General features: G+C 40.2%; 2 protein-coding genes across 14 annotated transcripts; one reads left to right on the top strand and one right to left on the bottom strand.

Moving 5' to 3' along the window:
* Window positions 1-2,463: 2,463 nt before the first annotated feature.
* Window positions 2,464-86,528, bottom strand: rmnd1 (required for meiotic nuclear division 1 homolog). Of its 7 annotated transcripts, none has more exons than XM_072581359.1 (13): window positions 85,845-86,525; window positions 83,078-83,189; window positions 80,313-80,735; window positions 48,930-49,038; window positions 46,380-46,455; window positions 36,034-36,073; window positions 34,677-34,777; window positions 28,560-28,666; window positions 26,793-26,857; window positions 25,309-25,385; window positions 24,293-24,413; window positions 12,473-12,589; window positions 2,464-8,282 (listed from the first exon to the last, which is right to left on the bottom strand). In XM_072581359.1, exons 3-13 carry the CDS (start codon window positions 80,715-80,717, stop codon window positions 8,250-8,252), a joined length of 1,251 nt encoding a protein of 416 aa, XP_072437460.1. In that variant the 5' UTR covers window positions 80,718-80,735; window positions 83,078-83,189; window positions 85,845-86,525; the 3' UTR covers window positions 2,464-8,249. The 7 variants fall into 7 exon arrangements, with proteins under 7 accessions (XP_072437460.1, XP_072437461.1, XP_072437463.1 ...); XM_072581360.1 differs by lacking the exon at window positions 85,845-86,525 and adding an exon at window positions 85,514-85,837; XM_072581362.1 differs by lacking the exon at window positions 85,845-86,525 and adding an exon at window positions 83,482-85,267.
* Window positions 86,529-86,537: 9 nt separating this feature from the next.
* Window positions 86,538-109,885, top strand: armt1 (acidic residue methyltransferase 1). 7 transcript variants are annotated; one of them, XM_072581357.1, is made up of 7 exons: window positions 90,948-92,531; window positions 92,666-92,793; window positions 96,427-96,532; window positions 98,847-98,952; window positions 100,924-101,165; window positions 101,853-102,018; window positions 107,347-109,885. In XM_072581357.1, the coding sequence occupies exons 5-7, from the start codon at window positions 101,119-101,121 to the stop codon at window positions 108,121-108,123; spliced, it is 990 nt and encodes a 329-aa protein (XP_072437458.1). In that variant the 5' UTR covers window positions 90,948-92,531; window positions 92,666-92,793; window positions 96,427-96,532; window positions 98,847-98,952; window positions 100,924-101,118; the 3' UTR covers window positions 108,124-109,885. The 7 variants fall into 7 exon arrangements, with proteins under 7 accessions (XP_072437452.1, XP_072437456.1, XP_072437459.1 ...); XM_072581353.1 differs by lacking the exon at window positions 98,847-98,952 and having other exon boundaries at window positions 90,948-92,248; window positions 92,342-92,531; XM_072581355.1 differs by lacking the exons at window positions 90,948-92,531; window positions 98,847-98,952 and adding an exon at window positions 86,675-86,778 and having other exon boundaries at window positions 92,683-92,793.
* The last annotated feature ends 16,425 nt before the right edge of the window (window positions 109,886-126,310 follow it).

Below are 126,310 nucleotides of genomic sequence, written 5' to 3' on the forward strand. Positions count from 1 at the left end.
CAGGGTCTTGGGCATGACTGAGCAATAGTCCAGGGTATGTATCATTGAGGGAAGATGCATTTGGAGGCAGACTCATGTTGAAGGTGGTGGGAAATGATCCAGTGAACTCAAAGACTGGTGGGGTGAAAGTGGGGCAAGGGTATAAGTTCTATTGTGAGGGGAACACAGAAAAGATTAACATTTCACAGGATTTCATTCATACTGCTCTTGTGCACTTATCAGTGATTGACTCAAATAACTCTACCTTGGTATTTTCTGCTCTCTGGTTAGGAATAGTTTGAGTTAGGGAATTAAACAAAAAAGGAGACGTGTAGGGGGTGGAGTTGCGGAGATTGAAGTTTATGTGCCATTTATCCACCTTGGTTTCAAATGCTTTAATTCACTTGGCTGACAAAAATCTGTTGATCTCAGATTTAACTTAATAAATACGCTTGCTTATGTTCCTTTTCATGGAAGAGAATTCCAAACTTTTACTGCCATTTGAACGAAAAAGTTGTTTCCTAATTTTTCTTCTGAACAGCCCGGTGCTAAATTTCAGGTCAAGATCTCTTGTTCTGGAATGCTTCATTAGCACAAAGGGTTTCTCAATATCTACTCAAACAATTCTTATCAATGAGCACTGAAGATACTGAGGACAAATGCAGCAAGATGGATAGTTTAAGAAGAAAACAGCACCATGGGGCAAGCTGGCTGAAGACATTGGCAGAACAGATCCAGTTTGAATGGCTTTTATGTGCAAATGGTGGCTTGACATCAATGTGAGTCACATACCTTACTAACAACAAAATACATTTATATAGCACCTTTAATGTAGTAAAATGTCAGAAAGTGTCTCACAGGATCATTACCAGACAAAGTCTGCCAACCAAGCCACCTGAGGAGATATTTCAGCATGCAACAAAAAGCTCGGTCAAAGAAGTTTTAAACAATATCTTAAAGGAGGAAAGCAAGGTGGAGTGGCTTGGGGTGGAAATTATAGGACATGTGGCTTAGGGCAATGGATGGCACAGCAATTATAAAGTTTGGATGCACAGCATGAGAAAATGGAAAAAAGCACAGAAATCTTGTGGAGTTGCACTGCTAGGAAAGATTACAGAGATAGAAAGAAGTGAGACCATGGAGAGATTTCAAAAATAAGGGTAAGGATTTTAGAAATGGGGCAGCACGGTGGCTCAGTGGTTCGCACTGCTGCCTCACAGCACCAGGGTCCCAGGTTCGATTCCAGCCTCGGGCAACTGTCTGTGTGGAGTATGCACATTCTCCCCGTGTCTGCGTGGGTTTCCTCCGAGTGCTCCGGTTTCCTCCCACAGTTACAAAGATGTGCAGGTCAGGTGAATTGGCCGCGCTAAATTGCCCATAGTGTTCGGTGCATTAGTCAGAGGGAAATGGGTCTGGGTGGGTTACTCTTCAGAGGTTTGGTGTGGACTGGTTGGGCCGAAGGGCCTGTTTCCATACTGTAGGGAATCTAATCCAAATGAGCCATCTAATCAGACTGTGTAAATATATTTTAGTATGAGTTTGGATTAGGGCAGGAAAGCTTTGCAAAAGTTCAAGTTTGAGTCCAATCATCAGAGTACTGGACTAAAAGCAAAATACTGCTCAAAATCTGATATAACAACGAAGTGCTGGATAAACTCAGCAGGTCTGTGGAAATAAAAAACAGAGGTAATGTTTCAAGTCTAGGATGATGTCTTCAGAACTGAAGAAGCTGAGAAATAATGATTTTTATGCTGTTGATTGAGGGAGAGGAGGAGCAAGTGGGACAGATTGTGAGGGTGCTCAGAGCAAAAGATAAAGGCAGTGATAATGGTGGTAAAGAATCAATACAGACGTAAAATACAGTAATTCCTCTGTATCATGAGTTCATGACTCATGAATTCACCTTTCCGTGCTAAAAAGTAGCAACAAAATTCAATATCCATGGGCAAACTTGTGCATCCGCGATTTTCTACCTGTATATTTAACAGGCTCCACGCTCGCGAATTTCATCATTTTTGGGGGGCTCTCAGAAACGGAACCTTTGCGCGTACAAAAGGATGCCTGTAGGTATGAATGTAGGGAGAAAATGGGTCGGCTCTGCTGGGAGCAAAGTCAGCGAGACACAAACAAGATACAGGTGTGGGAGGACGCAGAAAAATGGAATATAATGGTCATACGTTGAAGTTGTCGAACTCAACATTGTGATACAGAGGTTGTCAAGAGGCCAGGTGGAAAATGAGGTGTCGTTCCTTCAGGTTGTATTAAAGTCAACTCCACAGCAAAGTCACAACCTTGCCTTAGTTCATCTCTTTTGCTGTATCCCTGCTCAAGCTCAACATGATTATATTCGAATTCAGAGTCCAGCTTGACTTTAAACCACGCTCCAAATTTCAGCTACCATTGTCATTACATAACTCAAATGATTTATATGATGAAGTAACTTGCATCATTTATGATTCGAAAAAGATCACATGAAAGAAAATATACAATCAAGGCCATTTTATTACAATGCACAAAATAAAATTCAACAGTGGAGGCATACAATGTATAAAGCATTTTATTTCTAACTGAAACAATTTAAGATGGGAAATATATAGCATTCTAAAGTGTATCATGTGCAAGAAGAAAATGTGTAATATGCAATGAATCACAGCATAATCCTAAATTTGCCAATTGATTTTCTAAGACATTTTTCTAAATATTCACAGTAACAAACATCGCTTATTTGGTCACTCTTCACCTTTATATTTTTTCAACAACACTTAAGTTCCCATAAGTTAGCACATTTTAGTTCTTCAATAGCACCAGCATTTTAATTAATTTCAAGTAAAATACAATACTTTGTCTTGAGCATGAGAGAACAAATGATAGTTCAGCAGCCAATTTTCGATAATTAAATAACCTCCTTTCTTCCCTTCTTTTAGACTAGATTCCCTACAGCGTGGAAACAGGCCCTTCGGCCCAACCAGCTCACACCGACCCTCCGAAGAGTAACCCACCCAGACCCATTTCCCTCTGACTAATGTACCTAGCACCATGGACAATTTAGCGCAGCCAGTTCACCTAAACTGCACATCTTTGGACTGAGAGAGAAAACCGGAGCACCCAGAAGAAACCCACGCAGACACGGGGAGAATGTGCAAACTCCACACAGACAGTCTCCTGAGGCTGGAATCAAACCTGGGACCCTGGTGCTGTGAGGCAGCAGTGCTAACCACTGAGCCACTGTGCAGCCCCATTGATGGAAAGCAGAATGAGTTAACCTCAGTAGTAAAGAATGCAGATTTCAAGAAGTTAGAGTAGGATGCATCACCTGATATTATATCTTTTCAGAAGTTATTCTATACTCTCATATTCTGGCATCAAAATTAAAGCAGACAACTAGAGGATTTCTATGCAAATTCTCCTGCGTTCATTAGATTTGGGTATAAATAAACAAGTGAAATTGATGAAGAAAAGTGAGAAAGTCAGAAATTAGCTTCTGGAGTCTGGAAACTGTTTCTGCTTAAGATTTAGGTCAGTGGCTAACTTCAAATATATTATAATTTAAGGAAGTTAGAAATATTCATCCTCATTTAAACAAATCCCTCAGATCAAAGCAGACAAATGAGAACATGTTGGTCACAAGAATCAATGCCCTTTTCTCTATGCTGGCATGATAAGGGAAAATATGTAGGGTATGATGGAGATTGTTGATCTAACATGATTGTTACAGCTTCACTGAAAGGTGAGGAGATAAATATGCATGTCCTTTGTGATTTAACAGACAAGTATTTCATCCTGGTGAGTTTAACATTAACCCGGAATTTCGCTGGGCTGTAACTGAGCAGAGTAGGGGCAAGGGAAAGAAGGGAGATATGCTGGCAATGAGTTATATGATCTTCTATTTAAATCAGATGTCAGTTGTAGCAACAGTGCAGTCTTTCAACTAAACAGCAAACCTTAGAGCCAAGGGGTTATAAGCTGATGAATGTGAAACCCAAGATGGCAGGTCCCTGTTCACAGTCAGTCTATTTTAACACTGACTGGTGTAAACCAAATTATATTCAACTGGATTTTCTGAAAAATTGTTAAAAATGACAATATAGCAGACATCAAAATCAGAACTTATTAATTCTTAGAACAATGTACTAAACCTAAAAAATTCACAAACAAATCAAATTATGTAAGTTATCGGATAACTTTATAAACATTTTACACCACATTCAAATAGTCATCAGAGCTACTGGCCTACAATACCTTCATTTTGATCTAACAGCAATCATTATTCCTTTTCCTTCATCTTTGATAGCAGCAGTTGTGCTTGTTAGCTCAGAATTGCCGATCTGCAAGAGTTGGCCTCCTCCAGTCAGTGTGGACAAATGTGACATTGGAATGGGCTGTGAATGCTATAGTCAAATTAAATAAACCACCGAAATCTCAATACAACAAAGTGCAGCTGCTCAGTGACTTATTAAATATCACACCACAATTGAGCTTTCTGCACCTATAAAGGAAGTGACTGGTGTAAATGACAACAGAGTGCTTTAGGAAATAAGGAAAGTAAAGAATGGAGGTGATATTCAAGGGATAATTATCAACATGATATCTCAAGAAGTTAGTTAGCGAGATGAAAATAAGGCAGAAATGCCCAGTATACTCGCTTCTGATGTTATGTCTTTACCAGAAATAGCCAAACCCTTGGTGCTGGGAAAGTCCCTGGGTTGTGAACAGGTTCTGTTTAATTGTCTGTTCGCAAGTCGATTTGTCACAAGTAAGAACACAATATACAGGACAATGCAAAGGAGCCATTTGCAAGAACAGAAAATATTTGTTTGTCAGATCTTTAAAATTACACCTCTGTATGAGGCTGCCTTTGGAAGAACTGGCTTTTGTAAACCAGATGTTCATAAACTGGGGAACCCCTGCAATTGACTTGGTACACAAGGAAATGGGCAAAAAACTAATAATCCCAACACACAGATCCTCTTGCAAATAAATTCTTAAAGTAGCGCAGAATTAATTGTTATGCCTTGTGTGTAGATAGTGAATTGTAGTCGTTTTCTTGATGGTTTTTGAAAAATACTTTTCACAGTAATGAAATAGCTGTTCTGTCCCTTAACCATGGTAATGGCCACAAAAGTCCCCCTGTTCATAGATCATACAGCTCCTTTAACAAGGTTATGTTGTTCTTTGTTTTTTATTCAGGAGGTTGTAAAAACACAGACTTTGAAAAGTCTAAGTTGAAGGGTTTTAGGGCCAATTTGATTACAGCTAACAGATACTGCCTCAGACAAAAGGCTTTTAAGTTTAAAAAAAAACACTTGTACAATGAAAGCGGAGCTCAGCCTCTCTCTGGTTTGGGTTTTGGTCTGGCTATTCACTGAAAGCAGTCAGGCCGTTGTAAAAACTACAGGACCCAAAGGAACAGGTCCAAGCCGATCCTCCTCTCTCTCTCTGTGACATCTCTCCTGTAAGATCCTATATTTGATTTTACCTTTTGTGCTAAGAGTTGGAAGTAGGTTTTCGGATAGGTGGAGTTATCCAGTATTCTGCTCTCTTTTGTTTGTGTTTCATTTGGTAATCTTGTAAATAAATTGTTTTATTTGAAACTAATTGGTCTGACCAGCTGCATCACTCCTGAATATCCACATTACACCTGTTTAAAACAACTAGCAGAGATAGGGTCAGGGGTACTTTCTTGAAGTGTTTTAAGGGGGTCTGGCCTGCTCCATAACAATGTTGAATAATAATCCCAAATTAAACTAGCCTCCCCCTGCCAGCTCCTGGCCCATTTCCCTCCAAACCTTTCCTATTGATGTACTTATCCAAATGTTTTGTTAAACGTCGTAATTATACCCACAGCCACGACTTCCTCGGGAAGTTCATTCTACTCACAAACCACGCTCTGTATAAAACATTTGTCCCACTGTTCATCAGGAACTCTCCAGATACAAGCATGGCTATGTTATGTATTTATTTTCATGATTATCTGCAATGAATTGTGTTGCAGGCCATAATAGAACATTTACTACTTTAATTCAAAGTCATGTTCTGTGCTTAGCAAAAAAACAAAAAGGAATTAACCAATAGTTCTAATGATAAATAGGCAGTAAATTCTAGTTTTTTAAATAAAAGCACTACTGTCTGATATGAGAAAGTAGTGACTCTCTAATGAAAGGTATTCCAGCCCCATAGCCAGTATTACTTGTGAATTTCAGATATTGACCTTCAAGAAAACCCTTGTGAGCTATCAAAGTTGACAAGGGTGTCTGCAGACCCTTCTGCCTAGGAAGTAAAGTATTGCAGAGTGTATTCAAGCAAATAACTTAGATGACAATAAAACATGCGATAGTAGTTTTGGTAGGAAAAAAATTATGCAGGGTGTATTACATACTAATAAAGTTGCCCATTTTCCTGTAGGGCGCATGGGGGAAATCAGTTAGCTCAGTTGGCTGAATGGCTGGTTTGCAATGCAGAGTAACACCAACAGCACATGTTCAATTCCTGCACTGGCCGAGGTTGCCAGAAGGACTCTCCTTCTCAACCATGTCTGAGGCTTAGTGATCCTCAGGTTAAACAACCACCAGTCATTTCTCTTTAATGAGAGAGCAGCCCTGTGGTCTGGTAAGACAATGGAGACTTTATTTATTTTATTATACTTTGTCATGTCTCTTTTACTCAAGAGGAATTCTAAATAGATATGAAAAATTTAGTGTGTATTTTCATTTAAATTACTTCAAATCATTTTATAAAAAGATATTCTCTCTGCTGTGATAAACAAGTCAAATTGATTCAGAACTTGCCTAAGAATTTTATCATGTTAATCATGTTGTAATGAAATCTTCTAGTTATTTCCATTTTATTACTGTACAGGGAAAGCCAACAACCTATAACTGGTAACATTTCATGGAACAGTCAGTTCGCAAAGTTTCTAGGTGATCGCATTTAACTCTGCTCAACACAGGACAGGCTTATGCAGGGTTTTCAATATGTCATTCAGGACAGTTCTGGGGTCATTGAAGAGTGGTTCAAAAGACAGACAGATAACAAAGTCCATGTTGTAAGTGCTGATTATTAGCTATCTTCTCTGGAGTACAACTAAACCATAGTTATGTAATTAAGTTGGATACTCTGTGCTGTTAAAACTCAGACCAAGTCTACGAGTTATTAGGCATCTAGGCGTTGCAGTCAGGGATTAGAAAAAATTCTGGAAGTCATGATGGCTTACAAGAAGCCAGATGTCACTAACAATCAGCACAGCTGAGAGTCAGAATTGAAAAGCCCTTAAGAGGTATTTGCTTCACACCACAGAGCATGATTAGAGCTCAGGAAGAACCTATGGACTGATCTTCCTTGGAGAAACTAGCTGTTGGTGAAAGGTAACTCATATCTCTTAGAGAGGGCAGTTTTCAGAGTCTAAGGAAGCATCTAGTCAGGAAAGGAGGCTGATTGACCAGAGCAGCAGTAATTGTTCAGACAGTCAGTGATGAAATGGCTGTGGAGGGGAAGTTTCAAGACCAAATTGCTAAAATAACATGTAAAGTTTAACGAGATTTGATGACCAGTGTCATGAACAGCTGGACGGAGTTGTAGATAAATCTGTGTAGCTATCTTGGTTGTGGGGTGTTTGATCACAGTGTATTACCTGTGATGACCACATTTTATTTCTGGTTGTTAGAAATAAGCTGTTCATGTATTGTACATTGTATTACAGTTTTAACTAGCATGTTGTTTGCTTAATTATGTTCCACAGGTTTGCTAACCGTATCCTTTTCAAAGGTAGAAGCTGTGGATTTGGGAAGTATTGTCGAAGGAAGCTTAGTGAATCCTTAGGTTTGAGAATTCTAAAATAATAGCCTATATGTTGTTCCCCTCTACCCCAAAAGATGCACAAGAATATTTTGCCCTGCTTCCACAGGTATCGCAGTGTCCTTGCTGCATGACATACCAATCTTAAACATTTTCTGTCAAAAAACATTGCTACAAATTCAAATTTATTCAGTCTTAGCTAATGCATGATTGAACTAAACTAACAAATAAAATAGTCCTGCTTATTTTCCATTATACATATCTATTTCAGAAATTACGTATAACACTAATTGAGGGGTAAAACTACTAATGGGTGCAATGTGATTTTGTGAATGAGTAGAATAGATTGGAAACTGAATTGAGAAAAATGCAGACATTCCACAATGATCTGGCAATCGAGTGGCACTAAGGCCTTCTGGAGGATATTCTTTATGCCCCACCTGAAGAAAAGATTTTTGATTGCTGTCTTCCAAACGGACTTAAAAAATAACACGTGCAAGTTCAAACAAGACCTGCATAAGAAAGAAAAAGATAATTAATTAACGGTCTTGACGTTCACAAAATATCATATTCCATAAATCATGTGGTTGTGCAATTCTCACGAAAGTTGATGCACTTAGCTTATTATTCAGGAAGATCATATTCCCCTTCCCAATGGAGGATTCAGATGATTTTTAAGTAATTCCAAGGTTTCTGCCATGGTTACTCTATCCAGAAGACTGTTCCATGTACCTTTCACCCTTTTTGTGATAATTTTCATGATGTTACTGTTAAAACGTGTATTTTCAGCTTTTGCCGACTGTTTTTATCCTACAGTCAGTTTACTTTAGAATTATGCTTTCAATTCACCTCTTTTTAAATATATTAAATAGCTCAATGCACTCCATCTCTATTGCCTTCCTGCAAGGCTGAGGCAAACTTACAGTTTCAACCTTTATGCACATTTCACACTTGCAGGACTTTCCAAAATGCTTTATAACCTATGCAGCACATAGTCACGGTTGTAAAATTTTTCCAATCTTTCCTCACAACTTAGTGTTTTGACACTAGGCACTCCCTCTTCCCCGTGTCTGTGACCAGAAAGGCCAGTGGCTCTACAGGTCAGAGGACAAAAAGTCAACAAAAATGAAACTAGAACAACTCTGGTCAGGCAACATTTGTGAAGAGAAGTAGAGTTAAAGCTCTCAAAATTTGCTAAGCAGAGTTAAGGTTTCAGAGCAATAAGCTCTCTGCTAGACCCATTACCACTCTTTTTGGACATTACATCATGAAATATTTTGTTATCTAATCTTCCCTGGCCTCCAGTGTACACTGAGCTTCAATTTGTCCTATATACCATATCCACTCCACCCACCCCCCCTCCCCACTGGTTCAACTACTCTTGCTTTTTTATCTTCCTTCAATTCTGCTGAAAGGCCATTAACCTGAAACAGTGACTCTTTTTTACAGATGTTAGTTTTCCCTTGTAAAATAAAGCACTGCTGGATATGTGAAACAAGTAAAAACAGAAATGGCTGGAGAAATTCAGCAGTTCTGACAGCATCTGTGGAGAAAATAGTGTTAACTTTTCAAGTCCAGTGACCCTTCTTCAGAAGTTCTTCCAGGTTTTTTTGTTCTCATTTTAGATTTCAAGTATTTGCATCACTTCGCTGTGTGCTACAGAAAAAAAAGTTTGGATCTTTAAAGGGATTTTTTTTATTTAGAAGCATACAAAACTGAGCAGTCCGACTCTCCCAGTGAGGAATCATTTAAGGGGACCGAAGATCACAGAATGAGAACTACACAGTGTGTACCTTTACCTCCAAGCCACATACATGTGGGCATATTAACTCCCCAGTGGGGAAAGAGTGGTGAATCAAAATTCAAAATATAACTGCACACTTGTCAAAATTGTGGTGTAGGTATGATGGCCCAAATAGTCTATTTCTGTGCTTGGACTAAAAATCTCAAGTAAATATTGAAAATTGGAAGCCAAAGCATGCTTAAAACCTACAATTTGTTTGAAAATCTTGTCCTCATTCCTTGCTTTTAATTTTAGCAATGAAGGTGTAACTTTACTAGATGCATCAACATCGTCTGAGGAACATCAGAAAGTGCACATTCATTTTGAAAGGAAAGCAACTTAAGTTGATTGTTTTTGGGGGTAAATAAGATTTTCTACTGTCTATGTCTTAACTGAAAGTACTCAAGTCTTTCACTTACCAATTGCTGCTAATTACAACTTTAAATGGTGGGATAATTTGCTTTGAAAATGATATTATCCATTAAGCTGCTTTAAATTTAGCAGCTCCTGTATACTTCTGTCCACACGCTTCTCAATTCATTTAAACATAACTGAAATAATATAATACTACCATGGAATACTATATAAAAGGAGATTGACATACCTTCTATAACAATGTTAATAAATGTAATTAACATTAAAATAATCAAGGGTCAAAATGCTAATGTCAATGGAATGTTAGCCTTTAACGTAAATGATTTGAGTTCAGGAATAGTGAAGTCTTGCTTTAATTATACAGGAGCTTGGTTAGACTGGGTCTGGAGTACTCTGGATCTGCTTATTTCAGGAAAGGTACTATTTCTATAGAGGGAGTGCAACAAAAACTTGTTATGGAATGGTGAGACTATCTTATGAAGCAGAATTGAACAAATTGTATTCTCTAGAATTTCGAAGAATTAGAGATGATCTTATTGGAACCTATAAAATACTCAAAGGGGGTAGACAGAATAGATACAGGTAAGATGTTTCTCCTGGCTGGGGTGTCTAGAACCAAGGGGCCTAATTTAAAAATAATGGGGCTGCCACTTAGGTCCGAGATGAGGAGAATTTTCTTTTGCTATTGGGTTTGTGAAACTTTGGCATTCTTGCCCACAGAAGATTGTGGAAGGTTAGTTTTTGAATGCGTTTAAGATAGAGATTGATATATTTGTGATTACCAATGGTATGCAGGGGTATGAGAAGGGGCTGAGTAAAAGGCATTGAAGTATTCAATCAATCAGTCATGGTTGTATTAAATAATAGAGTATGTTTAAGGAGCTGAGCAGCCTATTCCTATTCCCTTATTACAATGGGCCACAACTCAAGCAAGGCGCTATCATTCATTTAGTAGAAAAACAGTAATGCTTGGAATTTGAAAATAGCAGTACAATCCAAAATGATCTGGCCCATAAAATTCTACAAATTACCAGCAAAAGGTCATAAATTTGCTTGTCCTTGATTTTGGCTGATGGGTGATGATTGAATCTGTTTCAGAAACTCAAATAATCTGACTACATTGTCAGTAACTTCCAATGGTGAAGCCATGCTCGAAGGGCAATTTAAATACAAGCGTAACCTCCAATTCACTTTCCTGTCAGCAATGCTCCCTGCTGGGATTGGGAATTACCCATCATGTTACTTTTTAAATATAAACTGTTCTGTTGCATGAAATTCATAATCATCATCTTCAGAGTTGACAGTTGGCATGTTATATAACCAAGATAAGGTTTAATGTGTTTGTGTGGGTTAACGGCTGGAAGATGGAAATCACACTTCACTTGCCTGAGTCCTAATCTACTATCTAGAGTAGTGAGACTCTGTGCCATTAGCAAAGTTACGCTGTGTTGCATAGATTAATAAATGTATGATTTAGCTTGATGCCTGAAGCCTATAGTACCATTTTGTTTTTTTTAACCAAGGAAGGAAATGTGATATTAATATTTGCATTTCTTAGGATTAAATATTTTGTATTTGATATTATGTTACATTAACAGTTTTAAGGCCACACCCTTTACAAAGATCATTCAATTATGAAAAAAGGATATTGTGCAAAACCAACATGTTGGCAGAATTCCCTCTATGCTGAGTGGCCACACCAACACCTGAAGGGTCCATGCACATTGGCGTGCTGACAGTGTTCCCAGCATTGACTTCTGGTTCTGGAAGTCACTGCCCAGAGGTCCATACAGGAGACAAAATATTAGGAATGTTGAATATGGGCCCAAAAACTTTAAAAATAAAACATGTCAAATCTCAATGCCTGACATACGTACAAAGGACAAGAATGTGTTTTAATACAAGATATCATCATTGCTAACTTGTAAGCACACAATAGTCTACTTGCAGGTACACAATAATCTACATGTGCAGTAAAATTTAAGATAAAATGTAAATGAGCACAATTAACACTTACCAGGTTTAAAATTTAGCCCAGATTGATGGAATGAAAATCTCCTCTCACTACTGTCTGAATTTTGTAATGAAATCAAATTTAATTTGAAGGGATTGAGCGAAATGGGTTTGACCCACCTCAAACTATTCATGGTTCTGTTAAAAATTTGGCACCACTGAAATTGTTTCTTGGCGAGGTCTGGAGGACAGCTGGTGTGGGAAAGAGGAAGTTACACACTGGTGCATTAGAGAATACTCTTCAATTTGGTGCAAAGGGCTGGAGTAACGAGAGCTCTGTCTAGCTCATGCTACACTCAACATAGTAATGCACGGTGCCAACAGAGAGCCAAGGTTGAAAGTTGCCTACTCTTCAAATAACCCTCACCTAATACGTGCAAAGAACAGAAATTGTAAATGTAAGAGTTATAGGTAGATGTGCAGGATCTCTAACAGTAGTTATCTTTGGATTGTTCTGAACTTCCACTGTGTGGAATTGATGACCCTGAAAAATGAGATAACAAGATTGGTTCTAGCAGTTGAATGACCTACTTCAATAGAAATGAGGATCACAATCATCCACTCAAGGCGCAGTCCATGTTTCTCACTTAGATGGTTTCTCATCAAGTCTGTTAGTTCAGTACAATGCTGTAGCTTTTCATTAATCACCTGTAGGGTTCAAAAGATTTGCATCCTGAAGGCATATTCACCTGACCACGGTTCACTCGAGATTTAATTCAGCATAAATGCATGTCTAATATTGAGTTATGAAAGCAGAAAATGTTTTTAACATATGGAGCTTTTGCAATTTATTTTACACAACATTGCATATGAAACTCTCACAAAATTGCAGATTGCTTAACTGCGCAGAGAGCGCAGCATATTGTTGTGGTTCTGTTTGCCGAGCTGGGAATTTGTGTTGCAGACGGTCCGTCCCCTGTCGAGATGACATCCTCAGTGCTTGGGAGCCTCCTGTGAAGCGCTTCTGTGTTATTTCCTCTGGCATTTATAGTGGTTTGTCTCTGCCGCTTCCGGTTGTCAGTTCCAGCTGTCCGCTGCAGTGGATGGTATATTGGGTCCAGGTCGATGTGTTTGTTGATAGAATCTGTGGATGAGTGCCATGCCTCTAGGAATTCCCTGGCTGTTCTCTGTTCGGCTTGTCCTATAATAGTAGTGTTGTCCCAGTCAAACTCAGGTTGCTTGTCATCTGTGTGTGTAGCTACTAAGGATAGCTGGTCGTGTCATTTCGTGGCTAGTTGGTGTTCATGGATACGGATCGTTAGCTGTCTTCCTGTTTGTCCTATGTAGTGTTTTGTGCAGTCCTTGCATGGGATTTTGTACACTACATTGGTTTTGCTCATGCTGGGTATTGGGTCCTTTGTCCTGGTGAGTTGTTGTCTGAGAGTGGCTGTTGGTTTGTGTGCTGTTATGCAAGAAGTTGCATCAAGACACTGTTCAAAAGGGCCACAACACACTGCAGCACACCTGAACTGCAAAAAGAGGAAGAACACTTCTACAAGGTATTCGCCAAAAACGGATACCCTCGCAATTTCATCAACAGATGCCCAAGGGAAAGATAACGGAATGAGAACATGCCACAACCCAAAGGACTAGCCAGGTTACCATACATCAAGAACATTTCTGAACTGACAGCCAGACTACTATGACCACTAGGACTCATAACAGCACACAAACCAACAGCCACTCTCAGACAACAACTCACCAGAACGAAGGACCCGATACCCAACATGAGCAAAACCAACGTAGTGTACAAAATCCCATGCAAGGACTGCACAAAACGCTACATAGGACAAACAGGAAGACAGCTAACGATCCGTATCCATGAACACCAACTAGCCACGAAATGACACGACCAGCTATCCTTAGTAGCCCCCCACACAGATGACAAGCAACCTGAGTTTGACTGGGACAACACTACCATTATAGGACAAACCAAACAGGGAACAGCCAGGGGATTCCTAGAGGCATGGCACTCATCCACAGATTCTATCAACAAACACATCGACCAGGACCCAATATACCGGCCACTACAGCGGACAGCTGGAACTGACAACTGGAAGCGGCAGAGACAAACCACTATAAATGCCGGGGGAAACAACACAGAAGCGCTTCACAGGAGGCTCCCAAGCACGGAGGATGTCACCTAGACATGGGACGAAACATCTACAACACAAATTCCCAGCTCGGCGAACAGAACCACAACAACGAGCACCCGAGCTACAAATCTTCTCACAAACTTTGAGCTCAGCATATTTTTAACACTGCTGATATACCCCTGTCATTAAAATTAATCATGGGAAAATCAGAAGCACCGTGAATTGCCCATCTGACTTCAAATTGCTTTTCCAGCGTTCATTTTGAGCCAAAGCAGAGTTTTAATATTTACCATTCCAGCTAATATATTGAACAAACACTGAAAGCCACAAGATCAGTATTGCATCATTTTAAAAGAATACTATCCTATCCCTTTTCATCATGTGCAAATATAAAAAATGGTGTAACAAAACCAAAATCCAATCCAGAAAATGTTCATATTTTAGTGACTCAATATCACCGCTTTTCCTGAACAATCCAAATTATGAACACAGGAACAAAACTAGGCCTTATAGCCCCTTGGGCTTGTTGCACCATTCAATAAGGTTCATTACTAAAGGTTTGGCTCCAACATCTTGACTACATACAACTGCTCACAAAGAAATGTGAGGTAATGCATTTTGATCGAAGGAACACAGCGAAACAATACAGATTCAACAGTAAAACTTTGAGGGGAGTACAGGAGCAGAAGAACCGAAAGGTTCATGCGCATAATTCTATGCGATGGCCAGGCAAGTTGAAACAGTTGTAAAGAAGAATAAGGTCCTTGGGTTTATAAATAGAAGCACAGAGTATAAAAGCAAGAAAGTAATGTTACAGCTCTACAAATCATTGGTCAGAACATATTTGGAGGAGTGTATTCAGTTCTGGGTACCTTATTTAAGGAAGGATGTTAGAGCCCTGGAGACAGTGCCAAGGGAATTTACTAGAATGATACCAGGAATGAGAGATTTTACAAGAACAGATTTTAGAAAAATTTGGTTTCTTCCCCTTGCAGCAAACAAGATTAAGAGGTGACCTGATTGAGGTGTTCAGAGTTATGAACCATTTTGACAGGATAATGATGTTTCCACTGGTTGGTATATCAATAACTAAGGTTCATAATTTGAAGACTGGCAGCAGGAGAGCTGGGAGTGAGATGAGGAGAAACATCTTTACTCTGTTGGGTTTGGAATGTGCTACCTGGGAAAATGCTGGAGGCGGATTCCATATGAGATATGGAATATATTTGAAAGTGATTAACTTAGAGGGCTACGGAGGCAGTGCTGGACAGCAAGGAGCTCTTTCGGGAGCCAATACAGACATGATGGGTCAATGGCCTTCTGCAGTGTTGTAAAATTCTACGATTCTCCTAGATTTTCCAGTTAGAAGAAATGGTTTATCATTATTCCTCCAAAACCCCTAGTTTCTGTTAAAGCAAAAGACTGCGGATGTTGGAAATTTGAAATACAGTGTTGGAGAAACTCAGCAACTCTCAAAGAGAAACGGAGTTAACATTTTGAGTCCAGTATGACTCTTCTTTAGAACTCAAAACTTCTTTTTATCCTAGTTTGTGGAGACTCTTGCAGTTTAGTACTTGAGAGTCTACGTATTCTTTTGTTGAATCTAAGCTACTTCTTCTGAGGTCAAGACAAGCTTCCTTAAGTATTGCATGTCCAGGTATGCACAACATCAAATGGGTCAATTGGCTGAAAAATGGCAGACGCAGATCAACCTGGATAAATGCAAGGTATTGTATTTTGATACAACAAACAGGGGTAGGACTTACACAATTAACAGTCTGCCCTTGGGTAGTGTTGTAGAGCAGAGAGACCTAGGGGTTCGGCTACATAATTCTTTGAAGTTTGCATCACATATAGACAGTGATTAAAAAGGTATTTAGCACGCTTGTCTTCATTACTCAGTCCTTTGAGTACTGAGGTTGAATGTCATATTGAGGTTGGTGAGGTCTCTTCTGAAATACTGTGTACAGTTCTGCTCACCCAGTTACAGGAAGGATGCTGACGGGTATGGAAGGTTTGAGTTATAAAGAAAGGCTGGATAGGTTGCAACTTTTTTCACTGGAGCATAGCAAGCTGAGAGGCCATCTGACAGAAGTTTATAAAATAATGAATGACATAGATAATGGTAATTGTCTTTTCCCTAGGATGGGGAATTTCAAGACTGGGGGTACATTGCCAAAGTGAGAGGAGAGAGATTTAAAAAAGACATGAGAAGCCAATTCTTTACACAGAGGGTGGTTTGCGTGCGGAACAAACTTCTTGGGAAAGTGGTGGATGTGGGTACAATTACAACATTTAAAAGACATTTGGATAAGTACATGAATATGAAAGGTTAGGATGGATATGGGCCAGGAGCAGGCAGGTGGGGCTACTTTAGTTTGGGATTATATTTGGCATGGGCTGGTTGGACTGAAGGCACCTGAATCTGCCTCCACCACCTTTTCAGGTAGTCAATTCCAGATAGTAACCACTCACTGTATAAAAACCTTTTCCACACATGCAGGTAGTTCTTTCACCAATCATCTTAAAATTTGACCATTTAAGTTCAACCCTTCCACCCTGGTATTCCAATCCTTCAGAGAGAAAGGCTTACACTCCATTAGACTTTGAAATAATTAACTATATCTGTTTATGACATTTTAGTGACCAATGAATATGGACCTCAAGTACCTTTTATAAAATTTTTTTTTGTGGAACTCTAGAGCCTTTCTCTGACCTTCCACATGGTCTCTCCCGAAACCCCTACTGTGCTCTCTCTTTCCTCCTGTTTAAAGTATCGTTGTTTTTGACTTTTTTTAAAGCTCCAAATCAAAGCATAAACTTACAAAAAACAGCAATTACTGCTCCAAGAAATAAAGGAAATCAGCTCCAGTAATGAAAAAACCTAAACAAAAAAGCAGCTCTTACAGCCACAGTTGTTTCCCATCCACCTTTTCTTTTGGGCTTGAGCTATAGGGAGAGGCTGAATAGGCTGGGGTTATTTGCACTGGAGCGTCAAAGGCTGAGGGGTAACATTATAGAAGTTTATAAAATCATCAGGGGCATGGAGAGGGTGAATACCCAAGGTAATTTTCCCCCACAGTAAGGGAGTCCAAAAGTAGAATGTATAGGTTTAAGGTGAGAGGGGAAAGATTTAAAAAGGAACAACATTTTCATGCAAAGGGTGTTACGTGTATGACATGAGCTGCCAGAGGAAGTGGTGGAGGCACGCACAATTACAATGTTTAGAAGACATCTGGATGGGTATGAATTGGAAGGGTTTAGAGGGATAAGAGTCAAATATTGGCAAATGGGACTAGATTAATTTAGGATATCTGATCGGCATGGAGAAGATGGACTGAAGGGTCTATTTCCATGCTGTATAACTGTATGACTATCTTCTGATTTTCACTGTTTCTAGCTCTTCATTTAGAAAATGTGTTTTATCCTTTCTACGATTACTCATTTTTATACTCGAAGCAGTGGCATGATCTTTTCCCAAGTTACTAGCAGCATCATTTTATAAAAGGAATTCTAAGCAATAGAATGATTTCATAATTTGTTTGATACAAAATAAGGCAATCGATATTTACTTCTAAAATTATTTTTGACTTTAAAACACCTCAAGCTTTGCAAATGCCTCTTCATCACTATGGACAAGTCTTTAAGCATCTCCTTTGGTTCAAATAACATTTGTCAATATTATTAAAGATAAACAGCAATAGTCAGCAATTAACAGTGAGGTAAGAAAAAAGTTAATAGTTTAGCTCAATGTTCTTTTATCAGAACTGGAATAATGTAAGAATTTAATAGTTTTGAAGAAACTGAGTCGCTAAAATGTATATGGGATATAGGAAAGAACAAGTGAAAAATCTCTATGCTGGGTTGCTTCTCTGAACACCCTAGTTCACTCAAAACACACATTCTTCTTCCCTTGCAAGTCCAGGAGATGCAACATCTGCCCTTTCATCTCCTTCCTTCCAGATGTCCTCGGCACTAAATACCTCTTCCAATTGATACAGCAATTTACTTCTATTTCTTCCAACTTAGGATACATTACTGATTTCTCAAAATGTGGCCCCTTCTAAATTGAGGAGTCCAAATGCAGAATTGAAGATTGCTTTTCTGAAAACCGTCATTTAGTCAATAAGGATAAACCCGAATTTCTGGTCACTTGCCATTTTAATTATTCGCCCCTTTCTGTCCTGAGTTTCCTAAATTGCTCTAATGAAACTTGACATAAGCTCATTTTTCAGCAAATCATTTCCATTCAGCTTTAGTTTAACACTTTTAGATTATAACCACTGCTCACAGTAGACAGCAATTACCATTCACGCTCTCTTGGATCCTTTGCTTCTTTTCTTGTCCCATTACTTTGCACTACCTTCCTTTTTTCCATTTAATCACCTCTGCCTTTCACCCAATCTCAGATCCTTCTCCACTCGCCCCTCAACCCCACTTCCGCCTCCCTTGCCTGGCTCTGCACTTGCTTAAGTTTATACTTTTTTCCAGTTCTTATAAAAAATCACCACCCTGAAATATTTTTTCTGTCCATTGAAGTTTCCCCATCTGCCGAGCATTTCCAGCATTTTCTACTTTTATTTCAGGTTTACAGCATCTGGCATGTTTTAGATGTATTTCAATTGAATCAGGTTTTCCCATTTATTGATAGCACTTTTTGTCTTCTACAGTGTGTTCCCACTACAGCATTTTCATGCTAGGATGCAAGATTAATTTCTACTAAAATTGCAAATGAGGTAACAATTATATAGTAGAGGTATTACCTTGCATTAACAGCGAGGAGCAAACCAGTACTTTAATTCTCATCCAATATGACTGGTACTGCTTGTGTAAATATGGGCTTCAAAGAAAATGAAACAGTCCCTTACAATTAAGGCTACATACAGTGTAAATATTAAACATAGTGTGATTTGAGATTCAAATGACTGTAGTATTGTCACCGTGTAGTTTTCGACATTATGTGAACCTTTCAACCAGATTATTCCATTGTAATTACTCAGAGTTATTCAGTGTGCCATGACACTGGAACTTTGAATATAAATAGAAACATCAACTTTGTGGGATGAGTTTTTGTGGCACCATAGGTCAGCAATCTGTCCTTTCACCTCTGGCTCCAGGCTTTGAATCCAGTATAAATATACAGTATGAAAGCTTCCTCTGTTTGCTGGCTGAAATAATCTGACCTTGAATCACCTTTTCATGATGACGTGCTTCTGTCACAAAAAAGTTTGTTTAACTCAGTACTAACTGGGGCGTCACGGTGGCACAGTGGTTAGCACTGCTGCCTCACAGTGCCAGAGACCCGGGTTCAATTCCCGCCTCAGGCAACTGTCTGTGAGGATTAGATTAGATTGGATTACTTACAGTGTGGAAACAGGCCCTTCAGCCCAACAAGTCCACACCGACCCTCCGAAGAGCAACCCATCCAGACCCGTTCCCCTACATTTACTCCTTCACCTAACACTACAGGCAATTTAGCATGGCCAATTCACCTAACCTGCACATCTTTGGACTGTGGGAGGAAACCAGAGCACCCGGAGGAAACCCACGCAGACACGGGGAGAATGTGCAAACTCCACACAGACAGTTGCCCGAGGCGGGAACTGAATCTGGGTCTCTGGCGCTGTGAGGCAGCAGTGCTAACCACTGTGCCGCCCCATAAATTTACACGTTCTCCCCGTGTCTGTGTGGGTTTCCTCCGAGTGCTCCGGTTTCCTCCCACAGTCTAAAAATGTGCAGGTTAGGTGAATTGGCCATGCTAAATTGCCCGTAGTGTTAGGTGAAGAGGTAAATGAAGGGGAATGGGTCTGGGTGGGTTGCTGTTCAGAGGGTCGGTGTGGACTTGTTGGGCCGTAGGGCCTGTTTCCACACTGTAAGTAATCTAATCTAATCTAACAGGGAACCTCACTCAGAGAAATTACAAGGAGGAAGACTTCTGTGAGAAATAAAAGTGATATACTGCTGCAGTAAAGGTGTTCCTCTGAGGTCAGGATGAAAGCAAACAATTAATATATGGAAAGGCAAGTTTTAATATGCTTTAAGCCTGCACAAAAGAGTTTTATCTGTCAATAGTTTGTGATTTGAAAAGACAGGATGCCTTAGATTAGGAAATTAGTGCCTTAAACATTAATTAATATCTTCTGCAATATAATTATCAATATCAGATTGCCACACTGCTTCTATTTTACTCCACCCAAAGGCACCTCTGCATTTCAGGCCAAGACTTTGGATATTACCCTCTCCAGAAACATTGAGCAAACCTTCAACTGGGGCAGCATAGAAGCATTAGGGGAGGGGAAACAAGACATACCATTAATATAACACTAGCTGTCATAACGTAAGTTTAAATGTTCAGTATGAATGGGTGATGAGTGAATGGGGCTGGTGATAGGGTAATCAAGTGATTGAACAAATGGGGAGGGTTGACGTTTGAGGGGATGACAGGTGGGTAGAGTGAAGAGTTGTCAAGCAGGTTGGGTGATAATCAGTTCAGGTGGGTTTGGCTGGTCAAGAAGTACCATGGGCTAGTAAGGTGGGTCGGATGGTTCATCAGGTAGTATCAAGAGATGAGAGAGAGGATGGGGTAATAAGTGTGACTGGGGATCAGTTGTATAGCTAACATGGAGTTAAACTTGGAATTAGTTAGCTAACAATTCCCAAGTAACAATCAAGGCAAGCATGTCAGAACAGTCTGATTCACTGACTCCAATTCAAAGTTAGAGACCTTTTTGGGGATCTGGAGAGCAGGGAATTGCCAGTCTTAAGACCATCCGACTTGAGCAAACTACACTAACTCAGAACTTCTGCAGATTTGCATCCTGGGCCATACATCCTGTCTCTGGTAATCTGAAGATTTGACCATTTGGACCAATTACTACTTGTTTTCGGTAGTGAAACAGTATGTCAGGAGCAACTGTAGTTTCTCTTCCACTCCAGGCAAAAGCATGTGAACTCTTATGCTTAAGTTAAAAGTACTCATCTTCTTGACGTCAGAGACAGTATAAAGTGAATCAATCCTAGGGAATCCTGTTTGTTTTGCATTGCAAAGCCAAGATTTAAACATATTAAGGCTGGAAACAGCAGAGGGAAGGGTAATCATCTCAATGTGAGCTTTGCTCTATTGTGATATAAATTGTACTGCAGTCATCCATCTGGAGTTGGTGAAAGGGCAACTCCAATTCAAGTGAACAACTCAAAGAGATGATGGCTTTTTGATCTTTATGTCCGTGCTTTGTAAAAAAAAAATTCTTGATGTCAGAACATGTATGAATAGTGTATGTAGGAAAAGAAACTGTAAATTCGATCTGCAAAACTGTCAGAATGAAAATTATCAGATGAAATATGTGTAAGAATTCAGCAATACTGAAGGAACATAAATGAGGAAATATAAAAAAGAAAGTCCTAGAATACAAACTGCCACTGCTAATTAGGGGAAAACAAAATTACAAGTGAATTGGCTAGACAAGGTAAAAGTAATGATAAAGGTAGTTTTTAAAAGTGACCCGACTGCACTGTTTCACGATTGATGTCATATATGATTAAAGGTGGTTATACAGATTAGTAGGTATCAGGGCTGCACTTCCTGTATTCATTATGCCACTAACTATCTCTGAAGACCTTGGCATCCTACTTGGCAATGCTTGAGTACAATTCCTTCCACAGACTTCAACTATTGTTAAGTCATGTCATCTGTAACAAGGTCAACCTACACCACTGGAGGTCAGTACTGCTACTGATAATCAAGATCACCACTACTCTCAACTTTCCAGGCTAGCAATGGATGATGGTGCAAATGATCCCTATTTGCTATCTCTAAATGAATGAAACTGGTCTACAATTTTAGATTCTTTCTGCTGAAGAGCAACCAGCACATGCTGCGCGTCATCATCTTTGTGCTCTTTCTCCAGAATCACAACTTTCTCTTACCCAACTGCATACATCGAATAACCATGCCATTATCCTAAACACACTAACTACATCTTCTAGGATGCGTGTAGCTCTGTTCATGTTCAAGTATGTTGTTGAGATGGTTCCAGGAATGTTGTGAGGTTCTTTCTTGACCTGGGTCACTTCTAACAGTTGACAGGCTGATTTTCCAGGTGTAAAATGTCAACAGTCTTGGAGGTTACCAGGGATATTCATAAAATGTATTTTGAAAATGAATGTTCAGGATGTAAGTGATGAGCATGTATTACCCATTCCTGATTCCCTTGAGAAGGTGGTTGAAGGAGTGTTGCTGGGTCCACTGTTGTTTATCATTTAGGAATTGGATGTGAATATAGGAAAAATGGTGAGAAAGTTTGCAGATTACATCAAAATTCGTAGTGTGGTGGACAGTGAAGAAGGTTATTTCAGAGTACAATGGGACTTCAATCAAATAGGCTGATGAGTGGCAGATGGAGTTTAATTCAGATAAATAAGAGGTTTTGCATTTTGGAAAAGTGTAAGCTCATAGTTCCTTGAAGGTGGAGTCACAGGTAGACAGTGTAGTGAAGGTGCCATTTGGTTCACTTGATCAGTGCATGGAGTATAGGAATTAGAATGGTATGTTGCAGCTGTACAGGGTATTGGTTAGGCCACCTTTGGAGTACTGTATTCAATTCTGGTTGCCCTGCTACAGGAAAGATGTGGTTAATCTTGAAAGGGTTCAGAAAAGATTTACAAAGGTGTTGCCAGGTTTGAGTTATAGGGAGAGGATGAATAGGTTGGGGCTGTTTTCCCTGGAGTGTCAGAGGTTGACGGTTCACCTAATAAAGATTTATAAATCTATGAGGGGCATTGGTCTTTTGCCTCAGTGTAGGGGAGTCCAAAACTAGAGGGCATAGGTTTAAGGTGAGAGAGGGAAAGATTTAAAAGGGACCTAAGAGGAAACTTTCTCATGCAGAGGATAGTGCATGTAATGGAATGAGCCCCCAGAGGAAGTGGTGGAGGCTGGTACAGTTACAAAGACGTCTGAACGGGTATATGATTAAGAAAGGTTTGGAGGCATATGGGCCAAATGCTGGCAAATGGGACTAGACTAATTTAGGATATCTGGTCAGGCATGCTTGTGTCAAAGGGTCCCCATGCTGTACATCTCCATGACTGTGTTAGATATCCGTAAAATGAATGACAAGATGCTTATGGTCAGTCAAGAAAGTATAAAAACAAGATTAGTAATTTCCAACACCTTATCATATTTACAATTTTGTATGGCACAGATAGATCCAGAAATTCTTCGAAGATCGATTCCTCAGAAGAAATGATGAAAATTGGAAAATTCAGTGTAAATTGTGGCTTATTCTGGGCTTAATGGTCTCTTTCTGTACTGAAATTTCTATATTTAAAAAAAGTTAAAAAATCAAAACAGACTAACAATTCAATGCAACAGGTAAGTTCTACATGTGCTAATTCTTTTGGTTAAAATAATAACCTTTGGAATATTTGTGAAAATAGAAGTAATGAAATGAGCTCAAATTCTAGGCAAATTTCTAAATTATTGCTCTGTACCTGCTTTCAGTTGAGGGTCATCCTTTTGAAATAAATGAGAAGTTAATTTGACAGCAAATAAACAATCTTTGGTTGCATCATATCTATGCTTTCCATATACAATGTGAAATTTCGGTTAATGCTGATAGTAATCCTTAATTGTGACTGCAGGGAAACTTCCACACTTGATTCAGACAAGCTCTAAGCTGAAAACCCAAGGTATGGTGTAGATATTAGGCTGGGTTAATCTCCTCTACAATTGTGTGAATCAGATGCAAATAGGAAATAATACATATTTGATACCTTCACGTTAGATTCTCTCATCACAAAAGTCTAAATACAGTTCCAATAGCAATTGGAACCTTTAGATTAGATTCCCTACAGTGTGGAAACAGGCCCTTCGGCTCAACCAGTCCACACCGACCCCCAAAAAGTAACCCACCTAGACCCATCTTTCTAGACCATGGTTAGACTTAGATGCAATGCTTTCTTTGGTTTTCACTTTAGACTTTCCAATAGTTATTTACGCAAATACAAGGGTCTGCCCAGCACAAACATCATATGCTAATAAATATGATCACATTTATAAAATAGAACATTTTCAGTTATCTTTGTATAAAAAATGTAGTTCATTGGTGCTTCTAAATGATTTCTCCTAAGACATGGGAATGCAGTTTTGGAAATCTGTGGCCGAATTGTGCAGCTTCCCCACTGGCAGCAGAGTTATTTCTATGCTGTTTACATGCATAGATTTTAGCTTGTCACTATTTCCTAGGACAACACATACCTTTACACGTCGGTTAATATTCAGAAATTGACAAGTTTTATCATAGAGCTGTTCCAGGTTTTCTCTGTCCCAGTAAAAATCAGGGGTCATCAGGAGATCGGAACTCAAATTTATACGATGTCTGAAAGAGACAAATTTAGGAAAACATCAGGCAGATTACAGTGGATGAAATTCTGAACCCTAACATTAATATCCACGAAATATTTTGTCACTATTATCTATATAGACCAAGAGAATTTGCAGAGAAAAAATATAAGATATAATAATCTGTTCTGAAAAAGGGTCACTGGACCTGAAACATTAACTCGGCTTTCTCTACAAAAATGCTGCAAGACTCACTGAGCTTTTTCTAGCAATTTCTGTTTTCGTTTCTGCTTTCCAGCATCTGCAGTTCTTTGGGTTTTTTTTTAAGAAAGATATAATAATAATTTCTTAACCTGAAAAAAAATACATATACAAATACAAATAGTGGAATTGTTTGTGTTTTAGTTTATAGATTATGGACAGTTATCATACATTGTGTGTCCCATTTTGGATTTCCATCATACCTCAAATCTTTAACCTTGCCAGACTTCTGAAAAAGTTCCTTAGGATAAAGACTGATTTATTGTTATCTCTGCAGGACGCTTGGAAGATTTCATACTTAATCTACTGATTTCTCTCATCAGTTTACTTCCCTTCAATGCTGGTTTGAATGTATGGATCTTAATAGTAACTACTAAGAAACAACACAGAGATAAGCTTGCCACCCATTGAAATATGGCCAAGATAGATTTTAAGGAGGAAAGTGAGGAACATGGTGATGGCACAGTTAGCAACGTGGGATAATTAAAATCAAGGATGGTGCGATAACATGGCTACTAAATGCTTCTGTGGATATGATATTAGTAATAGAACATTAGTGTCAACTTCATGATCTTCACATCCCTTTTGCATTACTTAGAAACAAATAACGAGAGATTAAGCTCCTATCTGTTTATTGGTAGATTTTCTGAAGTAAACAAAGTTATTTTTACCTCAAGGCAAACAGTTCACCAATTTTCTGCATGACTTCAGAACGTGTAAGTTTCACTTGTTTTCCTGATTTTAGCATCTGAATAAAAAGACAAAATGCCATGAAGCTAAGAGAGCTTTTGTTGGTATGAATCTGACCATCAGAATTGATAAAGTTTACAAATACTACAAGTTTCAGTAAAAATATCACAGTTTAACATGCTAACTTGACATGTTGGGTGAAATTGGGCTATATTTAACTGTAGTTGGATTTATTCAATGGCACTCAGATTTCTTTTAAATTGACAAGAAGTTACATTTACATCTAAAGTACAGAATTACATCACACAAAACTCAAGAAATTTGGGGCTGTCTCTTAAGCCATTGCTGTTTCTTTTATCATAATCCTCAATAATTTGATCTATCTTACATGTAGCACAGGAAATGAGGTAGAGATAAACTTATAATTAAATGAGGGGATTGAGCTGTTTCTTATTATTAGGAAAACAAATTAAGGTGGACCTATATACTTGTCCAGATTTTCACAAAGAAAGGTGATTTGCTCTGTGTAATACATAAATTATTTCTAAATATTGCATTTAGTAGATTTAAATGGTGAGTGGATTTCTACTTCATCCTGATACAGTATGATGCAAGGATGCCTTGCTCATTCCATACATCAAAATGTTCCCATTTTCCCCACACACATAAATGCATAGTGAAGTTGGAATGGGTTTCTTGCCCAATCCTGGAGGTTGTGTTTCTCTTTCCACTTAGTTCTTCTTTTTCTGAACCATCCTCTCACCTTCTTTGCTTTCTCCTTCCTTGCCCTGCATCATAGGGTTGCCAAATTCCTGGTCACTCTCATTCCCAAACATCTGAGCTGCAATTGCAGCTTCCTGTCTTTGCTGAATTGATTCACGGTATTCCCCGCTGCCCTGACAGAGTCATTTTAATCTCCTCCATTGTGCAAATTACTTTTTTTTAGTTCTTTCATGAAATGCAAGCATCACTGATGAGGTCGACATCAGTTGCTCATCCCTAGTTACCCTTGAGAAGTGATAACAAACTTCCTGAACTGCTACAATCCAGCTGGTGTAGCTATGCCTACAGTGCTGTTTTACTTTATCCTTATCAGTTGTGCATACATGAAGATCAATCTGAACACTCCAAAATCTGTGTTATGGAGACTGACAAACTTGGGAATGACCAAGAATTGAACCTGCTCCTTTCATGTATTAAATGACAATACACGTGTTCACTGAGTTTCAGAGGAAGCTGTGAAATACTTTGAAGGTGAGGGATAAAATAATAAGACTGGAGTCATATTTAATAAATTCCAGCTAATGCCAGCAAATCAAGGTGGAAATCATGGCAGCTAATGGGCTTTCGCATGTGTTTCATTTATATTTCAATTATACCAAAATTTTATTTGCTTTATTTCAATTTCAAGATCCATTTAAAATATGCTTGACAATCTGATGCAGGAAAATGCTACATTGCTCACCTCAGGAATGAATTGAATGGACTCAACAAAGTTATCCAATGACACCTCCCAGATGGCAAGTTTTACTGCAACCAAGATTAGAAACTTTTAAAATCATCAAACATTTTAGCAACTTGCATAAAATTTGAGCCAAAAAAATGAAAAGCTACATTGTGCATAGATTTCCTACATAATAGCTGATGCTAAATTGGATTTTATGTCATTTTGTAACATCAACATTAGATCACATCATTAACAATGCATCTGTGTACTCTTAAAGCTTTAAGATTGCAAAACGACAGTAAGCGAAACCAAATTCAAAAAATATGTTGATTTATGGGTTAGTCCCAGAAAATAGCAATGAAGTTGCAAAACTATCTTTAAAATTTCAGAGACAGAAACCTATACTCCTCCTGCCATTAACTCAGCTTGATCTTAAATAAGTCCAACTTCCTGCTTACTACAAGTGACACTGTCACCAAATCACACGTTAATAGCAAAAAAGGTGGTTTATGTAGCTGAGACTGAGTATAAAGGGTTAGGGTATGTATACAGCACTTCTGTAAGTATCAATCACTTCTGTCTGCATCATATAAAGAATGTGTCACTTTAGTGTTTTTTTTAAGTTATGGACTGAAATGAGGAAAGAATGGTTTTAAAAACCAAGGATTTCAAGGATATTGACATAATTTTGAAAACATGTAATCTGATCATTGTAAGTACCATGTACACAACTATTGGTCTAAGCAGTCGTGGGACAATATGTATTGGATCTGAAGAATTGTGTACAAATGGAGCATTGTTTGGTAACAAGTAGTAGATTATTTTGTGATTAATGGTCAGTTACCAATGATGAATATCTTTGCCTGCCAATGATGTGATTGATTGTCAGGTACCTGAACAGTCTGGGGCTGTGGACAAGATATAGCAAAGCCATCAGGTCTCCAACTGTGCAGGAACTTTTTCGGTTCTCTGCAACAAGCCTCTTTAACCAGGAAGAAAACCCATTTACCTTTCCTTCAGCAGTCGCTGTAAGTTGCATCTTTTAGTCACTAAATCAGAGAACTTTAATCAGTGAACCAGCCATCCTATACCTCTTGCAAACCAGTGGAGGTATCTGAAAAGTCCAAGAAGCAACCTTCTGATCAGCCCAAGAACCAATTCAACAGGCCTGGTGAACAAAGACTACTTAAATGCTTTTCCAGTTTTCCCTCCACCCATAATATTCCTGTTTGTTTTTGCCCTTGTCTAAAGTGTTTAAAGTGAAGTTTTTAAGGGGATTAGAGTTTTATTCAGTAAAGTTTTATGCTGACGGTTCATAACTATTTACCTATAGCTAGAACCTAGTTACATGTAATAAATAGTAATTCTTGCTAGTACAGAAACCTGATTCATGTTTTCTGTCAACCTGGACCTGGAAGACAGGTAAATTAGTGAATTCTGCATGAATTTAAAACAAACTTTACCTTTTGTGATAACTGAGTGCGTATCAGTAATTGATTTCCAGCATACTACTGTAGTTGCAACAATAAAGAAAGTATACAAAAACACATGTATGATGTAATTTTAATAAGCAGAAGAATTTTGGGGAAAGAATACAAGACATTACACTTAAAGATGATCATTAATACAGATGGCTCAATGCTATATCAATTTAAAAATTGGTTAAATATGGTATATTCAGGAATATTAGAGGGATGCATTGAAACTGATTATGCACAATAATTGTGAGGATATAACGAGAAAAATATGTAGGATCAGAAGTTCATCCACCTCTTTGTGTCTCACCTGACAGGGAAAGTGCATTTGAAAATGCAAACTTCTCCAAAATAGATTCATCTAGTTCCAGATCAGAGTTCAACAAAATCTGTCCTCTATGCAGCTTTGAATGCCCTCTGTGGAAAACGAGTATATGATAAAGATGGTACTTGACTCTTGCTTATTTTGAAAATTCTAAGCAATATCATATCACTTGCTCAAATTGATCTTCCCAACACATCACTTTAGAAACATAAATTGACTGGAATACTAAGTATACAAAATGAATCATTCTTGCATTGTCCCTCCATTAAAATACGTATTTGATACAGAATAGGTTCTGGAACTGCTGAATAATCATATAAATTCTCCTTTGATACAGAACATAAAACATTACAGCACAGTACAGGCCCTTCGGCCCTTGATGTTGTGCTGCCCTGTCATACTAATCTGAAGCCCATCCCACCTACACTATTCTATGTATGTCCATGTGTCTGTCCAATGACGACTTAAATGCAGTTCTGTGGGGTGTAAACAGTCAAACTTCTCTAAGTGGGTTTTTCAGTTCTAAAGGAGACAGTAAGATGAGATAAACAGTCTTGAAAACTTTAATTTGCATTACTAACATTTGAACTCAAATCCACGAGCAAATGACCAAAATAAAGCCTTAGTTTACATACGCATGATGTAATATTTATTATCTACTTGGGAGATAATTGAGATGTGGACATTCAAGCAGTCACATGAATCACAACCAATACTGCTGCAGTGACCTCAACTACTGAATGAAGAACAAATAGAAAATGTGCTGTCGAGACATTTCAAAAAAGAGCCAATCTCTTTCCACATTATCTGGAGTTAGGAGATTAACCTCAGAATTGTCAAAAAAATAAACCAGATGACAACTTTGTGTGAACACTTTAGTTGGGAGCTCTTCATTATTGTTTTTTGTATCATACTGATCTTTAGATTATAAAATAGAAGCACAACATATCTCAACGCAACTAAGTATGCTTGCCGTATTTCAATATGGGATCCTGTTTTCAGGAAATTCTCTGTACAACATCTTTATTTGGACAGAGGGAACACTTTCCTATGTTTTCCTTGATTTCATATATATATTTGCTTTTCTTGGTTTAAGTTTTGCTATTCAGCAGCAGATTTTCTAGTATTCCCTGAAGCTGGCCTGTTCAATTTTTTTTTGTTTTAGTTTTTCTATTTGTTCCTGCATTTTTAGAAAAAGAGCTATATGAATCTATCTAAATAATCAAAATGGTCGAGCACAGAATTTAGAAAATCATTGTAGGAACTTGCATCTTTAATCAGAGTTTCCACTGTTCCTTAAATGGCGTGTGATAAGGACGTATTATGCATTTTAAATCCAAATCACAAAATATAATAGTGGCAGATGCACATGGGTTAGTTCTGTGAAGGTAATTTTATAAGCAGATCAGAAAGTTATTTGAAACAGTGACCTAAGTGTACCCAATTCTAAGCATGCGATTGTAGTCAAATGCCTGGAAGAAGCTCTGTAGCATTAGATTTAACGTGTGTATTGCTGAATTTATAACAGACCAAAAAGCCATTAGGTTAGTTTTGACTTTACAATGGAAGGTTCAAGGTTTCAGTTCAGAAGAACGAAGAGTTCAGTTCAGAAACTAGAACAGCTTCTCCTCGGAGCAGAATTAAGCGTTAAGTTCATGAGAACCAGATATCAGTACCCAGCAGGAGCAAATTATTGCACGTGCTGGAATGTGAACCGAAAACAAAAAATGCTGGAGATCACACTGGGTCAGGCAGCATCCATGGACAGAAAGCAAGCTAACATTTTGAGTCTAGATGACTCTTCAACAGATACCTTGTTGTTTTGTGGAATTTCTGAGCCAGAAGAATTTGGATAAAAATCTTCAAGTTATTATAACTGAAAATTTAGGCCACTAGAATTGTCAAAGGTATATGCCAAAGGACGCAAAGTCACAATCCAAACAGAAGAAACTGGCCGGGGGGGGGGGGGGGGGGGTGAGGAGGGGAGAGGTGGACTGGAAGCTGCTGTTTGTATTAAGATCTTTCGAACTGTCTTATATATATGGCTTTCATGACCTTCTGTTTTGTGGTTAAAGAACATCAGCAGCTTTGTGTGAATACATTTCAGTGACTCACCATCACATTAGCCAAATGAAAAAACTTAAAGAATTCTTGTAATATAAAGTTGAAAGAAGAAATAAATTTTGGAAGGATGAACTGGGTTAAAATTGAAATGAAACAGTTTCTGTACAAAGTGACTAACTGAGACTTAGAAAAATGTTTCATTATAACCTGTCGACTAGAAGGTTGCTTACTTACGTGGGATCAGGCTAATTTGCCAATGTGAAAAAAATTAAACTTCTTCATTTTCTCTAGGTGCCCCATAGGGATCTTTTCAAATTAAGAATATTTCAAACCATTTGGACTGCAAATCTATCAGTAAAACAAAAATCTAAATTCAAGGATAGTGACAAAGGAAGTACAAAAAGCAGCAAACCATGTTCCTTGATCCAAGGTGGAAATGGCATCCTGCTGCTCTAGTAGAACAATCTGCAGTTTAATTTTGACCCAAGGGAATGAAAGATTGCTCATGGATGGCTCTGCCATCTGTATCACTGACTTAATTTGTGCCACCCTGTGGTGCGAAAACCTTGCCCAGTAAATTCAATAAAAAAAAACTGTATTGCTTCAGAAAGGATTTAACTGTTTGTATTACTTGGCTTAGTCACAGTAATACTCTGCAAAGACATATTTTAAGCTAATATCTTTAACAGTCACACATAGGTATACATAACCTTTATGATATCCAGGCTACATTCAAAAATGCTGTTTAAAACAGGATTTCAAAACAACTCAGATACAGTTTATTCACAGACCTTGAGCTGTGTTCCACAAAATATTTGGTGCAAGGAGTCATGCATATTACACAACTCTGGGAATGTCCAGCATCTAAACATCATCTTGTAACTTTCCATTTCTATGTATCTCGGAAATAGAGTTAGATATTGACACATTTTCACTAAAATTGAAACAAGCTGCATTTTCTGATGGGCCTTAGGACCCTAATGTCAGGACCAAATGGGAGTTTGGATCTTTCGCACACGCCAGTAGTGAAATCTGCATCACAGTCTTCTTGAAGGCAGTCACTTAATCTGCCATTGCCATCATTGATATCCTACTAAAAATGCCGCTGATTCAAGCAAAGACCAGATAGCTCAAGAACTCCAGCAGCCCTACCAAGAGAGGTAGGCATTGCCAAACAGGGTGGCTGCACACATAGGTGTGAGGCATTAGAAATGGAACGGAAATCCCTCTGGGTAGATTTTCGGGACCTTATGTATGGCCTTTTCTGCTGGTGGTCCCATTTATGGAGCATGGAACCTCCAGCTTCAATGCTTCTCAACCTGCTGAACAGAAGCCATCTCCAATGATGGTGAGGTTGTAAACATTGCCCCTAGTTGCAGCCTTAACTATATTAATTGGCTGTCTGCCTTCATAGAAAGGTCCCAGTGAGGCAAATGTGATGAGAGCTGCCCAATGCAGTTCCTTCTGTTTTCCTCGTCCCTCACCTCCAAACTTGACACTATGGAGCCAAGGAAAATTTAACTCAAGAATTTTACACACTGAAATGCTGCACACAGATCAAGAGTAGGTGAATTAATGGATTTGAAGTATGACCATTCATTCAGTGATAATGCTGAGTCTTTAATTGCTATCAATGATGATGACTCCAAAGGAATGCTGAACATGGCAGGACAAATATTTTCATTTTGACACTCAGAATTTCAGTTTAAACAATTTCAGAACATTGCTAAATATAAACTGATATCAAACTGTTTACGTGAGATTTTACAAACTCCAACAGACAGACAGTCTGTGTGTGCGTACAGGAGAACTTCCATTACCTGAACGTGATGGGTGGGCACTATTTTGTTCGGCTAATCAATTATTCAGTTAATCGATTAAATGCCTTCCTTCTGGGGCTCGGAGTTTTTAAAAGTCTACTCCTCGTTCAGGAGACGGCAGCAACACACAATGCATGAGCCCCCGCTCCCAAGCTCATGCAACACCGCTCTCCCGACCCATCCAACGCCACCACCTCCTCTCCGGGTCAGCCGAACTGGACACGAGCAACAAGACTGTCGTTGCTGCTGCTGCTGCCTTTGTGGGGTAAGTCTCCAAATAGCACGCGCTCGTGCACACACGCAGACACAGACACACACACACAACTTTTTACTGCACCTTTTTGACAGGTTCCACCTTTGGCCTCTACAGGACAATGTTGGAGAGGTTATCTGGGGAAGTGGGGAAAAAGAGGTGTGTTTAGGATACACCCCTCTGTAAAACTCCAGGGAAAGTGTGGGAGGAGAGAGAGAGGGTGGGCAGTCAGTTATGTGGAGATGCTGCCTGTTTAATCATCGTAACCAAAAGACACGATCACTGCTCTGGAAACACGTCTTTGATGTAATGTTCCTATCGGGACCTCGAGATCTCCTTTGGATAATCCAATTTTCAGATAATTGAGGTTCTTCTGTATACACACACACGTAATATATACAGTGTTGCTAACAAGTATGGTAACTTCTTGTCATAGACCACATCATTTGCAATGCCAGCAATTTTTTTGCCCATCTCTGATCCAAAAAGTGATGATTCAGAAGACTGCAAAACTTGAATGGAGTTGCCTCATCTTGCCAAAGCTCACTACCCAGTGGCAGTATTTGCATAGGACAATTTTCCTTTGTACAATTGATGCTGAAATTAATTTTTTCCAAGGCCAAGTTTTGAGTGGGTGACTGGGCTACCATCCCAATGTCATCTCTGTCTGAGAAATATATTTCATTGCAGGCTTGTCGACATGTTTCCAGTGGTGATTGGCACTCTGCCTGTCTGGAGGGCAGGATTTTCCAGATGTTCAGCACCCAATTACAATGAACACACATCTTAAGGAGGAGCATCTTTGTGCAAATCTGGACTGCTACTTGGAAGGTACTTCGGGAGAAAATATTTTGGCAAAAGCATGCAAGTTTGCTGCTTGTGGAAAAGTTGAGGACACGGTTTCCCTTGGGTAGCAGGAAGATGCTGCAAATACCGGAGTAAGACAGCAGACAATATCATGTCAAAGAACAAGGGCTCAATGCCACAAGTAGACAATGCTGAATGAACTATTCCTATTGCATTTTCTCTGCTTTAATAATTGCCATAGCACTTCCTTCCTTTACTCCATTTGCTTCTCTACTGTATTAATTTTATTCTAATCACACAGATGTATTGCCTTGTCCCTTGCAGCAGTATTTGTTAACTGTCTTTACATTTCATTCTAGAACCACTTTCTTATATGTCACTCCTCATCAGCCTGCTCACATCTTGCATCCCCTCTCTATCTCTCGCATCAGATGATGGTCTCTGATGTATTCTAATAACATTTCCAACACACCGTGGTAACACATCGCCACTGAGAATATGACATTCAGAAACTGGGGCGGATTAGAGCAGAGGAAGGACCTACCTTTCTAAAAGAAAAATAGGCTAACACCCAGTTGTAGAAACAAACAAGGGAAATAACTGCACTAGGCAGATCAATGACTACTGGATATGGCAAAGCCAGAGACAACTTTCGGTGGGATGCTTGCTTATTTTATATACTTTTTCTCTATCCTTAAGCAATTATAGTACTCCATTATTACCTAGAATTTCCATGCAGTGTTGACCTTTGTTCCTCTTCTCTTCTTCTAGATTCTAAATGCCTGGACTCTGCAGAAGAGACTGGAAGTAGGACAGCACTCCTGAGAAACACCAGCATTCGCTCAGTTCCTCCAAAGCACAATTATAGATATCAGCACCTTATGAGATAGGTCTCAAAATACAGCTGTCTTACTGGAATATTCAGCATTTCCACATTTGCTGAAGGGAAACATTTTGGGATCCTATTAGATTTAAATACTTCCTTTTCCTGGCCCCATCTGTGGAGAGAGAAAAACAGAGGTAATGCTTCACGTCTGCTTTGACGTAAGGTCACAAAACGTGAAATGTTAAATTTTGTTTCTCTCTCCTCAGATGTTGCCTAACCAGTTAAGCATTTCCAGCATTTTCTGTTTGTATTTAAAATAATACAGCTCTTACTCTGCAATCCGGTAATTAATTTCCTCATTTTCCCAATGAACCAAAGCGATTTCATAAGGCTGGATCTCATGTGGCTCCAAGATTTGCATTACACGTTTCACCTGAAGGTAGAGAATTTGGAGACTGTTTTAAATAACAGAGTGGAAATATAATTCATGTTTACTTTCTTAAAGAATTTTCATAAAACATAATTTGCAAAATATTAGAAACCAAATGAAATACAAATTTCATTATGTCAACCTGGATGATTCAACATTTTCTTAATAAGCATAACTTTAATGCTGACACTAACTCAATTGTTTGTCCCCATTAAAATTACTCAATCAACAAGTCAAGGTCTATTAAGACCATAAGACATAGGAGTGGAAGTAAGGCCATTCGGCCCATCGAGTCCACTCCGCCATTCGATCATGGCTGCTGGGCACTTCAACTCCACTTACCCGCATTCTCCCCGTAGCCCTTAATTCCCCGAGACAACAAGAATCTATCAATCTCTGTCTTGAAGACATTTAGCGTCTCGGCCTCCACTGCACTCTGCGGCAATGAATTCCACAGGCCCACCACTCTCTGGCTGAAGAAATGTCTCCGCATTTCTGTTCGGAATTTACCCCCTCTAATTCTAAGGCTGTGTCCACGGGTCCTAGTCTCCTCACCTAACGGAAACAATTTCCTAGCATCCACCCTTTCCAAGCCACGTTATTATCTTGTACGTCTCTATTAAGTCTCCCCTTAATCTTCTAAACTCCAATGAATACAATCCCAAGATCCTCAGCCGTTCCTCATATGTTAGGCCTACTATTCCAGGGATCATCCGTGTGAATCTCCGCTGGACACGTTCCAGTGCCTATATGTCCTTCCTGAGGTGTGGGGACCAAAACTGGACACAGTACTCCAAATGGGGCCTAACCAGAGCTTTAAAAAGTCTCAGTAGCTCATTTACAGTTATTACATAAGAAATATACTGCACCAACTTTTTGTCACTGAATTAATATATTAATTTATCACTACTTCTTTGTTCTTTTCTGGAACATAGGAGGGGGACAGTTTTAACATTGCAATGCGTTTTGGAAATATTTAGCTAAATTTTTAATACGATTGTATCTACTTGAAAATGGGCAGTTATTCCCACAATTAGAACTGTAAGATGTTGCAGTAGACAGAAAATCTCAGAGAATGAGGCCACGACTCGCCAGAACAAGGAATGTGTGCCATCAGTGGAAAAGCAAAGCAGTCCAATAAATGGACATGATGAATGTTTCATGCCAACAGAGTTAGAAGTAGGAATTGGGGTAAACATGCAGTTAAAAGCAGCATAAGTAAACAATACCCTAGATACGTGCAGTGTGATTCAACTTACTGCTTTATCTTCCACATTCCAAAAGACAACAGAGCCCTCCCTGTGTGTACAAGAAATAAAGATTGTTAGTATTGGAGAAGGTCATGGAGAGGACCATCTGTTATATTTTAACAGCCAGATAATACATTGGATAGAAAATAGTTTCACAGCCTTAGAAACCCCATGACTGAATCACACATATAAAATGCAAAAAAACAATTAATTTTCCTCAAACCATTAACAAATACTACAATTGATAGGTTTACTACCAAATGAAAGCATTTGGTGTAATAAGTTACATTAGTGAATTATAATCACAGAATTGTTATTGGGTAGAAGGCAACCATTCAGTCCATCATGTCTGCACTGATTTTGTATCATTTTCCTGCCAGTACCACATGACCATCATATTATTTCTATTCAAACAATCAACTAATATTCTCCTGGACGTCTCAATTGAACCTGCTTCCACCACACCCCCAGGCAGTGCAGTTCAGGCCTAAACTCACTCTGTGCAAACAGTCTTTTCTCAAATCATATTTACTTCATTTACAAATCATTTCAAATCAGTGCCCTATTGTTCTTGATCAGGGGCTGGAGTGGTTTCTTCCCATCCACTCTGTGCAGATCCCTCATTATTTCAATATTTCCACTAAGTCTCTTTTTAGACTTTTCCTCTCCAACGAGAACAGTCTTCATTTTCCAATCTATCTTCATAATTGCAGATTCTCATCCCTGGGACCATTCCCATGAACATTTCTCTCTAAGGTGTTCATATTTTTCTTAAAGTGTAGCATCCAGAACTGTACACAATACTCTAGTTGGGTTTAACTAGAATCTTATACAATTTCAACATAGCCACCCCTCTCTTGTATTCTATACCCGTATTGAGAAAGCAGAATACACTATTTGCTTTGTTAACCCCTTTGTCCACCTGTCCTACCACCTGTACTGAATTATGTAAATAGACAACCAGGTTTCTCTCCTCCTGAATACCCTTTAGAGTTATGTTTTAAAGTTATGTTTAATCTGAACACTGTTACCAGGTGGAGCAACAAGTATACATATTCAGGAATACAGTGTTGACACCACCAGGCCTGTCTATGCATGTAGTGATTTTATCAGACACAGGATGAGTTGGTGAAACAGGTAGGGGCCAAAAGGGAGGAGGAAGGGAGCGATCAGAAGAGCATAGGAGGGCTGGTGAACAGGATTGCCATAGCCAGTTGATATCCGTGCATGCATGGAAGTTATTGTCATTTTTGGTAATTGCTCCTTATTTTATACCATCTTGCCATTTCTAACAAAATGGACCACCTCATGCTTCTCTGCAATCAATGTATCCCCCAGCTCTACCAGTTTGTCAATACCCATCTGAAATTCTATGCTGTCCTCCTTGTAGCTTACAATGCTTCCAAATTTCAAAATGTTTACAAACTTAAAATTGTCTCTTACGTTTCAAGATCTAGATCATTAAATTAGTCCAGAAAAGCAGGGATTCCAATACCGACCCTGAGGGAACTCAACTATAAACCTCCTCCCAGCTTGAAAAATATCTATTAACCATAGTGTTCCCTTTCACTCAGCCAAACATATATCCACATTGCTACTGTCCCTTTTATTCTATGAGCCATAACTTTTCTCACAAGTCTGTTGCATGGCACCGTTTTGAATGTCTTTTGAGAAAAGACCAACAGCATTACTCTCATCAACCCTCTCTGTTACCTCTATAAAGTATTCCAGCAAGTTAATTAATAAGGATTCTTCTGCATGAAACTATGCTCACCATCACTAAAGAACCCACATTTGTCCATGTAATTATTAATTCTATCCCAAATTATTGTTTTCATAAGAACTAGAAACAGGAGTAGGCCATTCAGCCTCTTGAGCTTGCTCCGCCATGTAATACAATTATGAGCGATCTCATCTTGGCTTCAACTCTACTTTCCTGCTCACTCTTCATAACCTTTCACCCATTATTAACTAAAAACCTCTCTCCTCCTCAATATCCCAACATCCACTGCATTCTGGGGTAGTGAGTTCCACAGATTCACAACCCTTCAAGAGAAGTAATTTCTCATTTGTTTTAAATCTGCTACTCCTTATCCTAAAACATCTAGATTCCCCCATGAGAAACATCCTCTGTATATCTACTTTCTCAATCCCCTTTAGCATGTATTCCTTAATAAGATCTCTTCATTCTTGTAAACTTCAGAGAGTATAAACTGCTCATTCTCACTTCACAAGACAAAACCCCTCATCTCTGGAGACAATCTTGAGAACCTGCCTCCAATGCAACTACATCCATCCTCAAGTAAGAGGAACAGATTGGAAGCGATATTCCAGTCGCAGTCTCATCAATGCTTTGTACAGTTACAGTAAGCACTTCCACACCTTTATACGTCATTCCTTTAGCCATAAATGCTAAAATTCCATTTGCTTTCCTTACTATCTGCGTACTAGTTTTCTGCAATTCATACACGAGGTCACCCAGATCTCTGTGCACAGAAGCACTACAAAATTTCATTAGATATTATGTTATCTTTCTACTACACTGACCAAAATAGGTAACCTCACACTTGCACATGTTAAACTTCACCTACCAAATTGTGGCCTATTCACTGAACCAATCTATATACATTTGTAAATTTCTTGTTTATTTATTACAGTTTACTTTCCCACCTATTTTCATGTCATCTACAAATCTGGCTATAGTATTTTCTATTCCTGTATCCACGTCATAAATGTAGATTGCAAATTGTTGGACCAGAGGTTCAAACCCTACGGCAGCCAACTAGCTACATCCTGACAACTAGACAAAGACCAATTTAGTTTGACTCTCTACCTCCTGTTGATTGGCTAATCCTCTATCCAAACTAATAAAATATCCCAACCACGTGATCTTACCTTGTGCATTAACCTTTTGTGTGGCATCTTATCAAAAGCCTCCTGGAAGTACAGATAAACTACACCTACAGGAGCCCCAAACCCTTCTTGATTGTTACATCTTCGAAGAACTCTACCAAATTAGCTAAAAAATATCTACCCTTTCTAAAACCATGCCAACTCTGATGGATTAGGTTTTGACATTTCAAATGCCCTGTCATTACTTCCTTAATAATAGGTACTAACAATTTCTCAATGACACATCATGAAGCTACATCATCTGCATTTGGAAAACAATTCCACAATTTGAAAATTTCAACTGACTCCCATATTTACAGGTGTTTTTAGCTGGTTTTGACTACCCAGAATTTGAAGAAGTGCTCCTGATTTCACTTCTGAATGATCTTTTAACAATTTTATTATGGTCTGGAGTTCTGCATTTCTCCTCCAGATTTAATAGTTTCTTGATATCTATTCAATCATATTCTTTAATCATTTGGAATACCAGGGCCAAGCACAAAAGTGACATTACACATAAACATAAGTTCATTGGTTGGTGATAGCTACTATATTAACTGGAATCCTACATTCCGTACAGTGTGAAAAGAGGTCATTCGGCCCAACAAGTCCATAATGACCCTCCGAAGAGCATCCCACCCTATTCTTGCAACCCGACACCTCCCATGGCTAATCCAACTAGCCTACACTAGTTGGATACAATGAGCAATTAGCATGTCCAATCCACTAACTTGCATATCTTTGGACTACAGGAGGAAACCAGAGCACCTGAAGGAAACTCATGCAGACATGGGGAGAATGTGCAAACTGCACACAGACAGTTACCGGAGGGTAGAATTAAACCCGGGTCTCGGCACTGTGTGGCAGCAGTGCTAGGCACTGAGCCACTGTGCTGAGGACCACTGGAGATAGTTCATCCACTCAGCAGTTCTGGCTGAAGACTGTTGCAATTAGGACCAATTAGGGTACTTTAGGACCCAACCAGATCAATCAGTAGTGCTGCTGCCGAGCCACTGTTTGTGGCGGACATTGAAATCCCCTACCCAGAGTACATATTATATTCTTGCCACCCTCAATGGTTCCTCCAAGTGTTGTTCAACAGTGAGGAGTTCTGATTATGAACTATCTCCAGGGCTATATTCCACTGCATTCTGCAGTGCTATCACCTCTGTTGGGTTGGCCCTGTTGGTGCGAAAACATATCCAGGGATGATGGTGGCGTCTGGGAAGTTGTACGGTATGATTCCATGAAGCTAACTACGTCAGACTTTTGTTCGACTAGTCTGTGAGACGGCTCTCCCAATTTTGGTAGACGCCCCCAGATGGGTTAGGTTTAGGAGGACTTTAAAGCTTGACAAGGCTGTTTTTGCTGTTGTTATTTCTGCCTGGGTCAATGCCAGGTGGTCTGAATGGCTTCATTTCTTTGTTGAAACTTCATAGCAATTGACACAACTGGGTGGCTTGTTATGCCTGACTATGTACTGTTTCTCAGAGGTCCCCATCTGTATCATACAAGTTGGGCAGCACGGTGGCACAGTGGTTAGCACTGCTGCCTCACAGCACCTGAGACCCGGGTTCAATTCCCGCCTCAGGCGACTGACTGTGGAGTTTGCACGTTCTCCCAGTGTCTGCGTGGGTTTCCTCCCACAGTCCAAAGATGTGCAGGTCAGGTGAATTGGCCGTGCTAAATTGCCCGTGGTGTTAGGTAAGGGGTAAATGTAGGGGCATGGGTGGGTTGCGATTCGGCGGATCGGTGTGGACTTGTTGGGCCGAAGGGCCTGTTTCCACGCTGTAATGTAATCTAATCTAATCTAATCCATTTCAGAGAGCAGCTAAGAGTCAACTACTTTGCTGTAGCTCTGGAGTCACAGATAATCCAGAACAGGTGAGGATGGCACATATCCTTCCTGAAAGACATTAGCAAACCAGACAGGCTCAAAGGAATTTAAGTCATACTTACACTAGCTGTCCTCATAAGTTACATTTTTTTGATCCAGTCATACAGCCAATATTTCTTCCCCTCCCAAACCTCCCCCCAAAACCCACAATCTTATAATTAGCACCTGTGATCGCGTTGTACCTCTTCTTTCCCACGACCACTTCTACTTCCTTTGTATCTTGTTCTATGGTACTTTTCATCTCCAAATTTCCTCAATATTTCCTGACCCACCCTGCTGTTCCACTTGCTCCTGTTCTCCTTTCAACGGTATAGTGCACATGTCTTCACCAACATTCAATTCCATAATCACTGGACACGTAACATTAACTCTTTTTCTCTCTTCAGAGATGCCACCTAACCAGTTGAGTTTCTCCAGCACTTTGTTTCTTTTATTACCTTTGTTGAGGTTTGGAACACAAACTAAATGCAGCATACAATATTAGTTGAAGCCTGATTAAATTTGAACAACTGTAGAATTACTTCCATACTTTTGAATTTTAAATCACTTGAGATACAATCAACATCCCATTAACTTTTACAATTGCTTTTTGTACTTCGGTGATGTGCTTACAAGAGCACAGAAATCCCCTCAGTTTCATAGCTCTAGTCTCTATTCATTAAGAAATTATGCTGATTTGTCTTACTCAGATCCAAAGTAGATTACCTCATATTTCCTTATATTAAATTGTGTTATTGTAACTCACGTAGTTCCTTTCTAACTTGCTCATAGCATCCATCCAACCTACTGTGTTATGAAGGAGGAAATCATGTGTCCTAACTGAATGTTATCTGCAATGTCTGACCCAAAAGCACAGCATGTTTTCATGTTTTATTATTCAAAATGATGCATATTCCAATCAGTGTTGCAGCTAGGCTATAGGGATATAATAGTGCGTAAAATCCTATGTAAAACTGGAATGCAAAGATGCACCAAGTTCCAGCACACGCAGCAAAAAGGTAGTTCAATCTAAACTAAAATTTAAAGGCTTAAAAGAGAGTAACAATACATCTATACATATGTCCCCTCCAAAGCTTAAGTGGGCAAGGAGTAGGCAATACAAACATCGGTGGGAATAAATAAAGACCTACAGCAAGGCGACCTTTGCATGGAGCCACAGAAAATGGGGGAGATACTAAATTAATATTTTGCATCAGTATTTACTGTGGAAAAGGATATGGAAGATATAGACTGTAGGGAAATAGAAGGTGACATCTTGCAAAATGTCCAGATTACAGAGGAGAAAGTGCTGGATGTCTTGAAATGGTTAAAAATGGATAAATCCCCAGGACATGATCAGGTGTACCTGAGAACTCTGTGGGAAGCTAGAGAAGTGATTGCTGGGCCTCTTGCTGAGATATTTGTATCATCGATAGTCACAGGTGAGGTGCCGGAAGACTGGAGGTTGGCAAACATGGTGCCACTGTTTAGGAAGGCCGGTAAAGACAAGCCAGGGAACTATAGACCGGTGAGCCTGACCTTGGTGGTGGGCAAGTTGTTGGAGGGAATCCTGAGGGACAGGATGTACATGTATTTGGAAAGACAAGGACTGATTAGGGATAGTCAACATGGCCTTGTGTGTGAGAAATCATGTCTCACAAACTTGATTGAGTTTTTTGAAGAAGTAACAAAGAGGATTGATGAGGGCAGAGCAGTAGATGTGATCTATATGGACTTCAGTAAGGCATTCGACAAGGTTCCCCATGGGAGACTGATTAGTAAGGTTAGATCTCATGGAATACAGGAAGAACCAGCCATTTGGATACAGAACTCTCTCAAACGTAGAAGACAGAGGGTAGTGGTGGAGGGTTGTTTTTCGGACTGGAGGCCTGTGACCAGTGGAGTGCCACAAGGTTTGGTGCTGGGCCATCTACGTTTTGTCATTTACATAAATGATTTGGATGCGAGCATAAGAGGTACAGTTAGTAAGTTTGCAGATGACACCAAAATTGGATGTGTAGTGGACAGTGAAGAGATTACAACCTCAGATTACAACAGGATCTGGACCAGATGGGCCAATGGGCTGAGAAGTGGCAGATGGAGTTTAATTCAGATAAATGCCAGGTGCTGCATTTTGGGAAAGCAAATCTTAGCAGGACTTATACACTTAATGGTAAGGTCCGAGGGAGTGTTGCTGAACAAAGAGACCTTGGAGTGCAGGTTCATAGCTCCTTGAAAGTGAAGTCGCAGGTAGCTAGGTTAGTGAAGGTAGCGTTTGGTATACTTTCCTTTATTGGTCAGAGTATTGAGTACAGGACATTGGTTAGGCCACTGTTGAAATATTGCGTGCAATTCTGGTCTCCTTCCTATCAGAAAGATGTTGTGAAACTTGAAAGGATTCAGAAAAGATTTACTAGGAGGTTGCCAGGGTTGGAGGATTTGAGCTACAGGGAGAGGCTGAACAGACTGGGGCTGTTTTCCCTGGAGCATCGGAGGCTGAGGGGTGACCTAATAGAGGTTTACAAAATTATGAGGGGCATGGATAGGATAAACAGACAAAGTCTTTTCCCTGGGGTCGGGGAGTCCAGAACTAGAGGGCATAGGTTTAGGGTGAGAGGGAAAGATACAAAAGAGACCTAAGGGGCAACTTTTTCACACAGAGGGTGGTACGCGTATGGAAAGAGCTGCCAGAGGATGTGGTGGAGGCTGGTACAATTGCAACATTTAAGAGGCATTTGGATGAGTATATGAATAGGAAGGGTTTGGAGGGATATGGTTCGGGTGCTGGCAGGTGGGACTAGATTGGGTTGGGATATCTGGTCAGCATGGACGGGTTGGACCGAAGTGTCTGTTTCCATGCTGCACATCTCTATGACTCTATAATTCAACTGGCAATCAACTCAGAGTGCCCATAATTAGGAGCAAGTCAGCAATGACTCTAACTGCCAGTACAGATTAACTCCTATGGTTTAAGTTAAAACAGTGATTGATAAATGTATGGGCATACACCATTAAGCAGATGTCCCTGTGCATTATCAATGGACTTCTTTTAGAATTGCCTAAGCAACAAACAGAACAATGTTTTACTGGACCACTGGAGGTTTCTCTCCAAAGCTGCATATATCAGGCAGGTGCACTATTAGTAATGTTATTTAATACTTTTTGGAAGCATTTCCTTCAGCTTTTTTTTCCAAAATGCTGTCAGAGTGTAGTCTAGTGTCTTGTATAAACCAGAATTGTGAAAGTTGAAGGAGATGTAGATAATGAGGGCATTTGATACATTAGTTTTAGAGGTGGTTCCTGGCATAGATCAGAACTTCTGCAAAGGACAGAAATCTTACATTTCACTTAGCCATTGAAAATTTAGTTGCTCTGCACCATATCTGCTGTTGCATAAAACAGAAACAGTTATGAATATATTCTGTTCATTAAGCATTAAAAAAAAAGCCAGAAACATAGAGTACTTTCTTTATGAATTATCCTTTTTATTGAAGGCCCTAAAATGTGGAGGTTCAAAAAACCAAATGATCCATTCTCACTTGCATTTAACAATTCTCCCGAGCCAGTCATGAAGACTGACAGCTCCGCACTGGCAGAAATCAAAGACTTCCTCATGAGCTCTCAACTAAAAACAAATACAATCCTCCCTCCCAGAGCACCAATATATTGCCAGAAGTTAGATATGTAATAAGGCTAATTAATAAAATAATTAATTGGAAATAAATAAAATGCCTATTATTGTTGGTGATTCTTACAGCAGACAGGACCTGCTTACCCAGGACACAACACCAAGATAGAAATAATCAGAAATGCGTAAACACCCTATTTCTGTACACTTTGCTTTCATAGCTTGTCTTCAAATGCAACGTTGTGAGGCATCTGGAGTGGATCTCAATTTAGACAGAGAAATAAAAGGAATCCAAAGGCTAGTGGTCTAATTGAAAGGTGCGTGACTGGGTTGGATTGTTAGTGTCTGAAGGAGAATTGAATCAGTCTCAGCCTCTACACTGAAGGATTACCATCATTATTGGAGAGATTGAAGATTGCAGGACTACCGTCAGAGGTGAAGGCAGTGCTGGTGCAGTCAGGAGATTTGTTGAGAATCAGGTAGCATGTTTCTAGACGTCAGGAGCATTGATAACAACCTTATATCTGTCACTTAATCTGAGGATCATTACTCACACTGATTGCCTTTGATACTTACTTGCTTATGTAATTGAACTAATGCCTGCTAAAGTCAAAGTTGTTTAAATTTAATGGGCCCTTTTATGGTGCAGTGGTAGTGTCTCTAGCCCGCCGACTGGCAGGCCCAATTTCAGGTCCCGCCTACTCCAGAGGGGTATTAAAAAAATGGGTGGGATAAATATGCCCTGATCCACAAGGTGGGTAAAGTTAAAATTTGGAATTTATATGTCCAACATATGAAAACACAAATGTGAAATTTAGCCAGTGATTAAGATAAGATCTGTTTTAAGATCCAAATTGTTCCACGAGCCCTGATGTCTTAAATCCAACAAGGAGTCACCATTTTCCTCAATAGTACTTTAAATAAATTCCAATGATCAAACAATTGAACATTTATGATGACAGAATATTGTTATCCAAGTTTCAGAATGTTTCATGTTCCAAAGCAGTGACAATATGCTAGAAAATAAATGATATCAGAACTGAAAGGATATATCTGTCTGGAAAAAGTTAAAAGACTGGGACTCTACTCTGAAATGAGAAAGCTGCAGGGTGACTGTTAGAAGTTTTTAAGATTATGAAATGATTTGATAGGTTTATATTGGAAGTAGAAGAAAGTGAGAACTGCAGATGCTGGAGATCAGAGTTGAAAGTGTGCTGATGGAAAAGCACAGAAGGTCAGGCAGCATCCAAGGAGCAGGAGAATCGACGTTTTGGGCGTAAGCCCTTCATCAGGAATCTGTAAGGTGGTTACAAGTTTGGTTAAAACCAGAATTAGGGGTGATTTAGTCCAAGATAATCTTTAATAAATTCAATAGGGAATTCAGGAGAAACTTCATTATTCAGAAAGACTGTTGAGGATGTGGATCTATCCACCACAGCACTGGCTGAGGTGGCTGGCAAAGATACAGTTAAGGGATAGAACAATAAGAGCATATGGGAGAAGAGAAGGATTTAGTGATAGGGCTAGAAGAAGGGTAGTAGGAAGTTCACAGACATGTTGTCCGTAATGGTCTAATTCTGTGTTGTAAAAATGTAATATAATACAATTAAAAACTGAATGATAATTAAGTGTATTTATTTAGGTTTAACCCTCTTTCTGTTCGCACCTAGAATGTTTAAAATTAGTATATGCTAAAACCTGTGTCCCTTTAAAGTTATTGTTATCGCAAAGTTGGAGTTTAACAGAATAGTGGAAAATTATTGAAAAAATCTTTTCAATAAGCAATGTTTTAATGAGGATCAACTTAAAAAAAAATCAGCTGCATTAATATACAAGTCATATCCTTGTATCAGGAAAGTAGAAAAATACACCAAAGTGCAACCGACACAATAGAACACACTACACCATTTCGAATTTTACAAAAAAGGTCGTAGGTACAGAGATGTCATGCAAACCAACCTGAATAAAAAAATTAATCCATAGTCATTTGGCTTGGCCAACATGTCAGTTCCAATTACCAGGACATTTGAGGCATCTAGGAAAAACATTGAGGAAGGAATAAAATACTTTAATAATAGCAAATAGAAAAATACAAGAAGATTCAAATAGATGATACAGTTCAATTTGTAGCATTTTTTCCACTGAGCAAAAATGTCAGAATATTAAGTAATTTATTAAAATGATCAGTCAGTAAGAATGGAAAATGAATAGCAAACAGACATTACAGAAGTTTTGTAACGTTTGATTTCCGGGATCAATGGTCATTCAACTCATCCTCATCATTTGAACATCAATAATTTTCACTTAAATAATTGGGGTAAATGGAAGAATGTGCAATCAGCATTATATCAGTATTAAGAGCTAAAAATTGGTGTTATATATTGATGTGTTTGCTATACATCTCGAATGGCTTACATTATATTTTAACTGAGTTATCTTTACACACAACAAAATCCCACTGCTCACCTTCCTCTTGATAAGCAAGAGTGGGATATATTATGATGCCAATCATTTCCCCCTCAATAAGTATTGTTCAGTGTCAAAAGAAGATTAAATCTCATATCTATCACTTAACCTGAGTTCAGAAATTGAAGGCAAAGGTAGGTTAAACAAGAATAGATTATTTGAAGGTAGATAAGATTAAATTACGTTTTGGTGAAACTCAGAAGGTTTGCCTTTGCAATCTTAGCTGTTCTAAACAAAATGGAAATTTAGCTTCACAACTGCCATCAATTTTGAGACCTAGGTTATGTCATGTTTTTACAACATTCGTTGGTCCATCAATGCTCAATAAGATACTTTTCAGATTTTCTTTATTAGTAACAGACCAGATAGTTTTCAATGCTTAGTTCATGTTGTCATAATCTCCAAGAAATATTAATGCAAGGCAAAGTCCATTTGTGAAACAAAGGTATATGTGCTGAACCAAAATCCAAACTCAATTCTGTCGGTAGGAGAGAAAACCCATTTTTCAAAAACCTCTTCAAAATACACTCTTTACTTTCTCATGAATAAACAGTAAAATACTGGTGATTTAAAGGCATATGTTGTTTGTAGTGCTCCAGAAAAAGTTAATCCATTTTTGGCAAGCAAGTGATACACCATGGGTTGCCTCTTGCCACAAACTGCTGCATGATTTGTGTCATTCCTCCATCAGTTCCATGAAAAATGGATTCTGCGGTCACTGTATTAAGTTGTTGTCATATTTGCAGAATATTAATCTGAAGGTGGCTTCTGCGCATTGGGCGGGGAATGGAATTACTAGGGGAAATGGGGAATTCAAAATAAATCAGGTCAGGAACAGCAGTGTCAACTACGTACAATTTAATTCTGGATTTCAAATTTCACATTTTCAAGCTGTGTGGTGGCTGTATTGCACCTGCATTACTCAATCATGCTGCATTTTAAGAGACTGTGCACAAACAGGTATTCAAAGTATTCAGAAAAGATGGTGGATCTGGAACAGCAACAACACCCAGAATGATGGATGGGTGCAATATGTTCTTCCCCTACAGTGGAAGGAGAAACTTGCAGTCTCGCCATTTGATTGGAGGCAGATGAGGAAGTGAGCAGGAATGTTAACTCATGCTATACAAAGCACAACATTATCTGCCATGACACCCCTTCTATTAAGTGCTGAAGGGGGTCTTCAGATCCAAGTAGATATCTGGAGTGAATCTTAAACTTTCCAAAGGCTTCCCTGATGAAAAAGGTGACTGTCAATATGGCTTGCAACTTATTAGTGGGTCCTTCACAGGTATTACGAACCAAGTTTGAAAGTTGCATCCCCTCATCTCCTACAAGCTAGCCGTTAAGTGTGCGTCTTGGTTTGGAAAGGCTTGGAATATTGGACTTATGCATTAAAGATGCATCATGATAACTCAGATATCCAGGATGTAGAATTGGTAGCATACTGGAAAGATCCAGGTGTGAAACACCAAGTAGGTGAACAATTTTCCACCTCGGCTGAAACATGGCACCAGGTTAACAGGGAAAAGGTCAACCTGTAAACAGCTGGTGTTGTTTGTCACTATATGATGCACCAATCTCTGTCCTGCCCTGATCTTCTAGAGAAGGTGGTACTAGGCTGCTTCTCACATTGCTGCAGACCTCAGGTTGCAATGACAACTATAATGCTGTTAGGAAGAGAATTTAAGTACTTTGACCCAGTGACAATAAAGGAATAGTGATATAATTCCAAGACAGCATGGTGTGGGGCTTGGAGAGGAACCTGCAGGTGGTGGTGTTCCTGTGCATCTGCTTTCTTCACCCTTCTAGGTGGTAGAGGCCATGATTTTGGAAGATGCCGTTGTTTGGTGTGTTCCTGCAGTGGATCTCGTAGATGGTGAACACTGTTGCTGTGTGTGTCGGTTGTACAGGGAGTGAATGCTGAAAGTGATGGATGGTATGTCATTTAAGCAGGCTGCCTTTTGTCCTGTGTGGTGTCAAATTATGATTATAGCATTTTTAAAAATTTCACTGATACACAGTGTTAATGACTATTCTTACCTCTGGGTAGGTCTGTTATTTCATTATATCCACTTGACATCAAATCATGGCAAAGATTTTCTAGGTGATACTCATCAGCTGTTGCAAAGGCTGTACATTTCATCAGATCCTGTCCAAATATATACAGAGACAGAGATAAAACAATTTGATGACCAATCCAACAAGAGATGCATAATTCAACAAAGTACAGATGATAATAACATCTTCTCTGCTGTAATGAGCACTAATGCAGTTCTACTTTAATGTACATGGAACGTTGCATTTGTTTAATAGCTTGTTCTTTTTCCACAATAACACTTCTGAAAGAAAATGAAGACTTTGTCTTATATATATGTTGGCAAACATGCGAGCTGACTTGATTGAATGTTTGCTGCAAACATCTTTCATGTTAACTTGCTACCTGATACCGATCACTTCCTGACTTGCATAGGATATGTATCCTCATTCACTAAACAGTCAACTGTGCTGAGAAGAGTTCCACCGAAGAAACGATTCTTTGGGAACCGTTCTCAGGAATAGGAGCAGGCTACTTCAAACCTCAAGCCTGTACCACCATTTAATTAGATCATTGCTGATCTTTACCTTAATTTTAATCGACCTGCCTTGACTACTCTTAATACGCTAACAAATATTTTTCTTAGTTTTGATTTTAAAATCTATCCAGCCGCAATAGCTTTTTCTGCTAACCTCTGTCTAAGCGCTTTCTAAATTCATTTCTGAATGGCTCAGCTCTAACTTAAAAATATTCAACACAGCAGTGATGTTTTATTTCCCTTCCACAGGGACTTCCCAATGCCTTCAAGGCTGCACCTTATGATAGAAATTCAGAAACCAATTACTGAATTACAAACAAGAATGCACATCTGTCTGCCAAACTTGTCAGTTGACATTATTTTCACACAAAATATTATCAAACAAGCAACTGGGACTCGCCATATTCAATGTCTTTCTGCTCTAGCTAAACCAATTGTAACTGAAAGACAGTGTAGAGTAGGCTGATCAGTTGGGCTGGAAGTTTTCAAAGTCAATGTTTTCTCCTCTGAACTGTGAAATGTTGACTCTTCACACAGATGAGCCTAATTTGAGAATTCTTTTGCGTTTGCACAATCCCTTTAGTCAAGATACAGACATAAAGGGACAAAACAAAATTGATTAAAAATTAATACATGTTGTTAAAAAGGTTTTATACTGAATACCATGAAATAAAAATTTTGATTCCTCTCCAACACTTGGGATTATTTTTCATTGTAGAGGGAAACTAATGTCATGACTGGCCTGAAGGAAACCTATCAGCACTCCAATGCGAGCCTCAGGCAGGCATTGCAGATATATCAACAAAGCACTGAACATAGCAATGATCACTTGTTCCATTAAAAGCTAGAAGGGGGCAAGTGAAAGTTGTAGCATGAGTTGCAACACCATTGAGTGACATAAAGGAAAGACAAATTTTTTGCACAACTATAGGAGAAAAGGAAAATGTTTTTCAAAGGGAAGAATATACAAAGAGTAGGGTATCTTAACCAAACCCACACTGGAAACAGGAAAACAATAAATGTTATAACATAATTAATGAAACAAAGTTACATTTTCATTTACACTTCAGAATCAAGTACAAATTAGAAGCAAGACTGGAAACAGGCCATTTGAACCCTCAAGCCTGCTTTAACATTTGATGAAACCCAGGCTGATCTGATTGCAGCCTTTACTTTTCCTACATATTACAAATTCTGGTCCAAATTTTCCAAGGAATGGCAATACCTTAACACTGCCACTACTTTCCTTTTTTTTTCACTACAAGTGAGTTCTGCATTTCTGGCCCAAATGTCCATTCCCAGCTTCTTCAGAAATATGGAGCATGCCTGAAATACAACTATTGCCATATAGTACTGGATAAACAGGAGAGGTGAAGTCATATCGCTTTTTAAATCACTAGCTGATATGTTCGACCAAGTGTTTAAATGTCTCAAAAGCTTTCGTTAATTATACTATTTTCAGCTCTATTTTACAGTAGAAAATGTTTTAAAAAAATAGTATCGAGAATTATTAATTATGCCATTTGTTTAGGATGCTAGGGAGCAGGCGGTCACTGTCCATGGTGTGGGGTTGAGCACTGTCTGTGCTGTTGGTAATGGTGATCGTTACCTGCAAGAGGGTCGAAATGTTGCTGTTGGTGCAATAACTGTATCCAGCAGATTATACTCTTGAGCAGGTTTTACACATATGAAAATGTCTAAGTACATCCATGAAAAAAAACACCTTCAGTATCAGACATACAACCCAACACTGTTTGGTTCAAAAACAGAAATTACTGTTTGCTCCCAGTCATCTTGTTCAACAGTCGTTGAAGTCAGGGAGCACATTGGACAGGACAATAGCTGTAATCAGAAGTGTAAACTTGCTGCTTAAATACAGTGGATGCACTCAGTAAGCTTCGCAGAGTCAGGAAAGAGAGGTCACATCTAGAGTGGGACATAGCCAGATTGTGTATATGGTTCAGGGAATTTGGAAGCAGCATGAGAACCTGGTGCAGAGGGGAATAGGTGCTTTTTGCTTGCTTTTTTTGGCTCATAGTTCAGGATAAACTGAAGCTCAGGATCAGGGACCCAGCGCAAAAGACATCACACAAACATAAATTCATTGTTTGGTGATAGCTATTGGCCAATGGGCTGGGAAGTGGCAGATGGAGTTTAATTCAGATAAATGTCAGGTGCTGCATTTTAGGAAAGCAAATCTTAGCAGGACTTATACACTTAATGGCAAAGTCCTACAGAGTGTTGCTAAACAAAGAGACCTTGGAGTGCAGGTTCATAGCTCCTTGAAAGTGGGGTCACAGGTAGATAGGATAGGGAAGGCGGCGTTTGGTATGCTTTCCTTTGTTGGTCAGAGTATTGAGTACAGGAGTTGGGAGGTCATGTTGCAGCTGTACAGAACATTGGTTAGGCCACTGTTGGAATATTGTGTGCAATTCTGGTCTCCTTCCTATTGGAAAGATGTTGTGAAACTTGAAAGGGTTCAGAAAAGATTCACAAGGATGTTGCCAGGGTTGGAGGATTTGAGCTATGGGGAGAGGCTGAACAGGCTGGGACTGCTTTCCCTGGAGCATCAGAGGCTGAGGGGTGACCTTATAGAGGTTTATAAAATCATGAGGGGCATGGATAGGATAAATAGACAAAGTCTTTTCCATGGGGTCGAGGAGTCCAGAACTACAGGGCATAGGTTTAGGGTGAGAGGGGAAAGATATAAAAGAGACTAAGGGGCAACTTTTTCACATAGAGGGTGGTACGTGTATGGAATGCACTGCCAGAGGAAGTAGAGGAGGCTAGCACAATTGCACAATTTAAAAAGCATTTGGATGGGTATATGAATAGGAAGGGTTTGGGGGGGAAATGGGCCGGGTGCTGGCAGGTGGGACTAGGTAGGGTTGGGATATCTGGTCCGCATGGACGGGTTGGACCAAAGTGTCTGTTTCCATACTGTACATCTCTCTGACTCTATGACTAATTAGAATCCGAGAATCCTTAGAGTGTGGAAACATGCTATTCAGCCCACTGAGTCCACAATGACCCTCCAAAGAGCATCCTACCTTGATCCACACCCCTACCCTATCCCTGTAACCCTGTATATCTCATGGCTAATCCATGTAATCTGCGCATCTTTGGACTGTGGGAGGAAATCCACGCAGTCATGGGGAGGATGTGCAAACGCCGCACAGACAGTCGCCTGGAGATGGAATCAAACCCAGGTCCCTGGCACTGTGAGGCAGCAGAGCTAACCACTGAGCCACTGCTGCCCCATCTATTATCAATAACTCTCAGATTGAAGGTAAATCGAGGCAATATTTACAGGCTACAAACTTAAACGATCAGTATAAGCTTTTAAAAATAAAATTAAGAACTAAGTAAACAAAATAGAGATGCCGGGCCAGGCAATATGTTATAACTACATGCTGTAGGAGCTGGTGGAGCCCATTGTGGTTTATTTGTTACAGACTACTCAGACCTCTCGGCATCATGGTAGTCCACAAACCTATCAACACACTAAAACAGCAGCTAATGAACTTAAAAGACCCTATACAGACAACAAGCAAAACAAATGGCAATTACAAAAATCTTGCAACGACTGTATGGGCTGCCAGAGGAAGTGGTGGAGGATAGCACAACTGCAATATTTAAAAGTCATCTGGACGGGTATATGAATAGGAAGGGTTTGGAGGGATATGGACTGAGTGCTGGCAGGTGGGACTAGATCGGATTGGGATATCTGGTTGGCATGGACAAGTTGGACCGAAGGGTCAGTTTCCGTGCTATACATCTCTAATGACTACGTCGGACAAACACGTAAAAAACTAACCACCAGAATATACAAACACCAACTAGCCACAAAAAGACATGACCCACTATCACTAGTATCCTTACATATAGACAAAGGAGGACACCACTTTGACTCCGACAACACATCCATCTGAGGACAAGCCAAACAGAGATACACACGAGAATTCTTTGATGTGTGGCATTCCAATCAGAACTCTATCAATAAACACATTGATTTGAATCCCATCCACCATCCTTTGAGAAAAAGAATGGGAAATGACATCACCCACCCAAAGAAACCTAAACACATAAATAGAAAGCGGGACATACCATCAGTGCTTCACCGGACTCTCACTGATGATGTTACCTAGTATTGTGATGAAACATCTGAAAACAAACCTTCCAGCTCAGCAAGCAAACTTATATCCAGAACCTCAATCTGAGCTACAAACCTTTTTCAAAAATCGCGAAACAGGGGCTGTCTGCCTTTTGAACAAAAACAAATTTACACGCAATGAATAGTAATGTCTCATGACTCAAAATTACTGGGTGTTAATCAAGGCCTTTCTGGCTCGTTGTGTCTGATGCTGTAGTGTTCTATCATGGTGAAAGCGATGTCCTTCCCATTCTATATCCACATCCTTCTCCACAGAAGCCTGTTGTTATTTCCTCAGCTCTTCAGTATCCATCAATCTCCTTTTTGCCTGTTCCAGTTAAGAAGAGCACAGCATGCAGGGATTATGCAGAACACACTGTCTGAAGAGTATCATCAGACTCCTTGAGACAAATTCAATCACTGGAATTTCACCTTCAGCAGGCCTATCATCTGTTCCATGATGACCTTAATGGAATAATAGGTTGCACTGTACCTATGCTTGACCTCAGTCACAGTTGTACAATGGAGACATCAGCTACAGTTGCAGAGGTTAGCCCTCATCTCTCAACATCCACCTTTTTTAGATACCTGGCCCTTGAAATGTAGCAGGAACCGGAGTTGTCAAGGATTTAGATATCATGGCAGTTTTCAGGATGTTTGGTGCAGATCCCCAAAATGATTACACTGATTACCACAGATGACTTTTACAGACCAAACAGAATTGATTATGTCATCCATTATAGGATACAGTACTCTTGACTTCTGTAATGTTCTGCATCTGGGTGAAGCCAATTAAGATGGCAAAACGTACTGCATGAGCTACAGTACTGATGACATCATAGGGAAATAAGATGAAGCAGTGTGATCTGATACAAATTGCTTCGGTAACAGTATTGATACATTTGTGGATTGAGGATTCAGAGAGTGCACACAGGTTCTTAGTGAATTCTTGGAAGCAGCCAATTGTATCAACATTTAGTGCAAATGTCTCTTGCCTCTCACTTGGATAGTATAGCCACCCAACCCTCCAGTTCACACGTCCTTCTCCAGCATGTGATTCTGTTATAGTATCCCAGGACATCCTCAGTCTGTGGCAGCCATGCACTTGCTTATCTCCAGTAGGTCGAGTCGAGGACAATAAATTTTGTGCCTCTTGTAGGTGTTCTGTATCTTGAGGAGACATTTTGTTGCAATTTCTTGTGTAAGCTGTTTCATAGCCATGGGAGGTTTCTGCTCGCCCTAGGTTTGCTGATTGGTTAGATTATCCTCAGTTTCTTAGTGTCTTTATTTAGTGTCCTACTGCAGCAGGAACTGTTACCTATGGATCCAATGCATATATATGGGTAACATCAGAAACAAAAAAGGCCCTTGCTAACGTGAGCTGTCAGCATTCACATCACAAACAAATTACAGTTCACCTGAGTCCTTGATAAAGGACATATGGGGGATTCCAACTTCTTCTTTCTTTGCACTCCCTGCCAACTCCAGCAGTTCTAAGCTGAGCAGGTTGATTAGAAAAATATTCTCACATTCCCACTCAATTCTTTCAGTTAAATCTTCCTCTCCCTACTTCACCTCACTGTGCCCCAGGCATACTAGAGATGCCAACTGCTGTGCTGTACTGTCCCCCTGTCAAAGCCAGGGAAGTGATGATCAACGATGCCCCCACCTCAAACACAGTAACTGTAGCCACAGAATGCTGTATCATCTTCCATCCTCTTGCTGTTACTTGACCACCTTCAAAATTACTGTTATTTTTAAATATGGCAAGATTAGGCAATGATGAATTGTTAATACACTGAAATCGGACGCTCGCTACTCACAAGCTGAGGTTCTCGTTTTGCCATTAAAATCTTGGATGGAACAACGGACTTTAATTACTTGACCCTGTGAATCTTATTTTTTCTGATGTTGCCATTGCCTACAGTTTAGGCCTTGGGAAGATTCCACTGAACATTTTCCCTCCAACATTAAATTATTTGGTTGAAAATAGTATAATTAACTAACGTACTTCAACTACATTGAGTTTTTGTTTTGGAAGAACAGGAGGTAAAATCTAACTTTCTGCAAGGTATACTCATTTGCAATTCACTGGTATTTCTGAAATCCATCCAAAAATATATTTGTATATATAAGTATATGAAAAAGGACTGTTTCATCCTAACTTCATCATGCAAACGATCTCCCTCTCCTCTCACTGCAGTTTCTCAGTCTCCTGGGACAGACAAAGACAGACAGAAAATAATTTAGGGCTAATTTAGGAAAAATGCTCTGGGAAGTTTACATTTGACCTTCCCTCCATCCTCCATGCAATAAAAGCAAGCTACAGGGGAAATCAGTAATTCAGATATAAAAATCGGTTTTGGAGAAAGAAACATTTCCCCATGTAACCAATTTCCTTTTGGAAGTTATTGTTGAATCTGCTTCCACTCTCTTTGAGGCAGTGCATTCCACACTGTAGAAATTCACAATTTGAAAAAGGCACTTAAGCTCATACCTGGTTCATTTGCCAATAACTTGAAACCCATATTGTCTAGTTTCTGACCCCTTCAGGCAGTGAATTCAATTTCTCCTTATTTATTGCATCAAATTCCTTTATGATTTTTAGATAATCTATTAATTCCACCTTCAACATTGGCATTCTGAAAGCAACACAGCTTATTTTGTGATTGTAACTTGAATGCCATACCCTCCAGTACAATTCTAGTGTACCGCCTCTGTGAAATGAATGTGATACTCAATTTAAGGCCTAATCAGTAATTTATGAAAGGGTCAGAAAACCATTCTTCCTTTATTACTTTATGTCTGTATATAAAGCCATGGCATTTTAATATGTTAACAGCCTTCTAAACTTGCTATGATGCTGTGATTTATGTATATAAACTCCAAGTTTCTCGGTTCATGCAACCTCATCAAAACTGCATTATTTATTATAATACTTTATATTGCATCTCTTCATTCTTCTAACTAAAACACATCAGATCATACTTCTCTGCATTAAGATTGCATCTCCCACATCTGTCCATTTCACAGTCTTCTGGGGCCTATTATTATCCTCCAAACTGCTTACTCCATCTCGGAGTCATTTTCAAACTTGCAAATTATTCATTGTATATTCTGTATATCTCTCATACACATGCTCTCTCTCAGACACACACACCCTGCCACACTCACACCCACGCACACACCCTCTCATAGGCATATACTCCGTCATACTCACGCACACTATCAATCAGACACACACACACACACAAGCTGTAGGCAGTCAATCCATGTAGCATTTTATAAATTCCTACTTTGGAAACAGAACCAGTCTGACTCAAGATTGGAATACAGCCAGACTCTAACCTCACACCTTGAATGCATTGTTGAGCTGAGTTGTCAACCTTTTTTTAATAAAGCCTTGAGTTATCTCGGGAATGTGACTTGAAAGAAGTTCTGGGATTTACATATTAATGAACCAAAACCTGCAACCTATTCTAAAAAGATGGAAGACTTAACATCAATCTAGGTTTGTTCAATATATCGTATCAGTTGCATGACACTATGATCTTTTGCTATAAATTCTGTGTCCTACGATGCTGCCCCACTAGCTACCTGATGAAGGAGCAGCGCTCCAAAAGCCTGTACTTCCAAATAAACCTGTTGGACTAAACCTGGTGTTGCGTGATTTTTATCTAAATGTAAGTCATTGTTATATATTAAAAACAGTGGTTTTAATACTGATTCACAGGGGTACCCCTGTACGTTATTCTCCAATCTGAAAAACAGTTTGTCTGCTTTCTGTCCCTTAGACAGCATTGAATCCACTGTTCCTTTCATTCGTTGGGTTTCAATTTTTATTCCTAGTCTACCACATGGCACTTTACCAAGTACCTTTTGAAACTCCATAAACACAATATTGACTTCACTATCTTCACCTGCCTTTACTTAAAGAACTATGAGACAGGCTAGCTGCACAAGTTGCTATTTCCTGCCAGTTCCATTTGCCTCCCTTTCAATTATACATCGTTTGGTCCCTTTTTCAAATCACATTCACGAGATAACTTAAGGTTTTATAAAGAAAAGTGACATCTCAGCTCAGACAATGCATTTCAGGTGTGAGGTTAGAGTCTGTCTGTATTTCAATCTTGAGTCAGATTAGTTCTGTTTCCAAAGTAGGAATTTATAAAATGTCACATGGATTGACTGCCTACAGATTGTGTTTTCTGAACAAAATAGAATGTATCTGCAAATGCAAATTCACTGCATAGACTTGTATAAGAGTGTGCATGTAAAGGAAAGAGAGTGAGTGTGTGTCTGGGAGAGAGGGAGAGAATGCTAGTTTGTGTGTGCACGTGAGAGTGTGCACGCGTGCGTGCTTGATAGTGTGCGTGAGTGTGACGGAGTACATGCTGATGAGAAGGTGTGTGCATCGGTGTGAATGTGGCTGGGTGTGTGTGTCTGAGAGAGAGCATGTGTATGAAAGATATACAGGGAATATACAAGGAATAATTTGCAAGTTTGAAAATGACTCAGAAATGGAGTAAGCAATGAGGAGGATAATAATAGGCCCCAGAAGAACATTAAAAGATTGGTGAAATTTCCTGACAGTCCCATTTGTCTCTCTTTCAATTATATATCCTTTGGTCCCTTCTTTCAAGCCACACTCTTGATATAACTTAAGGTTTTATTAAAAAAAAGGTGACATCTCAGGTCAGGCAATGCCTTACAGGTGTGAGGTTAGAGTCTGTCTGTATTTCAATCTTGAGTCAGACTGATTCTGTTTCCAAAGGGTTCAATTCACCGTCACACTATCGTGCTTCATATGTTTGTCCCTCTCATCAACACATTCAGTTACTTACTCAGCTGGCGTTTTCCTTCTCTTGCTGTTCTGCCTTTTCCTCATTCTTTTTTGACTTTCAGATTTCTTTTTCCCAGTTTCTTATCAGCAATTGAGGACTAATGGGTTCAGATCTCAGATATTTTAAAGAAGTAACCCTATTTCTCTGATGGAGGGATGAGATTAATATGACTGCCATTGGTAATTACAAAGGAATGAAGGCAAAGTTGGCTGAAGCTGACTGGGAAAGGAGCTCAGCAGAAAAAAAACGATTTGAGGAAAACGGCAGATGTTTAAGAAAATAGTGAACACTTCACAGCAAAGATACAGTGACGCAGAAGGATGCTGTGAAGGCAATGTGTTGCAGCAGTAGTATGTGAAAAGTGACAATGACGGTACGATTCTCAGTGATAGCGTCCAAAGCAAATGTTGACTGCTTGAGGAATTTCAGCTCAGTTGTTGAATTGAAGTCTGGGTTGTGGACATGGGGGCACACCTGAGAAAGAACACTGGTTCAGGAGACAGTCACACCTTTAAATTAACTACATCAAATTTGGTCCATGAACAGAGTCAGGACGGTGTGTCTGCAAGTGAGGTAGGTAGGTATTGAAATCTAAAATTTAGCTTTGAAGGAGCTTCAGCCAGTGATTTTGCCCAAAAGGTATGAAGTTCATACTCCCAGAGTGGATGAGGGCACAGAAGATGAGCAAACTGACCACAGCATCATAGTACAGAGTGCCATTCAAGTGGGGGGAGAATGGAAACTGTTCTCTCCTGCCAAGAGTCCCAAAGCTGTGTTGCCTACCTGGTGCCAAGGCGAGGACATCTCTTCGGGCTAGAGAAGAACTTTGAGTGAAAAGGCCAAGATTCAATTGTCATGGACCACATAGGTACCAATGCCACTGACAGGACTGGGAATGAGGTTCTGCTGTGGGACTATGAGCAGCTCAGGGCTATATTAAAAAAGCAGTACCATAAAGGTAATAATCTCAAGAATACTACCTAAACCACATACAAATTGGCATAGAGTAAATAATACTAGAAAGGTAAATGCATGGATCAAAGATTGGCATATAGGGGAAAGGGGCTCTGAATCTTGAGCATCAGTACTGTGGAAAGAGAAATTGGACCTCATGTGAAGCATTCAGGGGTCAGTGTCTTGGGGAATCATGTAACTAAGGTTATACAAAGGGGTTTAAACTAGTTGGTTGGGTAGGGCTTAATTGAAGGGATGTTTAAAATAAAATCAAAAAGAAACAAGAGAGCAGAGGTGCAGGATTATGAAGAGGCGAATAATAATCCTAGTATAACAGGAAGAGGCAAAAAAAATAAGCTGAGGAGTGCAGTTGTAATTAGAATCAAAATAAGTAATAATGGTTAAAAGGTCAAAGCCGAAGGCTCTTTTTCTGAATACATGCAGCATTTGCAACTAGATGAGTTATAGAGCCATACAGCACAGAAACAGACCCTTCAGTCCAACTCATCCGCCCTGACCAGAAATCCCAATCTGACCTAGATCCATTTTCCAGCCTTTGGCCAATATCCCTATAAATCCTTCTTATTCATATATCCAGCCAGATGCCTTTTAAATGTTGTAACTGTGCCAACCTCCACCATTTTCTCTGGCAGCATGTTCCACACAAGCACACCCTCTGTCTGAAAAGGTTATTCCTCAGGTTCTTTTTAAATCTTTCCCCTCTCACCTAGAACATTGACAGCACAAATAAAATAAATGATTTTGAATTGACAGCTATTACAGAGATGTGGATGCAGGGTGAACAAGACTGGGATTTTAATATTTAAAGGTATTCAACATTCTGGAAAAACAGACAAAAAGGAAAAGGATGCGGGGTACTATTGTTAAGTGCAGTGATGAGTAGTGATATAGGTGCAGTACATCATGACATGGAACCCAACTGGGTGGAAATAAGGAATAGTAAGTGAAAAAAATCATGGATGTGAGTCATAGAATTCCTACAGAGTGGAAGCAGGCCTTTCAGCCCATTAGATCCACACTGTCCCTCTGAAGAGCATCTCACCCAATCCTGTAACCGTGCACTTCCCTTGGCTAATCCACCCAACCTGAACATCCCTGGATACTATGGGCAATTTCGCATGGTCAAGCTATCAAACCTGCACTTCTTTGGACTCTGGGAGGACACACACACACGCCCAAGGATGGAATTGAACCCGGTCCTTGGCACTGAGAGGCAGCAGTGCTAACCATTGAGCTGCTGTACCCTATAAATTGTAATTAGGGCCTTACTCTAGAACAGATTAAGAAATAATGGAGGCATAGAGGAAGGCATTACATGATTTTAATCTGCATATTGACTGGATAAATGAGATGGCAAGGTTAACATGGAAGTTGAATCTATAGAATGCAAAGATTGCTTCTTAGAGTAGTACACTGCACAGCCTACCTAGGCTGTTTTAGATCTAGTTATTTGTAATGAGATAGCAATCACAACATGGAGAATTTCAAATTCAGTCTTCAGACAGCAAACAGGCTCCAAACTAGTGTCCTCAACTTAAAAAAAGGCAATTACAGAGAGGTGTACAAAGAGTTGTCTGAAGTGCAATCAACAATGGGTGGCTAAAAAGCTAATTAAAGGGGAGAAAATTAATTATGAAAGTAAACTGGTAAGAATTATAAAAACAAAGAGCCAAGAGCTTCTCCAGGTATATAAAAGAAAGAGAGTAGCTAGAGCAAGTGTGGGACCGTTGGAGGATGTGTCTGGGGAATTTATAGTGAGAAACAGAAAAATCAAAGATATTTCACGATATATTAACATTGTGCACTGGTCACCAGAGTGGAGAACACCGTAACCATCCCAAAGGTATCAAGAAAGGTGCTAATGAAGGAAAGATCTTGTCATACTTTTTATTATGAGGGACAAGGTATTTCAATAGAGCGGAAGACAGACAAATAGACAGCTTCTTATGATCTGCATTCAAATGCTTTAATGGAAATAGCTGCAGAGAGCAAACTAGTCTCGAACTTCCTGGATTCTGGGAGGGTTCTAGTGAATTGGAAAACCATTGATATGATGTCCCTGTTCAAGAAGGGAGGAAGACAGACAGCAGGATTCTATCGGCTAGTTAGCCAGACATCTATCACTGGAAGAATGCTAGGATCCAATACTACAGAAGAAATATCAGGACACTTAGACACCGAAGAGGAGAAAGCGAGGACTGCAGATGCTGGAGATCAGAGATGAAAATGTGTTGCTGGAAAAGCGCAGCAGGTCAGGCAGCATCCAAGGAGCAGGAGAATCGACGTTTCGAGCATGACCCCTTCTTCAGGAATGAGGAAGGGCTCATGCCCGAAACGTCGATTCTCCTGCTCCTTGGATGCTGCCTGACCTGCTGCGCTTTTCCAGCAACACATTTTCAACTTAGACACCGAATGCAATCAGACAGAGTCAACATGGTTTTGTAAAAAGGAAATAATGTTTGACAAATTTGCTTGAGTTATTGGAGGATAAAATCCCAGAGGTACTCACTTAAACTAAGTGCAGGAAGCTCAAGCGTAGGATAACACAGGAAGAAAAGTACTGTAGCTCTAATTTAGTAATTAAGTCACATCCACTGACGGGTTAGATATAGGGATACTGGTGTATTATACAAATTTTGTTTTAGGCACTGTATCCAGAATAGCGTTTTGAGATCTGCACTGGTTGTTTTGGGCACTATACAAAAGCTGTCTTGTTTCTTATCTATTAATAAAGGGGTATTTCCAGATTAATGGAGTTACATATTTACAGTGTGTTTAAAATCTTACACTTCGTTATAAGTAGATAGTTTGCATTATTCTATTTTAAATTCATTCTTTTTATAATACACTTCTTTTTTTTAATGAAAGCAAAATCTGCAGCATTGCTTGTTGTGCTTCAGTGAGAGACTACTTTGTTCAAACCAAAACAGATAAAGTTATGAACTCTCAAGTTGGATCCCGTCTGGAATCTGATTTATCTGGTAATAACATCTAGATGTGTTATAATCCCAGCAGATTAAAAGTACTTTACAATTGCTGTTTCACTTAGAGGGTGCATTTGGGTCCTTGGACAATGAGGAGGGAGGAGGTAAAGAAATCAGTGTTAGACCTTTCAGAATTGAATGGGAAGGTATTTTGAAGAGGTGTTAAGAGTAAAAGATGAATGGACTAGTCCCTGCAGAATATTCACAGTGGAAGGGAAAGGTGCTTGGTGATGGCATACTGCCTGGAGGTGCCATAAATGCAGCCTTGTCATGCCACACATTTTAAGAATATGGAAGAGGAAATGAAACTCAATAGAAATTATATAAGATTTAACATATTTACAACATTTTTAAAGGCTAAATTTTTAAGACCTGAAAGAAAGCAATACACATGATGAAAGTAGAAACATTACCTAACAGCTTTCAGATAGTACAGAAATTTTACATGGCAGCCATGAAACAGCTGAATAAAAATTTCATGCAAAGAGATGTTGAGAAAAATCCAAGTAACAGTTTAGTTGTACAAAGGAAGTGGTTCAAACTAACAGACACAAACATATCAATGGTTTAAGCATTTAATTATGTTTGCCAAAGGACAAGTGTATAATCTGTTGTTTATCTTGCTCAGTTAGAAGTCTTCACAGTCTAGCTTCAAGAACATACGTGAGAACTTCAAAAGCTATTTAAAGAATTGCATCTGTTCACATTCAAGCATCATAAATTTACTTTAATAGCTTTTGATTAGTGTGGGGATTCCCCATTGTTTTATCAAAAAGGAGCCAGTTATAAGATTATAAAAGAACTTTGTTCAGTGGCTGTCACCCAGATGTTCTTGCACTTGTGGACTTAATAAGGTGAGAACAAATTGTGCTGGTCTTCTTTAATAGTTCAATCTGCGCAAACTAATGTCTACATCTCCCACTAAAAAGGAATTGAATAGAAAAAGTGACAACTTTCCCTGTTCAGTAAATCAGTTCATTAAATAAGACAGAGTGTACTACAGGATTTTTATTTTACGTGAATTGAGTGAAGGCAGTCCCCAGTTTCATAACGGTGTCCTTCCCACACTCACTATAGTAGTTGTTTCTGATCGTTGTTGGGTGCCTGGAAGGCAGACTCCCCCAAGGAAGGAAAATGATAAGCACAGTTTGAGGAATTCAATTCATGCCAATCCTCTGCACATGATCTATGATGTCAAATTCCTCCTCAGGTCACCAGCATTAGGTATGTCAGTCTTCAGCAGATTAGAATCACTCCGTAAAATATCAACAAACAGCTGGGCACACTGGACACACAGATCCTTGGCCCCGTACAGCAAACCATGTTGTTGCGCAGAACATGTGTGCTCCGGTACTAGCCACGCCCCGAGCCAAGCTGTTCCAGTACATCTACAACACTAGAAACTAAACCAATCATGTGGATAATTACCCAAAGTTATGGTCACAATACAGGACAAATTTTTCAATACAGCCATTACTGTCTCATTAGTCTACTCTCAATCATCAGCAATATTTGTCAGATGTCAACAACAGTGCTACCAAGCAACAGCAATAAATCTATTCAGAGATCCTGATGGAGCCTTTTACCAGATCACCATAAAGCCTTGTTCAAACATCTGCAAAAAAAGTTAACTTTGAGATGTGAAATGACAGTGAAAGTTCTTGACATTAAGGCAGCATTCAATAGTATAGTATCAAGGAACTCCAACAAAACAGAATCAATGGGAATCAGAGCAGACTACTTAGAGGCATACCTAGCACAAAAGAGATGATTATGATTGTTGGAGGTCAATCAACACATCACTGCAGGAGTTCCCCAGGGCAATGTCTTAGATCCAGATACCTTCAGCTGTCATGGTTAACGAGCTTTCCTCCATGTTTAAGCCTGAAGTGGAGGTATTCACCAATGATTACAGTTTCATTCTATTCAACTCTCCAGATAATGAGGTAGTCCATGGTCACTTGCAGCACGACATAACATACTAGAAGGGAAGATTCATGCCACATAATTGCCAGTTTATGGCACTTGAGTTAATCTCCAACAAGACAAAATTCAACCAACCCCAGTTCTATTTCAGATACACAGACAATGGGGAATAAAACCGCAGCTTAACTTATACATACTTCTTATTGTGTGCAGAGACACACATTTTACAAACATTCTCCTTCAAATGCGACACAGTTTTGATCAGCTGTAATATAAAGTAGCACAAAGGAGCAAGGAATAAACCAAGAAACTACAGGCCAGCCAGTCTAAACTCAGTGGTGGTAAAACTTTCAGAAGCAATTCAGAGGGACAGAATTAAACAGCACTTGGAGAGGCAGGGATTATTCAAGAACAGACAATATGGTTTTGTTTTAGGTAAGCCATGTCTAACCAACCTGATTGAATTTTTTCGAAGAGGCAACCATGTACGTAGATGAGGGCAATGTATTTCATATTGTCCATTTGGGTTTCAGCAGGCTTTTGATAAGGTCCCATATGGGAGAACAAAAATGAAGCTAAGAGCCTGTGGGATCCAAGGAAATTTGGCAAATTGGATCTAGCATTAGCTGAATGGCAGGAAGCAGAGGATAATGGTTCAAGGGTGTTAGTTGAGCTGGCAGCCTGTGTTCAGTGGGGTTCTACAGGGACCAATTTTGGGGGTTTTGCTGTTTGTGGTCGATATCAACAATGTATTCTTGAATTTAGGAAGGCTGATTAGTAAATTTGTGAATGATACGAAAATTGGGGTGGTAGTAAATAGTGAGGAGGACAGCCCGAGAATACAGAAGGATATAGATGGGCTGGTTAGATGGTCTGACCACTTGCCAATGGAATTCAATCCAGATAAGTGTGAAGTGATGCACTTAGGCAGGATAAGCAAATCAAGAAAACAAAGAACATCATTAGGGCTCTAGGAAGCACCGAAGATCAAAGGGTTTGCATGTCCATCAGTCCCCTAAAGATAGCAGGACAGATAAATAAAATTGGCAGTAAATAGGATACTTGCTTTTATTAGCGGAGGCAGATAATTTAAGAACAAGGAGGTTATGATGGCACTGTGTAAAATATTGGTTATGCCATAGCTAGATTATGCTGTACAGTTCTGGAATCCACATTGTAAGAGGGATGTGATTACAATGGATGGGGTGTAGAGTAGATTAACCAAATTTTTGCCTGGTCTGGAGAGTTTTAGTTATGAAGAGGGATAGGATAGATGGATTGTGTGCTTTGAAGCATAGGAGACCAAGGGAGGGCCAATGATTGAGATGTACAAACTTACGAGGGGCATAGACAGAATACACAAGAAGGAACTTTTCCCTTGACATAGGGATCCAAACCAGGAGCATAGATTTAAAGTAAATTGCAAGTGGTTTAAAGGGGATGTCAGGAAATACGTTTCATCCAGAGAGTAGTGGAAATATGCAAGAGTGATAGAGGCAGAAATCCACATAACATTTGAAAAATATTTATATGTGCACTAGTGCACAAGCAAACCTAAAGGGCCACGTGCTGGGAAACAGGATCAGAATAGTTAGGTGCTTGTTTTTGTCCAGCACAGACTTGATTGGCCAAAGGGCCTTTTCTTTTGCGCTGGAAGCCTATGTGATTATGCGAAAGTGAGGACTGCAGATGCTGGAGGTTAGAGTCAAGATTAAAATGCTGCTGGAAAAGCACAACAGGTCAGGCAGCATCCGAGGGCAGGAAAATCGATTCCTGATCAAGGGCTCCTGCCCGAAATGTCAATTTTCCTGTTCCTCGGATGCTGCCTGACCTACTGTGCATTTCCAGCACCACTCTAATCTTGCCTGTACGACTATGGCATGCTCAATTAAATGAATTGAATTGGCTTTATTGAATGAGTGCAGTAAAATGTTTGCAATCGCTGTCTATGGCGCTATCTTAGATACAAGATGCGTAGGTACAGATATTTAAGTATTTGGTGCAAAGTTGAAAGAATAATAAATAAAAGTCCAGCATAAGAATAAAAAGAAAAAAAATGTACTCGATTTACAGTCCTTTCACCCAAGTCCGTGTCAGCACCTATCCTCCAGACTACATCGGGTCAAGTCTCCAATTAATCCCACCAGCTGAACAAACAATTAATACACTTGACAATCAATGAAATTGCTATTATACCAATGACTAGATTCTTTTGCAATGTTTAGGTAGGACTCTTCCCTGTGAGTCCGAAGGTTGAAGGTTCACAGTCCCAGTCTAGCCACTTTAACACAAATTAAACTGACTTTCCAGAGAAATAGGTTGTCCCTTGGTTGAGACTTCAAACAAAGGCTCATGTCTGTCAGGTGGAGATAACAGCTCCCACAAATGTTCTGATTAAAGGTTACAGGGTATCATGGTGGTAGTGTACCTGCTTCTGGGCCAGAAAGTCTGTGTTTAAGTTCCACCTCTCCCAGATATATGTGTCAAAATCCTGGAATTCCCTCCCTAATAGTAGTGTGGACTTCAATAGTCCAAAAAGGTGACTTACCATCACCTTCGCAAAAGGAACAGACAATAAATGCTGGTTTAGCCAGTGGTGCCCACACTCGTTGAATGGATAAAAAGTTAATCCTGCTTCTGAACTTCCACATATAAAAAAGGGAAAATGTTGAAGTTATCGACACAATCCAAGACAGACTTTTACAATTAGGTGCATCAAGATGCACTAATAACATTCTCTGATCCCAATTATCTTTTCAGCAATTCTATATCTGAAAAGTATCTTTGAAAACTAGCATTATTTTGCAATCATTTAAAGGAAAAAAGATCATTTTAAATCTTTCCCACCTAATGTTACCATCAGGAACTTGCTGATAAAAATCTCCTTTGGATACTTAAGAGAAAGAAATTTTTGGCCTATAGAGAACCTGAAGGGGAGTAGGATGAATCTGACAGCTCTGCTAAAGAACCAGCACAGGCTAATCAGCTGAATGACATCTAACTGTACAATAAGAGTTTACGATGTTATGAATTCAGAAAGACAAACTTGGAGCTTAAAGAGTCTTTAAATCCTTACAACACTCAAGAAGCTTGAATTTCAAAATTTAGGCAATTTAGTCAAATTACATATTCATCCTCTGGAAGCGTTCAAATGTATTAATTCCAAGCTCAGTTGGAGCAACAGCTGAACTCCAACAGTAACTTTGTCATAATTCAAAAAGGCTAATAAAAGTAACACCAGTACAAATTAACGATCTGACTGGTAGGTGAGTTGCATTTCAGAAAGGTAAGAATTCTAGCTCCTTTTTAAAGGAAAATTTCATTTTCTACTTGCTTAAATTTAGGGTGAGTTTTTTTTTAAAGTACAGGTATGGCAAGGGAGTTCAATTCTAGTGTAGAACAGCCCATAATATGTGGGAAATCTTCAATGAACCTGGCAGACTGGATTGCCAGATCTGCATGAAGTACCAGGTTAGAGCTTCAGTGTCAGCTGGGGATATGGCAGTGCTTTGTGTTATGTGGTGGACATTTTTTTTAAAAATTGGTTATCCTGCAGCTTAAGATAGAGCAGCTAGAGAAGGAACAGGTGACCATTAGTTAGAAGAAATGAAGCAGGTAGGCAGTCAAGAAAGCATCAAAGTGAATCATATTCAATAAATATGTTTCTGTGTTAGAAAAAGGTGGGTGACAGTTTCTCTGGAGATTGCAGCCAGAACTCAGCTGCACAAGGGGAATCAGAGAGGAAAAGTTAGTCATGGGAGACTTGATAGTGAGGGGCACATATGGCATTTCTATGGCCGTGGAAATGACTCGAAATTAGTATGTTGCCTAACTGGAGCATGGATCAAGGATGTCACTGAATGGCTACAGGAGATTCTGAAAGGGGAGGGGAAACAGTCAGCGGTTGTGGTTCATAATAGTACCGAAGACAATAGGTAGAAGAAAGAGGTCCTGTGATAAGAACTAAAGGATCTCAACAGCAGATTGAAAAGCTGGATCTCAAATATTGCAAGCTCTGGATTACTTCTGGTGCCAAGTACTACTGAGTATAGGAATAGGTAGATAAAGCAGCTGAAGTGTTAGTGCACAACACAGGACTTTGGATTCCCAAATCACTGGGTCTGTTTCTGGGAAAGGTGGGACCCTGTACAAGTCCAACAGGTTGCACCTGCACTGTAATAGGATAAAGATCCTTACCTGGGGATTTGTTAGAGCTGTTGATGGGTGTTTAAACTAATTTGACAGTATGGGTGTAGGTACAATAATGGGTGATGCATAGATAAATATAGAAGAAAAGCCAAATCATTGTGGCTGACAAGCATATGCAGTCAAATTAAAATACAAGGAAGCTTGGCATTTATTTTAATGCATCTGTGAGTAAGGCAGATGAGTTGAGTGTGCTGATTAACACGTGGTTATGATATTATTGTTGTCATGGGCAGTTCAATATTCTGAGGTATAAAATCTTCAGGTGAGGCAGGGAGGGATGTAAAAGAGGACGTGGCATCACAGTATTGGTCAAGGAGTCAATTCTTGCAATAAACAGGAATGATGTTTTTGAAGGCTCCTCAATACACCATATGGTAGAATTAAAACACAAAAAAGGGAGCAATTATATGATTCGGAAAGTACTGTAGGTTTCAAAATAGTTGAGGAAAGATAAAAGGGCAGATATCAAATTTTTGGCAAATCTCAAGAGAAGTTTAAAAATAATTGCAGGAAATTTTAAACTTACTGAGACAAAATGGCTTAAGAAAGGGTAAAATTCTTAAAATATATCTAGGAGAGCTTTTCAAGCCAGCATGCAGAAAGTCCTTCGAAAGACAAGGCAGAGCTGGACCTAACTTTAGGGAACAAAGCTGGGAAAGTGGTAGAAGTGTCAGTAGGAGAGCATTTTGCTGACAGTGAGCATAACTTAGTAAAGTCTACTATCTCATTAGTGGGAGTCTTTCAAAAAGGAATTAGTGAAATGACAAAGGTCAACACGTTCCTGTAAAGGTGAAGACTGAGACCAAATATTCCAGAGGATCTTGGACATTGATGAGTATACAGGATTGGATAAAGAGAAACAAAGGAAGCCTATATGGTACATACCAAAGATTCAAGAGTATCAGAAGCCCGAGAGGCATATAGAAAGTGCAGGGGTTTACTTAAAAAAAGTTAGGAAAGGGGCATTAAAAACCACTGGCAAATAAATAAAAGGAAAATCTGAAGGCATTTTGTAAGTATATTAGAGAATGACCAGAGAAATAGCAGGGCACATTAAACAGAAAATTGTTTCTGTTAGGCGAGGAGACTAGGACCCGTGGACACAGCCTTAGAATTAGAGGGGGTCATTTCAGAACGGAAATGCGGAGACATTTCTTCAGCCAGAGAGTGGTGGGCCTGTGGAATTCATTGCCACGGAGTGCAGTGGAAGCCGGGACGCTAAATGTCTTCAAGGCCGAGATTGATAGGTTCTTGTTGTCTAGAGGAATTAAGGGCTACGGGGAGAATGCTGGCAAGTGGAGCTGAAATGCGCATCAGCCATGATTGAATGGCGGAGTGGACTCGATGGGCCGAATGGCCTTACTTCCACTCCTATGTCTTATGGTCTTATGGTCTTAACACCTAGACACACTGACTTCTATATTCACGATCGAGAAGAACGATATAGAAATCAACGAAGAGGACTGTGATATCCTTTAACAAACTGCAATTGAGAGTGACTAGTTATGAGCAATTTAAGCGGATTTATAATTGGATATGTTTCCATGCCCGGCTGACATGTATCTCAGGCTACTATGAGAAGCATGGAAGGAAATTTCAGAAGCCTTGACATTAATGTCAAAGCCTCTCTGAACTTAGGAAAGGTGCCAGAGGACTGGAAGGTAATAATGTGATACATTATTCAAGATGGATTATATGGATGAGGGGATTGTAGGCCAGTGGGTCTAACATCAGTGATAGGGAAACTATTAGAGCAAATACGGAAGGATAGAATTAACATCCATTTGGAGAGGCAAAGATTAATTAAGAATAGTCAGCATGACTTTGCAAGGGAGAGATCATGTCCGACAGGTTTGGCTGAGTTTTTTTTAAAGAGGTGACTAGATATATGGATGATGGCAGTGCAGTGAATGTACTGTCTACATAGATGTCGGTAAGGCTTTTGACAAAGTCTTGCATAGAAGACTGGTCAAGGCAATTTGGACTCAAATTTAGCTGAGTGGAAGGAGGCATATGCTGATGGTCAAAGATTGTTTTTTGTGACTGGCGGTCTGTGTCGAGCAGTATATCGTAGAGTTTGGTGTTAGGTCCCTTACTGTTTGTAGTGTACATTATAATCTAAACAATACTGAAGGAAATCTGATCAGTACGTTCACAGATGACATGAAAATTAGTAATGTGATAAGTAACAAAGATGGAAGCCTTAGACTACAGGATGATAATTGATGGACAGAACAATGGCAAATGGAACTTAATCCAAAAAAGTGAAAAGAAATAAATTTTGGGAGGACTAGCAAAGCAAGGGAATATAAAATGAATGGTAGAACCCTAGGAAGTACAGACGATCAGAAGGACCTGTGTGTAGACCACAGGACAGGTGGATGAGGTGGTTAAGACATATGGGATACTTGCTGTTTAGATTAGATTAGATTAGATTACTTACAGTGTGGAAACAGGCCCTTCGACCCAACAAGTCCACACTGCCCCGCCAAAGCGCAACCCACCCATACCCCTACATCTACCCCTTACCTAACACTACGGGCAATTTAGCATGGCCAATTCACCTGACCTGCACATCTTTGGAGTGTGGGAGGAAACCGGAGCACCCGGAGGAAACCTACGCAGACACGGGGAGAATGTGCAAACTCCACAGAGAGTCGCCTGAGGCGGGAATTGAACCCGGGTCTCTGGTGCTGTGAGGCAGCAGTGCTAACCACTGTGCCACCATGCCGTATTGTTTAGATTATAAATACAAGAGCAGGAGGGTTATCATGGAGCTGTACAAGACGTTAGTGAGGCCACATGTTGGAATACAACATGCAAAGCAGATTCACCAGATGTTTGCCCAGCCATGAAGGGAGATTAGACAGACTGGGATTGATTTTCTTAGAGCAGAGAAAGCTGAGGTGAGACCTGACTGAGGTGTAAAAAATTAGGAGGAGCACATGTAAAATAAAAAGTAGTAATCTCTTCTCCCTACAGAGGAATCAATAACCACGGGGAATAACTTTGAGGTAAAGGTGGGATGTTTAGTGGGGATTTAAGATAGAATGGTTTCACTCAGAATATGAATAAATATTTGGTACTCTCTGCCACAAAGGAAGGTTGAGGGGGTGGGAACCATCACAATGAGTATTTAGATGAACACCTGAAGTACCATAGCATAGAAAGGTACCAGACCAGTGTGGGAAAATGAGACTAGAATAGGTAGGTGTTTGATGATTGGTGCAGACACAAGTGGCTGAAAGGCCTCTTTCTATGCTGTGCAGCTCACTGGCTCTAATTGAAGCTCTTCCTCAGACTCTACGATTGTGCGTATTTGCTGTTTAACATGGCATAACACTCTAGTTTTAAACGTCCTTGACTAAACAGAATCAAAATTGCTCAAAATATTTTTCTTTCTCATAAGTGCAAATATGAAAAATTCAAGATAATGTTGATAATTCAAACACAACCCGACATTTTTCATGTTATTAAGTTTAACTTTAAAATGCTCTTGCATGTGCTTCATGAAAATTTTTACATAACCTCAGTCCAGCAAAATCCAGAGTTCATAATGGATACTTTTGCCAGAACTGTCTCACTATCAACTGAAGGGGATACCAATTACACACGTGCCCACAGTTCTTAATATGCCAGTTTCAGCATATGCATTGTTGGGAAAGCATGCATCGGTACAGTATGCAGTCCAACTGGAAGTGACTCTTTCTTCAGGATGTAAGCATTTGTGGCTTGGATTTATCAATTTGTTTTAAAACATGAACAGAATATTTTTTCACTTCACTATTTCCAAGGATTTTGTCTTAGTTTGGAGGGGAAAGATAGTGGGAATGTGAATGGAGGTTTGTGAGAAAAAGGGCTGGAAGTGTAAAAATAAAAGCAGCAAGCTGGTGACAGATTTTTTTTCTCTGCCCAATGCATGGGAGATCATCCATATGATCATACATTTTGTGCGACATTATAGTATCACGAGAGAGCTCACATTGAGTTGAATCACAGGAGATTTCGTCAAATTGATTAAAAATCTAAGCACTCAACGGATGTTCATACAAGTAAACGGGCTAGGAACAGTTGTAGATTATTTAGGTCCCACAACTGATCAAAGCACTTTCAAATCACTTTCCTGGGTAACCCCTCCACACCTAGACTCTCTTATTAATCAAGAATCCACCTACCTCAGTCTTAAATGAACCTGGTAAAAACAATAACTGCAGATGCTGTAAACCAAATACTGGATTAGTGGTGCAGGAAGAGCACAGCAGTTCAGGCAGCATCCAACGAGCAGCGAAATCGACGTTTCGGGCAAAAGCCCTTCATCAGGAATAAAGGCAGAGAGCCTGAAGCGTGGAGAGATAAGCTAGAGGAGGGTGGGGGTGGGGAGAGAGTAGCATAGAGTACAATGGGTGAGTGGGGGAGAAGATGAAGGTGATAGGTCAAGGAGGAGAGGGTGGAGTGGATAGGTGGAAAAGAAGATAGGCAGGTCGGACAAGTGAAGGAGACAGTGCTGAGCTGGAAGTTTGAAACTAGGATGAGGTGGGGGAAGGGGAAATGAGGAAGCTGTTGAAGTCCACATTGATACCCTGGGGTTGAAGTGTTCCGAGGCGGAAGATGAGGCGTTCTTCCTCTGGGCGTCTGGTGGTGAGGGAGCGGCGGTGAAGGAGGCCCAGGACCTCCATGTCCTCGGCAGAGTGGGAGGGGGAGTTGAAATGTTGGGCCACGGGGTGGTTTGGTTGATTGGTGCAGGTGTCTTGGAGATGTTCCCTAAAGCGCTCTGCTAGGAAGCGCCCAGTCTCCCCAATGTAGAGGAGACCACATCGGGAGCAACGGATGCAATAAATGATATTAGTGGATGTGCAGGTAAAACTTTGATGGATGTGGAAGGCTCCTTTAGGGCCTTGGATAGAGGTGAGGGAGGAGGTGTGGGCACAGGTTTTACAGTTCCTGCGATGGCAGGGGAAAGTGCCAGAATGGGAGGGTGGGTTGTAGGGGGGCGTGGACCTGACCAGGTAGTCACGGAGGGAACGGTCTTTGCGGAAGGCGGAAAGGGGTGGGGAGGGAAATATATCCCTGGTGGTGGGGTCTTTTTGGAGGTGGCGGAAATGTCGGCGGATGATTTGGTTTATGCGAAGGTTTGTAGGGTGGAAGGTGAGCACCAGGGGCATTGTGTCCTTGTTACGGTTGGAGGGGTGGGGTCTGAGGGCGGAGGTGCAGGATGTGGACGAGATGCGTTGGAGGGCATCTTTAACCACGTGGGAAGGGAAATTGCGGTCTCTAAAGAAGGAGGCCATCTGGTGTGTTCTATGGTGGAACTGGTCCTCCTGGGAGCAGATACGGCGGAGGCGGAGAAATTGGGAATACGGGATGGCATTTTTGCAAGAGATGGGGCGGGAAGAGGTATAATCCAGGTAGCTGTGGGAGTTGGTGGGTTTGTAAAAAATGTCAGCGTCAAGTCAGTCGTCATTAATGGAGATGGAGAGGTCCAGGAAGGGGAGGGAGGTGTCAGAGATGGTCCAGGTAAATTTAAGGTCAGGGTGGAATGTGTTTGTGAAGTTGATGAATTGCTCAACCTCCTCGCGGGAGCACGAGGTGACGCCAATGCAGTCATCAATGAAGCGGAGGAAGAGGTGGGGAGTGGTGCCGGTGTAATTATGGAAGATCAACTGTTCTACATAGCCAACAAAGAGACAGGCATAGCTGGGGCCCATTCATGTGCCCATGGCTACGCCTTTGGTCTGGAGGAAGTGGGAGGATTCAAAGGAGAAATTGTTAAGGGTGAGGACCAGTTTGGCCAAACGAATGAGTGTGTCAGTGGAAGGGTACTGTTGGGGACGTCTGGAGAGGAAAAAACGGAGGGCTTGGAGGCCCTGGTCATGGCGGATGGAGGTGTAGAGGGATTGGATATCCATGGTAAAGATGAGGTGTTGGGGGCCGGGGAAACAGAAGTCTTGGAGGAGGTGGAGGGCATGGGTGGTGTCTCGAACGTATGTGGGGAGTTTCTGGACTGGGGGGATAGGACAGTGTCAAGGTAGGTAGAGATGAGTTCAGTGGGGCAGGAGCATGTTGATACAATGGGTCGGCCAGGGTGGTCAGGCTTGTGGATCTTGGGAAGGAGGTAGAACCAGGCAGTGCAGGGCTCCCGGACTATGAGGTTGGAAGCTGTGGGTGGGAGATCTCCTGAGGTGATGAGGTTCTGTATGGTCTGGGAGATGATGGTTTGGTGATGGGGGGGTGGGGTCATGGTCGAGGGGGCAGTAGGAAGAGGTGTCCTCGAGTTGGTGTTTGGCTTCAGCGGTGTAGAGGTCAATTCCTCCCCCCCCACGCATTTCTCCTCCCCACCACCCCCCCTCTCCCCCCCCACCCCGGACCTGCCTCACTGTCTTCTAGGGAAGACAATTTCACACTCTCAAATCAGAAGGAAATTTTTGTCATCTGTCTTCAGTTGGAAACCCCTTATTTTTAAGCCATGCCCCCCAGTTCCAATCTCTACTACAAAGAGAAGCAATTTTGTCAAGTGCATAAGCTTTCACACATTCCATATGTTGGTTAAAATTGACCTACTCACTGAAAGTAAGCACTTCCATTGTGACTCAAGAGATTACAGTTCTACACCACTACCCCTAACAATGCATCATATTATAAAGAAGTCATTATGATTGACAACAATCCAAAGATATGTTCATTTGATTTCCTGCTGGAGGGTGAAATATTTACACAACATCAAAAGGAAACACACGTCAGACATAGACAGCAGAGATCATGTGAATCCTTACAGTATAATGGCAGTAGGAGCAAACTTAAGAGGGAAATCATGAGGGCAAAAGGGGAATGTGAGATAGCTTTGGCAAATAGGGCTAAGGAGAATCCAAAGGGATTTTATAAATATATTAAGAACAAAAGGGTAATGAGGGAGCGAATAGGGCCCCTCAAAGATCAACAAGGCAACCTATGTGTGGAACCGCAGGAAATGGGGAGGTGCTACATGAGTATTTCGCAGCAATGTTTACTGTGGAGATGGACATGGAAGATAGGAATGTGGGGAAATAGATAGCGACAACTTGAAAAATGTCCATATTACAGAGGCGGTGGTGCTGGACATCTTAAAACTCATAAAAATGAATAAATCCCTAGGAATTGATCCCCTAAAACTCTGTGGGAAGCTAGGGAAGTGATTGTTGGGCCCCTGGCTGAGATATTTGGATCATCAGTAGTGACAGGTGAAGTGCCGGAAGACTGGAGGTTGGCTAACGTGGTGCCACTATTTAAAAAACTTGTAAGGAAAAGTTTGGAACTGTAGACTGGTGAGCCTGACATTGGTGATGGGCAAATTGTTGGAGGGAATCCTGAAGGACAGGATTTACATATATTTGGAAAGTCAAGGAATAATTAGGGATAGTCAACAATGCTTTGTGTGTGGGAAATCATGTCTCATAAACGTGATTGAGTTTTTAGAAGAAGTAACTAAGAGGATAGAGAGTGGTGGTGGAGGGTTGCTTTTCAGACTGGAGGCATATGACCAGTGGTGTGCCACAAGGATCGGTGCTGGGTCCACAGCTTTTCATCATTTATATAAACGATTTGGGTGTGAACATAGGAGGTATAGTTAGTAAGTTTGCAGATGACACCAAAATTGGAGGTGTAGTGGACAGTGAAAAAGGTTACCTCAGAGTACAACAGGATCTTGATTAGTTGGGCCACTGAGGAGTGGCAGATGGAGTTTAATTCAGAAAAATGTGAGGTGCTGCATTTTGGAAAGGCAAATCAGAGCAGGACATATACACTTAATGGTAAGGTCCTGGGGAGTGTTACTGAACAAAGAGACCTTGGAGTGGAGGCTTACAGATCCTTGAAAGTTGAGTTGCAGGTAGATAGGATAGTAAAGGCGGCGTTAGGTGTGTTTTTCTTTATTAGTCAGACCATTGACTTTGGGAGTTGGAGGTCACATTGCAGCTGTATAGGGCATTGGTTAGGCCACTTTTGAAATATTGTGTGCAATTCTAGTCTCCCTCCTCTTGGAAGGATGTTGTGAAACTTGAAAGGGTTCAGAAAAGATTTACAAGGACGTTGCAAGGGTTGGTGGATTATGAACTATAGGGAGAGGCTGAACAGGCTGGGACTATTTTTCCTGGAGCATAGGAGGCTGAGTGGTCACCTTACAGAGGTTTATAAAATCATGATGGGCATGGATAGAGTAAATAGACAAGGTGTTTCCCCTGGGGTGGAGGAGTCCAGAACTAGAGGCATAGGTTTAGGGTGAGAGGGGAAACATTTAAAAGGGATTTCAAAGGCAACTTTTGCACACAGAGGGTGGTGCGTGTGTGGAATGAGCTGCCAGAGGAAATGGTGGAGGCTGGCACAATTACAATATTTAAAAGGCATCTTCGTGGGCATATGAATAGGAAGGGTTTTGAGGGATACGGGCCAAGTGCTGTCAAATGGGACTAGATTAGATTAGGATATCCGATCTGCATGGAAGAGTTGGACCGAAGGGTCTGTTTCTGTGCTGTGCATCTCTATGACTCTAAGTAACACCAGAATAAATGTAACAAAGTAGAAAAGTATTCTGGTGTAGCACTTCTTACTGGCTGAGCACAGATCTTAAAAGGAAAGAGAGGAGGAATTATTTCAACGAACTATAACATGCTGTACAACACAGAGAAAGAGAGAAATGTGACTGAAAAAAATGTTTCCAGTGAGATCTGTCAAATGCTCTTCTTTTTTAATATACTGTGGAATTGATATACAACCCAGCCCTTTTCATCGGATCAAATCAGGATCTTCTCTACAGACCAGCCTTCAGGCTTTTTCCCCAGGCAGAAATAGTCATGTACTGCACTTGTACCAAACTTCAGAACACCAACTGCACAGATTTTTCAAGCATTCATAAATAAAGCACAACTGTCTTGTTAAAAAAAAATTAGACATTTCCTTTTAGCTTTCAAAATAAGGAATCAAAATAATTCATTTAAAAGCACTCTACAATTTGATTGCTTAGAATCCCTACAGTGTGGGAGCAGGCTATTTGGCCCATCAAGACCACACCAACCCCACGAAGAGCATCCCACCCAGTAATAGTGTCCCAAACCCTAAGCCAAATCAGTTCTCCAAGCACGGGGAAATACCTGTTTCTAAAGTAAAACTTGGAGCCTTATTCAAATCAACTTTAAAAAGCCTTAGTTGAGCTCTTGTGGCTCAGTAGGAATGTCCCTTCCTCTGGGTCAGAAGGTCTGAGTTTTAAATTCCAACTGTTCCACAGATGTTTCACAACATGTCCTAAAGGTTGATTAAAAGGGTCTAAAAGTGCTTCATTTTGTCTTCTAGATATTTTCTAATCAACCCACCTCAGAAATGTTATGACACATCCTCGAATAAGTGGGAATTGAACCTTGGCCACATGCTCAGAGGTAGGAACACTATCACTATGCCTCAAGACTCCTTAGTTAGTTTTTATTCTAAGCATTTTAATCGCATCAATAAGTACCCAGAAAATAGGTCCTCAAATAGCTTTCTGTTGGCATCCACACGTACCTTTGTTAAACTCAGAATTGGGTGTATTGGAACCAGGTTGTACTTCTGTTCAGTGACCAATAATTTATAACTATCCTAGCCACAAGCTCTTGTGAATTAAAATTTAACATCAACTCTCACTGGTCGGTTAATCTGTTTTCTTTCCCTTCATGTCCTCAAACTCTGTCATTTTCCATCTCAGCTGCTCCTTTAATCACAAGAGCAAAACAATCTAGAATATGGATCTCTATAGTAACAGCGATCACAACTTCATGAGTATTCTCCATCTGAAAAGCAAATACTACTAGCTTGTTGTTCTTTATCTATTCTCCAAACTAAAATCCATTGACAAGTATGACAGAGAAATGCTCCATCTTGTGGTTCAATCAAGAACTGGTGACTGCACCAATCCATTTGGACATCATTGGCACCTACTTCCAAGCCCTCCGTTTTTTTCCTCTCCAGACATCCCCAACAGTACCCTTCCACTGACACTCTCATTCGTTTGGTCGAACTGGTCCTCACCCTTAACAATTTCTCCTTTGAATCCTCCCACTTCCTCCAGACCAAAGGCATAGCCATGGGGACACGTATGGGCCCCAGCTATGCCTGTCTCTTTGTTGGCTATGTAGAACAGTTGATCTTCCGTAATTACACCGGCACCACTCCCCACCTCTTCCCCCGCTTCATTGATGACTGCATTGGCGCCACCTCGTGCTCCTGCGAGGAGGTTGAGCAATTCATCAACTTCACAAACACATTCCACCCTGACCTTAAATTTACCTGGACCATCTCCGACACCTCCCTCCCCTTCCTGGACCTCTCCATCTCCATTAATGACGACCGACTTGACACTGACATTTTTTACAAACCCACCGACGCCCACAGCTACCTGGATTACACCTCTTCCCGCCTCATCTCTTGCAAAAATGCCATCCGGTATTCCCAATTTCTCCGCCTCCGCCGTATCTGCTCCCAGGAGGACCAGTTCCACCACAGAACACACCAGATGGCCTCCTTCTTTAGAGACCGCAATTTCCCTTCCCACGTGGTTAAAGATGCCCTCCAACGCATCTCGTCCACATCCCGCACCTCCGCCCTCAGACCCCACCCCTCCAACCGTAACAAGGACAGAACGCTCCTAGTGCTCACCTTCCACCCTACCAACCTTCGCATAAACCAAAACATCCGCCAACATTTCCGCCACTCCAAAAAGACCCCACCACCAGGGATATATTTCCCTCCCCACCCCTTTCCGCCTTCCGCAAAGACCGTTCCCTCCGTGACTACCTGGTCAGGTCCACGCCCCCCTACAACCCACCCTCCCATCCTGGCACATTCCCCTGCCACCGCAAGAACTGTAAAACCTGTGCCCACACCTCCTCCCTCACCTCTATCCAAGGCCCTAAAGGAGCCTTCCACATCCATCAAAGTTTTACCTGCACATCCACTAATATCATTTATTGCATCCGTTGCTCCCGATGTGGTCTCCTCTACATTGGGGAAACTGGGCGCCTCCTAGCAGAGCGCTTTAGGGAACATCTCCAAGACACCTGCACCAATCAACCAAACCACCCCGTGGCCCAACATTTCAACTCCCCCTCCCACTCTGCCGAGGACATGGAGGTCCTGGGCCTCCTTCACCGCCGCTCCCTCACCACCAGAAGCCTAGAGGAAGAACGCCTCATCTTCCGCCTCGGAACACTTCAACCCCAGGGCATCAATGTGAACTTCAACAGCTTCCTCATTTCCCCTTCCCCCACCTCATCCTAGTTTCAAACTTCCAGTTCAGCACTGTCCCCTTGACTTGTCCGGGCTTGTCCGACCTGCCTATCTTCTTTTCCACCTATCCACTCCACCCTCCCCTCCCTGACCTATCACCTTCATCTCCTCCCCCACTCACCTATTGTACTCTATGCTACTTTCTCCCCACCCCCACCCTCCTCTAGTTTATCTCTCCATGCTTCAGGCTCACTGCCTTTATTCCTGATGAAGGGCTTTTGCCCGAAACGTCGATTTCGAAGCTATTTGGATGCTGCCTGAACTGCTGTGCTCTTCCAGCACCACTAATCCAGAATTTGGTTTCTAGCATCTGCAGTTATTGTTTTTACCTACTTCCAATAATCAAACTTATTGCTTTTAAGCATGAATAAAGAGAGATACTGGGACACAGTATTTTAATTTTATTGACCTATATAATATAGCAAACCTAAAGAGTAGTCCGTTAACAAGAAAACCTAAAACATTTTGCTTACCTCCACATCTGCAAGAGCTGGTTGGTTGGTCCTTGATGGCTGTTTGGTCCGAGGGCCTTTAAGAGGTCTTTTGGGTGACAGTACTTTCTGTTTGGGAATCATTTTATTGCTGCTTGTCACAGTGGAATAAAACAGTTTCCTTACATTTGCACACTGTACATAATTTAGAGATTGCCAATGCAGCATTTGCACAAAAGCTTTTGGGTTTAGAGACTGTGGTACCAGCCTATAGTCTGGTGATCTTCCATCTTGACCTTTCCATGGGCAGCACAGAGCATTTCTTTGAAAATTGCTATAGGGCCTAATCCCAAGGAGTGGAACAGTTCTCAGAGAGGATCGCAAACAGGAAGTTCTTTTCATCAAATGTGCAGATAGTTCCAAAATTCTGAGCAATCTGACAGTCATGGTTAGTGGACAGTCAATCTAAAGTGGGAAAAAATTTTTTTTTGGAGAATTTATATTCATCACAATGGAAGCATTATTACTGTTTCTTATCACTTCTCTCACATGAGCTATCATTATTCATCTGTATTTGAAAAGTCAAATCCTCGTCAAAGTAGGAGATAAAAACTGTGTTATTGATACAAATCAATTAATTGCTCTAATCTGCCGAGAAAGCACTTAGTGTATTATATTTAAATTAGGCCTAAAAGGATTATTAACTATCTGCCTTTCTCTGATATCATCATGCCATCATTTACCCAATCATATAAGCTAAAAATATCTGATTTAAATAGTAACCATCTTGCAGGAATGCAAAGTAAAATCCCGATCTATTATAAATCAGTTCCAAGTGCCACTTGCTTGTGCTGACAAAATAAATTGAATACAATGTTACTATGAGATTGCTGGATTTTCACCATTTTCCTGTGAAAACTGGAAGCCACCAGCCTTGTTCACTGTATACTGTATTTCTGCAGATCATTTTCAATATAGCATAATCAGGAGTGTGACTGACAGGGTGAATGTGCAAATATATATTTTAGAACATAGAACATTACAGCACAGTACAGGCCCTTCGGCCCTCAATGTGAAACCAATCTGAAGCGCATCTAACCTACACTATTCCATTCTCGTCCACATGCCTATCCTATGACCAATTAAATGTCTGTAAAGTTGGAGAGTCTACAACTGCTGCAGGCAGTGCATTCCACACCACTACTACTACTCTGAGTAAAGAAACTATCTCTGACATCAGTCCTTTATCTATCACCCCTCAATTTGAAGCTATGCCGCCTCGTGCTAGCCATCACCATCCGAGGGAAAAGGCTCTCACTGTCCACCTGATCTAACCCTCTGATTATCTTATATGTCTCAGTTAAGTCTTTCAACCTCCTTCTCCCTAACGAAAAAGCCTCAAGTCCCTCAACCATTCCTCGTAAGACCTTCCCTACGTACCAGGCAACACTCTAATAAACCTCCTCTGAACCCTTCCCAAAGCTCCCACATCCTTCCTGTAATGCGGTGACCAGAACTGTACACAATACTCCAAGTGCAACTGCACCAGAGTTTTGTACAGCTGCAGCATGACCTCATGGTTCCGAAACTCGATCCCTCTAATAATAAAAGCTAACACACCATATGCCTTCTAAACAGCCCTATCTATGTGCATGGACACCGAGATCTCTCTGCGCATCTACACTACTAAGAATCTGACCATTCTTGTTATTCCTTCCAAAGTGAATCATCTTACACTTTTCCGCATTAAATTCCATTTTTCACCTCTCAGCCCAGCTCTGCAGCTTACCTATGTGCCTCTGTAACCTACAACATTCTTCAGCACTATCATAACTATACTGACCTTAGTGTCATCCTCAAATTTACTAACCCATCCTTCTACGCCCTCATCCAAGTTGTTTATAAAAATGACAAACAGCAGTGGACCCAAAACAGATCCCTGCGGTACACCACTAGTAACTGTCTTCCTTCCAGCTAACCAATTTCTGATCCAAACTGCTAAATCGCCCTCAATCCCATGCCTCCGTATTTTGTGCAGTAGCCTATCATGGGGAACCTTATCAAACATCTTATTGAAATCCATATACACATCAACAGCTTTACCCTCATCCACCTGTTTGGTCACCTTCTCAAAGAAATCAATAAGGTTTGTGAGGCATGACCTACCCTTCACAAAACCACATTGACTATCCTTAATCAACTTATTCCTATCAAGATAATTTCCAACACTATCCACAATCGAAGTAAGGTTCATTGGTCTCTAATCACCAGGGTTGTCTCTACTCCCCTTCTTGAACAAGGGAACAACATTTGCTATATTCCAGTCTTCTCGCACTATTCCTGTAGACATGGCGACATAAAGATCAAAGCCAAAGGCTTAGCAATCTCCTCCCCTGGCTTCCCAGAGAATCCTTGGATAAATCCCATCCTGCCCAGGGGATTTATCTATTTTCAGAAATTCTGGAAAGTGTAACACCTCCCTCCTTGTGAACCTCAATTCCATCTAGTCTAATAGCTTAATTAGATACTTTTTGATACAGTAATGAAAATGTATAACTAAAATCACATGATCAACAAAATTAAGATTACAGAACTATGGAACTATACTAAATTAATGGAACAGTAAAAAATATTGGAAAGAAAAGAGAAAATGGGGATGAAGTGGAATTACAGTATTACCTCTAAGAACTTGTACCAGTCTTTCTTGTTAAGTAGTAGAAGCTAAGCTATAGTTAGTTACTCTATTTAAAAGTAGCCAAAATATAATGTTTTATGTGGTTTTACAGAACAGGGTAATCTGTACATACCAGATAAGCATAATTTCAGTTTTAAGGACTGGAGCTGTTGGTGGTAAATTTCTTCAGTTCTCGACAAGGACATTGAAATTAGCATCAGTACAATCATAGAACTGAGTGGCCACTTTCAAAACAAAAGAAAACATAGAAGTTAGACCCAAATTTATGAATTCAATAAATCTAGGCCCCCCCATTTTTAAACCACTTCATCGACTGACAGAAGCAACATTGACTGTAGTCATGTAACTTATACAGTATCCTTTCCGACTGGATGAATGTAATGAGAAGCTCCAAGGAAATTTAAAGAGTCACATTACTTCAGATAGTCCAGTTTTAAAGAGATTTTTTAGCAATGCACAAAATAAACTTGAAAAATTAATTAATTTTAATTACTGGATTTGTCAACATATGCTCACAATGTATTGCTGAAATCTTAATTGCTCAAAATGCAAATATACTATCTCGGGTATTGGTTTTGATAGAAACAGAAGGAGCAAAATTCTTGAGAGAGGAAAAATAAAAGCTAGCAATGACCAAGTAGCAGAAACAGAGGAGAGAGAGGATAAGGATCAAAAGGAAATCAAAATAACGGGGTTGGCTCTGGAGGGGTCAAGAAGTGGACATACAAATGGACAATGTTGAAACATAAATTAAGCAGCATGGAAGAGATTAGCAGGAATACACTGAGGTCATTAACAAATACAACAATAACCCCTGCATTTATAAAAATGCCTTAATATAATAAAGCATCCCAAGATATCTTACAGTAACATTTTAAAACAAAATATGGCACTGAGCCACATAAGATGATATGAGGGTTATGGTCAAAGAGGCAGATTTAATACATGTCCTGAGGATGAAGAGAGGTAGAGCTGATAGGTTCTGTCATTTCTTCTCTAAACCGAAGACCTTGGTAGCCAAAGGTATAGTTACCAATTCTGGCTCAATTAAAATTAGAGATGAGTAAGAAACTAAATGGGAATTCCCACCTTGGTGTCCTCCTACTTCTCATCTGCTAAATATCTAACAGACAATTTAAACCATTTAGAAACAGTAAAGTGGGTCAAGACAAATGTGGTGAGGTAGACTGACACTGCCCAGATTTACAATGTGCTTTCTGATGGTATCGTCCAGGGAAAGTATGCAGGAATGAAATATGAGGGGCCAAGGATAGATCCCAGAGGCATTATCACAACAAAAGGCATGTGAAGTGAGGTTTCTTGATGAAGAAAGCATGGTGTAATTATTGTGATAAGTAGTATTGATTTAACTAGGTCTGATAAGTCTGATCATAACTGTTGCTATTGATGTGCATTTGCTGTGAAATGAAAAGTTCAACAATTTATATCTGGTCTGTCTGATCAAGTATTTTCACAGTCTGCCTTTATCAAGAAATTGAAGTATACAAGGAAAATATACAACTATTAGATCATAAGGCCTGTTGTTAAAACTGTGGTCTATGTCATCATTTACTGGACATTGCAGATTTACCCCACTTTGGAAAAGATTCAAACAACTTTGAGTGATTAGTACAGCTATATCCAAGAGAAAATACAAGGTAAAATCTGCCAGTTGTATCAGATATTTTATAAAAACTATTCTCCACAAGATGTTTTACACGCTTACTGAAGTGCAGCAAATAACTCATTGATATGCTAAGTTTGGTGCCCCCACTACACCAATTGCAATCCCCTTACAGGGAAATGATTAATAAGTAGCACAACATTTAAATTAAAAAACACTTCTTGCAAACTGTTTAATTATTAAAAAGTCACAGAAAATTGCTTATTTTGCTGTTCAGCAAGTCATCACAGTGTCATTTTGATATCAAAAGATATGTTGCTTCAGCTCTCATCTTCACTAATCTCTCTTCAATGATGTTGTAAAAGTTTTTTTTGTACTTGTGCTAATTCACTTTATTATTCTATTTCTCTCTACCAAAATGGAACAGATTGATAGGACACCCAGAACCAAAGAGATTGTTAATAGTGGTGAAGACTAAATAGAGATGTAGAATGGGTGTAAACAAAGGTGAAAAGAAGATGGTCCACTCTTTTGACAGCAAAGTCAAAGACATGACTCTGTGTTGTGCACATGGGAAAAGATGGGTTACACAAGAAAAACCAAAGACAAAGCGATTATACTGTAAAGGTACAGAATTTAATACTGAATCCTAAAATCTTTAAGTGCCTAAGCAGAAAATGAGGTATCTAACTTGCATTGTGCTTCTTTGGGATACAGAAGCAGGCCCAAGTCAAATGTATGCTTGGGAGCACGTTGATCTATTGAAGTGACCAGCAACTGGAAGGTGGAGGCTATTCTTACAAACGGGGAGGTGTTCCACAAAATAGTAATGTGGTCTACGTTTGGTCTTGCTAATGTTAAGGAGATAGCACTGTGAGCAGCAAATAGACTAAATTGAAATAAGAAAGCCACTGATTTTATTACCAAGAGAATAATGTTGTCCAAAAAAAAAGTGGCTGGGCAAAGACCTCAGTGATATCTCAAATAAATATATGCCAGTATATCATTCCCCACAGCAATGCATACAAGAAGTGACTCTATGGACTTTGCTGCTGCTTTGTGAGAGAGGAAACACATGAGTGTAAGGGCAAGTGACAGAGCGCGCGTGCGCAGTCGGTTGGGAGCTACGGGGAAAGGTTCCGGTGGATCCAATTGCAACTAATTCCCAGGTCAACAAAAACAACATCACCCAGGCTGCCTTCTCACACCACCACCATCCCTTGGTGATCGGCAACACCTTTCTTCGTTCACGCACCTCAATCACTGATCTCTTCCTCACGGTCCCTAATCGCCATCCTCACACTCAGTCAGTTCTGAAACCTCCTACCCACGCTCGCGCTTTTCCCCAGCTCGCCCCTCAATTCGCGCACGCGCAATGGGCCTCGGTTTCGCTCGCGCTTTTCCCCAGCTCGCCCCTCAATTCGCGCACGCGCAGTGGGCCTCGGTTTCACTCGCGCTTTTCCCCAGCTCGCCCCTCAATTCGCGCACGCGCAGTGGGCCTCGGTTTCACACGCGCTTTTCCCCAGCTCGCCCCTCAATTCGCGCACGCGCAGTGGGCCTCGGTTTCTCTCGCGCTTTTCCCCAGCTCGCCCCTCAATTCGCGCACGCGCACTGGGCCTCGGTTTCACTTTTCCCCAGATTCTGGATTAGAGTGGTGCTGGAAGAGCACAGCAGTTCAGGCAGCATCCGAGGAGCAGTAAAATCGACGTTTCGGGCAAGAGTCCTTCATCAGGAATAAAGGCAGAGAGCCTGAAGGGTGGAGAGATAAGCTAGAGGAGGGTGGAGAGATAAGCTAGAGGAGGGTGGGGGGAAAGTAGCAAAGAGTACAATGGGTGAGTGGGGAAGGGGATAAAGGTGATAGGTCAGGGAGGAGAGGGTGGAGTGGATAGGTGGAAAAGAAGATAGGCAGGTAGGACAAGTCCAGACAAGTCATGGGGACAGTTACTGAGCTGGAAGTTTGGAACTAGAGTGAGGTGGGGGAAGGGGAAATGAGGAAACTGTTGAAGTGCCCCTGAATTCGCGCACGCGCAATGGGCTTCGGTTTAACCCGCGTCGCCTTGTGTGACGTCACTTCCTGCTGCTGACCCTGTTTCCCCCCTCGGTGGACGCCAGTGGGATAAGATGGCAGCGCGGCCGAAGACGGTGTCGGGGGTGGATGTGCCGGACTCGCTCTCGGCGAAGTACACCGGGTCTGTAGTTCTTTTCCGAAAACAAATGCCAAAGAAAGGCCGAAGTGTACGCGTGACGCCGATCCTATCCCGACCCCTTCCCCCCCCCCCGTCAGGTTCTTCAACACCATCAGAAAGCGAGTCGCGCTGCTCTTCTGATGGACGAGCATATTAATATCACACAGCACTATAATCTAAACCAGCACAGTTCATACAAAGAACGGAAAACAAAAACGTTCTCTGGAAGGTTCACAAATCCGGCCTCAACCCAGAGGGCTCTAGAGCTCGGCCGGCGCCTGTGCACCAGGCTTCAAGTGTCTGTGGGATTGAGGTTGCACAAGAAAGAGGCTTCAGTGGCATCTCAGCCCAAGTGACAGGCTCTGTCTGGTCTAAGAAATATCGCGAATGAAGGGGAAGAACGAGAGATCCTCGAGCGTGCTCGCACAGTCTTGTTTCCTGACTTTTTTTTATTTCGGAGGGAATAGTTTTTAAAAACAAAAAATCCTCGCCCAAAGCACCAAGAACCTATTCAACAAGTGAGATTTTTTTTTTTGAAAATTGCCCTGACAGAATTTGTTTCCTTTGATTGCTTCGGCTGGACCGCTTTGTGAGAGAAAATGATGTTGTGCTTTTGATGACCTCAGAATGCTCCATGGATTTAAGAGGGGATTTAGGCTATTTGGCCATTCAAGCCTGTTTTACTGTTCAATAAGGTCATGACTGACCTGATTGTGTTTTCATCCCCAATTTTCTGTCTGCCTCCCCTAGAGTAGTTCTGGACTTCCTTGTCTTTAAAAAAAAAAATCCAGTGTTGACCTGAATAAATTTAATGACACAGCCTTCACAATTTTGAGGAAGAAAATTCCATAGACTAACAGCCTTCTGATAGAGGAAAAAATAATTCTCAGCTTTCTCAGTGTTTTCCAGCTGCTTTATTCCTAGTAAGCAGTGTGGTAGTGAGTGCCGAACTGGGGGTATGATCCACTAAATCACGTAGTACAATCACTGAATATATAAGAATAATGAGGGGCATGGATTGGTGAATAATCAAGATATTTTCACAGATTAGGGGTGTCCAAAACTAGAAAAGCATAGGGAAAAGATTTAAAATGGACTTAAGTTTCAACTTATTCATGCAGAAGGGTGGTGTCTGTGTGTATGGAATGAGCTGCTGGAGGTGGTAGAGGTTCATGCAGTTACAACATTTAGAAGGCATCTAGATGTTTATGCAAATAGGACGGATTTAGAGGGTTTTGGGCCAAATGCTGGCAAATGGGACTAGATTAATTTAGGACACTGGTTGCTATGGGCGAGTTGGGCCACAGGGTCTGTTTCTGTGCTGTACTTCTCTAGGACTCTAAAGATCCAGTGGTCCAAAACTGGCCACGTTTAGGTGCTGTGGGCCATCAGCAGCAGCAGAGATACATAAAGCTTCATTTTTAGCTTCATAATGACTGACATATTCTTCACTCCTCTATCACAGTCAAGCCAGGTGACCAAGACTGATTCAATTAGGATTAAAGGCATGCACATGAACACGTGGAGAGTTTTATCAGACATACCTGCAAATTATGTGCCAAACTGGTGATTTTAAATTGTAAGATTATAGCATTTTAAGCAGTGGCAGTAAAATGCCACTTTTGGCTAACTGACTGTGGAAGGAACAGACCTGTTTAAAAACTCTGCAGTCCTATCACAACTAAATGTAAAAATGTTGACATCACAAGGAGGTTTATTGGCTTTACCATTCTCCATATTGACAATACAGCACAACTGAGTGCAAAAAGGAGCTGAAGTATTTGCCAGGATGATCTTCAGTCAGGATTGTTGTGTGGATAATCCATCTCTGCTTCCACCTGTGCCGCCCCACCCCAGTCACAACTACAAGTTACACCTACTGAACCATGTGGATACTTGTCCTCTCACAAGCAGGCAAATTCCATCACGTAAATTTCCATCTCATCAGCAGTGTGGTTAAAGGATTCACCAGCAGAATATCACAGTTACAAACTGCTCGCTGGTGCTCAGTTTTTTTGGATTCCATCAGAACCACTCAGATCCAGGTTTCACTGTCTGGTTCACACTGTTTACCTCACAAAATATCAAGGCAGTATTTGATCAAATGTGGTAACATAAGGAAAATGCCTCAGTACCTAGAAAGCAAAGTGGTTGTCATTGGAAGTCCACATCTAAATCTCAGAACATTACTGCAGGAGTTGCTCAAGACAGCATCCTAGGCTCAGCTACTTTCAACTGCTTCAACATTGACCTTTCCCTTCATTGTAAGCTCAAGTGAGGCTTCTTCCTGATCATTGCACAACACACAAAATCATTCCCAATTCTTCAGCCAATGAAGCAGTCCAAACCTGTATTCACAAAAACCTTGGCAACATCCAAGATTGGGCTGATAGAAAGGCAAGTAATAATATTACACTAATGCTACTCAGTAAGAGAGCCAGACTATCTCCTCATGATGTTTAGCGGCATTAATATCATTGAGTGCATGAGAAAGCACCATCGACTTGAAGCTTTAACCCATGTTTATTTGAATGTTTTGCTCTCCTTTCAGTGTCAGAGTATACCCCTTGGATTAAGGGAATTTCAGAGTTTACAGATACAGAGATGTTGGATCGGAAAATAAATTCTATGAAACAAATTAACCTTTAGGAAAACTAAATGTAGCATGAGAACTTCTTTTATTCAGTAAGACTAATGACTTACTACAGAACAGGATTTTCTCTCAAGACGGGCTTGCATAAGATAATATACAAGACTTGGGTATTGTATTTTTCATAATGCAGGATGGTGTTTCATTACAAATTGCGTTACAGTAATTCAAAGTTTGGGACAAGATTTGTAGCTCGGGTGCTCGTTGTTGTGGTTCTGTTTGCCGAGCTGGGAATTTGTCTTGCAAACGTTTCGTCCCCTGTCTAGGTGACATCCTCAGTGCTTGGGAGCCTCCTGTGAAGCGCTTCTGTGCTGTTTCCTCCGGCATTTATAGTGGCCTGTGTCTGCCGCTTCCGGTTGTCAGTTCCAGCTGTCCGCTGTAGTGGCCGGTATATAGCGTCCAGGTCGATGTGTTTGTTGATAGAGTCTGTGGATGAGTGCCATGCCTCTAAGAATTCCCTGGCTGTTCTCTGTTTGGCTTGCCCTATAATGGTAGTGTTATCCCAGTCTAATTCATGTTGCTTATCATCTGTGTGTGTGGCTACTAAGGATAGCTGGTCGTGTCATTTCGTGGCTAGTTGGTGTTCATGGATACGGATCGTTAGCTGTCTTCCTGTTTGTCCTATGTAGTGTTTTGTGCAGTCCTTGCATGGGATTTTATACACTACATTGGTTTTGCTCATGTTGGGTATCGGGTCCTTCGTTCTGGTGAGTTGTTGTCTGAGAGTAGCTGTTGGTTTGTGTGCTGTTATGAGTCCTAGTGGTCGCAGTAGTCTGGCTGTCAGTTCGGAAATGCTCCTGATGTATGATAGTGTGGCTAGTCCTTTGGTTTGCCGCATGCCCTTGTTCCGTTGTCTTTCCCTTAGGCATCTGTTGATGAAATTGCGGGGGTATCCGTTTTTGGTGAATACCTTGTATAGGTGTTCCTCTTCCTCTTTGTAGTTCTGGTATGATGCAGTGTGTTGTGGCCCTTTTGAATAGTGTCTTGATGCAACTTCATTTGTGTGTGTTGGGGTGGTTGCTTTCATAGTTCAGGACTTGGTCTGTGTGTGTGGCTTTCCTGTAAACCTTTGTGAAGAATTCTCCGTTCGGTGTTTTCTGTACCATTCCCATGCAAGGACTGCACAAAACACTACATAGGACAAACAGGAAGACAGCTAATGATCCGTATCCATGAACACCAACTAGCCACGAAACGACACGACCGGCTATCCTTAGTAGCCACACACACAGATGACAAGCAACATGAATTCGACTGGGACAACACTACCATTATAGGGCAAGCCAAACAGAGAACAGCCAGGGAATTCTTAGAGGCATGGCACTCATCCACAGACTCTATTAACAAACACATCGACCTGGACCGTATGTACCGGCCACTACAGCGGACAGCTGGAACTGACAACCGGAAGCGGCAGACACAGGCCACTATAAATGCCGGAGGAAACAGCATAGAAGCGCTTCACAGGAGGCTCCCAAGTATTGAGGATGTCACCTAGACAGCGGACGAAACGCTGGCAAGACAAATTCCCAGCTCGGCGAACAGAACCACAACAACAGTGTTACAGTAAGGTCATTAACTCAAATCCAAGGAGATCTGACCACAAATTGATAACCAGAGCTTCAAAATAGTTGAGGCCCCCGGTAATCCAATTTGCCTACAAATGTGCTCTATGTCAAAAAAAACTTAAATGAAACTGCAGTAAATTTTTCAATTTTTTGCAACTTACAATGGCCTGATCTTGAAAAAGTCAAAGACAGTTGTTTGGTGCTGAGTTGTACTCCTGCTTTTTGTTGGCCTTGGTAACCTGAGAGATCAGCTGCCTAATCTCTCCTGATTCATCGGTAGGAGCTTTGATTGATGCTGGGAGGAAAGAATATTAGCTTGACCCTCCAGTGTTGTCAAGGTGTGAGAGACAGTTATCTGGATGATGATGATAATCTTAATTCCATTAAAATAGTCTGTCTAGTTTCTTGATATATACCTTAAAAATGCTGAGTGTCATTAAGACAGTTTTGCATGGCTGATGTCTTGATATTTGTAAAGCAACATGGCTTCTTTTCCTTTCCTGTTCCAAGAAGAGGTAATGTTTTGGTGCTGTCCATATTGGAGATACATCATAGCAGTGACACATAACTTGCTGCAGTTTCTATCACTTAATCTTTAAACATCAAAGAGCAATCTGGCTTTACCTGCGTTAAAATTATTCTTGGCACATACTTGTTCAGGCAGGAGTGAGGCTATTTTGGAGCCAATCACCTGTCATTCTTGCCTAACTGCTGCACTCTTACTGCTTTTCCTGTGGAAGACAATGCCATGCCTTGCTTTGAACTGGTCGAGCCATTCATTGCAACATGTGGACTTGTTATAGCCCAGTCTCTTGTTTGGTGAGGTTCACTTTTCTTGCTGGATTGTGCTGGAGATGGGAATGTTTCCAGCTTGAGCTGTCTTGAACCACATTATCAGAACATATTCATCGTTGGAATAGACAGCCATTTCTCATTCTCCCTTTCTGGAGAGAATGCCCACTTGTCAAATTGCTCCAAGATGTCTGCCTTCTGTTTCAGAGTGGTTGACAAACTCAGTGCTTGAATCTTCCACTTAGCAAGATCAGTTTACAATTTTGTGTCACGTAATTCCACTTGCTTTATCTACTTCATTTTCTCTTTGCTAACGCTTTAAACTTTCTCATAGGTCTAGCCAAATTTTCAGGCTTTGGAATGTCCTTTCACATAGAGGTCTTCATTTTAAATGATGGCTTGCCCAGAGCTGCATGAGGTCACACTCCAGTCTGGCCTAACTTCACTCTGGTTGGTTGGCATGGTGAGATATCAAGCTTGTCTAATCCGAAATGACCAGTTCAGAATTTTGTCTTTTCGCTGACATCATTCTATTGGCTTTGCTATTCTTCTTTAGGGAATGCCTAATGACTTCAATAGATCCAAACTTTTGGGTTGTCTGATTTGACTCATCATGATTTAACTGTAAGATATCTTGAATGCTGCTCCAGTTAATGGGGAATGACATTCCTGGAAGATTGCAAACTGCGCAGGTGGATACAGTGGAACTTCAACAATGTTTACATTTCTAAAACCGCTCAGTTGAGGTATCATTAATTTTATATTTGAAGTTTGTAAGAGAAACCACACAATTCAGTGAAGCTTCACACCATGCTTCTGATCTTGAAATGCTCCAAGCCATTGTTTTTGTGAATTTTGTTCCTTTTTATATACCAATTAGAGCATTTTGTAATGCAGTGCTACTTGATGGTATTCACACAGAGATGTTAGATATTGTATTAGCCTACAATGGGATTTGAAACTTATCCACTGACATCAGTGTCGGCTCAGACACTGCCTTCATCATAGGTAAGTCTCACCATACCTAATTATTTCAACTGACATGCGTTTATTTATTAAAGTCAAAGGTTAATGATTGACATTTAGGAATATACAATAGTTAATTTTGTAACTTGTGATCCCCACCTTTGTGACTGTTATTTCTTTCCATTCTCATATCTTGGCCAAACTCAACATGATTCTGTTTTGTACCACGTGATTCCTGGGCTAGGAGGTCAGGTTGTAGATCGATGAGAATGTATTTTTGAGATTCCTTCCCAGATAACCCAGACACCCTTGAAATAGTAGCTCCTGTATAATGCGAATGCTGATATTAGCTCTTAAATTATTAAAATCAAATTGCATTTTTTGAGAGCTTATTAAACTTGCCAACACGACTTTGCTGCCAACTACATTAAAGTAACTTTCTCCTTTAACGTAATACGAGGAAATGAATAAAGGAAAGGAAACAATTATTTTCAAAGGAGAACAGATCTGAAGGTTAAATTCTTGAAAAATGTTTATCATTCAGGGCAGTAGTGCTGACCTGGCTTACTGCATTTAGTTACTGAGAAAATGGATGACCTTTCAACTACTATCCTCTCTGGGGTTGTGTTCCCACACTGTTGATCCAACCATCTGTCTTCAGCAAAATGGAGTTTAGTCAGCACTATGTGTTTTCTCATTTTTCTACATTGGCCATTTTACAAATGCAGATGTTTATTGGCAACCCTGTCCCAAATCTGTACTTTGAATAATTAGTCTTTTAGTATGGATATAAAGAGGACAAAAATAAAAACCTGGCAAAATGTTATCAGTCTCATCTTGAAAACTTAAAACCATTTCAGAAATACATTGCCATCACTTTCCAAACAAAAATTAGAGGCATCTAGGCAATATTCTCCAACCATTGACTGTGTCAAACTTTACTCTAATTTTTAAGTAATCCTTCACTCTTGGAATTTTTACATGTGTTGTTAGTGTTTCCTTGAAAGTTCAAAAAGTGTAAGATTTGGAAACCCATGATTTCACAAGGGTTCTTTTGTTCTGAGAAGTACTAATGAAACTTGCATTTTGGCTTCTGAATTAAAATCTTTTTCTTAGGTTTACGTGTAGCTATTGTGTCAATTTAGTACCACTTACTGGAATGTATATTCAATATGAGAGAAAAAGCTCCAACAAACGCATGGACTACTTTTATTTATGTCATGCTCAAAAATATGAAGATGTCCCAAAGCACAGAAATGTTACAAATTAAATTTTAAAACCCAACCACACGAAGTGATACAAAGTCAGATGACTTGGTTAAAGAGTTACATTTTGGATGTAGTTTTGCTCGCTGAACTGGAAGGTTAATTTCCAGATGTTTTGTCACCCTACTAGGTAACATCTTCAGTGGGCCTCAGGCGAAGCAATGCTGATTTTCGCTTTTCAAAAAATCTTAAAGGAAATGGTGATACAGAAATCAAGAGAGGGAATTATATAGTTTAAGATCTTATCTGAAAGCATAGACACTAATACTGCAGCAATTGAAATCAGGGATGTTCAAGAGACCAGAATTGGAGAGTATATGTCTTGGAGGCTTGCATGGCTTTAGGATATTACATAGACAGGGAAGGGAAAAGTCAAGGAGGAACTTCAAATTAAGGATGAGAATTTTAATATCCAGATGTTTGTCAGTAAGACTCAGTATCAGTCAATGAGTATAATGGTAATGAGTAAATGGAACTTCGTGCAAGTTAGGACAGGGGCATCACAAATTTGGTTGACTTCAAGTTTCTGGAACATAGAAAATGGGAAGCCAGCTAAGAGTATTTGGAATCATCAAGTCTAGAGGTAGCCACCAGAGATAACAAAATGCTTAAACTAATTAGCTCCATTTGATCTTGTTTCTTAAGTGAATTATTTGATGAGATTTTATCTTTGTTAAAGTTAGAAGTGTCTTTGTAATGAATTTCAGCTAGAGCGTAGTAATGTTCTTGTAGGCACACAAAGATCTTGCAGTATCAGTGAAACAATTGAATAAATTGGGTGGCACGCTGGCTCAGTGGTTAGCACTGCTGCCTCACTCTGTCAGGGTTCAAGTTCAATTCCAGCCTTTGCTGTAGGAAGGATGTTATTAAATTAGAAACGGTACAGAAAAAAAAATTACAAAGATGTTGCTGGGACTGGAGGGTTTGAGAGTTGTTAGAATAGCCTGGAACTTTTGACCCTGGAGGCTGAGACATGACGTTATAGAGATTTATAAAATCATGAGGGACCTGGATAAGATGACTAGCTAAGGTCTTTTTCTAAGGGTAGATAGGTCCAAGTCTAGAGGGTGTAAGTTTAAGGTTAAAAGGGAAAGATTTAAAGGGAGCTGAGGGACAATTTTCTTTTCACATAGATGGTGGTGCATTTATGGAATGAGCTTTCAGAGGAAGTCATAAAGGCTGGTAAAACATTTAAAAGACGTTTGGATAGGTACATGAATAGGAAAGGTTTAGAGAGATATGGCCCAAATGAAGGCAAATAGGACAAGTTAAGTTTGGGATACCTGGTCTGCTTGTATGAGTTGGAATGAAGAGTCTGTTTCCATGCTGCATGACTCTATGACTGTTTGTATCAAGTTTGCACATTCTCCCCATATCAGCATGGGTTTCTGCCAGGTGCTCTGATCTCCTCCCACAGTCCAAAGATGTGTAAGTTAGGTGGATCGGCCATTTCACTCCATTCTGCTCTAATTATGTTTTCAGGGAATCATTTCTGCAATGTGCTTGGGCTGTGGCCCCGGAATTCAGATGAATGCAGAACATTAATAACATGGAATAAGTAATTGTGTATCTGCAATTGTTGGAAGAAAGAATTGCACTTATGTAGGGCTTCTGACTCCACCTTAGCATCTCAAAGTGTCTGAAAGTAGGTAAAGTGATTTTTGAAGCCAATTTGTAAACAGCAAGGCCCTGAAAAAGACAAAATGAAAATTACCAGATAATCTGTTTTGATCATGCTGGTTGATCAGGTTTCCCTTGCTCTTCAAATAATGTAAGGAGTTCTTTTACTTCCACAAGAGAGGGTAGATATAGAAGGTAGGTCAATGTTTAATCTGAAAAATTGCTTTGCTTCACATGTCTACTGCACTATTTTTCACACCAGTCATCCCATGGCTATTCGGAGTAGGTTCTCTATCATTGCTGAATTTGAGGCTGTTTAGTGAAGTTGGTTAAATTTATTTTACAAAAGGTGCCCACATTCAGCAAGCAGAGAAAATTTCATACCTGTCAAGGTTGAACTTGAATGCTGGTCCCAGTGGTTTGTGTAATTTTATACAGTATATAGTAAGTAGAAATCTACAATATAAAATTTGTTCCATGGTTTCATTTTTGCTACCCTTCCCAACCTTAACTTGAACATTGTAAGTGTTCTCTGCTGAACAGAAGCCTGGTTCAATTGCGACGAAATAGAATATTGATTTTATGCCATACTTGTGCTTTCCTGTTAGTTCAAGGTTTCTCCTGAAATGCCAAAAAGTAATATTTTAGTTATTTAGGTGATCAGCCATTTATGTTAAAATTGCCCAAAGGAGTCCTCTGTGACCCTGACATTGTACTGAAAAATCTGTACTAACCTCTTGCATCCCGTTGCCATATAATCCCACTGATGTACAATATTTTTCTGTTGTAGATCATTTGCATACATAACAGTTAGAGACAGACTGCCACGGATACTCACTAAGGCTGTTGATTCAGTACATCGACACATGGATACTTTTTTTGAGGAACATGGACAGGTGAGTGGAGATTGACAGTTATAAAATTGGAGATGTAAGTTTACTAACTTGTTCAAAAATGATGTTGGAGAAAGTGCATAAGAGCTTTAATAGAAATGCACATGGTGCAGACACAGTGAGCCGAATGACTTCCTATTGAGCTGTATGATTATATGATGACTTTTGAAATTAGAACGTTTTCAGATAATGAGTTTTGAGAAGATTTATGGCTCAGGTTGAGGTTCCAGATGTAGGTTTGCTCGCTGAGCTGGAGGTTCATTTCCAGACATTTCACAACCCTACCGGGCAACATCTTCAATGGGCCTCAGGCAAAGCAGTGTACATGATTCCTGCTTTCTATTTATATGTTTGGGTTGGTGATGTTATTTCCTGTGGTGATGTCATTTCCTGTTTTATTTATCAGGGGGTGGTAGGTGGGGTCTAAGTCGATATGTTTGTTGATAGAGTTCCGGTTGGAATGCCATGCTTCTAGGAATTCTCGTGTGTGTGTGTGTGTGTGTGTCTCTGTTTCGCTTGTCATGTATCCTGGTGGCTAGTTAGGCCTCTGGACAAACAGGCAGAAAACTAGCCACCAGGATACATGAACACCAACGAGCCACAAAACAGCATGACCGTCTGTCACTAGTATCCTTACATACAGATAAGGAAGGAAACCGCTTCGACTGGGACCACACGTACATCTTAAGACAAGCGAAACAAAGACATGCACGAGAATTCCTAGAAGCATGGCATTCCAACCAGAATTCTATCAGCAAATGCATTGAGTTAGACCCCATCTACAACCATCTGAGGAAAAGGACAGAAAATGACATCACCGCAGGAAATAGCATCACCAACCCAAACATATAAATAGAAAGCAGGAATCGTGTATACTGCTACGCCTGAGGCCCACTGAAGATGTTACCTAGTAGGGTGATGAAATGTCTTGAAATGAACCTCCCAGCTCAGCGAGGAAACCTACCTCCAGTTTTCAGATAAGCTTGGTAAATTTTGTTAAGTTTTGAGAGTGGGAATTAGTAATGCGGCTAATATGAATCAGTAAAACAGGTGTAAACTTCAGTATTAAAATATTAAAGGGAGATATAGTTTCTCAGCATTGTAAGGCTAGAGGATTATTTTATTTCTGATCAGTAACTTTTAATTTGCTACTGTATCTGCTTGATTCTCTTTTGTTAAATTTGTCCTGCGAAGACTGGCATCAAAGATTTAGGTAGACTGGCATTCTATTGTTTGGAAATCAGTTGGCGAGGGCTGGCTTCCCATACCCAACATGATTCTACAAATATCAAATTAAGATTACATAGTTTAAATGACAGGCTACTTTCAGGCTAATTGAGCTTCCTCTGTATAATGTTTTGATTTTGTGATGAACCTGTCGTGAGGTAGGAGACAGTTCTTATTCTTTCTAGTGGAATGTGACAAGATGCACAATGATGATCTGAAGTGCCTTAATAGTTCAATATACTAGTGAGTTTTGAGAAGGGTTTTAGCTCAGGTTGAGGTTCTGGATATAACTGAGCTGGAAGGTTTGTTTTCAGTGGTTTTGTCACCGTACTAAGTAACATCATTAGTGAGCCTCTGGTGAAGCACTGGTGTTAGTGACCCGTTTTCTATTTAGGTGTTTAGGTTTCCTTGGGTCAGGTGATGTCATTTCCTGTGGCGATGTCGTTTCTTTACATAGAGATGAGGAAGGACACCATTTTGACTGGGATAACACATCCATCCTAGGACAAGCCAAACAGAGACACACATGAGAATTCTTAGAAGCATGGCATTCCAACTGGAACTCGATCAATAAACACATTGATGTGAACCCCATTGCCACCTCCTGAGAAGACAAACATTTGCCCAAATGGGCAAAAAAGCTGTGCCTTTCTAAGGAAGCTCCTGAGTGGAATCTCTTCTTGGAGATGTTGATCTCCTTTTGCAGAATCACAGGGGTAATCTGAGTGTGTTGCCAACCCTCAGAAAATCTGGCCCACTGACTTTATTTCAAGGGGGCTAGAATTCAAAGATGAACAAGTGATGCTTCAATTACATAGACCCATGGTCAAGTTGCATCTGGAACATGGCAGTCAATTTTGAACATCTAACCTCAGAAAAGACATAATGGCCTTGAAAGTGGTATGATGCAAATTCACCAGAGTAAACATACAAAAATCTAAGAATATCCATCTCACTCAGCATTGAATATATTCAATGATCCAGCTTCATTGCTCTCTGGGGAGAGAATCGCACAAACTAACATAGAATAAGAAATTTTCCTTATTTGTCTTAAATGGGAGACCCCTAAGTTTTAAATTGTGTGTCCTAGTTCTAGACTCCCCCACAAGAGAGACATCTTCTCAGGATCCACCCTATGAATCCCCTCAGGACCTTACAAGTTCCGATAAGATCACCTCTTATTCTAATATATTTTGGTGAGTATAGGCCTGATATAACCTTTGCTTCATTTCTCCCTTCATTCCCAGTTGAGTGAATCTTCTTTCAATTGTTTTTAATGCAACTATATCTTTTCTTAAGGAAGTAGACCAAAACTGTGCACACTTATGGACAGCGTGGAAAAGGGTTAAGTACAAGGGGGCAAACTTTTTAAAGTAAAAGCCAGAAGGTTTAGTGGGATTTCAGGAAACATTTTTCACCAAGATGGTGGTGGGGGGGGGTCTGGAATGCTCTACCTGGGAGAGTAGTTGAGCAGGAGGAGGGGCAGAGGGAAGTGGGGGGGTACTTTAAAAAAATATTTGGATGAATGTTTGAAGTGTCATAACATTGAAGGCTTTGGTAGTGGTAAGTGTGGTAAGTGGAACTGGTGTAGATAGTATAGACTTTTGGCAGTATAGACTTGATGGGCCGAAGGGCCATCTGTATGATTCTATGACTCTATACTCCAGATTCAGTTGCATTAAAGCCCTTATAACTGTGGCAACACTTCCCTCCTTTCATACCTGATTTCCCTTTGCAAACAGACCAATGTTCTATTTGCCTTCTGAACTTGATCGCATGCTACCTCTTAATGATTCTGTAATAGGTACCTAGATTCCACTGCAGTGCAGCATTGTGTAGTTTCTTTCCATTTTAGGACTATTCTGCCTTTTTGTTCTTCCTATCGAAGTGGACAACTTCATGTTTTCTCACACGCTCTATTCACCAAATCTTTATCCTATAATACCAAACTTGATACCAAGTGTAAAATGTTAAATTCAGTTAATCAGTTGCATAAACCTACTTTGTCTGGAATTTATCAAGTTTAGTGGTGAACTTACAAGGTTTTTTGAAATTATTAGGGGATTAGATAGAGTCAACATAAACAAAATATTTCCTGTATTGCAGGAATCTCAAAAAAAGTTATTGTTTCAAACATTTGGCTCTGCCATCTGGGGATAAAATGAGGTGCATTTTTTGTATAAAAAAGGGTAGTGAAAATATAGAACTTGATTGTCCAAAATATTGCATATACTTGGTCAATTGAAATTGTAAAGACTAAAATTATTGGAGTTTTGTTAGGTTAATAGTGTAAGGAGAGAATGAAGGTAAATGCTCTTGTGATGTTGATATACCGCCCTCTAATTTAATGGTAGAATGGATTTGAGGTCCTAATGTTATGTTTATGAATGTTAACCAACATATTCTGCAGTTCATCAAATAGGTCCATGGGATCTTTTAAATCTGTCTGACTAAGCATACAGGCTGTTTAATGTTGGTTTATCGGTTACAAAGCCCCTCAGTACAGCGCTAGAGTGTCAGCCTACATTTGTTTTTCCTCAATTGTTGAAGTGGTGCTTGAACTTTCTAACTTTTAAGAGTGTTAGCGTGGAATCAAACTAGGTACAGTTGTCTGTTTCCAGTCCTCTAATATCAAAAAAATCTCTGACCATAGGATTAGACCGTTTGGCCTCTGGAACTACTCTGCCATGCAATAAAATTGTGGCTATCTGATTATGGCCTTGACTCCACTTTCCTGCCTGCTTCAGAGCTTTCAACTCCCTGTGCAATCAATAAAACAGAGCAATTAAATAAAATAATAAATGAGCATTAATGTAGCACTTAAAATATAATTAGTTAGCTTAGCAAAGTGGAGCAAAGAGGCCATGGAGATTAGATTGGGACGCTTATTGATCAAAATTAACAGAGACAGTATATCAGTTTCCTACTTTACCTTGTGATTCAAATGTAATGCATTATCTAAAGCAATAATACCCAGATACTGTTGTAAGTTATCAGCTCATTTGTGTGTCAAATTATCAGGTTTTGTGAGAAATGGGAAAGATGTGTACAAATTATTTTAAAGTATTAAAATTCTTATCAGAATGTTAGATTTGTGTTTTGTGATATGTTAATTTGTGATAATTTTGTGTTAAATGTACCTAAGATGATGCTGTGTATTTTTCTAGGAAGGAGTTGAGGCTGAAAAGAGAGCTATCTATCTCTTGGCTAAGTTACGAAATGAGGTGCAAACGGACAAGCCAGCACTACCACTTACAGACGGATTACCTGATGTTGACTTGTGGAATGAATACCTAGAACAGCAACAAGCCAGATTGGATAAAGATGAACACCCCAGCTGGTTTAAATCACCCTGGTTGTACATGGAGTGTTATATGTACCGTAGGATTCAAGAATCACTACAACTCAAGTGAGTGAAGTGATATGTTAAAAGGACATTTAAACATTGAAAGAAATTGTATCTATAATATAAGCAGTGAATGCAAGTTGCATTCGAAGTATAGAAATTGCATTTTTATGATGTCTTCACAGTATATCTTTATATATTTATCTGTGTGTGTGTGTGTGTGGGGGGGGGGGGGTCGTCCTTTCTGTTAACCAGATATTAGAGTTTTGTGCTATTTGTAAATTCTGAAATCGTGACCCCTTGTTTCCTTGCCTGAAGATATACTAAATTGCCATACAAAAGCATTATTTTATGTGTATGTAAGTTAGCTTGCTGAGCTGGAAGGTTTGTTTTCAGATGTTTCATTACCATAACTAGGTAACATCATCAGTGAGAGTCTCTGGTGATGCTACCTAGTCATAGTGATGAAGCGTCTGAAAACAAACCTTCTAGCTCAGTGAGCTAACTTACATCGATATCATTAGCCTGAGCCACATATCTTCTCAAAAACTGCTAGCATTATTTTATCTCATTGTGAAGCACCTGAAATATTTTTCAATGTTAACATGTATGTAAATAACTGTAAGCTTTCATTTTTGTCTAAACAATTGTACAAGAGATCAACTAGAATCGGTGAGGTTAATTAGCAAGAAAAGTATGAACTTCAGACTGTAAAATCTATAACTTAATTTTATATTTTGTGCGTTGCAGTCCTCCCATGTGTGATTTTGATGTATTTAATGAAGCAAAGACCCAAAGTTTCGTCGGGTCACAGCAAGCTATCATTGCTCTCTGCACCTACTTTCTGGAAATTACTAAGAAAATAGAAGGTTTTAAGGATACCCAACTCAAAGCTGAGCTTCTTCTACTCATGCAGGTAGCTCTTAAGTAAATGGTGTATTGATTTGTATTTGTGTAGTTACTTTAATATTGATTGTAGCTGTGAAGATGCCCCAATATCAAGTTGTACAATATAATAATTTACTCATGATTCACTTGGGGCTGTAACCTTGGTTATGATATTCGGTATCACATAAAAACTATAATGTGAAGCTTGTTAAAGAAAGAAGTTTAAGCATTTCCTTGCTTTCATCTGGCGTCCAATGGGTGGCTTAAAAAATCTGTCCAATGTTAGCTTCTGAGTTTTGTTTTAATACATGTTAATCTAAACAAAACCTCACTATCAGCAAGCACAATGTAAATGTCACAAATAGGAGTGAAAAACAGCTGTACCTTCTGAGGTAATGTTTGGAGGGTAGGGATTATATTAGTGTTGCAGTATAAAATTGTTATTGTAGAACAAAAGGAGCAACCAGCAGAACCTGTGATCTCTGTAGTTAGTTACTTCACTAGAATTCTTTGAGGAGTTAAAAAGTAGGATAGATAAAGGAGAAGCAGTAATGTAATATAGCTAAATTTTCAGAAGACATTTAGTAAGGTACTGTAGCTTAGGCTACTGAATAAGATAAGAGCACATGGTTGAGCAGGAGGTGGGTAACCTCACAACTTTCAAAACGTACTTGGACGAATGCTTGAAGTGTCTTAATATTGAAGGCTATGGTAGTTGGAAGTGTGGTAAGTGGAACTGGTGTAGATAGTTCAGACTTGTGGCAGTACAGACTTGATAGGCCGAAGGGCCATCTGTATGATTCTATGACTCTATACTCCAGATTCAGTTGCATTAAAGCCCGGTATAACTGTGGCAACACTTCCCTCCTTTCATACCTGATTTCCCTTTGCAAACAGGCCAATGTTCTATTTGCCTTCTGAACTTGGACTACTCACATGCTACCTCTTAACGATTCTGTAATAGGTACCTAGATTCCACTGCAATGCAGCATTATGTATTCTCTTTCCATTTTAGGACTATTCTGTCTTTTTGTTCTAGTATATTAGCATGGATAGAAGATTAGTTAATGAATAGAAGACAGAGCGTTGGAATAAGGGGGCATTTTCACAATGGCAACCTTTAACAAGTGGAATGCCACAGGAATCAGGTCTCCAGTTATTTACATTATATGTTAATGACTTGGGTGAGGAAAGTGAATATATTGTAGCCATGTTTGGGAATGACACAAATATAGGTGGGAATGCAAGTTGTGAGGATGGCACAAAGAGTCAACAGAGGAATGCAAAGAGGTTAAGTGAGTGGGCAAGAAATTGGCAGATGGAATTCAATGTGGGAAAATGTGAGGTTATGCACTTTGGCAGCAGGAATAGAGGAAGTGAATATTGTTTAAACTCAGAAAGGCTGAAGAAAGCTATAAAACGAGGGGTTTGGAGGCCCTCATCTATGAATCACAAAAAGCTAGCTTCCAACTACGTTGTGTAACGGGAAAGGCAAATGGCATGTTGGCCTTTATTTCAAAGTGAAATACACGGCACTAGTCAAACCACGGTTGAAATACACTGAACAGTTTTGGGTCCCTTATCCAAAGAAAGATATACTGGCTTTGGAGGCAGTCTGGAGAAGGTTTATTAGGCTGATACCAGGTGTAAAGGGATTGTTTTAGGAAGAAAGGTTGAGTAGGTTGAGCCTGTACTCATTGGAGTTTAGAAGAATGATTTATTCGAACATACAAGATTTTTAGGGGTCTCAACAGGGTAGATACAGAAAGGTTGTTCCCCCTTCTGGGAGAGTCTAGGACTAGAGAGCATAATCTCAGAATAAGCAGTCACACATTTAAGATAGGGATGAGGAGGAATTTCTTCTTTCTGAGGTTAGTAGGTCTGTGGAGTTCCTTACTGCAGAGGGCTGTCGAGGCTGAGCCATTAGTATATTCAAAGCGGCGATAGACAGAGTTTAATCCGAGCGAGTTTTGAGAAGATTTTAGCTCAGGTTGAGGTTCTGGATGTAGGTTTGCTTGCTGAGCTGGAAGGTTTGTTTTCAGACGTTTTGTCACCATACTAGGTACATATTAGATTAGATTCCCTACAGTGCTGAAATAGGCCCTTCGGCCCAACAAGTCCACACCGACCCTCCGAACAGTATCCCACCCAGACCCATTCACCTACTCCCTACTAATGCACCTATCACTATGGGCAATTTAGCATGGCCAATTCACCTGACCTGCACATCTTTGGACTGTGGGATGAAACCGGAGCACCTGGAGGAAACCCACACAGACACAGGGAGAATGTGCAAACTCCATGCAGACAGTCGCCCGAGGCTGGAATCGAACCCGGATCCCTGGTGTTGCAAGGCAGCAGTGCTAACCACTGAGCCACTGCTGCCCCAGTGTTACCTAGTATAGTGACGAAACACCTGAAAACAAAGCTTCCAGCTCAGTGAGCAAACCTACATCCAGATCTTAATCTGTAAATGGAAATGAGGGTTATAGGGAAAAGACAGGAAAATGGAATTGGGTTTTATCAGATCAGCCGTGATCTTATTGAATTGCAGAGAATTGATGGACTGAATGATTACTTTTGCTCCTATGACTTCTAATTTCAATCAACTTGTTGACTATGACTCTTACTTGAATCTGTCCTTACTTTTGAGCTCACAGTATTTGTCTAGACTGCTATAAGCAGATCAAAAAACTAAAAATTATCAGCAGTGCAGAAAAGGATGGAATGTGCTAACTTGCATCAAATAAAATACTTAAAATTATAAAAAAAATTCTAGCTTCCAGGTCATTTAAAATGGCGAAGTTATTTATGCACAGCACGAGCAATTATTTTGTTTTATAATTTGGAGAGCTACATGGAAACTTAACAAAAAATGCTTTACTCTGACTTCCATTCAAAATCACTAACTTGTGTATCTATTTTCTAAAAAGAAGCTGAATGAATAACACACTATTACAAATAGGATTCAAGTTTTGTTACCAAAATAATTAAATGCCCTGAGGAACTTTGACTTTACGACCTGGTATCAGTGCATTCAGTACAGCCTTGATGTTTAACTCGATATTCCCGTTGATTTATGTGTATCTCAAGTTGCTGATACAATTGGAATTTGGCTCAAAAAATTCAAATTGAGAAACTGCTAAATTATCAAAAGCAAAACCCAGAACCACTAATTTACCTGAGTTTCTATTTGGTATTACGTTATACACCAGCTACAGATTAGTCATACTTCTAGGGAATGCTTTGATTCTCGTATCAAGGAGCGATGTTATCTGTAGGGGCAGGGGCAAGGTTTTAACAAAAATCGAACTGCATTGGAAAATATTTTCAAAAAGTATTGAGTGGGTGGGATCTCCGTTTGTAGTTCTAACAGTTTAGATGTCAATATTCACATATATCTGAGGTGTGGGCATGGCATTGTTAAAAATATACTTTATCCATTTCTTACTGCAATGTTCAAAAGGTTGCAGATTTTGTTACATTCTGTCAACTACTTTTGTTAAAAAAGGACTGTTTGTTGAAGGTCTTCAAATCACGCTCAGGACAGTTTGAAAGAAATACCAATGTTTAGGAAAACCAATACTCTGAGAGATGATTAGTCATTCATAGACTCTGGACTCTTAATTGGTGAGGTGTTTTCATAGAAAATGAAGCAGTTAGACGATGACTAAAGGTTAACTGCCAAGCTTTCATTAAATTTTAAACCAGAAACTCAACTGGACTCAACACATTAACATAGTGGCTTCAAGAGAAGGTCAGAGGCTAGACATACTGCGATGAGTAACTCACCTCCTGGTTTCCCAGTGTCTGTCCACTATCTACAAGGTACAGATCAGTATTGGATGGAATACTCCCCATTTTCCTGGATGGGTGTAGCTCCAACAACACTCAAGAAGCTTGACACCATCCAGGATAAAGCAGCCCGCTTGATTGGCACTACATCCACTCCCTCCACAATTGATGCTCACTAACAGCAGTGTGACCTGCTTAAAAGATGCACTGCCAAAATTCGCCAAAAGACCCTCAAACAGCACCTTCCAAACCTATGACCACTTCCAGCTCAAAGGACAAGGGCAGCAGATACGTGGGAACACCACTACCTTCATGTTCCCTTCCAAGCCACTTATCATGCTGACATGGAAATATATTGCCGTTCGTTCAGTGTCAATGGGTCAAAGTTCTGGAATTCCCTCCCGAATAGCATTGTGGGTCAACCCAGAGCTGGTGAACTGCAGCAGTTCAAGAGGGCCGCTCACTACCACTTTTCCAAGGGCAACCAGGTGCAGGCAATAAGTACTGATCAGCCAGCGATGCCCACATCTCACAAATGAATATTAAGAAAAAAAACAGGCTGGTTCAGTGATTGTTGATGGCATTACTCTGAGAAATTAACCAGAGGGTGTCACCTAATTTTGTTGAATTGAATCAGACACAATTCTAAATTGACTGTCAATGTATTTTTTGCACACTCTGGACCACATTTGCTCCAGCATTCTATTGTGGAATCATGACTAATTTGAGTTTTGCAAGCCAAATGGATTGGGTATGGTCAGTTGCAACAGCCAAGTTGACAGGTGGTTTGCTATCATCTGCGGGTCATTGGAACATACAGCCTACAAAACTAGCATCATGCTGGCACTGAAACTAAATTACTACATTACACATTTGTACAATAGACAGAACACTTTTTTGCTTGACAGCACCATCTTGTTAGTGATGAATAGCACTTCATAAAAGTAGTGCAAAATAGCTCAGTTTGCCTCTTGCTCAAATCAGGGAGCTATGTATTGATAAACCAGGCTCTGTTCTTTGTAGGCAGAAAGAGCATGTACACACATAACACCTGTTTCAACTCATCAAAACAGATGGCAGTTATTCAGTGGTTAATTTCTGAGGTTGTTACCTCTTCAAGTCAATGACTATCTCCTGGTTTAAAATTTAAACAAGGTTTGGCAGTTAACTGTCAGTCATCATCTAACTGCTTCATTCTTCATGAAAACACCTCACCAGAGTCCAGAGTGAAATGTTGTTTTCCCTTTGTACTGGTATTTCTCATGATAAGTGCAAGATGAAAAGCTTCTGCAAAATGTATCTTCTTTTATCAATACATACATTCTCTGCAACCAAATGACTGCTCACTTTTGTTAAACTGCACAATATTAAATCGAGAATTACTTCAAACTTAATGTCTTTCTTGATTAGTTTCTAATTGTTTAATCTGGGCAGGACGAAGCCATTTCTTATTGTGGGAAATAAGGTTTCTGGATTCAGTCTTGACACTGTCAACATTTTAATTTCTTCTATTGTGAGAAGATAATCTTAATTGCTTATTCAATGTTTTTGGTAAATCTAGGTTGCACTGTGGGGAAACAAATGTGACCTTTCCATTTCTGCTGGCCAGGACAACTCTCAGTCGTTCAATCCTTTAGCCACTCTGGAATCTTTGAAGCCTTTCATCCTGGTAGATGATTTTGAGTGTGTTTGGGAACTCCTCATTAATAATAAGAAAAATAAAACCTCAGAAACAACGTGCGCCCGCATAGATATTGTCCTTGACAATTCTGGATTTGAGCTGGTAACTGATTTGGTACTGGCAGATTTTCTCATAACCTCTCAACTGGCTGATGTTATTCACTTTCATGGCAAAAGCATACCTTGGTTTGTTTCTGATACGACCAAGAAAGATTTTGATTGGACGTTAAAGAAGATGAAGGAAGCCAATCACATGCAGATGTCCACGTGTGGTATGATGTGGGAAAAGAATGTGAAGCAAGGAATTTGGATTTATCATGATCACCTTTTCTGGACTGGCCCTCATGAGTTTTGTGACATGTCTGTTGTTGCGCATGATTTATATATTGAATTACAAAAATCAAATCTGATCTTTTTTAAAGGAGACCTGAACTATAGGAAACTAACAGGAGACAGAAAATGGAACTATACGGTTTCTTTTGACACAGCCTTGCGTGGGTTTCAACCCGCAGCACTTTGTAGCTTAAGAACACTGAAAGCTGATATTCAGGTTGGCTTAAAACCAGGGCAAGGTGAGCAACTGGACGTCTCTGATTCTGAATGGATGACCAGCGGACGCTATGGTGTCATTCAGTTCAGTGGTGCTTATCAAAAATGATACTTACAAATCTACCTGCATGGTGTATCAGCCAGTCTGGCTGATCATGGGGCTGCTCTGTAACAGTTAGCATGCTTCTTTATTGTTTACAGAATACATACTGATCTTAAAGCAAGTTATGGTCTAAGATATTTATTTAAATTTTTTGAGGGAAGGCTTTTCGGAATATTCTATTAAAAATCTATGAGAACATTAATCTCACAGAAAACAAACTGTCTTGATGTGAAATACTCCCCTAATGTTAAATTATAAAATTAACAATGTCAGTTCATTCTTGATTAAATTGTTGCTAGTATTGACTTACCATATGCTGATTCCAGTTCAAACAGTGTTTTTGAACTCTTATCAGATTCAGTAACAAAGAAACAAGCAAGAATTTAAGTGAAATATATACAGGTTCTCTTCTATGTAAACTGCTAAATGACTGAGAAAGATGTATCACCACTCATACCAGTCTTAACATTGAATGTTTACATTAAAGAATGGATGTTGTACCTGACTATGGGTTGTTTTAACCTATTTGGCCTTCCAGTGAACTGATGATCTCTTTTACACTCTTCATTATGTTCAATGGAAAGTCAAAGTAAAACAGGCAAAATGTGTAAAATGGGTCCCTGATCAAGTTACTTACTGGATGAGTAAGTCACATACTGCTTATAGTAAGTTAGACGTCTGAGAATCATTTGGATTATTGATCATGTATTTAATTTATTGGGATGCTTATTTACATGAAACAGTAGCTTAACCGTCATTATAAAAATCGCTTTTGATCAAATTGTTCCGACATGTTATGCTCACCTTCATGGCAGATGGGACTTGAACCCAAACCTGCTGACCCAAGGTAAGGACGCTAGCTTTTGGATTTAGTTTCCACTACTTGCCAATTGGGATTTGAACACCTGATACCAACGCCTTAGTCTGGGCCTATAAATTGCTAGTCCAACAGCATTGCCACTGACTTCATTTCTCCACAAATATTTTGAATTGACCTGTTTTGACATATAATGACAGGCATGCAAAGAGGGTAGAATTTGAATCTGGACTTTCTTACCCAGAGGTACAGGTACTAGTACTGAATAAAAAGAACCCACAGCAAATTCACTGAAGCAGTCAATCATTTGATAATGTATGATGCATGCTATTGCAGATTTGTCATACATCTAATCTACGCAACTAGAATTACTCCTGTTCTTACCCCTTTAACGTTGCAGTATGATGTAAATTGCTGATTTTTAAGATAAACTTTGGCAAGTTCATTAATCTTCTGATCTACTTAAAGAAAACTATAAGATAATACGCATTAAAAAAAACTCTAGTCCTGGAAGAATTCTCAAAATAAACCAAAAACAGGCTGCTCCATCTTAAAATACCTTTTTTTCACACATAGGTTTGCCACTGTTACATTAGCCCTATACTTATCACCTATTCTTTTACCTGTGCATGGATTCTTTCATCTGCGCACTTGTGCATCTGCTCAAGGAATTTGGATATTGTGACTGTTAAATTATTCAGGATGACTTTCAATTCTTCACTGATAAAAGGGTTGCATGCTTAGTCTAGACAGCTTTCAACCCCATAAAACTGTACCTACAAGCCTGATCTTCCTTGCATGCTGTATGCCCTGATCAACCAAGCTTGTATTTTTGTTTTGTAATGTATGACAGGCTAGATTCTAAAGAAAATTCCATCACCTCTTGAGATTTAGCCGTCGTTCATATGTTAAAGTACGCTGTTTATTTCCAAAGTAAAGATTTTATTGTTATTTTTGTGCTATTATCCTTGAATTATAACTTTAAAGTACGCAGATCTTAATTTGTAAATTGTATTCGTTCATTATTTCTCTCAGTGTTTCAGTAGATGCAACTTTTTGTTCACTGCTGTCATTGAACATGATTCTTAAATCACTGGCTATCCTTTTGGTGCATTAGACAGATTATTGATCTGCATTTCAGATGTTGCAGTCAGCGGCAATGACTGCACTGCTATTGACCTCATAGATGTTTGCCCATAACCTTTCTCTCGTGTGGAATTCCCCTTTCCTGACATGGCTTTAATTCTGATTAACCGTTCCCTGAAATCCAGTTTCCCTGTTTATTCACACTCTGTACCTCTCTCTTTTTAGAGCCCTTTGTCTTTCTGTTTTGCCCCCTCAGGTGAATGGTTAACTTTATTCCTTCTCTTATTTTCTTGCCCACTCGTGACCTGGCCATATCACTTTGCAACCTCTGCCTATATATTGTCAACCCAGATAGTTGGAGTTAATATCAGAGGGGGTTTTTGATTTGTTAAGTGAAGAGATTACAAGTGAATCTGCAACAAAGCACTAAACACTCAAAACCAACTCCACAGAGCAAGATATGACATTTGTATGCATGACGCCAGACTACTAAAGTAACTATTCTATACTGAATTCTGTCCGGAAGACAACAAAGAAGGTTTGGCAATGTTCTTGAAGTACCCCTGAAGAGATCATGCATCCCCACCAACTCGTGGATTCCCTGGCTTATGACCGAACAAAACCAATTTATTTAGGAAGGCACCAAAAAATTGTCAATGATATGCAGAAATGTTGTTGAAGTGTTGGAGAAAGCACACAAACCTCCAATCAACTCATCTACCTGACGCTTCAAACATCATCTGCCCTAAATATAGCACAATTTGCAGATTGTGCATTGGATTTATCTCTTCAAACCAGAGTGGAAGCAAATATTCTCAGTCATCAGAAAGAATGCTCTAAAAAGAGCAAGAATGGTCAAAACTCCAGCGGACAGATTTTCATGTGGAAAAGTGTGAGGTCATCCACTTTGGAACTAAAAGATAATGTTTAAATGTTGTCTAGCCAGAAACAGCGGAGGTCCAAAGAATCATGAGGATACTCTCTGGGAGTGCAGAATAAGTTAACCAGAATGAAATCTGGACTTCAAGGGATAAATTCCCTGAACTTTAGAAGGTTAGGAGGTGGTTTGATTGAAATTTTAACGATATTGAGGGGAACTCATTGAGTAGATAGAGAAACTATTTCTGTTGATTAGGAAGTCAAAATCTTGGGGGAGTAAACTAAAGGTTAGAGCCAGACTTTTTAGGTTTATATTAGGATTCCCTTCTACATACACACTAGTGTTAGTAGTCATAGTAGTTTGGAACAATGCAACGTTTGGCAGTTGAGGCCATGTCAGTTGTTGATTTTAGTTCTAAGATTGACAGATTTTTGTTAACCAAGATATCAAGAAACATAGTACAAAAACCTATGGATTGAGTTAGATCTCTGGTCAGTCTTAATCTAACTGAATGGCAGAACAGGCCCACATCTTCCCTTATATCTCTGTGATCCCAGCTGACAAAGTAATATACACGGTAGCCAGCAGACTGGAGTGAATTATTTCCTTTTACCCATTGTGTAACTGAACATGGTCTGCTTCATAGCAACCACGCACATTAATATGGCATGTTAGCATGTCAGCTTAAACATTCCTCAGGCATGAGCAACACAGACACTGTGAAACGTTCCCTGTACTTTGTTTAATCAAATAAGGAATGGCTAGGGTGGGGTGGAAAAATTCCTTCTACATTCTCTTTTGGCTGCTTCTATCATTCTGAGTCCATTGATCCATCTCTGTCATTAAAGACAGGAATAAAAGTGTAGTTCTCATGATCTCTTGAGCTTTTCCACTTTTAGCAAGTTTTGAGAAGATTTGTAGCACAGATTGAGGTTCTCAATGTAGGTTTGCTCGCTGAGCTAGAAGGTTTGTTTTCAAACATTTTGTTACTATACTAGGTAACATCTTCATTGAGCCTCCGAATGAAGTAATGGTGGTGTAGCCCGCTTTCTATTTATATGTTTGAGTTTCCTAGGGTTGGTGATGTCATTTCCTATGGTGATGTTATTTCCTGTTCTTTTTCTCAGTAAATGATGTCACCACAGGAAATGATGGCATCAACTCTGGGAAACTCAAATTTAAAAATAAAAAGCAGGCTACACCACCAGTGCTTCATTCGGAGGCTCACTGAAGATGTTACCTAGTATGGTAACAAAACGTCTGAAAACAAACCTTCCAGCTCAGTGAGCAAACCAACATCTTTCTCCACTTTTATTTAGTGGACTGGATGGGATTAGGACTGCCAACTAGAGCTAGACATATCCCTGGAAACATTGGCAGAGGAGATGTCACAGAAAACCAAGCAACATATTACAAGTGGGTCAGAAATATTTGGAAAGGTAAATATTAGAGATCAATAATAATAAGAGCAGCATCTGAAGAAAAATGATAACCCAACTATACTAAATTTAATTATATCTTCAGGTTACTATAAGCAACTCTGCAAAGTATAAAGTTAAAAATCACGCGACACCAGGTTATAGTCCAACAGGTTTATTTGGAAGCACTAGCTTTCAAAGCGTCCACCTGAAGAAGGAGCAGCACTCCGAAAGTTAGTGCTTCCAAATAAACCTGTTGGTCTATAACCTGTTGTTGTGTGATTTTTAACTTTGTCCACCCTGGTCCAATACTCGCTCCTCCACATCATACAAAGTATAGTAACACATCTCTGGCTGTCTCTCCTCCTCCTCCTCCCCAGCCCCTCATCACCCAACTCGATTTAAAAACTTGCCAAGATCAGAAGTTTGTTTTTTAAAAACTTCATTCACAGTGTGCAGGCATCCAAACTGTAATCTGAAAACAATAGGGAAATATAAATATCTGAGGGGAAAACACAAGTATTTCACTATTTTAGCAAAGGAGGTGTCATAAAGGTTATTGCTATGTAATTCCAGCCTTGGTTTTTTTTTAATAGATATTTTTATTGAAAATTTAACATTTTTGCAAGTTTACAAATAAAAAACCCCAAGTATAAACATTGATATACAATTAAATCTTAAATAAATAATAACCAAAATTTATCAAACAAAAAAATGATACCGAGAGAAAAAAAACAAAACTCAACTAACTACTAATTAACCTACAACTAACCAGAGTGTACAATTAAATCTCTTACATTATTCAAAGAAAAGAAAAAATGACAGATAACACAGAAATTGAGTCGTGAGATACATGCTCGGAATGTATTACCATCAAATCGTAATATAACCCGTATTCGTGTGGGATTCCTCTCCCAAGGAGCTCTGGACCAGCCAGGTTCGACATCTCAATTAAATAAAAGCCCTTGTTAGGATAGCCGAAATATCTGTATTTACGTAATTCATAAAGGCCTGTCATATTTTATCGAATAATGCGGTCTTTTGGTGCACCATATTTGTAAGGAAGTCATGGGGAATACATTCCATGATTAATCTGTGCCAATTCGAAAGTCCGGGGGGCCCTCAACCACCCAGTTTACCAAAATATTTTTCCTTGCACAGAAAGAATAGAAAATAATCTCTTCCTGTGCATATCCAGAGTGGGTAAGTTCGAAAAGCCCAAAAGGAGAGAAACAGGGTCTACTCTAATTTCCGTTCCTAAGATCTCTGTCAGAGCACTTGCTACTTTAGTCCAATATCTACAGATCTTATGACAGGTCCATAAGCAATGTACAAGAGTGCCCACCTCTATTTTACATTTGGGACACATTGGAGATGCTCCTGCCTTAAATTTTGCCAATCGGTCCAGTGCTGTATGGGCCCTATGAAGTATCTTCAACTGAATGGCCTGAGTTCTGTTGCAGATGGTGATTCTTATGGCATTTTCCCAAATGTCATTCCACGTTTTTATAGAGATTTCCAGTCCCAAATCTTGATCCCATGTTTTAAGCAGATTGTCCATGTCTCCCGATACTTCATCATGTAATAAATGATAAATAGTGCTGACGGAAGATACCCCCATTGGCCATAGCACTCTACGTTCTCTATCTGATTTATAAGGACTATCTAATTACGTAGTCTTCTTCTGTATGTAATCTCGAATTTGGAAGTATCGAATGAGGTATGCATTAGGTAATCTAAATTTCTGATGCAGCTGTTCAAAAGACATCAGGACCCCTTCTTTAAACAGATCCCCTAAACAGGAGATACCCCTGGATCTCCAGAGTTTGAAAGTGACATCTGTAAGCCCCGGTTGAAATCTCCATGTTCCCACTATCGGAGCATAAGGGGATGTTTTATGTGAGTTGCCCTCATTTTGCCGCATTATATTCCAAGATTTAATTGTGTTTAGTATTATAGGGTTTTTACAGTGATCCGTGATGATTTTCCTCTTGTCTGAAAATAAGAGGTTAATAAGTGGGTATTTTACTTGAGAAGCCTCCATGTCCAGCCAGATTGATTGCGGGTCAGACAAGACCCAATTGGCTATGTAACTTAATAGGGAACTTAACTGATATTTCCTAAAATCTGGGAAGTCCAATCCTCCCCTTGCCTGTGGAAGCTGTAGCTGCTTCAGCTGAATGAGGGGCCGTCTATGATTCCAGATAAAGGAACCCAACCAGCCATATAATTTACGTAGTGCCAGCCTCCGCAGCATTACCGGAAGCATTCTCATAGGGTATAGGAGACGGGGCAGGACATTCATTTTAATTAGTGCTATTCTACCCAGCCAGGAAATTGGAAGGTCTCCCCATCGCTGGAGGTCCTGCCTTATCCTCTCCAGTAAATGCACAAAGTTAGCCTTGTATAACTGACCAAATACTGGGGTAATAAAAATGCCTAAATACAAGAAACCCTCCAGGGACCACTGAAAGGGAAAGTGGGATCAGTCCAATAAGTGGGATATACTAGCAAGGCCACCCATCGACATAGCCTCCGATTTTGAGAAATTAATTTTATAGCCTGAAAATACCCTAAATGTACTAATAACTTGGATTAAGCAAGGCACAGACATCAAAGGATTACTGAGAAATAGAAGAACATCATCTGCATAAAGGGTAATTTTATGTTTACCTGTACCAATCCTCGGGGCTGTTATATTAGGGTCAGCCCGTATAGCTTCTGCTAGTGATTCAATTATTAGCGTAAATAACAATGGCGAGAGAGGACATCCCTGACGGCAGCCCCTACCCACACTGAAGCTATCCGAACCTAATCCATTGGTAACCACAACTGCTTTGGGATCACTATACAGTATTGAGACCCATTTGGTAAACACCTTTCCAATGCCAAACCTTTCCAATGTGTAAAATATGACCATTCAACCCTGTCGAATGCCTTTTCCGCATCAAATGAGACTACTACTACACCTGGTATCTTTCCCTTATGGCAGGCTTGAATCACATTCAAAACCCTTCGAACATTATTGGATGATTTACATCCCTTAATAAACCCTGTCTGATCCTCCTTTATGATATGTGGCAGTACCCTTTCCAGCCTCGATGCCCAGCCGTGGTTTTAAATTTGAAGTAGATTTTGACTGCTAGTAAGCATAAACTCGATATCTGCCACTTGCGTTTAGCTGCTGAGAATCTCCACTATCGCCACTTGCAGCACCAGAAGTGGCTGCCTTAAAGATGTTAGCATGTGAAATGCACATTATTCCATAGATAAGCCCCACCCCACTTTTGGCTGTCCTAGTTAAAGGAGAATCCCAACCATACCAGGAAAAACACCCAAACAAAGCTCCTGCTGTTACCAGCATGTTTGAAAGTTCCAGTCCAGAGCTGCTGCAACCAATTAGAGCTGCTACAATGTTACGCCTTCTAGTTGGTGATCTTGAAGCGGTAGTGCGCCTACCTCAGAGCTAGGATACATTGGTTCAAGTCCCACCAACTGCAGAAGTGTGTCTTTACATCTCCCAACAGGTTGACTAAAATAACTGTTATTTCTTCTGTGTAAAGCCCACATTCTCTCATCGGCAAGCTGCAGTGTCTGGGCCACTATTGTTGACACCACAAGCACATAGGGTGCAGACACCACACATGCAGTGTCAACCACCTGCATTAAAGATGGTACAGACTAAACACAAAAAAAAGGGAAAATCACTTTGCCTTATGTTGCAGTTTAAAATCTCCCGGAATGCTTTCTTTGGCCACAGGGCATTTGCTGATGATTTTGATAGATTTCCAGTCATTCCTAGTATGTTAGCAGCCAATGGGATGCCTCTGGGAACGCTGAGGACTGTGCCAGAAAATGGTGTAACGGCAGATTTTACATCCAAATGTAGTTCAGTCAGTTTAATTTTAGTAGTGGGAATGCTTCTATAAACAATATTCCAAGACAAAGAATTAGTCATAGTTTTAGAGATGTACGGCACAGAAACAGATTCTTTGGTCCAACTCGTTCATGCCAACCAGATATCCTAACTTAATCTAGTCTCATATGCCAGCACTTGGCCCATATCCCTTTAAACCCTTCATATACCCATCCAGATCACTTTTAAATTCTGTATTTGTACCAGCCTCCACTACTTTTTCTGGCAGCTTATTCCATACACGCACCACCCTCTGTGTGAAGAAGTTGCCCCTTAGGTCCTTTTTATATCTTGCCTCTCTCACCCTCTAGTTCTGGACTCACCCATCCCAGGGAAAAGGCCTTGTCTATTTATCCTATCCGTGCCCCTTGTGATTAATTAACAAATGCCAGTCAAAATATGTTAAAGTCATTGTGTTCAACTAAATTGATGGTGTTTTATTGATAAAGTAACAAGGAGGGTTGCTAAAAGTAATGTCCTTCATGTAACATACATGGCCTAGTGTAAGGTTTTGGTGAAGTGCCACATAATGGTGACTTTGTACACTTTTCCCTGTACTCCTGTTCTTGAGTACACCTGACAATTAAATCCAGCTGTATTGGACATGTCACGAAGGTGTGGTCCACAGAATGAAAGCAATAACATAGATTTGCTGAGTTACAGGAAACAGAGAGCACTGGAAGGCCAGAGGTCAGTTGATGTGACATTCTCATCTGATGTTCCTCTCTCCCTACTTCTTTTCCATATCCTCCAGGCCCTTTCACCTTGATAAGTCATGGCTAATCGTAGAATCCGTAGTGTTTATACTTCGCCTCCGTAATTTGGGTCGTTTCACTTATTGATCTTTTGCATGGTTTAGAAACTTTAAGCATCATGTAACCTTAGTAAAGTGAACTAGTGAGGGTAGGAATAGAAGGATAGTGCAGATGAATGCATGGCTGAGGAGTTGGTGGATGGGAGAAGGACTTACATTTTTGCATCATTGGAATCTCTTTTGTCTATTTATCCTATCTGTGTCCCTTGTGATTAATTAACAAATGCCAGTCAAAATATGTTAAAGTCATTGTGTTCAACTAAATTGATGGTGTTTTATTGATAAAGTAACAAGGAAGGTTGTTATCTGTAAGAATAATAGGGTAGTTACAGTAGGGGATTTTAACTTTCCAAATGTATACTGGGACTGCCATAGTGTTAAAGGTTTAGATGGAGAGGAATTTCTTAAGTGCGTACAAGACAATCTTCTGATTCAGTATGTGGATGTACCTACTAGAGAAAGTGCAAAACTTGACCTACTCTTGGGAAATAAGGCAGGGCAGGTGACTGAGGTGTCAGTGGGGTAGCACTTTGGGGCCAGTGACTGTGATTCTATTCGTTTTAAAATAGTGATGGAAAAGGATAGACCAGATCTAAAAGTTGAAGTTCTAAATTGGAGAAAGGCCAATTTTGACGGTATTAGGCAAGAACTTTCGAAAGCTGTTTGGAGGCAGATGTTTGCAGGTAAAGGGACGGTTGGAAAATGGGAAGCCTTCAGAAATGAGATAACAAAAATCCAGAGAAAATATATTCCTATCAGGGTGAAAGGAAAGGCTGGTAGGTATAGGGAATGCTGGATGACGAAAGAAATTGAGGGTTTGGTTAAGAAAAAGAAGGAAACGTATGTCAGGTATAGACAGGATAGATCAAGTAAATCCTTAGAAGAGTGTAAAGGAAGTAGGAGTATACTTAAGATGGAAATCAGGAGGGCAAAAAGGAGACATGAGATAGCTTTGGCAAATAGAATTAAGGAGAATCCAAAGGGTTTATATAAATATATTAAGGACAAAAGGGTAACTAGGGAGAGAGTAGGGCCCCTCAAAGATCAGCAAGGCGGCCTTTGTGTGGAGCCACAGAAAATGGGAGAGATACAAAATGAATATTTTACATCAGTATTTACTGTGGAAAAGGATATGGAAGATATCGACTGTAGGGAAATAGATGGTGACATCTTGCAAAATGTCCAGATTACAGAGGAGGGAGTGCTGGATGTCTTAAAACGGGTAAAGGTTGATAAATCCCCAGGACCTGATCAGGTATACCTGAGAACTCTTTGGGAAGCTAGAGAAGTGATTGCTGGGCGTCTTGCTGAGATATTTATATCATCGATAGTCACAGGTGAGGTGCCAGAAGACTGGAGGTTGGTAAACGTGGTGCCACTGTTTAAGAAGGGCGGTAAAAACAAGCCAGGGAACTAGAGGCCGGTGAGCCTGACCTCGGTGGTGGACAAGTTGTTGGAGGGAATCCTGAGGGACAGGATGTACATGTATTTGGAAAGGCAAGGACTGATTAGGGATCGTCAACATGGCTTTGTGCGTGGGAAATCATGTCTCACAAACTTGATTGAGTTTTTTGAAGAGGTAACAAAGAGGATTGCTGAGGACAGAGCAGTAGATGTGATCTATATGGACTTCAGTAAAACGTTTGACAAGGTTCCCCATGGGAGACTGATTAGCAAGGTTAGATCTCAGGGAATACAGGGACAACTAGCCATTTGGATACAGAACTGGCTCAAAGGCAAGAATACAGAGGGTGGTGGTGGAGGGTTGTTTTTCAGACTGGAGGCCTGTGACCAAGGATCGGTGCTGGGCCCTCTACTTTTTGTCATTTACATAAATGATTTGGATGCGAACATAAGAGGTACAGTTGGTAAGTTTGCAGATGACACCAAAATTGGAGGTGTAGTGGACAGCGAAGAGGGTTACCTCAGATTACAACATGATCTTGACCAGATGGGCCAATGGGCTGAGAAGTGGCAGATGGAGTTTAATTCAGATAAATGCCAGGTGCTGCATTTTGGGAAAGCAAATCTTAGCAGGACTTATACACTTCATGGTAAGGTCCTAGGGAGTGTTGCTGAACAAAGAGACCTTGGAGTGCAGATACATAGCTTCTTGAAAGTGGAGTCGCAGGTAGATAGGATAGTGAAGAAGGCATTTGGTATGCTTTCCTTTATTGGTCAGAGTATTGAGTATAGGAGTTGGGAGGTCATGTTCCGGTTGTACAGGACATTGGTTAGGCTACTGTTGGACTATTGCATGCAATTCTGGTCTCCTTCCTATCGGAAAGATATTGTGAAACTTGAAAGGGTTCAGAAAAGATTTACAAGGATGTTGCCAGGGTTGGAGGATCTGAGCTACAGGGAGAGGCTGAACAGGTTGGGGCTGTGTTCCCTGGAGCGTCGGAGGCTAAGGGGTGACCTTATAGCGGTTTACAAAATTATGAGGGGCTTGGATAGGGTAAATAGGCAAAGTCTTTTCCCTGGTGTCAGGGAGTCCATAACTAGAGGGCATAGGTTTAGGGTGAGAGGGGAAAGATATTAAAGAGACCTAAGGGACAACATTTTCACGCAGAGGGTGGTGTGTGTATGGAATGAGCTGACAGAGGAAGTGGTGGAGGCTGGTACAATTGCAACACTTAAGAGGCATTTGGATGGGTATATGAATAGGAAGAGTTTGGAGGGATATGGGCTGGGTGCTGGCAGGTGGGACTAGATTGGGTTGGAATATCTGGTCAGCATGGATGTGTTGGACCGAAGGGTCTGTTTCCATATTGTACATCTCTATGACTCAATGAAAGGTAGAAAGGGAGGCAAGAGAGGAGGGGGAGCGGCGTTTTTGATAAGGGATAGCCTTACAGCTGTACTTAGGGAATTCCTTGAAATACATCCAGGGAAGTTATCTGGTTGGAACAGAGAAGTAAAAAAGGGCTGGTCACCTTATTAGGATTGTGTTATAGATTCCGTAATAGTCAGTGGGAGATTGAGAAACAACTTGTGAGGAGATTTCAGTTATCTGTAAGAAAAGTGGGTGGCGATGGTAGGGGATTTTAACTTTCTGAACATAGACTGGGACTGTCATAGTATTAAGAATTTAGATGGAGAGGAATTTGTCGAGACTGTACAGGAAAATCTCCTGATTCAGTTTGCAGAAGGTGCAAAACTTGACCTACTGTTGGGAAATAAAGAAGGGCAGGTGACTGAGGTATCAGTGGGGGAGCACTTTGGGGCCAGCGACCATAATTCTATTAGTTTTAAAATAGTGATGGAAAAGGATAGATCAGATCTAACAGTTGAAGTAAGAAATTGGTAGAACGCTAATTTTCACGGTATTAGACAAGAACTTTCAAAAGTTGATTGGGCACAGATGTTCGCAGGTAAAACAACGGCTGAAAAATGGGAAGCCTTCAGAAATAAGATAACCAGAGTCCAGAGACAGTATGTTGCTGTTAGGGCGAAAGGAAGGGCTGGTAGGTTTGGGGAATGCTGGATGACAAGAGAAATTGAGGGTTTAGTTAAGAAAAAGAAGGAAGCATATGTCAGGGATAGACAGAAGAGATCGATAGAATCTTACAAGAGTATAAAGGCATTAGGAGCATACTTAAGTGAGAAATCAGGAGGGCAAAAAGGGGACATGTGATAGCTTTAGCAAATAGGATTTGGGAGAATCTAAAGGGTTTTTACAAATATGTTAAGGGCAAAAGGATGGCTAGGGATATGGCCCCTCAAAGATCAGCAAGGCAGCCTTTGTTTGGAGCCGCAGGGGGAGACATTAAACGAGTATTTTGCATTAGTGTTTGCTGTGAAGAAGGACATGGAAGATATAGAATGTGGGGAAATAGATGCTGACATCTTGAAAAATGTCCATATTACAGAGGAGGAAGTGCTGGATGTCTTGAAATGCATAAAGGTGGATTAATCCCTAGGTCTCTGTGACTCTATGACCTGATCAGGTGTACCCGAGGACTCTGTGGGAAGCTAGGCAAGTGATTGCTGAGCCTCTTGCTGAGATATTTGTATTATCAGTAGTCACAGATGAGGTGCCAGAAGACTGGCGGTTGGTTAACATGGTACCATTATTTACGAAAGGTGGTAAGGACAAGCCAGGGAACTATAGACCAGTGAGCCTGACATCAATGGTGGGCAAGTTGTTGGAGTGAATCTTGAGGGACAGGATGTACATGTATTTGGAAAGGCAAGGACTGGTTAGTGATAGTCAACATGGCTTTGTGCATGGGAAATCATGTCTCATGAACTTGATTGAGTTATTTGAAAAAATAACATCCGTTGAAGAGGGCAGAGCAATGGACATGGTCTGTATGGACTCCAATAAGGCGTTTGACAGTATTCTCTATAAGACACTGGTTAGCAAGGTTAGATCTCATGGGATACAGGGAGAATCAGCCATTTGGATACAGAACTGGCTCAAAGTTAGAAGACAGAGGTGGTGGTGGAGGGTTGTTTTTCAGACTGGAGGCCTGTGACCAGTGGAGTGCCACAAGAACCGGTGCTGGGTCCACTATTTTTTGTCATTTATATAAATGATTTGGATGTGAACATAGAGGTATAGTTAGTAAGTTTGCAGATAACACCAAAATTGGAAGTGTAGTGGACAGTGAAGAAGGTTACCTCAGATTAAAACAGAATCTTGATCAGATGGGCCAATGGGCAGAGAAGTGGTAGATGGAGTTTAATTCAGATAAATATGAGGTGCTGCATTTTGAGAAACCAAATCTTAGCAGGACTTGTACAGTTAATGATAAGGTCCTGGGGAGTGTTGCTGAACAAGAGACCTTGGAGTGCAGATTCATAGGTCCTTGAAAGTTGAGTCACAGGTAGATAGGATAGTGAAGAAGGCGTTTGGGATGCTTTCCTTTATTGGTCAGAGTATTGAGTACAGGAGTTGGGAGGTCATGTTGCGGCTGTACAGGACGTTGGTTAGGCCAGTATTGGAATATTGCATGCAATTCTGGTCTCCTTCCAGAAGTGGTGGAGGCTGGTACAAGTGCACCATTTAAAAGGCAGCTGGATGTATTTGAATAGGAAGGGTTTGGAGGGATATGGGCCGGGTGCTGGCAAATGGGACTAGATTAGGTTGGGATATCTGGACAGCATGGATGAGTTGGACCAAGGGTCTGTTTCGTGGTATACATCCCTATGACTCTATGATCACACTCTTACACATCTACACACTGCATCCTGTGAATGGAAGGACATTTCAACTTTTACTGATGAATGCAGGATAGGATATCAGAAAATGAGAGAAGAAGGGCTGAACGCTGTTTTGGTCATATGTTCTTTAACATTGGCACCCTCCTTCAAGAAAAGATTTGAGCTACAGGGAGAGGCTGAACACGTTGGGGTGTTTTCCCTGGAGCGTCGGAGGCTGAGGGGGTGACCTTATAGAGGTTTACAAAATTATGAGGGGCATGGATAGGGTAAATGGACAAAGTCTTTTTCTTGGGTTGGGGAGTCAAGAACTAGAAGGCATAGGTTTAGGGTAAGAGGAGAAAGATATAAAAGAGACCTAAGGGGCAATGTTTTCACACAGAGGGTGGTACGTGTATGGAATGAGCTGCCAGAGGATGTGGTGGAGGCTGGTACAATTGCAACATTTAAAAGGTATTTGGATGGGTACATGAATAGGAAGGGTTTGGAGGGAAATGGGCCGGGTGCTGGCAGGTGGAACTAGATTGGGTTGGGATATCTGGTCAGCATGGACGGATTGGACCGAAGGGTCTGTTTCCATGCTGTACATCTCTAAGACTGTATAAGTAACGATTCTTTATTCCACGGGCATTATGTCATTACAAACATGAAGGAAATTAAATTACACTAAGGAAATATTTACATAAAATGAAGCCTATTGTTTAGATTGAATTGAGGAATCCTTTGTCTGTCTGGTTCTTCTTCCCTTGAACACTCCCTCCCCCACCCTTTGATTTACCCAGAGAGGGTCCATTTCACTGCTTCAGCTGCCCTCCCTCATCATCGCCACCTGCTGTCAGAGGTTCTGACACAACTGCTCGAGCTCTCCTGCTCACTATCCTTATTTACTTTTGTCCCCTGCTGCCGAGAGTTCTCATTCACATGTCTAGTGCTGCATCCTACCAAACTTTGTTCCTGGGCTCTGAAAAAGTGGGGTAAGAATCATATCCACAAATAAAGAATGTTGAATAGTCATCAAGGTCACTCAAGTCTGAAATTGGTTATTCCAGATTCCCAATGCCCTTTCATTCCTGGATGTAATTTCAAGAGAATATTCTCTCTAAACCTTCCAGCTTCTTTACCTGTCCAACTTTAAAACGCTCCTTAACAACCTTTCTCTTTCATTAAGCTTTTGGTAACCTGGCCCAATAGCCTTTTTTAAATGTCTTGGTGTTAAATCTTGATTATGATGGTCCGCAAAGTTGAGATGTTTAACCTTATTAAAGATGTTAACCAAATGGATCTTGAAGGTACCTGTTAAAAATAGTGTTTAAAAATATATTTTCCATTACTATAAACTAGTTGGCCAGATAGGGCATTGAGATGTACCCATCGCACATATTTCTTCTATGTACATTTACACCTTCAGATTAAAATGTTTGCTGTAACACCTGTAATGATATGCCTGCTGATTAGCTCAAATTGAAAGAGTTCGCCCAAAGCTGGAGATCAAGACAGACAAATTTCCCATTTGTGCACCATAGCAGTGCAGGATCTGATTCTAATGGGAAGCTGCATTGTTGTGGGATGGGTGGTGTTTTAAATCTTAAAGATTCAATGGGATCAATTAATAATGGAGTAATCAATTGCACTTTCTCAGCATTGTGTTTTTAAAAATATACTTGAAGTTCTTTTCAGCTATGCTAGGTGCGCATAGCTGGTATCACTGTATTGATGCCCAAGGTCTGCAGCAGAGGTTGTCCCCTGCCATTCAGTCACTGTCTTTTGGAGTTGAACTCCCCCAAAAAATAGGATTATTCTAAATGACCCTGATTCTCGGATGTCATCAGAAGGAGGCCACTGAAGCAAGTGTAAAACTTATGTTCCTGAACTTCAACTTGAGAACAGAATCTATCCCATTAAATCTATACCCAAGAAGATTGAAGAAACTGGAACTTTTGAGGATAAATCAGAGAAGATAAAATATGTAAAGGACACATGATAATTTGATTCATAAATTTAATTGTCATATTCTGTTGTTTTTATTTTTCAAACTCTATATCAGACACACAAATTCCTGTTATTTAGGAAAATAAATGTGCATTTTGAGTGATTTATTTAATGTTGGGAATGAATAATTATTCTTCAGGGCTACTTTGAAAATAATTAAGAACTTTAATGATGAGGACATTTTCTGGATTAAAATTAATTTCACCATATTATTTCTTTATAATGAAGCCAACAGTTTAAAGTGTGCTAAGGTTTGCCTATTCCTTACTGGACATAAGTAACTTTGGAAAAGGATCTAAGCTCCTTTCAAGGAGATAAGAGATAAGGTTTATTATCTAATTACTGAAAAACCTGGCTTCGAGAGGATTGTGAGCTCCTATGTTAATAATTGCCTAGCAAACCCCTCTAAACTTGGAGCTCCAGAGGCAGGAACCATTGTAAAAAAGATACCAAGGAAGCTGTGAAACTCCCTCCTGAAGTCCTGTTCACTGTAATAGTCCCTGGGACCTGATTGAGCCAAATACCAGGACTGTATTTCTGTCTACCTGGTAAAACCTGAAATCACAGACTGTGTCCAGTCAACAACTCAAACTTACATTAGTTGGAATCAGAAGTAGACATCTATCATTAATCTCCTGCCCCACTAGCTACTTGACTAAAGAGCAGCACTCCGAAAGCTTGTACTTCCAAATAAACCTGTTGAATGAGAAAGTGTTTGTTTGCCATTTTATTGTCGTATCTCCTTGTTCGCCTTTTTTCCCTCAATTGACCAAGTCCAGATTTACTTCCTCATAAGTGCTATGTGCATCCTGTATAAAATTTCATTGAGTATCATGTACACAGCTAAGCTATAATAAGTTTGTACAAAAGCATTAATTCTGTAGAACAACTCCCTGACTTAACAGGTCAGTAAAATATATATGCTCCACTTTATGAATATTTAACTGCGATAAATTACCTCCTCTATTCTTTTAGGTACATTGGTAATCAGGCCTGATCAAGCTTCTGTAGTAATACAGCAATTGCTAACAGGCTGTTAATCCTTCCTAATCCTCATCATTCAACATGTAAGATTCAATTGAGCAGAGAACTAAATTATTCTGACAGAAATCTGCCACGCAAAGTTTGGGCGTGAACCCTGAGAGGTAGGAATTATTTATCAAGTGGCTTTCACAGCCTCAGGACATACCCAAGCACTTTACAACCAACAAAAAGTACTTTTTAAATTATTCTCTCTCCTCAGATACGGTCTGTCAATAAATATTGACCCTTGTCTAATCTGTTTTTGCAAACTATCACCCTATCTTTGTGAAACTTGAAAGGATTCAGAAATGATTTACAAGGAAGTTGCCAGGGTGTTGGAGGATTTGAGTTATAGGGAGAGGCTGAAGCTGCTTTCCCTGGAGCATCAGAGGCTGAGGGATGACTTTAAAGAGGCTTACAAAATTATGAGGGGCATGGATAGGATAAATAGGCAAAGTCTTTTCCCTGGGGTGGGGGAGTCCATAACTAGAGGGTATAGGTTTAGGGTGAGAGGGGAAAGATATAAAAGAGACCTAAGGGGCAACTTTTTCAGGCAAAGACGCGTGTACTGAATGAGCTGCCAGAGGAAGTGGTGGAGGCTGGTACAATTGCAACATTTAAAAGGCATTTGGATGGGTTTATGAATAGGAAGGGTTTGGAGGGATATGGGCCAGGTGCTGGCAGGTGGGACTAGATTGGGTTGGAATATCTAGTCGGTTTGGACGGGTTGGATCAAAGGGTCTGTTTCCATGCTGTACATTTCTATGATTCTATGTACTGAATTCTGCTGTTACTTTCCAAATCTCTGGTATTTTTTCCCCCTTGCAGTTTAATGTTTTGAATGCTTCTATTGGGTTCCCACCACTACCACCGTGCTGAAATGAATCTGAACAGAGTTACAAATGACATGCTGTGTGATTGGCAAAGGTAAATTTTCCTTTCAACCCGAATACAACCTTTGCTACATTTATCCTATTCTCCTCTAACACCTCACCATCATTATCCATTTGGGTAGGAATTTAAAAAAAAACTAATCTTGTGTTAAAGCTTTTCCTCCTTTTACAGGAGGCCGTTAGGTAAGTCC

Source organism: Chiloscyllium punctatum, chromosome 11, assembly GCF_047496795.1.
Source record: "Chiloscyllium punctatum isolate Juve2018m chromosome 11, sChiPun1.3, whole genome shotgun sequence".
Lineage (NCBI taxonomy): Eukaryota > Metazoa > Chordata > Chondrichthyes > Orectolobiformes > Hemiscylliidae > Chiloscyllium > Chiloscyllium punctatum.

What these genes read in the sequence shown, in the direction of transcription:
- rmnd1 (XM_072581363.1), bottom strand. Translation starts at nt 80,717, where the DNA reads ATGACTGTCAGATTGCTCAGAATTTTGGAACTATCTGCACATTTGATG. An exon ending in GGAATGTGGAAGATAAAGCA is followed by an intron (nt 34,778 to 36,033) that starts GTAAGTTGAATC and finishes CTCTACCTTCAG; the next exon opens with GTGAAACGTGTAATGCAAAT. An exon ending in ATTAATTACCGGATTGCAGA is followed by an intron (nt 28,667 to 34,676) that starts GTAAGAGCTGTA and finishes CGTTTTCCACAG; the next exon opens with AGGGCATTCAAAGCTGCATA.
- armt1 (XM_072581351.1), top strand. Translation starts at nt 86,711, where the DNA reads ATGGCAGCGCGGCCGAAGACGGTGTCGGGGGTGGATGTGCCGGACTCG. An exon ending in CTCTCGGCGAAGTACACCGG is followed by an intron (nt 86,779 to 96,426) that starts GTCTGTAGTTCT and finishes TTTCTGTTGTAG; the next exon opens with ATCATTTGCATACATAACAG. An exon ending in AGCTTCTTCTACTCATGCAG is followed by an intron (nt 102,019 to 107,346) that starts GTAGCTCTTAAG and finishes TGGTAAATCTAG; the next exon opens with GTTGCACTGTGGGGAAACAA.